The 142,802-nt window shown below is 47.8% G+C and overlaps 3 protein-coding genes, 1 long non-coding RNA gene and 1 pseudogene across 9 annotated transcripts; 1 reads left to right on the forward strand and 4 right to left on the reverse strand.

The window, feature by feature from the left end:
- Positions 1-1,888: 1,888 nt before the first annotated feature.
- On the reverse strand, positions 1,889-18,330 carry TUBB6 (tubulin beta 6 class V). Of its 2 annotated transcripts, XM_027577094.1 has the most exons (4): positions 18,162-18,330; positions 17,670-17,778; positions 15,733-15,843; positions 1,889-3,398 (listed from the first exon to the last, which is right to left on the reverse strand). In XM_027577094.1, the coding sequence occupies exons 1-4, from the start codon at positions 18,216-18,218 to the stop codon at positions 2,335-2,337; spliced, it is 1,341 nt and encodes a 446-aa protein (XP_027432895.1). In that variant the 5' UTR covers positions 18,219-18,330; the 3' UTR covers positions 1,889-2,334. The 2 variants fall into 2 exon arrangements, with proteins under 2 accessions (XP_027432895.1, XP_027432896.1); XM_027577095.1 differs by lacking the exon at positions 15,733-15,843 and having other exon boundaries at positions 18,162-18,190.
- Positions 15,851-37,256, forward strand: LOC113913108. The gene is made up of 3 exons (XR_003517092.1): positions 15,851-17,463; positions 29,842-29,907; positions 35,442-37,256. It is a non-coding gene; the product is annotated as an uncharacterized LOC113913108 (long non-coding RNA).
- A 5,325-nt stretch (positions 37,257-42,581) lies between these two features.
- CIDEA (cell death inducing DFFA like effector a) lies at positions 42,582-60,857 on the reverse strand. Of its 3 annotated transcripts, none has more exons than XM_027576368.1 (5): positions 60,709-60,857; positions 51,605-51,749; positions 50,648-50,794; positions 44,887-45,068; positions 42,582-43,054 (listed from the first exon to the last, which is right to left on the reverse strand). In XM_027576368.1, the coding sequence occupies exons 1-5, from the start codon at positions 60,744-60,746 to the stop codon at positions 42,907-42,909; spliced, it is 660 nt and encodes a 219-aa protein (XP_027432169.1). In that variant the 5' UTR covers positions 60,747-60,857; the 3' UTR covers positions 42,582-42,906. The 3 variants fall into 3 exon arrangements, with proteins under 3 accessions (XP_027432169.1, XP_027432171.1, XP_027432170.1); XM_027576370.1 differs by lacking the exon at positions 60,709-60,857 and adding an exon at positions 54,957-55,080; XM_027576369.1 differs by lacking the exon at positions 60,709-60,857 and adding an exon at positions 54,755-54,789.
- A 17,509-nt stretch (positions 60,858-78,366) lies between these two features.
- On the reverse strand, positions 78,367-80,620 carry LOC113912349 (annotated as a pseudogene).
- Positions 80,621-95,534: 14,914 nt separating this feature from the next.
- Positions 95,535-138,056, reverse strand: IMPA2 (inositol monophosphatase 2). Of its 3 annotated transcripts, none has more exons than XM_027577273.2 (8): positions 137,738-138,056; positions 121,737-121,870; positions 114,879-114,983; positions 112,553-112,598; positions 110,458-110,566; positions 98,072-98,180; positions 97,178-97,329; positions 95,535-96,088 (listed from the first exon to the last, which is right to left on the reverse strand). In XM_027577273.2, exons 1-8 carry the CDS (start codon positions 137,831-137,833, stop codon positions 95,973-95,975), a joined length of 867 nt encoding a protein of 288 aa, XP_027433074.1. In that variant the 5' UTR covers positions 137,834-138,056; the 3' UTR covers positions 95,535-95,972. The 3 variants fall into 3 exon arrangements, with proteins under 3 accessions (XP_027433074.1, XP_027433076.1, XP_027433075.1); XM_027577275.2 differs by having other exon boundaries at positions 110,421-110,566; XM_027577274.2 differs by lacking the exon at positions 114,879-114,983.
- Between the last annotated feature and the right edge of the window lie 4,746 nt (positions 138,057-142,802).

The raw sequence follows: 142,802 nt of genomic DNA on the forward strand, positions 1-142,802 counted from the left end.
TCAGACTTCAGACATAGATTCAGGTGGCATCCCTGGAACAGCACTGGACCGATGGGGAGAGAGGTGGTATGGGCAGGCTGCTCTGACCCTGGGCCACTCCTCTAGGTGGCCCAGAGATGCCGAGCTCCAGCTCACTGGACCACAGAACCATCTGTGTGGATGCCAGTAACTCAGTATTCCAGGAGCATGGGAGCCTTCCTCAGCTCATCCTGCAGTCTCAGCTGTTCTGCCCAGTGACCTGCAGATGTAATAGATTTACTGCCTCCCTTCTTCAGAGGATGTTTGTGGGAGGTGATTCAGTGAAGAATTGGTTGAAGGCTGTATGATTCACTTGGCCATCAGCATGTCAGTGTGCTGTTCCCCACACAATCCGTAGACAATAAGGAGACTACTTGTACCACTGTGAGGAGGGGCGCCAGCAAGTGCGGAGGTCTGGTAGGCCTTGGCTGTGTGGCCTCCTGAGTGGAATGAAGTGGGTGGTGCCAAACATGAGTCAGGTTTGAATTAGTAAGAAAAGGGACAAAGCCGTGTGTGAGATGGTTGGTCAGATGGTAACTCACATCGGCACTTCTAATTCAAGCTTGTGGAGTCTTGAGAAGGCAGCCAGCATGGCCTGGAATAGTTACCACAGCCATCCTCAGGTTTCCTGACCTGCACAAGGAGGCCCATAGCACTGTGGTGAGCAGTGCTCATGTTGGCTCCCACATGGAGCCTGACTCACACCAGGGTTTCACAGCACTCATCCTTTACCTCTTCCAGGGTCAGTCAAACCTAGCATATTTCCAGGTTAGATGTGGATGGTAAGATAACTTTTACTGTAGTCTCACAAAGTGTAGGGCAGATTTCTGCAGAAATGGGGTCTGTTTTCACCACAGTTCAAGTCATGCTGCCCTGTTTAGTGATTCCCTTTCCGTCTGCCCAAGGTTGGGGCTCGGCACAGGATAAATAGTTATTGGGTGTAAGCCATGGCATCACAGAGCTCAGGCCTTCTGACAGGTGGGGGAGCTAGGGTACTGTGGGGTAACCCCAGAATGGCTCCAAATGACAGTCATTTCTTTCTCACTCCTTGTCCAACAAAGGTCAGAGGGGGCTATGCTCAGCAGTTACCAGGACCCAGACTGATGGAGGAATCTGGCAGAGGCAGAGGTGACGGTTGAGCACTAGCATTTAGACCTTTCCACCCGGAAGTGACATGCTACTCACATTCTTTTGGCCGAAGCAAAGTCATGTTCACAGCTAACTTCAAAGGGGCAGAAAGGAGAAATAAACCAAAAACACTGGTGAACAGCAATGTCTGCTAATTACTAGTAGGACTAGCCTGGTCACGTCCTATGGAGTTTGACTTTACAAGACCTCTTACAGAAGTTGTGTCAAGTTATAGAAACTGTAAGGTGATGATTTGTTATATAGAAAATAGCCCTCAACCTTGGCACTGAGCCTGAGTGCTCCTGAAGGAAGCCGACCCTGCTCTCAGAGCCGACCCTGCAAGGTCCCTCATCACCCACCAAGAGCTTGCATGTCCCCCCGGCGCTGGCTGGAAGCCTGGAGGTCATTTTCTGTAGCTCCTCTGGCAAATCTTAGCCCAGCTGTTAGGGAAGGTTGGGACTAACTAGCCCAGGATGTGACACTGGAAGATGAAAGATTCTGTGGGAGGTCTAAGTGCTGATTGCAAAAGGGGATGACGGGCTTTTAGTTACATGTGTGCTACTCTGATGCTCAGGAGAATTCTGGCTGCCACCCTTAAGGTCTGCAGTTCAAGGAAAGCCTTTCCTCTGAGTTCATTCACTGAGTGGCAGGAGCAGTTCACACCAGTAGAGACAAGGTACCCAAGTAACCATTATAACAACGCTAACAAATCTATCAGGAAACAGGCTGGAAGAGGCAAAGGAATGGTTTTAGTGTTTTATTATGAATTAGTTGTTTTAAAGTTCCATATTGCATTTTCAATATAAGGCAACACTGCACAGCTTCAGGTTTCAACACAAAGGATGAAAAACACTGTTTCTAACTTCCTTCCTAATTCTCAGCATGGTTGAACACTTGACAGAAGGTGAAGTGAATTCATTTAGCTCTTCCTTGATGGCCCCTTTATTGTTTCAAGTCCTCCAGTAGAAGATCTGTCGTCTGATCTTTTGATTGGGTAAGACTGCCGATTCTCTGCTATTCTGATGTACTTTCTTCGTTCCAGATGACTGATAGTGCAATTTTGTTGCATTGGTGAGGGGCCTATACCCACATATTTAGAGCAGAGCACCACGTGGTGGCCATCAGGGTCACGATGCTCCGGAGTTAAAGAAACATCTGATTTGTGGTATCTGAGACTAGGATGCGCCTCTATTCATTGATCTCCTCTTCATCGTCTTCAAAAGCTTCCTCGCCATCATTGGCCGTGGCTTCTTGATACTGCTGGTATTCCGACACCAGGTCGTTCATGTTGCTCTCGGCCTCGGTGAACTCCATCTCATCCATGCCCTCGCCCGTGAACCAGTGCAGGAAGGCCTTACGCCGGAACATGGCAGAAAACTGCTCCGAGATGCGCTTGAACAGCTCCTGGATGGCCGTGCTGTTGCCGATGAAGGTGGAGGCCATCTTGAGGCCGCGCGGCGGGATGTCGCACACGGCCACCTTGACGTTGTTGGGGATCCACTCGACGAAGTAGCTGCTGTTCTTGTTCTGGATGGCCAGCATCTGCTCGTCCACCTCCTTCATGGACATGGGGCCCCGGAAGACAGTGGCCACGGTCAGGTAGCGGCCGTGGCGCGGGTCGCACGCCGCCATCATGTTCTTGGCGTCGAACATCTGCTGCGTCAGTTCCGGCACGGTGAGCGCGCGGTACTGCTGGCTGCCTCGGGCCGTGAGCGGCGCGAAGCCCGGCATGAAGAAGTGCAGGCGCGGGAAGGGCACCATGTTCACGGCCAGCTTGCGCAGGTCGGCGTTGAGCTGGCCCGGGAAGCGCAGAGAGGTGGTGACGCCACTCATGGTGGCCGACACCAGGTGATTGAGGTCGCCGTAGGTGGGCGTGGTCAGCTTGAGCGTGCGGAAGCAGATGTCGTACAGGGCCTCGTTGTCGATGCAGTACGTTTCGTCGGTGTTCTCCACCAGCTGGTGCACCGACAGCGTGGCGTTGTAGGGCTCCACCACCGTGTCCGACACCTTGGGCGACGGCATGACGCTGAAGGTGTTCATGATCCTGTCGGGGTACTCCTCGCGGATCTTGCTGATGAGCAGTGTGCCCATGCCTGAGCCCGTGCCCCCGCCCAGCGAGTGCGTGAGCTGGAAGCCCTGCAGGCAGTCGCAGTGCTCACACTCCTTCCTCACCACGTCGAGCACCGAATCCACCAGCTCGGCCCCTTCCGTGTAGTGCCCCTTCGCCCAGTTGTTGCCTGCGCCTGTTTGTCCTGGGACAAAGCACAAGAGAGTGGCACACAATTTCAGTAGGTCGGCACAGGGGCAGGGGGAAGAGGAAGCTCCCTTTTATTCATACTTTTAAGACGATGATGAAAAAACACATCTTTCAGCGCCAAACTCAATTCTATGGAAAGTAGCACTGGAAACAACCTGAGTTGGCTCATTCTTCTGTTTCTGGGAGAAATCAAAAGGCTTTGCCACCAGGACTTACCAAATGTTGCCTCTTTTACTGAGAGGCACTTGTCTTAATCCAGTAGACTTGGAAAGAGTTGGGAAAATGTAAATATTAATTCCAGTACAACTCTGCCAATATGATTTTTTAATTAAATATTTTAAGTATGTTTTTACTGGAAAGAGTTTTTAGGTTGAAGCTTAGCTTATTCAGGTTATAGAAAATGTAAGATATATACTCTAATTGGCAAAGACAGCCCTAATTATCAGAGCAATCCTCCAAACTGTACTTTCTTTAAAAAAAAAAAAAGATTTTATTTATTTATTTGACAGAGAGAGAGCACAAGCAGGGGGAGGAGCCGAGGGAGAAGCAGACTCCCCGCTGAGCAGGGAGCCCAAGGAGGGGCTCGATCCCTGAACCCAGGGATCGTGACCCTAGTGCCAGGCAGACTCTTCACCAACTGAGCCACCCAGCTGCCCCTGGACTTATTTTCTGTCAGAATAACATGACTTTTTCAATCCAAATCAATACAGTAATACACATTCCAAGGAAAAACCACTTAGAACTAAATTCTAGAGCACACTGTAGGGTAAATTATGAAATGCAGTAAAGTCAATGCTCAGTGCTGACCTCCACAAGCTCACGATGAACATGGTCCCCTTCCCCCACCTCCATGCCTGGCTGTGCCCCTCTGATGGCGAGAGATAATATATCTATTTAGTAATAAACTATAAAACAAGGCACTGCTGTTGCTCATGATTTTAACCGGTAGAAGGCAATGTAATATATAGCCAAAATTGTAAGTTATTTAAGAAGCGAGGAAGATTATTAAAAGGCATTGTGTTTATTTAGTAAATCGGTATATATCAAATCTAGTTCTAAAAAGAATGTATAATTAAAGAACAAATTCATTAGCATCCCTATCAAATTTCCCTATGTATCGGATGAAAAGGACCCGGACGCACCATAGGAGCTGGGCAAGTGACCTGAATGTGTCAAGTGGACCAAAAAAACGAGAGGAAGCAGAGATGCCAGGGTTGTTTGCCCTTCTGCTCAGAGCTAAGACAGTGCTGGAATCCTACTGTATGGACCTCTCTCCACTTATTCCAAAGATGTTCGCTTGATTTTTGTCTATTTAACTGGTGGCAAAAATCCACAACCACCATCCAGCGACCAGCTTTTCTGCTCTGGGCAGGCAGTTCCATGGCTAACACGGGGCACACCAGTGGGAAGCTGAGCTGGAGACGGTGACAAAGCTCTGGCTGCCTCCCGACAGTGGCCCAGTGCTACACCAGGTAAGACAAGCAGATTCCAGGCCCTCGTGCGCTTCGGGCTGGGGCCCTCTTACTGAGCTCTGCTGCTGCCCCCCACCCCCGATTCTGCCGTGTACTGTGGGTGTGGCCTTACACAAGGGCCTACTTTTGGAGGAATGTGTCTCAACTCAAATATCCTTGACTCTTCCACAGCATTTATCAGTGCCAAACACTGTGGGTGTTAAGTGGAAATCTGTAAAACAAGAAAAACAGCCAAAATCCTGTGGCTCTTCAGTAAGTTTAAAATGTATTCGCTACTAGTGACTTGTATCACATACAAAGAAAGGGATACCCTCCTTAAATACCTAAAGAAGTCCTACAAATGAGTAAGGAAAACTAACTTTTAGGAAAATGGGCAAAGGATATAAACAGTTCACAGGGAAGGAAATTCAAATAACTTAAATATTTGATGCATTCCTTATAAGAGAAATGTACACTAGAACAAGGAGATTCCATTTCTACCCTGCGAAACTGACAGAGATCAAAAAGCTGGCAAACCCTGTTGGCCAGAATTGGGGCTGCGGGGGAGGCATAACAAGGACCAGGCTCTATGGAGAACAGTTCAGCATATCTATCAAAGTTAGTCCTCTTAGGCTCTGCAATTTTACTTCTATAAATTTGCTTAGGTATATGTACACATGTGGGAAATGACGTAGACAAACGTGCTGAGCAGTTTGTAATAATAGTAAAGAGAAAAGGAAAACAACCTAAAATATCTTTTAACAGGGGACTGGTTAAATCAGTGATGGTTTCAATGCAAACGAACACACGAGCAGCCATTCCACTAGTTACCCCAGTGAATAAAATCTCAGGGTCATCTGTACAAGGGATGAGGAAGTTCCACTTTTTTTTTTTAAAGATTTTATTTATCTGACAGAGACACAGCGAGAGAGGGAACACAAGCAGGGGGAGAGGGAGAGGGAGAGGGAGAAGCAGGCTTCCCGCGGAGCAGGGAGCCCAATGCGGGGCTCGATCCCAGGACCCTGGATCATGACCTGAGCCGAAGGCAGACGCCCAACGACTGAGCCATCCAGGCGCCCGAGGAGGTTCCATTTCTATACTACATACTTGTGTGTTTGAAGAAAACATGTGCAGTTTTAACTTTATGATGAAAACAGTAAACACATTTAAATATTCAATAGTGACACGTCCAGGAGGGCAGAACTGCCCATTGGAATGATACACAGCTGCCCCCGCTCAGCTGTCTTAGCCCCACCTCGCAAGGGAGCTCAGCCTCTCACTCCTGTTGTCTTTGTCCCATCTGCTCAAAGTCCCCAAGATGATGGGCATGGCAGCACTGCGGCTTCACGAGGGGCCCAGGCTGGGCACAAGCAAGCTCCTCCAAGCTTGCAGCTCCCCCTCACAAGCACCCCCCGAGGGCACCGGCCACTTAGCCCTCTCTGGTGGCCATTTCCTTGTCTGGGAGGTGACTGCGTTCTCTCTTACAAACAGAGATTCTCTTTTCTCTGGCCCAGCTGACTCAAAAATGGCCATTGTTCTTCCTATGCCCCCCACTAACTCCTGTCCACCCCTCCCCACCCAACCCAGCAGGCAGTGGCCTGGCCAGATGCACCAGAGGCAGGGAGAGGAACAAGGGCTGGGCTAGCCTTGCTCGAGGAGCTCAGTGTAGGACTAGCACACCTTCACAAAGGAAAGAATGCGAGTGCAATTGTCAAAAAGAGGCTAAGAAATGATTTCATTAAAACAGAGTAGAGGGGCACCTGGGTGGCTCAGTCAGTTAAGCGTCTGCCTTCGGCTCAGGTCATGATCCCGGGGTCCTGGGATCGAGCCCCGCATCGGGCTCCCTGCTCATCGGGAAGCCTGCTTCTGCCTCTCTCCCTGCTCTCTCTCTCTCAAAAAAATAAATAAAATCTTTTTAAAAAAATGTTATAAAACAGGGGCGCCTGGGTGGCTCAGTCGTTGGGTGTCTGCCTTCGGCTCAGGTCGTGATCTCAGGGTCCTGGGATCGAGCCCCGCATTGGGCTGGCTGCTTGGCGGGAGGCCTGCTTCTCCCTCTCCCACTCCCCCTGCTTGTGTTCCCTCTCTCGCTGTGTTCTCTCTCTGTCAAATAAATAAATAAAATCTTTAAAACAAAATGTTATAAAACAGAGTAGAAGCCAGCAACTGACAACAAGAAGGTAGCTTCAGGCGGGCATGTAACCGGAGGAAGTCAAGCTCGCTGAACTTGACCCTTCCCCAGCTCACACCGCGCACTCAGCTTCCTCAGTATTTACAGCATGATTAGCCACGAGGTTTTCTCTGCTCTTGACAAAAGAAGAAGCAAGTGACTTCTGAAAATATTTTGCCACCGTCTCCTAGCAACAGATGTTCCCAGTTAAATATTTGGGGGTCATGAGTTGAACATGTTCTGTAATGAGATGTTGGGACATTAATCAGCGGCTCAGGACCTTAGAACACAAGGCTGCAATCTCTAAGCTTTGGCCTGCGGATTGCAACAGGTCCCCAGGGTCTTCTCAGAGTCCATCCTCTGGTTTACTTGCTCTTGCTCACATCGAGTAAGGGATTAAGTGCTCCCTGACCCCCTCTAGCCCTAAATCGGGAGGGGAAAGTTACATGTGCAGAAAGAGGCTTTCTGGTGTTCCATTTTCTCCCACAAAACTCTCTCCCACTGTCTCTGGGCACGAATGCTATACAACCAACAATTCAACCAGCAATTTGTTAAGAAAGTTTTTTTTAAGTACATTCATGTACAAAACTTAAACGCAGATAACTTTCACTTTTAAAATGATACATTACTTCAAGTCAGTGTTTTTTTAAAAACCACTTCAAACCACACCTAGAGATGGAATGATACTGGTGTATGTAATTGACCAACTCTGAGACAGGGAGCTCTGAAGCTACAGGGGGCTGAACCACCTCCTAGGCAATTCTGCCTCTTTTGTTAAATAGAGGATGACTTAAAAATAACTGTTTCCTCAAACAATATACTGTGTTTCTACACTCTGGACACCTTTCAACAAGGTGAAAGCATAACAAGCATGCTATTTTAACAAAATAAGCAGATTCATTTAAACAATTCACAGTTCTTAATTAAGAGTAGTGTCAGCTTTGAATTAAAAAAATTTTTTTTTTGTAAATAGGCTCCACGCCCAACGTGGGGCTTGAACTCACAACTCTGAGATCAAGAGTTGCATGTTCTACCGACTGCACCAGCCAGGTGCCTCAGTGTTGGCTTTAAATATTACTATTAAAGCTATTTTACATCAGTACAATCTGCTCAAAATATTCTGAATCAAAAATAGGGATGCATGTTCTAACAAAGAAGCAAAGATACAAGAAGCAATCCTAGAGGCAGTTTAAAAGCCAGATGTCGTGGGGCGTCTGGGTGGCTCAGTCGTTAGGCGTCTGCCTTCGGCTCAGGTCATGATCCCAGGGTCCTGGGATCGAGCCCCGCATCGGGCTCCTTGCTCTGCAGGGAAGCCTGCTTCTCCCTCTCCCACTCCCCCTGCTTGTGTTCCCTCTCTCACGCTGTCTCTCTCTGTTAAATAAATAAATAAATAAAATCTTTAAAAAAAAATAAAAATAAAAGCCAGATGTCGTTTCTAACATTCTTGAAAGTTTACAAGGGCCGTGGATTAGATAATTAAACGGTCACCATAGGTCTGTGTGAATTTGTTCTTAATCTTTTTTGTCCCACTTACTGATAGCTAGAAAGATGAGTCCGGACCTTTCTTAGGCTTTCTCAGTTTTCAGTTCAAATACATTAAACCAAAGGAAACTTCCACCATCACTGAAGCGGCTGCCATGAGAAACCAGCTTAGCACAACTTCAATAGTTTGATCCAATTTCATAAAGCCTCTTTTTTTATGTATATTTTTTGTTTCATAAAGACTCTTTTTTTTAAGATTTTATTTATTTATTTGACAGAGAGAGACACAGTGAGAACAGGAACACAAGCAGGGGGAGTGGGAGAGGGAGAAGCAGGCTCCCCGCAGAGCAGGGAGCCCGATTCGGGGCTCGATCCCAGGACCCTGGGATCATGACCTGAGCCAAAGGCAGATGCTTAATGACTGAGCCACCCAGGTGTCCCCAATAAAGACTCTTTTAAAAAGCTGCACAGGAGTGGTGGCTGAGGGGAGGCCTGACCCTGAGCAGACATCTGGGCTGGGTGAGAGACAAGTGAGGCGGGGAAGGCACATGGCCTCCAGGGTCTGATCAGAAACCCTTCCCCAGCAAGTGCATCAACAAGAGCCATCGCCTTATCCATGCCGACATTTCTCAGGACAGACTTCACCGCATGAAAAAGGCTGTGAAACAGACTTCATATCTACCTACCTACCACCCATTGTAAGAAATAAAACATAACAAAGTTCCATGAAGCCCAAGGTAACAAGAATGAGTTTGAACATCTTAAATAATGTACAATTCGATAATATTTTTCTATTTTCTCTCAGGAAGCAATAAGGGGCGTGTGTGTATGTGTGTGTGTGTTTCAGCTAACTGCCCCTCCCCATCAGAAGAGGGTTCACTGAGTTGTATTTTAATGCTGGGTCTTCAGGTTTCTCTATGTGTGAGTCCTGTTTATGGGAGTGCAAGTTTCTCTTTTTCTTATACGGACAATTTCTACAGTTTATACAGACTTGCCGAGTTCAGAGTTCTTTTCCCATTTCCTCGAAAGTATTTCTTAAAGCATTGTTGATTATATTGCTCAGAGTCCCTCAGTTGATACATTTTTTTAAAAGTTTAATTTCAGGCAAAAGGAGAGCAAAAACTGCTGTGGTCTCAAACACTGCTGGTGGTATTAATCCCACTAAAAGACTAAAGCAAAATGTATAATGGACCTAAATATGTTCACAGGCTCTGACCCGGTAATTTTACTTTTGAGGATCTATTCTGTGATCAGAGTTAGAAACACAGACCAATTTATGTGAACCAAGATGGGAACATCTAGATTCTATATTACTATATTCTTTTTTTTATTTATTTTTTAAAAGATTTTATTTATTTATTCATGAGAGACGGAGAGAGGGAGAGAGAGAGAGGCAGAGGGAGAAGCAGGCTCCCAAGGAGCAGGGAGCCCGATGTGGGACTCGATCCCAGGACTCCAGGATCATGACCTGAGCCGAAGGCAGACACTTAACCATCTGAGCCACCCAGGCACCCCTATATTCTTTTTTTTTTTAATTAAGTAAGCTCTACACCCTAAGATCAAAAACCACATGCTCCACCGAATGAGCCAGCCAGGCGCCCCCATATATTTTTTCTTAGAGCAAAATCTGGTAAGAAATGACTGCCTGATTATTGGCCACTATGAAATAAATAATTACAGATTATGCTATGTATTAAAACTTACAGATTTTAGAAACTATATATTAACATGAAATATGACTTAAACATAATATTCAGTGGGACAGAAGATCTGATGGTGTTCACAGATAATGAAAATCAGCAAACAGAAAGAAAAGGTAGAAATATACCTCAATGCCAATGATGATTATGTGATGATCATATAGAATAATTCTTTTACTCTAGTTCTTAATTTTTAATAATACAGTTCTATATTAGCTTTTGTTGAAAAAAGCAAAGATCAAAATAAATAAATACAAATAATGTAGAATGAAGGGGGATCTCCCTTTTTCAGAGTGGTATATGCCCGGGGCTCCTGGGTGGCTCAGTCGGTTAAGCATCTGCCTTCGGCTCGGGTCATGATCCCAGGGTCCTGGGATCGAGCCCTACATCAGGCTCCCTGCTCCGCGGGAAGCCTGCTTCTCCCTCTCCCACTCCCCCTGCTTGTGTTCCCTCTCTCACTGTGTCTCTCTCTGTCAAATAAATAAATAAAATCTTCAAAAAAAAAAGTGGTATATTGCCTTTTATGATGATGACTACTGTGTCCTGGGCTTCCTTTTTTGAATGTAGTTGCTAGAAACCCAGAGCTTAAATTAATTATCAGCTGCAATTGAATTAACTCTCCAGTTCACCCTGTGTTTTAAACGGCCATGTTTTATGGCTGTCTTTACTATATGTTGTCTTATATCCTTCCTCGAAACAGGAAAGCCATGTATTTTACATAAATAAAGCTTTACCAGATGTTTATATATTCAAACTCACAGGGCGCCTGGGTGGCTCCGTCGGTGAAGCGTCTGCCTTCGGCTCAGGTCCTGATCTTGGGTCCTTGGGATGGAGCCCTGCATGGGGCTCCCTGCTCAGTGGGGAGCCTGCTTCTCCCTCTCCCTCTGCCTCTCCCCACCCACCCTGCTCAGGCTCACTCCCTCTCAAACAAATAAATAAAATCTTAGAACAAAACAAAACAAAACCTCACAAACTCATGTATTCGCTTCTAAAGTGCATATGTCCGTGGAAGGGCTCCTACAAGGTCAGTCACCGGAGCAGCCTTCTGGGAGGGAACAAAGCGGAGAGGGGAGGGAGGGGCCGGCTTCCCGCTGTACACGCCTTCTGCACGTCTGAATTTCCTACCATGCACTGCCCATCAAAAATCAAGGACAGTTGACCCTTGAACTACATGGGCTTAAACTGCGTGGGTCCACTTACGCACAGAATTTTGATAAATAAGTACAGTACTGTAAATGTATTTTCTCTTTCTTATGATTTTCTTTTTTTTTTAAGATTTTATTTATTTATTTGACAGAGAGAGACACAGCGAGAGAGGGAACACAAGCAGGGGGAGTGGGAGAGGGAGAAGCAGACTCCCCACTGAGCAGGGAGCCCGATGCGGGGCTCGATCCCAGGACCCTGGGACCATGACCTGGACTGAAGGCAGATGCCTAATGACTGAGCCACCCAGGCGCCCCTCCTTATGATTTTCTTAGTAACATTTTCTTTTCTCTAGCTGACTTGATTGTAAGAACACAGAATACATAGAACATACAAAATAGGTGTTAATCGACTGTTTATGTTGTGGGTAAGACTTCCAATCAACGGTAGGCTATTAGTAGTTAAGTCTTCGGGGAGTCAAAAACTGTAAGTAAATTTTGGACTGTGCAGGGGGTCAGCACCCCTAAACCCATGTGTTGTTCAAGGGTCAACTGTATACTTTTCTTAATGATCAAATCTATTTTTTGGTAAAGTTTACTGAGACTGGGGTAGATTCAGCCAACTGTAATTCAGGTTCAAGAAACCTTAGCTACCTCTCAGATTCTTACCAAAAATCAATTAAACCTTCAAAGGAAAGGCGCCTGGGTGGCTCAGATGGTTAAGCGTCTGCCTTTGGCTCAGGTCATGATCCCGGGGCCCTGGGATCAAGTCCAGCATCGAATCCCTGCTCGGCGGCGAGCCAGCTTCTCCCTCTTCCTCTGCTACTTCCCCTGCGTGTGCTCCTTCCTTCTCTCTCTCAAGTAAATAATTAAAATCTTAAAAACAAAACAAAACAAAAACAAAAACCTCCAAGGGAAGAAACTGAGCAGAATTCTATGTGGAAGTATATTTCTGTGCACGTTGGGGAGACAGGCCGTTGCTTCCCTCAGATTCTTACAGAGGCCTGGATGCTTGAGGGCCCTTCATTCCTCAGACCTTCAAGCTGAAGGAGCCCCGGGAAGGGAACTGATAACACCAGAGGTAGCAGAGCTGAAATTAGCGGCCAAGTCTCCCTTCTCCCCATTCACTGATCTCTCTTTTTGGTGACCCGAACTCAGTAACCCAGTGAGGTGGTGCAGGCAAGAAGGGTCTACAGCTGCTAAGGATCTATACCCGCTTAGGGGCGCCTGGGTGGCTCAGTAGTTCAGCGTCTGCCTTCAGCTCAGGTCGTGATCCCAGGGTCCTGGGATTGAGGCCCGCATCGGGCTCCCTGCTCCACGGAGGCCTGCTTCTCCTTCCCCCGCTCCCCCTGCTTGGGTTCCCTCTCTCGCTGTGTCTCTCTCTGTCAAATAAAATCTTACAAAAAAAAAAAAAAAAGAAGAAGAATCTATACCCACTGAGTAAGAGAAAGAGCAAGGTGGCATTGATCTGTGTCAACATCAGTGCCACAGGGGAGTTGTCCTTTTTTCCTTCTGGGCATACAGAATATGAATAGTCGCCCAGTCAAGTCTCCACCACAGGAGCTGAGGGAGCAGTCTGCTGAACTGACAGAGACTGACACCAGCCGGTAGTAAGGGCAAGGGGGCGGGAGGGGCGGGCAAAGGGGTTCAGCTCTTCTAGAGACCAGTATCCAATGTCCATAATGCATGTGCGAACATTTCTTCAGGACAAATTCCTTGAACTGAAACTGCTGAATCAAAATTCCAGATTTGCTGAATCCATTAAGCTGTTCTCTGACAATGCTTACAACTCAGTCTCCCAAGCAAGCTCACCAGTGCTAGCTGTTGGTTTTTAAAGTACCCTGTCTGTTGGAAGAAAAATGTCTTGTTTTAATGTCTCCTCCTCATTCCCAATTACTAGTAAATTTTGTCCCTAGGTATTTATAACTTTCATTGCTATTGTGAGTAGGATACTTTCCCATTATATTTTATAATTGATTATTACTTTTAAGATCAATTTGTCCCAGTTTGCCTGGGACTTTACCAGTTTCAACACTGAGCAGGTAGTGTCCTGAGAAACCCCCCAGTCCCAGGCAAATCAGGACAGTTGGTCACCCCATAGCAATAACGTCTGAGTCTTTATCGTGTATCTGACTGCCTTATTGAGGTCTTATAAGTGCCAATCACTGGTCATTGGACAGGCTATCTGGAAAATCCAAGAGAATCATTCCACCTTCAAATAACAATTTTGTCTTTTCCTTTAAATGATCTGTATCTCTTTTCTTTCTCTGGTCTTCGTGCACTGGCTAGAACCTTCAAAACATGGAATAGTAGAGACAATGGACATCTCTTTCTCATACGTGACTTTGCTTTGGAATACTTCTGATGTTTCACCAGTGAGTGTGACGTTGCTATGGATTTGGTAGATAATTCTTAAAACAGAGGAAGTATCTTTTCTACTTCCAGCTTGCATATAGGGTTTTTGTCCTCTACAAGTCAGGAACACATACTGAATTTTATCAAATATTTTGGGGCACCTATTAAGATGTTGTCTCTCTTAATCTATTAGCTGACTTCTCTCTCTCTCTTTTTTAAGATTTTATTTATTTATTTATTTATTTGTCAGAAAGAGAGAGAGAGTACAAGCAGGGGGAGCGGCAGGGAGAGGGAGAAGCAGGTTCCTTGCTGAGCAAAGAGTCCAACGCCGGCCTCGATCCCAGGACCCCGGGATCATGACCTGAGCCAAAGGCAGACACCCAACCGACTGAGCCACCCAGGTGCCCCTATTAGCTGACTTCTCAAAGTTGAACCATCTTTGCATTCTTAGGATGTTGCTAATATTTATAAAGCACTTACTGTGTAGGAGATACTCTAGATACATAGGGTTTAAATAGCAGAGGGTTATCTGTTACTCTCAATGAAATCATCTCCACATGGTGCCTTTTGAGGAAGGGGTTGGAAAGCAGATCTCTGATTTAATTTCTATACCACAGTAACTTTAAGCCATGAATCGGCCTTAAGAGCCTCTCATTTCCTTGTAAGACAGTTTACCTTTTATGGGCATGGAAATTGTGCTTGTTGTTGATTGAGGTACTTTTGTTGATAAGTAACATTTTTCTCTCTAGGCATATTTCTTACTCAATTACATTAGTAATTTCTGAGAAAGAATATAAGTGAAGGTGTGGTATCTAACATTAAAATACGATTGTCAAATGGAACACCTTCAAATCTGCCACATATCCTGTAGACTCTACCTTGGCTCCTAAGGTAGAAGTGGTTATGAATGGCCATGGGTTTGTGTAGTGCCTTTCTGTTTTCTCTTTTCATTCCCCTTATTTAGTGGAGTATCTTTATTAAGGCTTTGAGCACTACTCTCCAATAGAACTTGCTGCAATGAAGGAACTGTTCCATATGTCCAATATGGTGCCGCTCGCCACATTTAATTATTGAGCCCCTGAAATGCAGCTAGTACAACTGAGGAAGTGAATTGATTTTATGTAATTTCTATTAACTTTAAATAGCCACATGTGGCTAGTGGCTACCACATTGGGCAGCAGAGTCCAGAAGAGGCTTTGCTTGGGGCCAATTATGGCCCAACCCTTGAACAAGTTATTATCAGAAACTTTGCCTGTCCTGTTGGTTGTGTAAGTTGTCAGAGTGATGGGGAGGGGGCCGATACCCAGAGGATTCATAAACTTTGTGAACGTTCATCTTGCTGAGTTCCCTTTATAACAGGTCACTGCCTGACTCTACTACAGAGTCATCAGTTCATGTACCAGTAAAATCTTTCAGGATTCTGTCTCTTCTTGCATGTTTTGAATATTCCTTCTTTGAGTATTTTGGCAAGTAACCTTGACTCTAAAAACCATGGCTACAGGGTGATGGAGGCTGGTAGTACTAATGGTGCTGCTTCATTTAACATTACATAATTTTCTTTGGGAGTGTGCAGATGGACATGTCTTAGGTGGAAGAAGGGAGGGAAGGATTTGCCCAGTTCTAACAAAACAAAATTCACATAGTGCCAGCCTTTGGGAAAAAGGCAAAATAACTTTCTATAGGTAATGAAAGAGAAATATAAACACACTGCAATTAAAAGATGAGCCACATAGGAACCAAAACAAATGATTATCATCATATTAATGATAATTTATAAGGGCAAGAAAGAAGTTAATGTCTAAAAAATTTGTTAAACCAAGAACTATCAATACAAGCATTTCATTTAGAGAGACAGAGATTACTTTCCTAAAGAAAAGTCAAGAACTAAAAGTGGCAGCACCCTGTCATGACACTGGAGACTGCTAATTTCCATCCTAAGCTTTTACCTTTTAATCTTGCACATCAAATAGTTTGATGTGTGAGAAAAAAAAAACAGAAAGAGGCAGAAGGAAGCAGGAGAGATGGAACCCACCGAAGATGAAGTTGTCCGGCCGAAAGAGGTGCCCGAAAGGCCCAGACCGCACACTGTCCATGGTGCCCGGCTCCAAGTCCACCAGGGCAGCCCTGGGCACGTATTTCTGAGCTGGAAGAGAACAAAGCCCACCCCCAAGCGTCACTTTCTGGTCGCCAGAGTCATGGACTGTCCCATAGCGAGTCCCCCCAGCACAGCTGCCTGGATGGGTAGGAAGCAGGGTTTCTTCAGAAACAGGCCTGGCTTTCTTAGGACCCCAGAACCTCAGCCCTGGGAGGGGCCTGGGGGAAGCACAGTTCCAGCTGAAGTTGTTCCGATGAGGAAACCAGCTCAAGCATGAATGGGCAGAGGAAGCGCCAGGAACAAGCAGGATGAGAAATCAGGTCTCCTGACTTCCTGCCTTCTGTATTTTCCACTTCACCCTGACACCTCTTTCCTGTTGGGAAGTTTTACTTCTTTAGCTCCACGGAAATAAACTGTATCTGTTGCAGCTAATTGCTGTGTTGCTCTACATTCTTTCCACTTTTTGGCACTTGCCTCATGCACACGCATACATGAATCCAAGCTATAGCCTGAGCACCTCGTTAAGGGTACGATCCCATGGGCTGTTTCTGGGCTCCAGGCTGTTTCCTAGGGCCCCAGAGGGGGGTGGCCAGGATCCACTCTCATTTATGAACCAGTGATGCTGTGTAGCCCTTTTGTTAGCAAGCACATTCTCATGCCTCGCGGGCAGGAACTTGTTCCCCAGTGAGGATGGGGTTAATAGGATTGCACACAGGATCTGCCCTACAACTCCTGTCCGTCTACACACACACAGCCAGACTGAGCAAAGGAAGTTCACAAGCTGGACCTAAAGGTTAACAGGAGGTGCAATGTATAACTGGAATTTTCTTTAGTGCTATCTAGAAATTTCATATTCTATGCCCTGCTTGTCCAGACTTTTTCTTCTAGCTGCTGAATGAATAAAACCCAGTGATTGGGAATAAAACCCAATGAATAAAACCCAGTATCCCGCTCTTCACAACTCTTGTGTGGACAAACAGCAAGTGACTCCAAAAACCAGATTAATTCTTTCTGGGGATATATGTCATGCATGTGGAAGGGTAGCATCTGTCATTTTCTGGGTGTTCTTTCAAAGTCTTAGTTTTTTGTTGTTTTGTGAAGGGCACCTATCACTTTTATAATAAAAACTGTAACAAATAATGTATACACGTAGCCACAATATATATGTAGGTATGCAGGGCAGAGGTGATATTATTCCCAAACCTGTATAAACCACAGCTTGGAATTTGTACTGAACTCCACCAATTATCCAGAATTGTCTGTAGTTTCAGCTTCCAGGGAGCATAGAGTGCTTTTGGAGGTCGGTAAAAAGAAAAGTCATTTAACTGGGTGTTTTTCAAATTTTTAGCCAAGAATCTCCATTAAGAGATCCATTTTAAACTGAAAAACGAAACAAAAGAAAAAGTCGGACGTGACCCAGTAAGGGATTTCACAACACTAACGGGTTGTCTAGTTCAAGAGTTCAGACCCCGTGATAGGCCAAATTCGGCTGTTTGAAAGAAACTGACGGCGGATTTCCCGCCCCAGGGGAAGCGAGGAAGGAGTCGGGCATCCTGCTATATCCCGGGAAAATTTCCGAGGGCAAACTACCCTAGCGCAGGGGCGGCATCCTGAGCGCCAACCTTGGATCGGTCGGAGAAGACCCGGGAAGGCCGGGGTCCCGGAGGGGTAAGACCGGGTCCGGGAGAGGGATGGCCGGGGTTCATTTGGGGGTGGCCGATGGTCCGGGACGGGATGGCTAGGGCCCCAGATGGCGGTGGCCAGGATCTGAGGAGGAGATGGCAGGGTCCGGGCGGGGATGGCCGAGGGTTTGGGAGGGGGACGGCGGGGTCCGACGGGGAAGGGCGGAGTCCCGGCGGCGCCGCGCTACTCACAGGATGACTCATTGTAGTAGACGTTGATTCTCTCCAGTTGCAGCGCCGAGTCACCCACGTAGCCTCCGGCTGGGTCGATACCGTGTTCATCGCTGATCACTTCCCAAAACTTGGGCAGGGCGAGGCGGGGGAACAGACGGTCAGAACCCGAAGCCTAGGGCGCCCTCCCCCGCGGCTCACGCCAGGGCTGGCCCGGCGGGGCGGGGTGCGCTGGGCCCGGCTGCCGAATTCCAGGCGCGCCTGAGCCGCCGGTGGCCGCTCCCAGCTGGGGTGGGGATAGGGGTGAGGGGCAGGGGGTCCCTGGCTGTGACGCCCCCTCCTCGGCCGCGCCACTCCTCGAAGCACTTCCCGAGTGCCGCGCAGGGCAGGGCTGGGCTCCGAGGACCGAGGCGCACCGAGGGTGCGCACCAGGGCGCCCGCACCGAGGGGTCGAGCCCCGACACCCCAGGCCTGCCAGCTGCCCACCCGCAGGGAGCCCAGTGCCCGGCCCACCTTGGTGCCGATCTGGTTCCCGCACTGGCCCGCCTGGATGTGCACGATCTCCCTCATGGCGGGCGCCGGCTCTACGCTCCGGGAACTGGCTCTTCCGACCGCCGCTGCGACTGCGGGCCCCCGGCGCGCTCCCCGGGACTCGACCCTCCGTCTGCTCTCCACCCCCCATCCGGGCTGCCCCGACCAATGGCCGCGGGCCTCGCCCTCCCCGGCCGCGCCCCCTCCGCCCCCGCGGACCGAGCGCCGCCCCCGCTCCCCCCAGCGCCCGCAGAGCCCCCACCCCCGGGCCTCGCCCTCCCGGGCCGCGCCTCCTCCCGTCCAGGCTGGCCTTGGGCCTCCCTCCTCGCCCCCCAGGCCTCCCTCCCCCGCCACCCTGCTGCCGGCGCCCCACCTCGGCTAGCCTCCCCCTGGGCCATCTTCCCCGGGCCGCTTCCACGCGGTGCTGTCCCAGGAGGGAGAACAGAAAGGGGAACTGAGGACCCCCTGCTGGGGAAGTCAGGCCGGGAAATGCGCCTACTGAAGCGGGCTTGGGGGCGGAGATAGGGGGAGACGTTGGAGACTTTAAAAGTGGGGAGGCGGGTGGGAAAGACGCGGCTTCTGCCCCTCCCCGCCCTCATTTTGCCGCCCCCCCCCCCCCCGCGTTGCTGACCCTCCCCGGAGGGAGACCGTTCCCGCTGAGCCGTCCTGGGCAGGCGGGGTCCCACCCGGAGCCGCCCGGGGTGGGTTCCGGGGCCGCGCGGGCCTGGCTGGGCCAGGCCGGGGCGCTCTGCAGCTGTGGGTGCGCACGGTCCACCCCCCCGCCGCCGGCTCCCCGCCCGCGCCGCGGGGTCAAACCCAGCTAGGAGACAGGCTTTGGGACACGAAAGTGGAGTGTTCCAGCGTGACTCTGACTCTCGTCCTCCCCCCTGAACCTGGTTCTTATGTCCTTGCTTTCCTGCCTGTCCGTCTCGAAATACAGGTACCGCTCCGAAACGTTTGTAGTGGGGTTTAGTTAGAGTGAATACCTGGCGGCATCTGACCGTGAACACGCGCGCACACACACACACACACGCACGCACACCCCCTGCACAGTTGTCTACGCAGCCTCTCCATTGGGAGTCAGCGATGAAAAAGCTCTTCGGCCCCAGGAGGGCGCAGAGGGCTGGATTCTACCTCTGCCGGTTCCCTCACCTTCCCTACTCCTGGGTGCCGGGGACTCCCTTTTGCTGTTCGGAGGGAGGTGTGCCTGTGTGCCTGTTCTTTACGTAAGTGCAGTGCTGGAGGAGTGAGGACGCCAGAGGGAAAGTTTAATCGGACACGTCTCCATCCTCAAGGGGCCGCAGAAAGGCAGGCCGATGCCGAAGATTGAACGCAGCCCTCTCTGGGGACTTGAAGACAACTCTGCGGATGCAAAGCATGGCTCCATATTTCTTTTATAACATGGTGCAGCCCTGACCTCTCTCTGAACTCCAAACCTCACGTTTCCCGGTGTTTGCTGGGCGGTCCCTCCTGGGCACCTGTTCCCTTCACACCCTCTAGCAGGTAACACAGTCTTCACTTTAGGGGCTGGCATCCCGGCCCTCTGGGCTCGGGCCCCTTACCCCTCCCTGCTCAGTTGCCCTCATTCTGCCCCCACCCCCTCTGTTTGCCCCACTCAGCCTGGGCCCCTCTGCGGCCAGCGCTCTACATAGCCATGCTCACCACGGACACCCACACACCTAGAACTCTCTCTGGTTCACTCCTACCGAAGCTTCTAGCTGGGAGGGCTCACTCACTCATGTACTCATGTGGCAGATACTTAATGTATGCCAGGGGTAATCAGAGTTACTTCTGGGCATGAGTTAGGCCCTCAGGGAGCAATAGTCCCTCTTCCTGGCGGTGTTGTGTGGTTGAAAGGAATGACCACTGGGTGGTGAGTCAGGGTCACTTGGATTTCAATTCCGGTTCTGTTTCCAGTTAGCTTTGTGTTCACTCCAATTCTCTGGGCTTCGGTTTATTCATGTGTAAAATGAAAGGATTATCCTAGGGGCTCTGATTCTGTGGCACCTTCGGTTGGAATGTACATCCACCAGAGACTTTTGCATGAGTTTCCCTGTGTGAGCACTTTAGGTGGGGAGACTCTGGAAAGCCCGGACTGCACCCCCTCCCAGGCCAAATGGAAATGCCACACAAAGAGGAAGGGACAATGCTCTGTAATCTGCACCGGTAGTTTCTTTTTAGGTATATGAAAACTTTGGGAAAGTCCTCACGACTGTGTGGTTGGAAAGAGGTAGAGAACTTGAAATATTTTTTTCTTTTGGAGTTTTCCAAATGTTTCTAATTTTAAGGATTAATTTCTTTAAACTGGGTCCCTGGCCCTGGTCCCCTCCCACACCTTCTGCAATGCCAGGAAGCAGGTGAGGGGCCACAGCTTTGCGCACGCTCTGTCGTCAAACTTTCAACCTGAGGTGACCCGGCTGTGCTCTTCTGAGTAGCCAGCACCCTTATTTAGGCTGTTTGTGGCCATTGCTCAATTTAATTACTGACTCCAAGTAAACGCTCCCTTTTTCCGTCTCCTGGTACTGAGTCTAGTGTAGGGAGCTGGGGGAATGGAGGGCCTCGGGTTCCTGGGAGAGACTTTGCTCAGCTCTGGTCACACAGCCACTGCGGAATCAAGCCACTAAGTAGCTTAAAGAAAAGTGTCTACTTCAGAAGCTTTGGTGGTTTGCGGAAATAACCACGTTTTCGATGCTAGTCCTTGGGTGGGAATTTGAATCCGAGATATTTGATGGAATAAGAAAGCAGGTGTCGGTGGCTTCAGGAACACCCCCATCACCGGGAATTGACGGCGGAAAGTTGATTTATTAGAATTTCTAATGGACACTCCCTGTTGACCGGCACCCCAGCCTACCATCCACATCACGAGGGCAGGTAACTAAGTTGACTTGGGCTCATTGCCGCACACTTTTCCACAGAACTTATGGAATCATCACAACTTATGGACTCATCACAACATCACAACAGTTACAGATATTACTGCAGATGAGAAAACGGACGCTCAGAGCGGGCATTACCTTGCTGGCAAGTGGGTGACAGGATTCCAGCCCATGGCTAAGGCCCTCACAACGATGGGGCTGGAGCAAAAGGACACCTGTGTCTAAGGATGTACAAGTTACAAATCAAAAACAAAAGTTTTAAAGGGTGCATTCTGTCCTCCTGCCTTTTCCTGTCTGGAAAGTCAGTTCCAGTGTAGGATTCTCAGATGCCTTGGGGATTTGCATCAGGAGTCGGGGAGAGGGGTGCTGGCCTCCAGCCTCCAGCCCCAACTCTCAGCTTGCCCCCGTCTCTCCCCCTCCAACTCCATCCCACACTGGGAAGGGCGTCCTGGGCTCCTGTGAACACCCCAGACCCCCCAGCCCCCACACAGCTATCCCTGGGACACCACTTTTTGCACATCAGTGTCACTGTCCACCGTGAGGGGGCCCTGGAAGCAGGTTGGGACGTTCGTGGGGGGCATTCTCCCATCTTGGCTGCTGAAGTAGTGGGGTGGGCACATCTCAGCAGCCGTGCGGGGAGCAGTGCAGCCCAAGGCAGGAACCATATTGTCTGTGGCAACATGTTAGTAATAGGTACATCTAGATAGGCATTCATTTGATTACTGTATTATCCTTTAAACTTTCCTGCAGGTTTGTAAACTTCTCAAATGAAGGGATGGTGGCAGGGAAGGACCCGTGCACGAAGGAGCCCAGTGAATGGAGGACACAGATAGCCTGGCCACAGTCTCAGTTTCTGTTGGTAAAAAGCTGCCGCCAAGAGTATGGTGGTGGCTGTTCGCCCTTCCCCGGGCACAGAGGTGGGATGGATGAGCACAAAGTTCCACGTGGCTGAGAAATAGGGCCTCAAAGAGAGGAAGAGGGCCTCCAGGAAGGGCTTCCAAAGGCTGAAGGACTTTGAAAATAGGGCACCGTCTCTCTCATCCCTTCTGAGTCAAGTGTGAAGAGAGAAGGAAGAGGCGAATCCCCATTCACTCTAGAGCTCTGGGGGGCCCCTGCGATGTTGGCTGGGCAGTTGGGGGCGCAGCTCCTTTGGCTCTAAGCCCACCTCACCAACATTGACTGAACAGCCATGTGTGCGAGGAGCCGTGCTGGTTTGGGAGCCAGGAAGCTGCTGACGCTGCCTCACAAGGGTAGGCGGTTGGGTAAGCCAAACGCCAAAGAACTGAGGACGCTGGGCCCAGCTCTCACACGGACACGTGCGCTCACGCACGCAGCCCCCAGCCCACCCACTTGGAGTTTCCATGATTGGGTTCATCTGGGCAGTAGTGATGGTCAGGTGACATGGTGGCGCACACCCACCCATGGTCCTCCTCCAGCCCCTTTAGTTTTGGGTTGGGAACAAAAATAAAGATCCCGTTTTATAGACCTTTGCTAGACGAGACTGGTTTGGGATGTGTGATTAGAGACTATCTTTGTTTTCATGGAATGGCTTATTCCCTGCAGTGCCACAGGGAGCCTGTCCTGGTCTACACGGGAAATGAATCGGAAAGTTAACTGTGCCTCTTAACCCTGCATCCTGGAGGTTCTAGGTTTAGATAAAATCCATTTCCTCATCAGCCAGAGTAAGAGCAGATGATCTTAAAATTCCCTTGCAGCTCTCATATCCTGTGACTGATCAACACGTCTCCTAACTTAAATCAAAGAAGAGCCAGCTGATCTAAAATGTGACCTCCTTGTCCCATTTCAACTCTTTCTAAGAAAGTAGTGAGCAGGGGCGCCGGGGTGGTTCAGATGGTTGGGCATCTGCCTTCGGCTCAGGTCGTGATCTCTGGGTCTTGGGATTGAGCCCCAGGTCAGGCTCCCAGCTCGGTGGGGAACCTGTTTCTCCCTCTCCCTCTGCCTCTCCCCCTGTTTTTTTTCTCTCTCTCTCTCAAATGAATAAATAAAATCTTAAAAGAAAAAAAAGTAGTGAGCATATATCCATAAAGTACACAATGAAGAATAAACATTCATGCCCAGAACTGAGCATATCAGATCAGCTTTATAACAAATACGACCTGACATCTACCTGCTGGTAATGGAATTGTTGCCATGTTGTGTGGCAATTTGGCAAAAATGGCAGCATGTCTTGCTGTAGTCAGATGGCTTTACCCAGCCCAACCTAAGTTTGTTTGTATTTTCCCAGTCATGGAATCAGCTCCAACACTGACCATTTTCTCTGATACTGCACATAATATAACAGTCTTCAGTCTGTTCTAGAAGGAAGGGCTCTGTGTGAGGTGACAGAATCCTGGGATCTGATCCCTGATGTGACATGAGGGGGTTGAGTGACTAGATGCAAAGACCTTGAGCCCAAACATCCAGGGCTCCCCCAGCACCCCTAGGCCATGCTCAGGGGATCTTCCCCCCTCATTCTCCCTCACCCTGGCCCCTTATCTTGAGTACACACACTGCAGGGTGTGCGGGGTAAGGGGCTGAGGCCCCAGCACACCCCGGTGCTGTGGGAGAGGGGAGAGAAGTGCGGGGAGGAGCAGAGGCCCTGATGGGGGGCTGCCCAGGGAGAAGGGGCTCTGGAGTGTCCCCGCCAGGTGGCATAGGCTGGGGGCCAGGGGAAGGAGGGAAAGGCGTCTTCATCCCGACATTTTTAAAAACCAGCTGGGGCTCCTGGGTGGCTCAGTTGGTTAAGCAACTGCCTTTGGCTCAAGTCATGATCCTGGAGTCCTGGGATCTAGCCCCCGCATCGGGCTCCCTGCTCGGCGGGGAGTCTGCTTCTCCCTCTGACCCTCCCCGCCATGCTCTCTCTCTCTATCTCATTCTCTCTCAAATAAATAAATAAAATCTTAAAAAAATAAACAAACAAATAAATAAATAAAACCAGCTGAAGCAGGACAATGTTCAGGGCTAGCCTTGGGCAGTTTATATTTTTAAAAATAATCTTTATATTATTTTCCCATTAAAAACTGGTAGATGAGTTTTGCTAGATGAAAATTCCAGAGATCTGTTGCACACTATGAATATACTGAATGCTACTGAATTGTATGCTTAAAAATAGTTAAGATGGCACATTTTATGGTGTGCACTTTTTTAAAACCATAGTTTTAAAAAGGGGTGGGGTAGTAATAGACAAGCTTCACAAAAGTTGGAAAAGACTGAAAAGGAAACAAAAAACAAAAATCCAACCCCCCAAACACCATTAATTAATTAATTAATTAACATTTGGACACATTTCCTGACAGTCTTTTTTTTTTTTTTTTTTAGTTAACATATAGTGTAATATCAGTTTCAGGGGTAGAATTTAGTGATTCATCACCTCCGTACAACAGTACAACAGCTGGGGCTCATCACAGCAAGTGCCCTCCTTAATTCCCATCACCCACCTAGCCCAGGCCCTGCCCTCCTCCCTTCCAGCAACCCTTCCTGATAGTCTTACTCTACAACTAGTTTTCTTTCTTTCTTTCTTTCTTTCTTTCTTTCTTTCTTTCTTTCTTTCTTTCTTTCTTCTTTCTTTCTTTCTTTCTTTCTTCTTTCTTTCTTTCTTCTTTCTTCTTTCTTTCTTTCTTCTTTCTTCTTTCTTTCTTCTTTCTTCTTTCTTCTTCTTCTTTCTTTCTTCTTCTTCTTTCTTTCTTTCTTTCTTTCTTTCTTTCTTAAGATTTTATTTATCTGACAGAGAGAGAGACAGCGAGAGAGGGAACACAAGCAGGGGCAGTGGGACAGGGAGAAGCAGGCTTCCTGCCGAGCAGGGAGCCGGATGCGGGGCTTGATCCCAGGACCCTGGGACCATGACCTCAGCCGAAGGCAGATGCTTAACGGCAGAGCCACACAGGCGCCCCCTACAACTAGTTTTCTTAAACTTAATTAGGTTCATGTTGCCTGTGGGCTTTGAAACACTGAACTTTGTAAGCGTAGCTTCTTCGCGTTTGCATGGTGCTTCATAAAAACCATCCTTAATGACTGCACAACATTTTATAGAGTATTCTAATTATTCCCTTCTTTTGGGCTATCTGGCTAAATTTCCAATTTTCCACTACTCCCACTACTGTCAATAATGCTTCAACAAACATCTTTGTGCATGAAATATTTTTGAATTTAGAATTAAAGATTGGTTCCTAAACGTGGAATTACTAGATCAAACGCTATGATTAAAAGGATTTCAATCCGTGTTGTCAGTCCTCTTTCCAGAAGAGAGGCAGAGAGGAGCAGTGCAGGAAAAAGCTCATTGCAACCTGAGGATGAGAATCTCTTTGTGAAGAGGGAGATCCTCACCAACCCCCAAACCTCCTCTCCTGGTCTCTGGATGCCTGGAATTCTTTGAGAGAGAGAGAGAGAGAGAGAGAGAGACAAAGCCTGTGCTTTTCCTTTAAAGAAGAAATACCTTAGAGGCTCAGCTAGCAGGGACTTGAGGTCTTGTGTGTGTGAATGAAGGTATGGGGCCCTGCCCTGATTAGAGAGGTGGAGGTGGCCCCTGGGAGACCCAGCCTGTCACTGAGAAAGGGAAGGACACTCCCACCGGCTGTAGCTGCAGTCGGCGCTAATGTGTTGGGAGCCACACCAATACAACTCTATATACCCCACAGGGCCACTTTACTCGAACCTGTCCTACAGGGACTATCCCTGACAGTTTCATGTGCAAAGGGTTCTCTGTCCCTTTCTTTCTTTTTTTTTTAATTTTTTTATTGTTATGTTAATCACCATACATTACATCGTTAGTTCTTGATGTAGTGTTCCATGATTCATTGTTTGTGCATAACACCCAGTGCTCCATGCAGAATGTGCCCTCCTTAATACCCATCACCAGGCTAACCCATCCCCCCACCCCCCTCCCCTCTAGAACCCTCAGTTTGTTTTTCAGAGTCCATCCTCTCTCATGGTTCGTCTCCCCCTCCAACTTACTCCCCTTCATTCTTCCCCTCCTGCTATCTTCTTCTTTTTCTTTTTTTCTTAACATGTATTGCATTATTTGTTTCAGAAGTACAGATCTTTGATTCAACAGTCTTGCACAATTCACAGCGCTCACCATAGCACATACCCTCCCCAATGTCTATCACCCAGCCACCCCATCCCTCCCACCCCCCACCACTCAGCAACACTCAGTTTGTTTCCTGAGATTAAGAATTCCTCATATCAGTGAGGTCATATGATACATGTCTTTCTCTGATTGACTTATTTCACTCAGCATAAGACCCTCCAGTTCCATCCACGTCGTTGCAAATGGCAAGATCTCATTCCTTTTGATGGCTGCATAATATTCCATTGTGTATATATACACCACATCTTCTTTATCCATTCATCTGTCGATGGTCTCTGTCCCTTTCTATGTGACTTATGCAGTGTCCTCTCCTTGGGAATGTTAGAGCACAAAACTCTCCTGCTAATAAAATGAAGTGGCTGGGATTAGTGCCTCGTGGAGCTTTGAGACTGGACAGAATAGGTTGAGTTTCAGCTCTGCCACATGGGGAAATGTGGGTTATACTCCAGGCTTACCGGACTTTTGGGAAGATTGTGTATTGGGTATGTAAAAGGGTCTTTTCGTTTGATGAGGAGATTGCCTGAAAGCAAGCACTCAGCACGTTTGTCTTCAAGTATGTACCATATAAACGCATAAATCTCTCGGTCCTAGAACTGCAGAAGACAACTTCGTTTTGTTGCAGTCACAGGGCTATAAAAAATTAAGTTTATGTTAAATGAGATAGAAATCAATTTAAGTGATTGTGTGATTTGGAAGGTTGTGTTTGTGTGTGAGGGAGAGAGAGAGAGAAATAGATACTTAACTACCCCTTTATTTTTAAAATTTAAATCCAATTAATTAACATATAGTGTATTATTAGTTTCAGAGGTAGAGGTCAGTGATTCATCAGTTACATATAACACCCAGTGCTGATTACATCACATGCCCTCCTTAATGCCCATCACCCAGTTACCCCATCCCCCCCACCAACCTCCCCTCCAGCAACCCTCAGTCTGTTTGCTGTGATTAAGAGTCTCTTAGGATTTGTCTCCCTCAGTGATTTCATCTTGTTTTATTTTTCCCTCCCTTCCCCTATGATCCTCTGTTTTGTTTCCTAAGTTCCACGTATGAGTGAGATCATATGATAATTGGCTTTCTCTGACTGGCTTACTTTGCTTAGCATAATACCCTCTAGTTCCATCCAGGTGGTTGCAAATGGCAAGATTTCAGTTTTTTGATCGCTGAGTAATATTCCGTTGTATATATATACCACATCTTCTTTATCCATTCATCTGTCGATGGACATCTGGGCTCTTTCCATAGTTTGGCTATTGTGGACATTGCTGCTATAAACATTGGGGTGCAGGTGCCCCTTCGGGTCACTACCTTTGTATCTTTGGGGTAAATACCCAGTAGTGCAATTGCTGGGTCATAGGGTAGCTCTATTTTCAACTGTTTGAGGAACCTCCATACTGTTTTCCAGAGTGGTTGCACCAGCTTGCATTCCCGCCAACAGTGTAGGAGGGTTCCCCTTTCTCCACATCCCCGCCAACATCTGTCGTTTCCTGACTTGTTAATTTTAGCCATTCTGACTGGTGTGAGGTGGTATCTCACTGAGGTTTTGATTTGGATTTCCCTGATGCCAAGTGATGTTGAGCACTTTTTCATGTGTCTGTTGGCCATTTGGATGTCTTCTATGGAGAAATGTCTGTTTATGTCTTCTGCCCATTTCTTTACTGGATTATTTGTTGTTTGGGTGTTGAGTTTGTAAGTTCTTTATAGATCTTGGATACTAACCCTTTATCTGATATGTCATTTGCAAATATCTTCTCACATTCTGTTGGTTGTCTTTTGGTTTTGTTGACTGTTTCCTTTGCTGTGTGAAAGCTTTTATCTTGATGAAGTCCCAATAGTTCATTTTGTCCTTGCTTCCCTTGCCTTTGGAAATGTGTCTAGCTAGAAGTTGCTGTGGCTGAGGTCACAGAGGTTGCTGCCTGTGTTCTCCTCTAGGATTTAAAAAAAAAAAATTATCTGTATTTATTGGAGAGAGAGAGAGGGGAAGCACAGGAAGAGGGAACAGCAGGCAGAGGGAGAAGCAGGCTCCCCAATGAGCAAGGAGCCCGATGCGGGACTCGATCCCAGGACACTGAGCCAAAGGCAGAGGCTCAACCAGCTGAGCCACCCAGGCATCCCTCTCCTCTAGGATTTTGATAGATTCCTCATCAAACAAATATTTACTTAGTTGATATAACAGTAAGTGTTCAATTCTATCTGTCAGGGAAGAGAAAGCAGAGGGCCAGAAGAGGACAAACAAGAAGAGACAGACCTCCATGCTTAAAAGGAAAAGGAGAAATATAGAGAAAATGGGCGATGTATTTCTGCCGACGGATCTGTCCCTGGGGGAGCACCCAGGCCTGTCTGTCCCAGGACTCTCCCTCTGCCTCGCTGGACCAGCTCCCTGGCAGGGCCGGTGGGATCAAAGCTCCAATGTCAGAGCCCCATCAGTCTGTTCTGTCTGGTTCTGTCATAGGATACTATTTTGAGTGTTGAGGATTCATTGATTCATTCACTCTTTTCTTCAACAAATGTTGAGTGTTTACTGCATCTCAGACACCGGGCTACGACTGATTATAATTATCATCAAGTTTTAGTAACCTCTGTAGCAGATAAAAAAAAATAACCATTATAATAATGTGATATGCTGGGAATAAATAACGATTGCCACCATTCTTACTATTAAATGACTTGGAAACATTTTTTTCATATTAATATTAAGAAAGAAAGTGCTGGAAGTGAATGAATGATTCTGCCCATAAGTGTGTGAGAGAGGGCAGTTATATGGGAAACATCATGGAAGGAGAATTTCAACGGGACTTATTTGCACAAGCAGAGCAGACCCCCTCCCGCCCCGAGGAAAGCATGAGAATAATTGACTAGACGCCCAGGATCCAAAGGGCCCGTTTTAATAAGATTCGGGGTCTCCCAACAAGGCTGAGAGGCCCCCAACAGTGAGGGTGACCGCATGATGCTTCTGACCTTCCGGGCAAGGAGTGGATCTGTGCACCAAATCCCAGGAAACTGTTTCCTGGGGACGTCCTGCGACCTCCGCCTTCTCTTCCTGAGGTTGACCAAAGTTGCTAGCATCTCGTTCGTGATGAATCCAATGAGCATTTGTATGAGTGCCAAGATACATTTTTTGTGTGATAAAAATCTTATAGGCCTGAACTTGTGTCCATTGATACCTAGATAAAAGATTTAATTTAATTTATCGCTGCCCTGAACCCTGACCCTTGGTTCCCGCCATGGAACTTTAGCTCCCTGTGACTTGGACATTGCTCTGGGTCCCCCAACCCCAGCCTCCTGAGGAGCTGGAGCCTCTCCCCATGCAGCCCCTCCTTCTTCTTTCCTGCCCCCCTCAGTGTCACCTCTACCTGTATCTTCTGCTTGGAGCTCTGGCAATGTGCTCCAGCCACCTTTGGGACTTCTGCCTGTTGCCTCTGTCAGAGCCCCTCAGGCCACATCCCTCACCTCCTGCTGACATGTGTCAGCTGGCCCCTCCCTGCCCCAGGATGCATCTGGGATGTTTGGACCTGTTTATCTTTCCTCCAGCCCTTCCTATCACTCACTGAGCTGTTCTGTAACGAAATGGTGCCGGGAAAGATAGTTTAAAGTTCTGATACACTTTCACAACTAGAAGCACAAATGGGACTGTTTGAGTTTTTGTTATTTACCCCTGTGGCTTGGATTAAATTAAGTTAATGTGCATCATCCCCACCCCCAGGTTGGAGTAATCTGATGTGCTCTTTTTCTGGTCCAGATTCCAGCTGGACATGACATCACCACACAGGTAAGTCAGCATTGAACTTCCAGTCTGCCCTGTGTGTCTGCCCCAACCCCAGTATCATGTGCTCACTGTCTCCATGATCACATTGTCCAGGTGTCCCACATTTAGAAGTCTTACCTCCTGGACTAGACTGTAAGTCCCAGGGTTAGAGACTAGACGTCCTGTACAGTGTCCACAGCACTCAGCACACTGCTTACTATGCACATGCATCCAGTGAAGGCTTGTAAATGACGAAAGTAGTGTCAGAATGTTTGTGTTGCAGAGGACTTCGAAGGGACAACCCAGAATATTATGATGAGAAGTGAAGAAAAATTTAGTAATGCCACCCTGAACGAAGAGGTGTCCACCAGGGTTTTCTCAGAATTAAATATAAAATCAGATGGCATTTTAAAAGCAGAATTAGATGGTTTACAACTGATTATCATCAACCAGTTACTTGCCTGAATTCTGTGCCTAGTTCTCCCCCACCAGGCTAGCTAGGGACTGAGTTTTCATCTAGCCGTGGCCGTGGCCCTGAGTGCTCCCGCAGGTGGTGGGGCATCTGGGAAGGTGGGGGACAAGCCCTGCGGCCACTGTTCCGGGACTCTGGAGCGGGGTGGGTATTTCCACCTGACAGGCTTGCTGGCAGCACCTGACGTAACGTGCATGAAGGTGTCTGTGGACCCGAAAGTGCCAGACCAAAGCAATGTGATGTTCTGATCGTTCATTCTCTGTAGTAAGAGACAGCTATTTGGAGAGTTCAGCTCAGTTCAAACTGGAGCCCACCGCACCCAGCTGTCTCAGCTGTCCTCAGGAATTTTGTGGCAGCCCCTCCCTCGCTTCTCAGCTGGCCCGGTGATTCAGAAAGCACCGCTCTCCACCCACCCTGATGGCTCATCTCCCAGTTCTTTAGCTTATCCCTCCTAAAGTGTTTCTGTGACTCACTGCCCAATATATGCTATACGGCTCACTGACTTGATCAGGAGAGGTCAAAGCCATCTGGTGCTGTGTCCACAGTGCTCCAAAACAGGGAGCACCGCGCTTTATGCGACGCATCTCATTTAAGGCTGTCCTTTCCAAGATAGGTCTTATTCCCTCTTCTACAGATGAGGAAACCAAGTCTGAGAGAGACCAAGGAATTTGTCCCGGCCTCTGGCTCCTTCTTAGACTCTAGCTGCTGCTTTTTCTTTTCTCCTTTTACATTTTATTGTATTATTGTAAGAGCACTTAAGGTGAGATCGACCCTCTTAGCAAGGCATACACTATATCATTATTGGCTATAGATACAAAGCTGTATAACAGATGTCCAGAACTTACTCATCTTGCTCAACTGAAACTTTATACCTGCTGATGAGTAACTCCCCATTGTCTAGATCCTAGCTTCTTCTTCTTCCTTTTTTCAATATTTTATTTATCAGACAGAGAGAGACACAGCAAGAGAGGGAACACAAGCAGGGAGAGTGGGAGAGGGAGAAGCAGGCTTCCCGTGGAGCAGGGAGCCCGATGCGGGGCTCGATCCCAGGACCCTGGGATCACGACCTGAGCCAAAGGCAGATGCTTAACCCACTGAGCCACCCAGGCACCCCAGATCCTAGCTTCTTAAACAAGAAACCGGGGCCGGGAGCTCAGGGGCTGTATCCACACTGGCATAATGCAACAGAACTGTTTCAGCTGCAATAGAATTGATGGGAAACTGATGAATCAGGAAGACCTATTTTGTCTGGTGTTTATTCCGGGGAGAGCTGGGGGTCACAAGGCTGAGATTTTCTCCCTGGCCCTGCCCTTCCCGTTCATCCTTGCTGGACGGAGAGCCCGCGCTCACCCACCAGACACACACTGAGCAACCAGCCTCTACTCCAAACAGACGCCATGCCTCGTCCCCTCTCTCATCTGGCTTCCACTCAACACAGCAGCTGGAGAAGTGGCACCTCAAGGGCTCCCTGACTATTTTTATGTGGCCATCTGCCTTCTGGACCAGGCCTGGCAGGCAGCAACAGGCTCGGGGAACGCCACAGCAGGTGGGTGACGCCCAGACAGCTGAGGACGCCCAGCCCTGCCCCTGATTCCTGTTCTAGGGACACTGGAAATGTGGTGCAAGGGTACCAAGAGGAAAAAGAAAGCCTTTATCATGCCGTAGCTGGGGGTGCTGTGGGGGCCCTTGGTTCCTTTTCCATTTCTACAACAAGCTCAGGCTGGTTCAGTCCTGCCATTGCCAGGGCCCAGGTGGCAGGGCTGGGCGGGGAGCACAGTATGTGGGGCAGCAGTTTGGGCCACCTGCTGACCTCAGGGCCATCAGAGGAGAGAGCGTAGCAAAGACACTCTGCGGAGGGGATGCACTCCATGAAAGCCTCGGGCTTCAGTTGTAATAAGACCCCGGGGTGTCCCTGCGGCCCACCCGGACTGAAAGCTAAGCCTGGGGCAACATGGAGGCAGGCGGGGCTTTTCCGTGGTCAAATCTGTGGTTAGAGGAAGGGTTTGCCTCACTCATAGCTCCCTGGGACAGAGGAAGCATTACAAATCAATCAATAAAAGCCCCCTTTGTAGGGCGCCTGGGTGGCTCAGTCATTAAGCGTCTGCCTTCGGCTCAGGTCGTGATCCCAGGGTCCTGGGATCGAGCCCCACCTCTGGCTCCCTCCGGCTCCCTGCTTGGTGGTAGGCCTGCTTCTCCCTCTCCCATTCCCCCTGCTTGTGTTCCCTCTCTCGTTGTGTCTCTCTCTGTCAAATAAATAAAGAAAATCTTTAAAATAAAAGCCCCCTTTGCAATACAGAAAATTTTAAACGGATGCATATCAGACATAAGATATTGAACCCAGCTTCTTGTGGAAGCATTTTTTTTAAATATTTTTAATTAACATATAATGTATTATTTGTTTCAGGGGTACAGGTCTGTGATTCATCAGTCTTACACATTGCACAGCGCTCACCATAGCACATACCCTCCCCAATGTCCATCACCCAGCCACCCTACCCCTTCCACCCCCCCTCCACTCCAGCAACCCTGTTTGTTTCCTGGGATTAAGAGTCTCTTATGGTTTGTCTCCCTCTCTGGTTTCCTCTTGTTTCATTTTTCCCTCCCTTCCCCTATGATCCTCTGTCTTGTTTCTCAAATTCATGTGGAAGCATTTCTTCAACAAACCTTGACAATACACCTCTTCCTTGATAAAAGAAAGAAAATGGTGTGTTCATGTCAGATTTATAGTAAAGGCTTCATTTGCTTTTTTCAGGAAGAAATGGGAAAATAAATGGGTCAGTATATTGAATTTCTGTTTCGTCTTTCTTTCTCTTCAATGTAAAGGATGTTTCCTTCCCAAGCATTTATGATGTCTGCTACCTGCCAAACCCCATTCCAGGTCCGCGAGCTCCATAAGGCTCCTGGGGTCAGGAAGAGGTGGATCAGGGCATCCGGAGCCCTGGGCTGGCACTGGTGGGACTTTGAGAAAGGCACTTAAATTCTAGATTCTAGGCTTCCTCATCTGCAGGGTAGCCATGATAATGAGGATCTTAACTGCATTGTTATGAAAATCAAGTACAATTATCTTCAAACTGTGGAACTACCTCGTAATCATAAAGACATTAAAAAATTTAAAGAAGTTATTTGGAACATGACTGACCCAACAGGGGTCAGAATTTTTCTTGTGGGCCCCTAAAACTGCCCTCCTTCTAGAAGGAGAGGTTGGACAATTGAACTGAATTTTTGCCCTCCCTGCGGCAAGGACTCTGGTTGCAAATGTCCGATGGCCAGTGAGGGGCTGGGGCAGGGGCACGAAGCAGAACTCTCCCTCTTGCTCTTCCTGCCACCTCGCAGGACCCCAGCACACCCACTCGGGCCCCGGGGCGTGCCGAGGAGCAATGACACCAGAGCTCAGGCAGCCCTGACTCCAGCCTCCCAAGGACGTGAGCACCTAATTCCCTTTGCCAGACCCTTCCGTGCTGGAGCTGTCCAGAGTGGCTGTTCTTCCTGCTTTGAACCCTGCCTGCAATGGCAACTCAGAGAATGAACTGGGGGACACAGTCATGGGCGGCCACGGGAGCAGAGAGGGTCCTGATCCCACTGCCTCTGTGCTCTCCCTCTCGTTTCTATGAGGTTTGGTCTCTGTGTTGGTCTCTTGGGCTTTTTAGGTGGCAGGGACCACGGATGCCACTTGGACCACATGCGTGGCTTTGTGTTTGGCAGCTCCATCCAGACACTGGAGAGCTGAATACCAGCTGTTCCTCAAAGAAGGGTCTGTTTGTCTGAAGAGCAGGAAGGGATGCAGTGCCGAGAGAAGGGGCCCCTGCCGCAGAAACGCGTAGTCAAGACAACCAAGCTGAGCACCAGACTCTGGCATCTGGGGGTTGCCTTTGCTGTTGCTGAAAGATCCTGCTCAACCAACCACCAAAACACAGTGGCTTGAACAATGGGCATTTCTTTTCTTTTCTTGCCCCCCCACCCCCTGCCACTTGGCTGGCAGCTCTGCTTGGGGCTGCAGGTCATCTGTGTATAGCTGCAGGCTGTGGGGCAGGGTCAGTACCCCGGGCCCTGCCGAAGGGGCAGGAGCTACCCAGCCACGTTCTCATCTTGACCACCCTGCGAGTGCCCAGGGCAGGCCAGGTGCGCACACTGCAGGCTTGGTGTGACTATACCAAACCTGCCACCATGGGGCTCCAGCACCCAGCAACACCCTATGTACCAGCAGGGAGGAAAATAACTCGTCTCCCCAGGAGCTTAAGGGACAAGTCTGCTTTGAGAGGAGCAGTGAGGAAATTGTTGCTCATGTCTGATAAATTGAGTTCATCTGAGTGTCTGTTTTTATAAACTATTTTTCTCATTTGTGACCTGCCTTAGATATTTTTGTTATAATTTTTGTTATTTTTTTCCAGCTCTCAGGAACTATGTGTATTCCTGCCATTATTTAATAGAACTTTATTGTTTGTGTTTATATTAATATTTTCGGCCTGTTTTAACAGCGATTATCTTATTCAACTCATAACATTGCTCTTGGGAAGGAAAAATAACATTATACCCATTTTACAGATGAAGAAATTAAATCTTAGCAGTATCAGTTAACTCCCCCAAGGCCACCACAGTTTGCAAAATAGCAGAACTTGGAACTAGCACCTACATATTGTAGGAGTCTTCAAGAAAACATCTATGTCTGGCAAACACAGGGTGATATTAAAAAATGGCAAGAACTAGTACCATAAAACTTGAATCAATCAATCAAAATACAAAATGAGGGGCACCTCAGAGGCTCAGTAGGTTAAGCGTCCGACTCTTGATTTCGGCTCAGGTCATGATCTCAGGGTCATGAGACTGAGCCCCAAGTCTGGCTCTAAGCTTAGCACAGAGTCTGCTTAAAATCTCCCTCTGCCCCTCCCTCCCTCATGCGCATGCACACACTCTCTCTCTCTCAAAAATAATAAAATAAAATAAAATAAACAAAATAAAATAAAATACAAAATGTTTTCTTTTTATTCCTGAACAAAACTATATATTATAAAACTCCCAATCATGTGATATAATTTGTAGCATAATTTGTTGTCATTTTAGTAATTTTCAATCACTTTTTGATTTTTAGGAAATGTTCATGTGATCTCCCTGTATGACTTGGTGGCTGCTAGCTAAAAGATGCCATTGTCTGAGCCATGGTCTGACACAGGGAATGACATCAATAGACATTGGGTGACTTGTATGGAGACTCCTCTTCACGTCAATGGTATTGCTCTTGGTATTCACGAGTTCTACAAAACCAACAGTAATTCCATTCAAAGGACTTCTAGACTTCTCTAACACTGCCTAAGATTTTATACAATATCTCTGTCGTTAACCAAGCCATGAAAACATGTTATTAGAATGCCATTATTTAGTAAGTGGCTTCATCTTGTTGATTTTTGTTCATTTTCAAGGCATGGAACATAATTCAATAACATGAAATAGTGTAAAACATTGTTCTGTTTTTTCACTTTTGTCATCAAGCCGCAAGTGCATTGTAATGTGATTGGTTAGACATAATCAATGGGAAAAAATAGTTTTCTCCTGGAGTTGATGTTCATTGTGTATATCGACAGATGGTGTTTCCTGTACCTTCATTTCAAGTGTGCCTTCTCCTTCAAGCTCAGTTTATTTTAAATAGTTGGTCACTTTTACAGTTTATGGAATTAATCTGTCATTTTTAATAACTGAAACTGTTCTTTCTGATACAATCAAAAGAAGTATTGGCACTTCTCCTAGACTATAATTTATAATTTCCAAATCTCTCTTTTAGATGTTTTTAAATGGTTTTCGTTTCCAAAATTTTAAAGACTTCCATTCCAGTTGTGCATTACAGTGAATATACAAAGTGTGATGCAGTTTTCACACTGCTTTTCTAGCTCAAGCCCTACAGACTGCCCATTAAGGCTTGACCAGTCTTCTTATTTCAGTTCCCAGCTTGTCAGGTGCATTAGACATTTTATTTTATTTTATTTTTAAAAGATTTTATTTATTCATTTGAGAGAAAGGGAGGCAGAGGGAAAGGGAGAAGCAGGCTCCCTGCCCAATGTGGGACTCAATCCATGGACCCTGGGATCACGACCTGAGCCTAAGGCAGATGTTTAACCTTAACCAACTGAGCCACCCAGGCGCCCCTGTCTTTCTTTCTTCTTAGATTCACTCTCCAGCAAGATGGGGAATTTACAAACCTGAGTCGTTTGTGACTGAATAGCTCCCATTACTTTAAAAAAACATTCTCACAGTCTTCCTGAAGTTTCACCCTTGCAATCAGCCTGAGATCTGATTCAGAGTCAGTGGATATTTTATTCTAATAATACAGGTTCAAAATGATGCTCAGGGAGGCTGTGCCCTGAGTCAGGCAGAATGGGAGGTGGGCAGCCAGGTGGAGGGGAGAAGGCTGGTCTTCGGGTGTAGGACCTCACACTGTAGTTTCCACTAAAGCAGAGCTTCTGAGCGGGCATCGAATTCTCACTCTGAGAAGTTTTATATTGTATTTTATTTAGATGATCATGTTATGCATCATATGTGCACTTCAGTCTTCTGTGTATTTTTTGTGCTTATTATTGGGGTATGCCAAATAATTCTCCCAAGAAAAGAGTAGAGGGGGACTTCCAATTCCTTGATTTATTTATGCTATTAATTAACAAATATTTATTGAGCACTTTCTATGTGAAGGTGTTGTGGTAGGTGCTGGCAGATGGTGGGACAGTGTCCTGTGAAGGGAAGCTTGGCAGTGATCTGAGCAAACCCAGAGTTCTCATAAGGCAAGTCAGAATCTTGCTGCAAGCCACAGTTTAACTTGAGCAAGCATCATCTACATGAAATTGATGCTGTTAACTCGAATTTAGTGGCTGTTTCCAGTTTTGTTTATATGTTGTGTAAATTTGAAAAAATAGTTGTATAGAAGCAATCAGAATAAAGGGTTCATATCTGATTTTATGTTTGTACATATTTAAATAATGTTGTAATGAAAATAATAGACCTTCTTTGGGCTCTCCCTGCCCCCCCCTTCTCACATGAACTCTTGAGCAGTTTCAGGTCAATCCCTTAACAACGCAGGTGCACACAGGCACACAGCAGGGACACCCATCCGTGCAAACAGCATGCACACCCATCCGTGCAAACAGCATGCACACGCACACACCATGCACACGTGTACATGTGCACACAGCACGCACGCACGCACACACGCACACGGCATGCACTCACACGCCTACATTAGCACACACACTCCAAAGGCGGAGCTGGGGTTTCCAGCACAGTCAGAGGCACTCCGGGCTCCAGGACCTAGGAGCCTGGCCGGGGATCTTCTCGCCCCCCGCCCCCAAAGGTTTAGAAGTCGCCCTGGGAGGGATCCTAGAGATACCCTTCCTGCACTGGTAGCTCAGACCCCCCAAGAGGCCCGGCCGCCTGCCCCAGGCCGCCCTCCCCCCCCCCGCCCCCGCCCGAAGCCCCCTCCTCGCCCACGCCTCGCCGGCCCTGGCCCCAGACCCCTCCCAGGCCTCACACTCTGAGCCGGACCCCCAAGTCAGCAACACCATCTGCTTCCGTTCTGTCCCTTCCGAAAGCTTGTACTGTTAATTAGCTTGTAACAGCCACCCTGGCAGAGACTGTAGGGCAAGTCCAAGTTGAAGAAAGGAGCCTGCGCTCCCTGGAGCGCTCCCTTCCGGCTGGGGATCCGGCCTGGGGCCGCGGGAGAGCCTGAGCCGCCTGGGTGAAGGCTGGGAGGGACTGCGCCGGCACCCCGGGGAGATTAAACGCACTGCCTGGGGAAGTAGGTAGGATTGATTTTCTATAACTCAAGAGGACAGAAGTAGAACCTGTGAGCGGAAGTTTTAGGGACACAGATATTTGACTTAAAAAAAGAGAGAGAGAGAGAGAAAATTAACAAAACTGTCCACAAATAGAATGAGCTGCCTTTATGAGGGATGTAACCCCTAAAAGTGTTCATACCAAGGATGACGCGGAGCACCGACGACCCAGGTGCAGTGGGAGAATCTCTGCATATACCCACCACACCGGGACATCTGTGACTCGGGTTGAGACAACAGCTTGGCCTAAGGGGCCATCCTCCTGAGCCAAGTGCCCTCATCTGGGCGCGATTCAGCCCTTGAGGAGAGAGGCGATCATTTCTAAAGCAAAATGCCATTTGGAGTGGTAATTCACCCTGGTGCATTGGGTACAGGAACGAGTGGAAGTCACATCCTTTTAGATTTTGTTGTTTGTATGTTTGAAGTCTGACTATACACCAGTGAGACAGGTGTTGGCATGCTTGAGTGTCGTCCCATCTCAAATGTCCCCTCATCGAGTTCCCGTGAATCACATCCAGGTGGACAAGGAGAATGCGGGGCACAGCATCCGTGACCAGGGTAGTGATTTCAATGCATGGGCACTCTGTGCACCCACCCTCCCCAAGCCTTCCAGGGAGGGTGCCGAGTTTGTAGCCTGGCCTTTGCGCTTGCTAAGGGGGTAATAGAAGTAGAGGCTAGGCTCACTTAGAAAAGATGGAGTCCTTTTGGAAGGGTCAGATCCTGGATCCTGGATCCTAGATCCTGGAGTCAGAAGCCTGGGGAGCTGACATGTGTGTGGACCTGTACTCCCCCTCCTGGTGGAGCCTGGAAGCCAACACACCTTGTTCTTGTCCTCACCTGGCACAGATCAGGAGCCCCAACACCACAACGGTTGTACGGTGGGGGCGCCCTCAGGTCCTGGCCAGGCCCGGGAGGACCTGGTTCCGAGCAGTGGAGGCGTGAAGACTCTGTGCAGGTGGGGCGGGGGAGATGCAATATGACCTTCACAGGCTGAGCTCCAAAGCCAGTGGGCATGTTGGGGGAGGCCTGGGTGGGACATGAGCCCGGATGGTGCCTTGACATATTAGCCCCCAGAGCACCTGTCTGTGACACGTTTTGACCTTGGCCTCTCTCTGAGGCCAGGGAAGGAGCCCCCTCGGAGCTGGGCTTTTCTCAGGCTGTGACAAACGTAAGGACCCCCAGAACAAGCCCTGTGTTTGCAATTGTTCACGTGAGGGTGGTTCCAACACCCTTGTAGAAACTAAATCCTACAAGAGAAGGGAGAGGGATGCTCCCCACAGTTTTATTTACATACATTTTATTTATTAGAGAGAAGTTGGGAACCCGAGGCAGGACCCCCTGAGTGGGAACAGCACTCCTCAGGAGATGTGGGGTCAGGTCACTGTCTGTGGCTCGTCCCTGGGCCATGAGCACACCAGGCGTGGCTTCCTGGAGAAAGGCCACATTCTCCGAGGTCTGGGCGCTGAGAAAGCAGCCCCATGTCCCCAGGCTGGCCAAGCGCAGGGCCAGGCTCTGGCTCTCTCTGTGAGGGGGCAGCTCTGAAGGGTGGCTGGGCTCACCTTCGCTGTGTAGGAGGAAAAGCAAACCGCTGCCATGCTGTTCGAGGAGAAAGAACTTTCCTTGGAGGACCTGGATTCCCATTTTAAGGCCCTTGCCTGACAAAGCCTCCAGGGTCACTGACTTGGGGTCACTGATGGGGTCCCGGGGCGAGCAGGCCACAGACACTTTCCCAGGGGCTGGGCAGAAGAGTAGAAATGTGGTGAATTGGAAAGTGCCAGGCTGACAAAAGGCGCTCTGTTAACATTTTTTGAGCCTGTGCCAAGAACACCTGTCTGGGCAGGGAATTCTCAGACCACCTCGTTTTAATCTTAATTGTACAGATGAAGAGTCTTGTGACAGGGAAGTCTGCTCACAGCCGAGTGATTCTAACCAGAGTCTGTCTTTGGCCATGCTAACACTCTCAGTCCATGCCAGGCCTGGTTACCCAGTGGAGATGCCAGGATGTGTGGGGACGTGGAGTTGTGTATGTGTGACTGAGAAAGGGGGCACACTAATAAACACTGGGGTGCACACCGAAATAGTAGGTCACGAACTCTGAGCACATAGGGATGATTTCCCCTTTTCTCAATTGTGCCTCTAGAACTCAGTAAATCAAGGGCACAAGGAGAGACCCTGAGCCCTTGCAGGGGACACATGCCACTGGAGCAGCTTCAGCTAGTGACTTGGTAATCGGTGACATCCCAAACCCTATAGCCCTTTCTCTGCAGGGTCCATACTGCGGGGAGCTCCAGCCGAGCAGCCCGGCCACTCCTGCTAACCACAGGGACCACACCTTTCTCCCCAGCCAGTGGACTAAATGTGGGTTGTGGAGATACTAAGATTAGAACAAGAAAGTGTCACTTTTGGAATGCATGTCGCCTAATTCAAACTGGAGACAAGAGGGAGCCGCACCTGTTGGGACCCTGCCCAGACATGGAGCAGGTTTTTATTCTGCTAGTTCTCTCCCATCAAAAGCCTCATGAAGGGCCCTCGGAAGGCTTTGATGTTTGTAAAATCGGGCTTTGCCTCCCCTTTCCACAGGCCTTGAGCATTAGAGCCTCAAGGCCCGGGTTTAGCCCTCCCTGAGAATTCTGTCGGGCTCCTCCATCCCAGGCCATCCCAGTAAAGCACCACATAGGATAAGGGGAAGAGAGCCCCCAGACTCCAAGTAGTCCTTCTGAATGGATCCCCTTTTTGACGATGAGGCGGCACTTCCACATTGTCCTTTTGCTTAATTCCCCTCCCCACAAAACAGGCCAGGGTGCCCTGTGGACATGGGGAGGAAAAGGGCACACCGAGGGAGGAGGGCACCAGCTGAGTCAACAGGATCAGGCCCATCAGTGAAAATTCCTTTTTTGGAAGCCAGGCAGTCTCTTTCCAGGACTGCAGAATCCTTGGGAAGTGACGCAAGCCCTCAGTCAGAGAGACGCAGGGGCAGCACTCCACTCCTCCCAAGGTGGAAAGATGGCTCAGCGAGTTTTCTCAGTTTCTGGGGTCCTCTTCTCCCTCCTGGAGCACCCGGCCCAGCCCCAGCCCCAGCCCGCGGAGGGCAGGCTTCTCAGCAGAGCTCCTTATATAGGAAACCTTCTATCAGGGAGGCTTTTAGCGGGCAGCCCCGGCACTGCATCTGAGCCTTCTCTGCGAAACAGCCTCTACCACCGCAGTGTTCTACTCTAGAAGGAGACAGAAGCAGAAGGGGGCAGGGGGCCTAAAATGCCTGTTTTGTCATGATGCTAAGAGCAGGGGCTGTGTCTTGAGGAATGCTGTGTGGTTCCTTTACTCTTGCCTCTCCTGCCAGGAAAAGCCTCTCCAAGCAGGCAGCTCAGGAATGGAGAGAACCCGGGACGGAGCCGACCGCCCAGAGGGTCTCTGGACTGTGTGTGAAGGGCAGCAAGGCCGAGGCCCCCGGGAAAGGCTGGGCTGTGGGCAGGGGCTGCAGAAACAGTGCGGGGCATTCTTTGCTGGGGTTTCTTTTCACTGAACTGCCTGCCAGGAAAGGAGAAAGGCCTCCAGGGTAACGTTTCCTAAGAGGAAATCACAAATCTGAGTTGGAGGACATTTGTCTCCTACCCTTAGGAGACAAATGGTGTTCCCCCTTATTCTAGTAGCAGCGCCCCCGTTTCCTCTGGGGAGCCGTGTTGCCCCCAGCCTATCTGTGCGGTTGGGGCTTACCCTTCTCTGCCTGTCGACCTGGTGTGGGGCCCTACATGTCACACCCTTGCCCCTGGGCCCCGGGGACCACGCGGCCCCAGGACTCCCTGGCGTCTCATTTTCATGTGGGGAGGGCCGCCTAAGAGGACGCCAACTCAGAGGGAAGCAGGACCAAGATTCCTGGCTACCTCACTTGAGGGTCTGTACCCAGCAGTGCCTACAGCTAGAGCTGCCCCTCTGGGCTCACAGCAGCCTGGGTCAGTGTCCTGCCACTCGCAACCAGGGGTCCCACCTGATAACCCTGGTGACATTAGGAACTGAAGACATGGTCCACTAGTGCCATGCATCATCAAGTCTGGGTTTCAAGCAGTTTAGTGTGTGTGTGTGTGTGTGTGTGTGTGTGTGTCTGTGTGTGTGTGTTTAAGCTATAAACATTGGTTGAAGACCTCCAGAACTTCAGGTTCTTAAGCTTTTGGGTACCTTTGGGCTCATTCAGGACCTCATTAAAAAACAAAACAAAACACGAAAAAACAAAAGCACAGGGACGCCTGGGTGGCTCAGTCGGTTAAATGTCTGCCTTCGGCTCAGGTCATGATCTCAGGGTCCTGGGTCCATTAGTTTAACAAACACTTAAAAGTGATCATATCTGTTAGCAGAGCACTTCTGGCTGAGTTTTGCTTATATATAGAAGTTTGTTTGGAACACAAAAGAGACAGGAGGGAAGCTTTACCCACATGAAAAGTAGCTCTTGTGATTGGTTTATTGCAGGAGGTGAGGAGCTGAAAGGCCCAATGCATGTTTGTGTTGCTCTGGAGCCACCTTCCCTCCCCCATCAGAGGCCCCTACACTTCTCCTCCCTCCGGGCATCCCGCTGTGCAGCCCCATCTCATGGCTGTCAACTCCTTCTCCTTCCCCTGGGTGCCACCCCCGAGCCCAGGTGACCCGCAGAGTACAAATGCGTGTGATTTAGAACATAAAGCATCTTCAAAATCATCATTCGAGAGGGAATGTTTGGGTCAAGAGCCGCCAGGGTCCCTGCAGCTTGCCTCCTCATCTGCACGTGACCCCCCGTCTGGAGTGTGACCTGCGAGGAGCCTGCTCTTCTGTGTCACCCAGAAGTTGGAGCATGTACGAGCCAGTGTAGATGAGCAACTGTCCAGTCACCTGGGCAGCATGGGACAGGAACCGCAGCAGGCTCCTGCAACAAAGGGGACAAAGATGCACGTCAGGCTAGGCGTTCTGGGCCAGCCAGGGGCAGACACGCAGCAATTCCTCACCACCTCAGAGGAGGCACTGCTCACATTTGATGCTGTAGGGAACCACTCCCCCAAACCCGCCAGGACTGGCTGACATGTAGATGCTGACGCAGGGGGCCTGGGACCACCTTTCCTCCGGCCACTTCCAAACGTGGCCTGTTGCACAGTCATTAGGAAGCACGGAGAAGGCACACAATGTGTCTTGTCCTTTGGCAGCTTGCTCACCCTAGCCACCTCAGGTGTGTGGGGCCTGTTACTAAAATCAGCCTAGTCGGATGTGAAAGGAGAAGCCAGGCTGAAGGAGAGTGGCCCCGTGACCCAGGTGGCTTAGGGTGGCTGGGACATCCCAACTGGGCCCTGTTCTGGCATCTAAGCCCTAGGGCTAAGCCTGGCATTCCCATTATTTCAGACTAAAAAAGGGGGTTTTAACTCAAATTCTTACTCTCTACCGAGTCCAAAGCAAAAGGATTTCATTCCAGTTTTGAAAGTTCTGTCACTTCACCAGGTCTGGGGGTCAGCCATGCCGCTCTGGAGAGCCCCCTGCCCCCCGGGTTCCACGACAGGACCCTGGCATGATGCTTTCGATGTGGGGACCTGGATGACTTCTGTGGCTGCTTGTGGGGCCATCAGATCTCAGATGGTAAGAATTAGGGACAAGAAGGCCAAATTTGCCTCTCAAGAAAGATTTTGCTGGGGTGGGATTTGGGATGAGGTTTACTTTCTTCATTATACTTTTCTACGCTGGTATAACTCTCCTGTCTCACTTCGGGAAAATCAAGCAATCAAGCTATTTTCTCCCATCTCGGCCAAAGGAGGAAGCTCTCCCAGGAGTCAAGATTACAACACAGGGACAGCAACAGCTGTCTATGAGTTGGCCATTAAGGGGTCTGAGTGGGAAACAGAGGCCGCCCGAAAGGACTGCGGGAGCCAACTCCGTGCCCGGGCCCTTGCCCCCTCAGAGGAGACCAGTCTCATTTCCAGAGCATTTCCTGCCCTGCACTTGGCCTCAGGGATGACCAGAGTGGTCCCTATGGGGCCAGTGGAGAGAAGGAGCCAGGGCCCTCTGAGAAGCAGGGGCTCCTGCCCGGAGGGGCTGTGCAGGGAGCACCGGTTTGTCAGCTTGAAACCTTTTTAGACTGGTTTCAAAGACCTTCTCTGCTGTCGGTCTCTCCTCCCCCCTCCATGGGAATTAGGTACTAGGGGATCAATCTGTCTTTACTAGAGGACAGAAGTAGGTGTGTTTAGAGCCCAGGCAATCATAAAGAACTTGGAAGCAGACTTGTCATTTTAAAGATGATGGAACTGACGCTCAGAGAGATTAAGCAGCGTGTTAAAGGTCCCACAGCCGGCTGCTCAGAGGCAAGGCTGGGAGGGACGGCAGGGGGCCCTCTCATGCGGGCGGCGGGGGGCTGTCCAGCCTGGTCACAACCAGAGTGTTCCTGGGGGATACACAGAAACTAAATAATAAATAGAGAGCAGAACCAAATTTCTTTTAAAAACGAGGGCTGTGCATTTGGTTCTGCTCTCTATTTATTATTTAGTTTCTGTTTCCACATAGTATTTAATGGTCTCTGGAGGAAAAAATAATATTTTGGCTCAAGACTTTCTGTTTTCTGATTAAGTCTGTGGCATAAACGCCCAGAGGACAACAGGAACTAGTGAAGGTCAGCAGCTGCCGGTCAGGACAGGGCAGGGCTGGCCGCAAGCTGGGGACAGGCCACCCGGGCAGCGTCCACGCAGCTCCCAGACCCCCAGCCGACCCCTGAAGGGTTACCTCAGCAGGGCCTTGACTCCCGTACACCGGATGTCATAGGACACCGAGTACATCTCATACATGGTGGCCTTCACGTTGAGGCAACCAATGACGTCCTTGGGGTTCAGCTTGTACAAGTCGAAGGTGACTCTTGCTATTCCCGCCTTCTTTGGCTGCTGGAGAGCTGAGACATAGTTGCCACCCTAGAACCAGAAAGGGAGGGAGAGACTTGAGGAGCCTCTCCAGCTGTGACATGCAAATCCCATAATTCTAGGTTTTTGCTAATTTTGACTGTGCTGGCTTAAAATCTGTTAGTGACTGAGCTGCTATTTACTTGAGGCCTGTTTTCAGCAGATCAATATGCTCCTATTGCTACCATGTCCAAACCCACAAGAAACTAGCCTTCCCTAAGCTACTTCCAGTTTAGTGACTTGGGATGAGTGCAGTTTGGCTCCAGGGCCCGGACTGTAGGATGGCTGTGCTACTGGCATGAGGTACTGAGCACATCCAGCCCGGTCACTTAGGGCCACCCATGGTGACTTGACTGACGTGGACGATCTCATGAATATAGCTTGGTCTGCTTAAAGAGGAGCAGGCAGCTATTTCCATTTTATAAGAGGCTGCCTGGCAGGAAGCTTCAGAATCAAGTAGCTAAAGCAAGGGCCAGGGTGAGAACTTCCCAGGGCTGCCTCTGTTTTCTAGTCACCACCCTGGATGAACGCAGACCTCCTGGGGATACAGAAAGCTGTTTGGTTACAAATGCCATGCAGGTCCTCCTGGAATATTAGTAGACCCTTCAGGTCAGGGGAGAAAGCCAGAGACCTCTGTCAGTCGTTAGGTTTACAAAGAGCATGAGACGATCTTCCCCACAGAAGGTTTGGAAAAAGCAAGAAGGGAACCAAGTTGTGCCGGGGGTGACTCTCCCAAGGGCTGGCTCCATACACGGATCTTGCGGTATTCAGGATTCAAAGGTACTACGTCTCAGGAACTCTTGGGGTTGGGAGTAGTTGAGGCTAGAACTGTTAAATTCACCAATGACAACAATGACTATGTGAAGGTAAAACATAAATTCCCCTAAAAGTACCCAGACCCTTCTTGCTGGAGCCACACTGCTCTCCTCCCACACAGGACATACGCAACAAGACATTCTCGTGGTAGCCTGTTGTTTAATGTACAAGAGATCCTGCTGCCTCTTTAGGGGGTATTAACCGTCCAGCATTTAGGAGACATTACTATTATTACTTTTAAGTAGTGTGGAGCCCAACAGGGGCTTGAACTCATGACTGAGATCAAGACCTGAGCTGGGATCAAGAGTGGTACACTTAACTGACTGAGCCACCCAGACACCCCTAGGAAACATTATTTTTTTAAAAATTAAGGTTATATATGAGGGGCGCCTGGGTGGCTCAGTCGTTAAGCATCTGTCTTCGGCTCAGGTCGTGATCCTGGGGTCCTGGGATCAAGCCCCACGTTGGGCTCCCTGCTTGGTGGGGAGCCTGCTTCTCCCTCTGCCTGCTGCTCCCCCTGCTTGTGCTCTCATTTTATTTATTTATTTGACAGAGAGACACAGCAAGAGAGGGAACACAAGCAGGGGGAGTGGGAGAGGGAGACACAGGCTTCCCTGCTGGAGCAGGGAGCCCGGCGCAGGGCTCCATCCCAGAACCCCGGGATCATGACCTGAGCCAAAAGCAGACGCCTAACGACTGAGCTACCCAGGCGCCCCAAATAGAATTTTTTTTTAAAAAGAAGACTACTGAATGAAAAAGAGGGTTTTTTACCTAAAATCCGGCCACTGTTCTTTCTCACTGCCTCATGTTCCTTTCTGACGTATGGAAGTTTGTACCTTATTCCCCCTAAAAGTCATCCTTAAGATTGGGTCTTAAATCAAAATCAAGCCCTCACAAGCTCGATGGTGACACAATTTCTCTGACCTGCTGGCTCAGGAAGGAGAAACGATCACCACACCACCTGGTCCTAGGGCACCCTCCCAGGCCTCCCAGCGCTCAGACTGAAGACGGGCGACCCCTGGCGGCTATTTCTTGGCAGGCCGTTCTCATTGGCGTTAAATACAACTGGCCTCACTGATAAAAAACCAGACAGACAAAAAACACACATCTACAAAGGACTAGGATCTTATCATCAGCTCGGAGGTGCCCATTTCCACTGGAGGGAAGATGGTTGAAAGGCCTAAGTCAAGAGAAGACACCAACCCCAAGTCGCTGGTCAAGCAGGCTTAGGGGGCTGTGAGGCCTCCCGCCCCCTTGGACACACCAGCCCACAGGATTATTTGTGCCCACGGCCTCTCAGCGCCCTTGCTCTGGCTCAGTCTCCCGGCGCCCACCCGCACTGAGGGCCCACGAACCCAGTGTCTGTTATAAAAACAAACACAAACTGCCCTTCCCTTCTGAGCTGGTTTCCTGTTGCTCTTGTAACAAATTACTGCAAACTCAGTGGCTTGAAACAACAGAGAATTAGACCATAAAATCTGGAGGTGGGCAGGCCACAGTGAGCCGGCAGAGATGTTCCTTCTGGAGGCTGCCGGGGGAGAAGGGGGCCGCCTTGCTTCTCCAGCTTCTGGAGGTGCTCTCGTTCCTTGGCTCCTCACATCTCCCCTCTTCTTTCCCTGCTTCTGGCCCTCACTATGACCCTCGTGTCCCTCTGTAGGGACCCTGTGATGGCACAGGTCTCCAGGTTATCCAGGCCTATCTCCTCAGCTCAAGATCCTTAACTTAACCACACCTGCTAGGTCCATTGGCCAACACAGGAACACTTTCATGGACTCCAGGGGTTAGGATGTGGGCATCGTTGGGAGGCTGTATTCTGCCCACAACATCTTTCTCAAACAAAAAGTAGTCCAGCTCAAGATTGCCTTTTAAGAGGTTTGTCGGATTCACCCTATGCTCTTCCAACGCAGCAGTAACCCTTCCACACCAGTGTGGTCACTAGAAATGTCTTCGGAAACTGCCAAATGCCTCTCAAGGGGTAAGACTGGCCCCAGCTGAAAACCTCTGCTTGATGGATATCTATAGAGACTATTGAAATCCACCTAAACAAAAGCTATTTGGGGTCATCACTCATTTTTAAGAGTGTAAAGGGGTCCTGAGGTAAAAAATTTGAAGATCACTTGCTTACTGGATTATTCTGATATTTTCACTCAACCGAGTTGATGAGATTCACCCATAGAGATACCTATAGTTGTACTTCCTGCGTTCTCACAGCCAAAGACTGTCCCATCCAAGGGACAGACACTGCAGTAGTTATTTATGTGATTGACATAGAAACTCACGGCTGGGTATCTGCGTGCTGGGTGTATGTCTAGGGGAGGGCTGGCTGGGCTTAGGAGCTGCTTCAATTCTACGGGATAAAGGCACACTGTTTTAAACAGCTGCCTTCTTGTGCTACATCATGGAACCTTCTTGAGACGTATCTTCAGTACTGCCTGGCTCCATTTACTTTAATTGTCAGAAATTCTATTTGATTCTTTCAAGACTACCTAGTGCTTTCTGATTACCTCTTGTCCTGTCTTACTTTTGATTACCTTTTATATTTCTTTGGGCATTTTAAATACACTTACTTTGTACTCTCTATCTCATGATTCCAACATCTGAGGTCTTTGGAGGTCTGACTTCATTATTTCTGCTTACTCTCACACACAGTGCCTTAAGTCCTTACATTCTATGATCTGACTGTGAACTCACATTTGTTGGAACTTAATGGAAACTCTCTGATGTCTGGATCAATGCTCGTTCTGAGGCTATTCGCTCCTACTGGTTACATGGGGACACAATCAACCCCAGCTCACTGGGGCTGGACGGAGGGACCAGTTGAGCAAAGAGAACTCAATGGATAAACTCCTTCCATCGATGCTTCCCTCCCCAGGGCTCGGGAAACTAAACTCTCAGCTTGAATGTTTTTGGAATCAAGAGTCCTTAAAACCTCATGCAGGCAGTTTGTGTTTATAGATTCTTAGGAGAGAACTTTAAGATTCTCTGCTTTATGTGGGCATCTCTAATCTGGGCCCTTACCTTGTGTCAGCCCAAGACTTTGTCTCCTGTCCTGTCAGCACCTGTCAAAACTGCAGCCCTTAGTCACCGACGTGAGTGGATGGCCACAGGTGAGACGCTCACAGGTAAGCTGCTTCTCTTGATTCTGGCTCCCAGAAAAGTTTTGGCCTCTGAGGATTTTCCCTTCTTGAAGGTCAGTAAGCATATAAGATATGTTTTAATATTTTGCTTTACACTTTTAAGTGTTTTATAGTGGGATCCAAGATATATATAATCTGTAGTTTTCCTGGATATAGAAACCTTTATTCAACTTCTTTACTTTTCTAAATCACTGTACATTCGTGCGCACGCGCGCGCGCACACACAAACACACACACACACACACACACACACACACACACACATCCCTACTTAACTTCACTGGCTATGTTAGCTTGCTGGCCTCCTCAGGACAGAGACTGGGAATGGTCACCAGATCACATCTGTGCACTTTTAACAGGATCTGTAGCTCCTTACTGGCCTAAACCTGTTCCTCAGAATTATTTGCTTTAAAGCTGGTGCGGCCACTCTGGAAAACAGTGTGGAGCTTCCTCAAAAAGTTGAAAATAGAGCTACCCTATGACCCAGCAATTGCACTCCTGGGTATTTACCCCAAAGATACAGATGTAATGAAAAGAAGGGCCACATGCACCCAATGTTTATAGCAGCAATGTCCACAATAGCCAAACTGTGGAAAGAGCCGAGATGCCCTTCAACAGACGAATGGATAAAGAAGATGTGGTCCATATATACAATGAAATACTACTCAGCCATCAAAAAGATGATACCTTGGGCGCCTGGGTGGCTCAGCTGGTTAAGTGACTGCCTTCGGCTCAGGTCATGATCCTGGAGTCCCGGGATCGAGTCCCACATCGGGCTTCCTGCTCAGCAGGGAGTCTGCTTCTCCCTCTGACCCTCTTCCCTCTCATGCTTTCTATCTCTCATTCTCTCTCTCTCTCAAATAAATAAATAAAATCTTAAAAAAAAAAAAGATGAAACCTTGACATTTGCAACAACATGGATGGAGCTAGAGGGTATTATGCCAAGCAAAATAAGTTAGTCAGAGAAAGACAATTATCACATGATCTCAATCCTATGTGGAATTTAAGAAACAAAACAGAGGCTCATAGGGGAAGGGAGGGAAAAATAAAACAAGACGAAATCAGTGAGGGAGACAAATCATAAGAGACTCTTAATCATAGGAAACAAATTGAGGGTTGCTGGAGGGGAGGGGCGTGGGGGGATGGGGTAATTGGGTGATGGACATTAAGGAGGGCCCCTGATGCAATGAGCACTGGGTGTTATATGCAACTGATGAATCACTGACCTCTACCTCTGAAACTAATAATACACTATATGTTAATTAATTGAATTTAAATTAAAAAAAGAATTATTTGCTTTAAATTATATAGCCCCTAGGCTTATTAAGATGCTAAGTTTCCTAGAAATACTTTAAAGCAACCTTTTGAGGGTGGCAGATCCAGTTATTAGGTGAACACAAGGTATATATCTAGAAAGAGGGCAAGACAACACCAAACTAGGGAATGCACTTTTGTGCGTAAAAAGTCGGCTAAGCCTGCTTCTCCCTCTCCCATTCCTCCTGCTTGTGTTCCCTCTCCCGCTGTCTCTCTCTCTGTCAAATGAATGAATGAATAAATAAATAAATAAATAAATAAATAAATAAATAAATAATAAACTCCTGTTTAAAAAAAAAAAGTCGGCTAAGTGTTTTTGCTTACCGGTGTCCACTTCTGCCCTTTCTCCAAGATCATGAAATGTGTGTTGTCTTCTAAGGTCTGAAAGAACTCTTCGGTATCCACCACTGTTCCATCTTCTTCCAGCACCAAATTGACTAATCCGCTGGTGATAACTAAGGCTTCCAGCGTCTAGATTGGCAACGCGTCAGAGACATGGAAGAAAGCAGGAGATTCCATTTTGACCACTCAAAGCCACTGATTAAGTTATAGTTTCAGAAGTACTGTCTGATCTTGCTAAAATTTTAGTGGTAAAGATCTACCTTCACTGGTGTCTATGACTTAGTCTTTGCCTGGAAAAAGAGAAGTGCAGATTTTTAATGGATCTATCTTCTTCAGAGATTTCAATGACATGAGACAAATGAAGACGCTGGGTAATAGCTACAGTTTCTAAAATTACTTATTTTGACAAATAAAATGAATAATGCAGCAACACGATAAAGAGCCTTAGTCTCACGTCCCATATGTGAACATCTCTCTTGCTATAGGGTCTGCATGTGGGATGCTCATTTATTTCCATGGGTGTCTTTGTCTGGGTTATGCCTCCATAACCCAACTCCACAGACTCCAGAAAGTCTGTGATTCTTCCTTATTTGGTGATCTAGGACACTGTTTTAGATTAAGGACTATTCTTCCCTGGGCTTTATAATCGAAAACAGATTTCCAAAGCCTGCTGCTTCCCTGTATTCTCCCTTGTCAAAGAAGAAAGGCTACATTATCAGTTGATGACTGTTTTTAAGGCCTTTGTTTCTGCAGCTAAATCTTTTATGGTACAGAGAAGCGATAATGTTCCCTTTCATATTTTTCTTCTCCCCTTAGAGTCTCTGATGTCATGACAGTGACATTTCTGTCTCTGCACTGGGTTAGGACTCAAGACCAGAGCCCCATGTGTGGTCAGGGGCCCTCCTGCGAGTGGTGGGGAGGCGCCGTGGCTCCTGGCACCTTGCTGAGGAGCTCCTTCAGACTGTTGGCCATCACCCCTCGCCGGCTGCTTCTGTCATGGTTGGAGACCCGGAAAGGGCGAGCCGAGTGAATGAGGGGAGTTAGTAGGACTCTCTTGGTCTGTGATCCCATAAATGTCAGGGGCCTGGAAATGGAGGGGAAAAGTAAAAATATCTTGGACGTTATCTTCAAAAAAGAGTCTTTAAAGAGAGGTTTGAAGTACACAAAATTAAAACAATTTTAATATTTGCATCTGAAAGAAAGAAAATCAACAGTTGGGGATTATTGAAAATTTTATATATATATATACACATATATCCTGATATCCAAAAAACAAACAAGTTTATATATATATATATAATTAAAAAACACAACCATTATATTATTACACCTATTTTACTGGAACATTCAAAGTCCTTGTAGTAACTACGTGAGAAAGAAATGGTAAGGGTATCGAACTCAAACAAGAACTAAGAATTCTATGCTGCAAACATGGCTTTTACAGCTGAAAAAAATCTTTAAAAAAAAAAAGATAAGAAAAAGATTTCCAGAGGCTATGAAGTGGCCAAGCAGAGTTAAAGAATTGGGTACACATGCACAAAAGTTACATATTGTACAGTAAGACTAAGCCAGGAATTGAAAAGCCAGATACTGGTCACTAGAGCAATAAACTAATTTTTAGAAATTAACTTAGAATAAACGAGGAACAACAAACACTATAATAATTGTGGTTGGAATAACAAGAAGGAAAAGAACTTTGGGCCATATGTTACATGACACTTTGGAGTAAGTTCCACATCTAACAAAGAATTCAAAATTTCACTATTAAAAAAACTAACATGGAGAAGGAAAATAACAAAACCAAATCAAGACATTTTTCTGAAGAAAATAATCTCCAACCCTTGATTATCAAATTTTAGTTACCTGCAAATACTATACACACACACACACATATGTACATATATAGTACAAATACACACACATATATATAATGGGGATAAACGAGAAGCTCACAGGATTAGTAGTTATTTAACAAACACTTTTGTTTTTAAAAATTTTATTTTTAAGTAATCTCTACACCCAACGTGGGACTCGAACCGACAACCCCAAGATCAAGAGTTGCAGGCTCCACTGACTGAGCCAGCCAGGGCCCCAACATTTGCTTTGTAAATATTAATTCACTTAATCCTCAGAAAACTCTGCGATATAGTCCTGATTTTCTCAATTTACAGGTGAGGGCAATCAGGCCAGAGAGGTGCCCCGCAACTGGTAGGAACCAGAGCTGGGATTATGACCCAAGCACCTGTTCTTGGCCTCATAAAGGTTTATCTAGATGCCTCACACTAAAAGAATAAGACAAGTTTGCATATTCGGGAACATACGAGGCTTTCGATAGCAATTAAAGAAATGCAAAGCCGCCTCTGACATACTACCGCATGCTTTTAAACAAACATGCAAGGAGTTATTTAAAACTAACTCCGTAAGGAGAAACAGATGCTCCTTGCCGTGGCACTAGGCAGGGCTTCAGTCTCTTTGGAGACCAGTCTAGCAATGTGTAGTTTTCACCCAGGACTAGGGGCTGTTTTATATTTAGGAATATATCCATAAAGAAATTATTTAAAAGAATATAAACAGGGCGCCTGGGTGGCTCAGTCGTTAGGTGTCTGCCTTTGGCTCAGGTCATGATCCCAGGGTCCTGGGATCAAGCCCCGCATCAGGCTCCCTGCTCAGTGGGGAGTCTGCTTCTCCCTCTCCCACTCCCCCTGCTTGTGTTCCCTCTCTCGCTGTGTCTCTGTCGAATAAATAAATAAAATCGTAAAAAAAAAAAAAAAAGAATATAAACGTAAGTTAGCAACATGTCAGGTAGCTTGTTTCATGTCAGGTGCTGTGATAAGTGACACATGACCTCATTTAATCTCCGCAGCTCCTGAGGTAACAGCACCTCTAGCTTTGCTCTCCCCACACCTGAATGGTGACTACCGATTTCAGGCGCTCAAATAGTTGTGGACAATGTGGACAAATAGTCTGTACAGTGACTTCAGGAGAATGAAACAAAGGGCTTTATTTTTAGGGCAAACTTGTAGAAGATACAAAGTGAAGACATCACTGCTTTCTGACACTCATAAAAGCTTGTCTAGATTAACCCTATGAAAGCTAAAATTCTAGAGACTTCTGTACTTTTTGTGAATGCCTATCGCCTAGGATTTGGTACTTTATTTTATACATATACATACACACATACATACATACCTGTACATATACTGTCATATATTTATCTATGCTTTATTTTCCCAACCAGATTAGAATTTCCTTACGGACAAAAGCTTCTCTGTTGTATCTCCCATAATGCCTAGACTAGCACTAGGCATATGTGTTTTAAGTAATATATGGTCTAACTTGAAGCTCTACAAATGGACATAGTGAAAATTCAGTGGTTTACCAAGTAATTTTCCTTTTTTTTTTTTTAAGATTTTATTTATTTATTTGACAGAGAGAGACACAGCAAGAGAGGGAACACAAGCAGGGGGAGTGTGAGAGGGAGAAGCAGGCCTCCCGCCGAGCAGGGAGCCCGATGAGGGGCTCGATCCCAGGACCCCGGGATCATGACCTGAGCTGAAGGCAGACACTTAACGACTAAGCCACCCAGGCGCCTCCTACCAAGCAATTTTCTATATGAAAAACCGATAGTATAGTAATGAACCAGTTCTCAAAAATTGTCAGGATAAGTTCATGCTCGTAGCACGATCAGCCAGTTTCAGCAAGGTTTCCATAAGAGTGAGTGTCTGCACCTTATCCCTCTGCCCTAGCAACAAATTGGCATTCTAGGAATCAGGCCTGCATTGTTAGCATGGATTTGATCTGAAGAGTATTCAGCCAGCTTCACATCAGCACGTCCTAACTGCTCACATCCGAGCCCTCACTATGGCCAGCTTGTGCTTGCTCTTAACATGTTAACTAATCATCATCACAACCTTATGGGGAAAGTATCACCCCAATTTCTCAGATGGGAAAACTGAGGCTCAGAGTGATTTCTCCAGGTCACTCAGTTAAGAAGGAAAAGACAGGTCCTTTCCCTTCTAGGCTGGCAAAATCTATGCATTATTTATTCCTAGCGAGGCAACTGTAAGGGGATTGTGCCAGGTTACTGACCTCTGATTCAGGTGCCCCATTAGATTGGGCAGAGACCCAAGGAGTGAATCCAAGCCTTGAACTGACACAGTGGTGAGGCCAGCAGACAGCCTCCAAACTTTTGCCCTGATTACAAGACATTACACCAGGTTCCTCAGTTACACAACCCGATGAACAAGATGCCTACATTCTGCTGAGCTGACGCTGCAGAGAACCCACTCACAGTTCCATCTCCGGCAATTTGGTGGGCTGTGCAGCGAGGATTTTCCATATTACGCTTTACATTTAGGATCGGGCTTTGGTGGCAACCTACTCATGGCTGCTGAAACTTACAACTCCCAGGGGAAGTTCCTGTGAGGAGGAAAGAAAGATACTAGTTCCACTTAATGCCAGACACTGGGTACATCAGTGCTTTACTTAACAACTTGACAAGACAGGTGTGTTAGATGAGCAAAAGTGAGACTCAAGAGGTTAGGAAATGAATAAGGTCAGAGTTAGCAAGTGCTAGAACAGGGGTTTGAGTCCAGCTCCCACTTTTGCACCACGGTGTCAGCCCTATAAGGGTGAAAACCCTCCTATGGGACAGGCAACCTTGGACCCTCTCTGGCAAGAGCCTCTCTTCTCCCCACAAAGCAGGAAATCATTGCCATGAACCAGAAGTCCTTCTAGAATCCGTACTCACTGAGGCCAGGGTCTGTCTGCACATTTTCTGACTTCCCCACAACCCCTAGCCTACTGTTGTCATGCAATCTATTCACTGAGTAAAAGACAGGCTAGAACAAGATCAGAGAAATGGGAGAACAAAGTTCATTTCCTGGAATCTTAGGTCCAGGAGCCAGAGGCCAATGGCACACCTTGTGGGCATGAACAGCTTTGACCTAGTTAGTTGTGGTCTTGTACCTCCTCATTGGATGCCAACATTCATGCCTTAGGAAGCACCAGTGCTCCAGTTACGTAGTATAGGTGATTATACAGAGTCCTGATTGTCTTTTAACTTCGGACAAGATAAGGGCTGGCAGCGATCTCTGGTCCTCCCTCTCCACGCTGCCCTCAAGATAGCCATCCTCAATAAAAAAAGTCCATGTTCTTCTTACCCATTACTTTTCCTAACTGGGAACTGGGTCGTTGTCGGAGAACAGGCTTACGGAGTGCACCTCAAAAAATCCTCGAAAAATTAAATTAAATTAAATTAATTTAATTAATTTATATAAATTACATTAAATTAAATCCTTATATTCCTTTTAAGGAACAGGATGAGTGATTTGATGTATCAAATTATATAAAATTGAGACTCTCTTATGGATAACATAAAAAAGGGTTAAATGAAATTTTATGTACACTAAAACTATTTAACAATTGTTATAGGAGTATTTACTTTGCTCCAGCTAAAGGGGCAGTGGGGTTAACTAGCTAGCTAAATGAACAAAGCATCATATTGATCCAACTCACTCCTGGTCCTCCTAAGAGGATAATCTATGTCACTGGCTATCAGCACAATGCCTAAAACGTGTTGCTATTCTCCCCTTAATATTTTAATATATCAAAGTCAAGACAGGAGCTCTGAGAAGCCTTGGATTAGATACATCACACGTCAGTCACCCTCTAATTCCTGGGAAAGTGCAAACAAGCCTACGAAGCAGGAAGGAAACAGCTCACTAAAAGGAAAAGAAAAACCAGGAAACAGGTTATTCAAGGAAACATTGTTTCGGGGAAATCAAGACAAAAAGAGAAGTCAGACTTCATAGAACATTCTTAAAACTGGGAAGGGGCATATCTCCCAGAAGTGAGGAAAACAGAGAAATCTTTGTATTTTTCCCGGAGGGAACTGAGGAGGCTCAACTTATAACAGTGTGGCAAATAAAGCAAGGAGCCACAGGCTGTGGGCAGATGTGAGCTTTACTCCAGGAAAACGAAGCTAGCCCCACCCAGAGCATAAAAAATCATGTTTTTATGCCACCCAATGGACTGATGTTTCTTCCAAAAGTGGAAGGAGGGGAAAAGGGCAGGCCTGGGAACAAAGTTTCCCCCAGAGAGAAACATTTTGGGGTCAGCAGTGATGAGGTGGCTCTGTAAGGCCGTGTAAGCAACTCCCTGGGGAACATCCAGAATGAAATGAATGTTTCAGTGTCTGAGCGGCCCATCTTCTTGTTAGGTGGAAAGGAGGAATCCACCTGAGAGTAAGGCAGTGCGGACATGCGTAGGCAAGTCAACCAAGCAAGCACTACCACCAAAGCCTGGGGACAATGAGGACATCAGGGAGGGAAGCGGTGATGTCCAATACAGCAGTGCAGAGAGACAGACAGGATTGAAAAGCGGACATCAGGCCTGGCTGGATCTGGCCAAGCAGTAGGGACAGTGTCGGGGTCTAACTCAGTGGCCGCAGCTGGAGGAGTGTCGGCCTCAGCAATGTTTCCCGCTCCCCAGCAGTGCCCGAGCCTCCTTATGGGCTTACACACATGGGGCACTGCGGCCCCACAGGGACTGTGCCGGCTCCCGTTTGGGCCTTGACCAACCTATCGAAATGCTTGATGCAGTAAGAGGACTCAGTGTATGACCATGAAGTCTTTGGACACTTTGAGATGTTATTAAAATAACAGTTTAGGGACGCCTGGGTGGCTCAGTCATTAAGCGTCTGCCTTCGGCTAAGGTCACGATCCCAGGCTCCTGGGATCGAGCCCCTCGTCGGGATCCCTGCTCAGTGGGAAGCCTGCTTCTCTCTCTCCCACGCCCCCTACTCGTGTTCCCTCTCTCACTGTGTCTCTCTCTGTCAAATAAATTTGAAAAATTAAAAAAAATAATAAATAAAATAACAGTTTAGACCCACAAAAGAGTGAGCGTCGGTAACCGGGGAGATTTACTTGTAGCAAATGCAATTCCTTGCTTATGTCACTAGTAAGAAGGTGGTGAAATGTGTCCTGAAATGCCAGCTATACACAACCTAGAGATCCTTGTTCAAGGAAAGGAAAGGTGTACCAAATAGCAACAAAAGCAGCAATTTTGCGCCCAGTATAGTATCTAACAGCTCTGTAACAACTTCAAGGTCAGTGTGAATGCTCTCGCTCACCGACAGACACAAAGGCTGAGCAGCTTTGTCAATGAGCACACATGCCGGTGTGGGCATCCTTGATGTCCAGAGCTCTGCTAAGAGACCTCAGGCTGCTTGTGCCTTGACTATGGTCTTGAAGGATCACAGACGATTAACAAATTATTGACTGGTTTAAGACTTTAGAATTGCTGACCTTAATAAAAGATGTGTATGTGGATTAAATTATTTCTTTGGCAAAAGGCAGTCATCTACTAAGGAAAGACAGAGTTAGGGCCATCTAGGTTAAATTAAGGAACACGGAGGAGACAGTAGCAAGACTGTAACTAACAAACGTGGCCATCACCTAGTCTGTGGCTCACATGGGTCTTCAGCCTGGACATAATTCTAAAGAAGGACAGGGAAGAGAAGTGTTTTCCTTTCAACAAGCATTATGCATTGTTTTTCTTCCAGTTTATTTTGGAAGCAGGTAGATTTTTTTTTCAAAGAACTGCTCAGTGTGTCCCTAACAAATGGTCACTCACTTTTAGAGTTTGCCAAGCTCAGAAGAATGTGTCGAGTAGACCTTCCCTATGTTTTGATTTGCCAACATTTCACAAGCAAGTCCCCTCCATACACACTTGACCCAATGGAAACCTCACACGGATGCATTTTGGATCCGGGTAGCCTGTTGTCGGAACCGGGTGAAAGGGCAGGGTCCGCAGGCAACGCCTGCTCCAGGCAACCCCAGCTAGGAATTAGTGCCTACTTACCAGTCCTTAAACCTCAGCCTGCCACCTCCCTAGGGCTCACAAGAAGTTGCAGAATGGGTGTGTTTGCATATTTGAGAATTGCACCCCAAACTGTCAACAGCTGTTACCCACTGGAGCGGGATTGTAAGGGGGGTGGGGGAGGAGAGGAACAAAAAAGGAAAGAAACCCAAGGCTTTACCTTTATGCTTACATGCATTATAGAAGATGCATGAAACAAGTCTGTTTCTCACCCTCCCTGGTTCCTACTACTTGACTTCTGGTTTTGGGGGATTTTTTTGTTTGTTTTTAAAGAGAAAGCCCATGCTGTTCAGACAAACCATCTTTACATTTTGGAAGCTATTTTTCTAACCTTGAGTTAGAAATTTGCACACAGCACATTCAGCCCCCTATAGATCACACTAGTTTTGTAAAGTGACGCTCCCTGCCATCCTTCCCTTTCAACCTACCCTATCCCTCTGCCCTTTGGTACAAATGGGATCAGTCACCTCTGAAAACCTGCATTTTAAAGAACTCAAGGGCTTTTCTATCCTTTCTGAAGTACTTTGAAGATCTTCAAAGAAGCACTATCCCATCCATAAATTTATATTTAAAAATTACTTCCATGCAATATTTGGATTTTATTAACAAGGACAGGATTGGGTGTGTCAAGATACTGATGTGGGAAACAAAAGCAGAAAAGAAATTATTAAATTTTCTTACTACCTACAGCCCATTGACAAGTCCTTGAAACAGGCAGAGTGACATTCCTCTAGGGACTCAACTGCCTCAATGTTAATACTTGGCTAAGGGCAAAAGACAATGCTAGCCCAACCCCACCCCCCACCTCCCCCAGGATCCTGTAAGTCTACTTTAACATACAAAAATTCCTTTGGAAACTTCCTTTAGCTCTACCACCCAAGATACATGTTATCAATCATGCCCCAAGCATATGACGCACCCATATGCATCTGAAGGGTCTCATGATTGAATTTCTACTAAACAGTAATAAATGACCTTTCCTAACAATAGCTAGCCCCCCCTCAGGATCCTGGAAGGCTTACACTATCCCTAACGCCCCTCCCAACTTGAAAGTATATAATGGGTCACTCCTCATGATCCTCAGCTCTTTCTGTCCCTGTGCTTTAATAAACCTTTTTGCATCAAAGACCTCTCTAGAATTCTTTCTTGGCCGTAGGCTTCCAACACTAACGTTCTTTCCTACATCAATATGAAGATGAACGGAAGCTGGGTTGGGGTGAGGGTAAGTGCTGCGGTGCCTTCAAGCCCCCAGAGGGGTGCAAAGCCCTGGGAGAGGGGATAAGACTCCGCACGCGTCCCTGGCAGGGAGGGCGCTCTCGGACGCAGCGAGGAGGGGGAGCCTTCTCCCCAAACACCCCCTTACAAGCTTGGGTGGATTCATCAAGCAGGGGTCAGGGCGTATTCAGAGCCCAAGGGGTGCCCTCGGCTCAGCCCACCCTCCCCTTGGAGCTCAGAGCCTCCCTCGTCTTTAGGGGTAAGCCTGGACCATCCCAAAGCTGCCCAGTGTCCCCACCAGGGCCCCAGCTCCTGTTGCGATCCCGAGGTACCCTAGAAGCCCCGTCCCCGCGCACCTTGGAGGCGTTGCCCGGGTTTCCCAGGACGGGGGCTCTCGAGGATCTGCACCGGCGGATGCAGCAGCAGGAAGAAATTCAGCCACTCCCGTACTCACCACTGTCACCTGTTCCGCGGATGCCCGCGCACCTCGGGAGAGCCACACCTGGCACCTGCGGCCAGCTGGAGGAGGGGAAGGAAACCCGCAGCGGGCTCGGGCTCTGCCCACCGGGGCTGCCCGAAGGCGTGCGCACCAGAGGTGAGGCTGGGTGCGTAGGCTGGGACGCGACCTCGGGCAGCTCCTGCTCGCGGGGCGCAGGGGGTGCCAGGGGACCCCAGGCGCAGGGGAGACGAGGGGCTCACGCAGGTGCCAGACACACGGGGATGCAGAACGCTCAGGGCGTGGGGGGAACACCGGGCTCAGGTGGGACGCAGAGTGCCCAGGCACAGGGGTATGTGTGGCGCGGGGGTGCGGGACGCTCCGGGATGCGGGGTGCATGAGGTGCAAGGAGACGCGGGGCGCAGAGGGGACGAGGGGCCCAGGGGGATGCGGGGCGCGGGAGGACGTGGGGCGCTGGCGTGGCCCTGAGCCGGGCTCGCGCCGCACTCGCCTGAGGAGGGCTCCCGCGTAGTCGCGGGCGGTGTCCATCTCCAGGGTCCCCCTCACAGGCTCGGCTTCCGCCCGCCCGCGCCCTCTTAAAGCCCAGCCGCCAGCCCCGCCCCGGGCCCGGGCCGGCCGGTCCGCCCCGCCTACAGGCAGGACCTTGACAATGGGCTCACCCCTGCCGAAGGTCGCGGCTTGGCCTTCTGGGAGCGCGCCCGGGTCCGTGCCACCTCGGGGCCCTACGGGGAAGGCGGCTCTCGCAGACCGCTGCAGAGGACGGTCCCCACGACTCGCGACCCCCAGCTGCCCCGCGGGTCCCCTGATGGTCACTGTTAGTCTATGTTTGCCTTGCGCGTTCTGGGAGTTGGGAGTAACTGGCGACATCACCAGCGGAGGCAGCGTGGCTTTGACTGTGAAAAGGCAGATGTGTTGTTTTCAAACCCAGGCCACGCGGGGAGAGCCCAGGGCGGGGGAGATGAGGTGCAGGATGAGTCACCCCCAGGGCCGCGCTGGGTTGGCGCCCAAACTGCAGCCCACGACGTCCCGCTCCAAGTTCAGCAAGCCAGTTGGCAAGGTGAGGAGGTTGCTGCGGACACCAGAACACATAGCCCCTCAGGTGCTTGGGGGAACCTTGGCTCGCTTCCTTTTAGGTTGCTTCAGTGCTGTATCATGGGCATTTGGGGGCAGTAGGAAGGGTGTTCAGAACGGAGGGGTAAAGGAACCGCTGGACTGTGTTAACAATCTTTTAGCTCTAGGTAAGAGACTTTCTCAGAGTGAAGAAGGCAAGGGAAAAACAAGCCAGCGCGGAGGAGGATTTTGTTCGGGTCCTGATGCCACAAATAACCGTCCCAGAAGAGGCACTCTGGCTTGTTTTAGACCTCAGGAGGGGGCAGGGAGCCTGTTAGGGATTCCACAGAGCCCTTACCTACAAAACCAAAGCAGAAGTCTCTTGTGTGTAACAGTCCTTTAATTCCATCCCTTTAAAAAGTGGAAACTTTCGAGGATATAGAGCGGCTAGTGCATACTCTCCTGCATGGAGTCGAGTGACTGGCTCCACAGATTATTAGTAACTGCCGATGGCCCTGTTATGAGCGGTGTTTCCGAAGAGCTGTGGTCTGACCTGTGCCTCCCTTCTCCCGACTCAGCTCCGTTTTAGCACACTGATCTGGTCACCCAAAACGGCTCCTTCTCTCGGCATTCCTCCATTCAGCTCACGGAAACAAGCTCACACTTCTTCCTCTTTAGGGTCACTGGGGTCAACAAACCTCATTTGACTTGCTTGAAGGGGTGTTGAAGCCAAAAGCAATTTCCTTCCAGAGTCCTGGATTCCACAGGGCCTGCTGTGGAGCACAGAGCTGTGTTTTCTGCTCCATGCCACTGGGACTGAGGCTCCTCCCACTGAAACCCTGCTGTGGCTGAATGTTTGTGTCCCACCCCCAAATTCATATATTGAAGTTGTAGTGCCCAATGTGATGGTATTAGAAGGTGGGACTTTGGGAAGGTGCTTCAGCCAGGAGGGTGAAGCCCTCACTCGTGGAATTAATGCCTTCTGAAAGAGGTTCCAGAAAGATCCCTAGCTCCTTCTGCTGTGGGAGGACACAGCAAGAAGGTGCCGGCTATGAACCAGGAAGAGAGCTCTCACCAGCTCTCACCCTGATCTCAGGCTTCCAGCCTCCAGAACTGTGAGCAATAAATTTCTGCTGTTGATAAGCTACCCATTCTGTGGTATGTTGTTATAGCAGCCCACATGGACTAGAGCATATCCCTGGTCTGATAGATGAGAACGGGGTCCAGGCAAGTCAACTCAATTCACCTTTTAGAAAACTTTTTATTGTGAAAAATTTCAAATGTAGGGACATATAGCCAGAATGTTATGTGAGCACCCTTACGCCCAGGGCCTGGATTCAAGCACTGCTAACATTTTGACATATTTGCTTGTTATTTATCTGTATCTTTATTGAACCTCTTCACATAAAAGTCTTCAGCTTGCATCTCTGAAGAAACAAGGACGTTCTCACACATACCACAGTGACATTAGCACTCCTAACAAAATAAAAATGATCTCTTAATAACACCTAATAGTCTATAGTCAAGCTCCCCAATGTATAAGGCACTTTTCTTGTGCCTGAGAGACCAATGTATTAGACCTGTTCTGGAACAGTGAAGGTTAAGATCACAGGAGATTCTGACACACCAATAACCAATCAGGAGAATAGGTGCAATTAATTTACATCTTTCTAGGGTCTAGAGAGGCATCTGGATGCTAAGGCACTTAGGGTAGGCTTGTTAAGGACTGATGAATGAATGAGGTGCTATGTTCACGGTAATATGTGAATGCAAATTGCAAAGGGAACAAAATGTTGAGTTCTGCCTGCAGGGTGTCTAGGAAGGGACCCTGGAGCTGAGGCTTGAAGTGTGAGAGAGCATGTGGTCCACAGGGGCGCTATCCTGCATTGCTTGGCGTGTCTGGCATCCTGGGTGGGTGTGTGGGGTCTTCTAGAGGACAACGCCCCGTGACCACTCAGGGCAGCCATGCTGGAGTGAATTTGCACAGCTCCGAACACATAGCCACCATTGCTGTCAGTGGGGAACCAGCAGAGGTGGTGGGGTGACCTGCTCAGACATAGATCTGAGAAGACCACTCTGGGGTGGCTCAGAAGCCGGACTGGGCCAGGGGGCCTGTAGGTGACCCATGTGACAGATGTCAAGGGCACTGACAGTGTGGGGGGAAGGGGAGGGGTGGAGAGGGGGCAGGGAACATTTCACAGGACCTGATGATGGACAGAAAGGAAAGTAGCTGGAGAGACTCTGATAAAATTTCGGATCGGATAGCTGGTGAGGCAGCGAAGCCCTTACTGGGAGGAGAAACACAGGAGGGGCAGCAAGGTTGTAGCTGAGATGGACATTATGCTGAAACACACTGGCCCATGGGCTGTGCCGGGCAGAGATGTGGGGTGGGCCCCTCGGCCCGTGGCTCACACTCAAATGGCCCCACTGATAAGCTCCTTCCTCAGCCAACATAATTTAATACACCTTTATTTAGCAACTCCCATGTTCCAGTGCAACCTACGTTCCACCAACAGCACATCTGGCCACGCTGCCTAGGCTGGTGATGTCAATTACTCCAACTCCCAGAACACGCAAGATCAGAAATCTAACGTTCTGTGTGGACTTCAGCCACTGTTTGTCGACAGAGTCCCTACAGAGTCTGTGTGCGGTGCCCCCTTGGCGTCGTGCCTCAGGGCGGGCTTCCAGAGGCTGACCTCCCTGGCTCCCCTGGCTCCCTCTGGGGGTCCATGCAGCCTGGTCTCATTCTCCCAGGTGGGCCTTCCCTCTTCCTCTCCGAGTCCTGGCCGAGCACCCGCTCTGGAGCACGGGCTCCTAGCCTGGCCGGACCACGTTCCAGTGCGACCGTGGGCAGATCACCTAACGTCTCTCAGGCCACAATCTTCATCTGTAAAAAGGTGCAGGGCTCTTTCTCTCATCAGGCCAGGGGGAGAATCAAGTCCCGTGACGGAAGGGCTGCCCAGGTGCAGTGCCCGCCAGAGGGCTCTGTCATTGCGGGTGACCAAGGCCACCGTGACACAGGTGACGGCCAGCTGGACTTCTGCTCCCAGCCAAGGGTCAGTACCTGCTATGGAAGCTGGACGACATTATGGAGAACACAGGTGCTTAAAGCTCAGAGACATTTGAGCAAGCATCTAACCCGATTTCGTGTGTTTTACAACAAAGTGGATAAAACAATGAACACTGAGTCAGAACCCTGGGCTTGCAACTTCCAGATTCTGTGATTGTGGGCAAGTTTTCCTTGCATTGCTTTTCTTATGAGCTTCACTTTCTTTATCTGTAATAAAGAAATTTTTATTACAGTAATCCCTGTAATCCCTGACCATCTGTATTCCTTACCAACTCTCACGTGGTTGCAATGAGGGTTAAATGAGATAAGATTTTGAAATACATCGTCAGCTGTCAAGCCCTAGAAAGTGTTAGGTCTTATTATGGCACTGATAAGGAAATTGAGCTCTGGAAAGGTGCTAACTCGAATTCTGTTGACCGCATAACCAGGGCATCTTCTGCAGAACTGTCAGTAAGGCAAAAAATTTCTTTCACTTCCCATAGTCAAAGTGCCCAGTATTCTCCTATTTCCATATTGCTTTCCAGGAAAGCTTACCGTTAGAAAAAAAAAAATCCCATATATTTACTTATACTAAGGTACAATGATTGCTGTCCCACTCAGCTAACATTTACTGAGCATTGCCCTAGTTATCCCGCACCCCACCCCCAATCCATTCTCTTCTCTTCTTTGCCCAGCCCTGGGCTCCAGGACGCTGACCCTTGGGGTTGCACTAGAGGCGCCTTGCCCGTTGGCTTCCAACTGGTTTCATTAATGGGAGGCACTGGTGGCCTTTCTCTAAAATTAAAAACAACTGTATTGTAAACTCTAATATGCATACAATAAAGTGCACAGTTCTTTATTGTACGACTCATAGAATTTGTGTGTTTATAAGACACTCAGATCAAGATAAAGAATATTTTGCAACACCCCAGTAGGCTTCCTCTTGCCCCTTCTTGGCAGTACCCCGACCCTCCCACCCACAGTGATAACACTATTTTGGCTTCTATCACTATCACCACAGATGAGTTTTGCATGCTCTTGAACTTCAGATAAACTGAATCCTACAGGATCTTCTCTTTTATACTTGGCTTTATTTGCTCCACCATTTGTCTCTGAAATTCATCCACATCGTTGCATAAATCAGTAGTTTGCTCATCTTTATTATAACCAAATAGAATTCCATTGTGTATTCCAGTTTCTCTCATTGGGACTGGGCTTGAGAGATGAGTCAGAGGCAACACTCCTTTTAGGAGCTCACCCTGAGTGAGCACGCAGACATGTACCCAGATATTTACAGCACGGGGTGCCATGGGAGGAAGGGGGAAAGCAACCATTTTTCCCCTCTAGAAAGGCAGGGAAGATTTCAGAGAGGAGCTGAGTGTTGACAGCATGGAGGAATTGTCTAGAAAAAAGTAAAGAGGCATCCAAGGGGCAAAAGTAGTGTATCTAAGACATGGAGGCATAAAGTACACGGTTCTCTCTACATAAAATGGCTCATTTAGTTGGATGGAGGGCAGAGCAGTTAGAGGGACAGAGTGATGCGGGGAGGGGACACATTTGACGAGAGGGAAGATTTTGCAAATATCCAGAATACAGTTCTGACGGAAAGACATGTCTCAGGAACAGGCTTGTCCTAGGAGGTCTGGCCTGGGCATCTGCATTTCCACCGGAGCAGCTTTGGGTTCTGGGGCCTCTGAAACCAAGTCACAGACACAGAGAACGGTGCCTTGGCCATGAGCCATGTAACAAAAATTCGCGGTGAATTTTCACAAAATTGGGGAGCATTGCTTGTGGTCGACTATGCTGTCTTTTTTCTCACGCTTTCACTAAGGTTGAGACCCGGGATCACAATTAAGAAAGAGGAACTGGAGGGTCAGGCAGATAGATGTGTTTATAGGCAGGAGGGCAAGGCTATGGATGGGGCATCAGCCCATTCGCACTTTAAAGTCCCAGGGGCTGCCGAGGCCGAGGTATGGCAGAGGTCTCCAGAAAGCCAGAGTACACTTTCTTCAGTATTCCACTAGCTTCCGTTCCTCACCCAGAGGAACTATAACCAGGGCAGAGTGTCAGGCACACTGGGGGGGGTGTGTTCCAGCTCGGCCACGCACTGGGAGTGAGACCCTGGACAAGTCACCCAGCCCAGCTGAGGCCAGGGATCGGAGCGGGGTCAGCATGCAACCCCGTGAGAGGTGGGGCAGGCAGGACACTTCTGTGGGGTGAGGAGCCCTTGGTCTGGACAGCTGTTCCTCCAACTAGATTAAAAGCCAAAGTGACTTTAGATTCTGGAATGGGCATTAAGGTTTTCACGATTTCTTGTGTAGCCTGCATGGAAACCTTGGTGTTGAGTTACTGCCTGCCTAAGCCACCGTGTCACCCCGATGCAGTGACTCTCAACCTTTTTGGGTTCAAGGTCCCTTAAACAGCTGAGGAAAGCTCTAGACCTTTTCTCCAGAAAGTCTCCTATGATCATCCCTCTTTGTGGGGTTCCATGTGCCACAGGCTGCGAGGCCTGCTCAGCTGGGAGGAAGGGCCCATCCCGGTGGCCCCAGGCTGGCCCTCGGTGAGCAGACTGTGCCAGGCTAGGAACAACCCGGGGTCATCGGCCCCCCGTCCCTGCCCGACACTTGTGTTGGCAGTTCTTATTACTGGGGATGGATGTTTCTTTTCCTTCAAAATATAGGAACAAAGGTGATGTTCTGTTCTGCTGACTTCAATTTGAATGTTTCTCTCCAAAAAAAGTGCCCAAAGAAGCCTGTGTTTTGGGGCTAATTCCAGGGTGAACAGTCCTCGCCTTTCCCAACTGGGCAGAAGGGCAAAGCAGAACTCTGCTTTTCGCAACGAGTTGTGCCAACATCAAAAACAACATGTCTATAGAAAATAGCCCTGGACTCTTCACACAAATTTCTTGTCATTATGAGATATTTTTATGAAAACCTTACAGATAGGGCAACATTTCAGACCACTGTCACCAGTTCTGGCCCCATTCCTGCCAGTTCCTCTGTCCCATGGGAATTCTTTCATGCCCTTTTCTCCGTGACCATATACAGACAAGTATTACTTTGTGTATTTGCTTACATAACTGGTGTTGTATTATATGTAATGCTCTGCAACTTGCTTTTTCTTTCTTTTTTTTTAAAGATTTTATTTATTTGAGAGAGCGAGAATGAGAGAGAGAGAGCGCACATGAGAGGGGGGAGGGTCAGAGGGAGAAGCAGACTCCCCGCTAGGCAGGGAGCCCGATGCGGGACTCGATCCCGGGACTCCAGGATCATGACCTGAGCTAAAGTGAGTCATCTAGCCAACTGACCGCAACTTGCTTTTTCATTCACCAATATGTAGTTCTTTCTGTCTTAGTACACATCGCCCACCTGAGATTTTGAACTGCTGCATCATATTTCACAGCACGGCTATAACCTATTATTCTCAACATTTCCCCTCTTGCTCAATTTTGAGCTGTTTTCAGTTGTTCATGAGTAGAAACAGTACTGTACTAAACATCTCATAAATGCATCCTGTGTGCATGGGTGTGTCTCTGGGGTATAACACCAAGAAATAGAATTGTTGGCTCTTAAGGTGTCCGCATTTTTTTGTAAGTGGGCTCCTCGCCCAGCGCGGAGCCCAGCAGAGGGCTTGAACTCACGAGCCTGAGATCAAGACCTGAACCGAGATCAAGATTTGGACACTTAACCGACTGGGCCACCCAGGCGCCCCATTTTTTTAAGTAGGTTCCACACCCAGTGTGGGGCTTGAACTCATGACCCTGAGATCAAGACTCACAGGTCCCAATAACTGAGCCAGCCAGGTGCCCCAGGGTATGCACTTTTTAAAATGCGAGTAGATACTACTTTCTTATTTCTGACATGTATGCAGGTTTCTTGGCACCTCCGCAGGCCCGCCCTTTCCCTGTCCTTCCTGCAGTGGTCGTTAAGCTGGCTGGCAGGCCTCCCTGGATGGCCCTTCTTCCCACTTCTATTAAACTGTTTTCATTACAATAATAATTTAATAGCTGCCACTTTTGCTTTCCTTCAAAACTTATTCAAAAACTTACCTTTTAATTTTTTTTAATTTAAAAAATATATATTTTATTTATTTATTTGACAGAGAGACACAGTGAGAGAGGGAACACAAGCAGGGGGAGTGGGAGAGGGAGAAGCAGGCTTCCCGCTGAGCAGGGAGCCCGATGCGGGGCTCGATCCCAGGACCCTGGGATCATGACCTGAGCCGAAGGCAGACGCTTAACGACTGAGCCACCCAGGTGCCCCTCAAAAACTTACCTTTTTAAAGCATGTAAAAGTGGTTTTCAAAAATGGAAAAAGAGTGACTTGTGAGGAATATGCCTAAGGAAATGTCCAAACTCACTAGTGATCAAAGGAATATATATTTAAAAAATAAATTAATTTTTATTTATTTAAAATAAACGCCACCTTCTGCCTCCTGTCCTTTAGTAAAGATTTTTTAAAAACCAACACTGGTAAGAGAGCAGTAAAACAGGAATTTATACTCTTCCTGCTGGTCGGTGTATAAACTGTTCCACCTCTTTGGAAAGTAGTTCAAGAGCATGTATCATGCACATGAAAAATGATCATTACCCTTGATCTGTTCATTCCACTTCAGGGAATCGGTTCTGGCAAACCTTGGTATCGTTCACGTATGTTTTATTGTCTCCATCGGCCCCTAAGCTCCCTGCCTCTCCCCCAGACCAGGTACCCCACGGGGGATCCAGCCAAGGCTGCAATATCACGTGGCTCAGAACACGCGCACACACCCCTCAGTGGCCCCATTCCTTCCCTGCGGTGGGCTTGAGCCTTAGTCCCTGGCCTGGGGCCTCGCCCTCCGCAGCCGCCAGCCTCCACTTACCCTCTGCAGGAATGATCCTCTCTGACCTTGTCTGGTTGAGGAAACCTGCCCTTGCCTCTTCCCTGCGTGGTTCAGTGTCTTTGGGTGGATGGAGCACAGACCTCGGGGCCTGGAGAAGAGGTAGCTGCTACCTCTGTTTGTGTGTGTCCAAGCCCCCCAGGACTCGGGGTGCCCCCTGCCAGCCAGGGTGCGCCCTGGCTGCCAGGACTCAAGGCTTCAGCACATTGATGGGGTTGGTCATGCTCTCAGGACAGACTCTTCTGGTCCTGACTGCAACCCCGGGGCGGGAACAGCAAGGCCTTGTGTGAAAACGGTGTGGTTTTGACACTTCGGGAGGATTTATAGCAGGGCAATCAATAAAGCATGTGTTTCAGGCTCTTTCACTTTATGAATTAGTCAGCACATTCATTAAATGAGGTTTCTGGATTCAATGGCCACGCACTCAGAAAGGGGGAAGTTTCGTGCAAAAGAAAGGAACAAAATACCAAACAGACTCTTACATACAGAGAACAAACTGGTGTTTGCGGAGGGCAGGTGGCTAGGGGAGGGGGTGCTGAAATAGGTGAAGGGGACTCAGATGCACCAACTTCCAGTTATAAAGTCAATCAATCACGGGGGCGCCTGGGTGCCTCAGTCGTTAAGCGTCTGCCTCCGGCTCAGGTCGTGATCCCAGGGTCCTGGGATCGAGCCCCGCATCAGGCTCCCTGCTCTGCAGGAAGCCTGCTTCTCCCTCTCCCACTCCCCCTGCTTGTGTTCCCTCTCTCGCTGTGTCTCTCTCTGTCAGATAAATAAATAAATAATCTTAAAAAAAAAAAAGATCATTTAAAAAAAATCAATCAATCACGGAGCTGAAAAGTACAGCCCCTAGGGAATCTAAGCATTAAGACTGTAATAACGTGGTGTGGTGACGGATGGTGACTGCGCTTGTGGTGGGCACTGCTCACAGAACGGTCACTATGTGTACATGACTAACATGACCTTGTATGGCAGATAGGCTTCAATAACAATAACAACAACAACAACAATAAAAGGAATTGTGCTAAAGCAGAATCTTCTGCATCTTCTCTATTTCATTGTTACATAACACATAGGACTGGCTTAGAGACAGGCAGCTCCTGCCTTTCCACTTTATAATGAAGCCAGTTTGTGATGGGGGAATCCCAAGAATCATGCCAGTAGATGGTAATTGCTCGAGGGAGAGCAAAAAACCCAGGAATCCCCTAATAAAAGCTGTCTACAGATTGTATTCACGATTCATATACAACATGCATTTTTTTGCTTTTTAATAGATATATCCTAATTATCATTGTCTTCCTGAGCCCCTCCATTTTTTTTCTTTTAAATTTGCAATTTCTGACAGTCATTCAATATATGGATCTGATGAGTTGGTCAATAAATATTGCCAAAAATAGAAAGAAAAGATGAGAAGGGGAAAAACCTTGCCACCTTTTCTTCTCTGTGAATTTAAAAATCATATCATGTTTCTCTTTATCTACCTAAGTAAGTGGGAAGGAGATAATTAAATAAGGCCCGGGGCGCCTGGGTGGCTCAGTCGTTAAGTGTCTGCCTTCGGCTCAGGTCGTGATCCCAGGGTCTCGGGATCGAGCCCCGCATCGGGCTCCCTGCTCGGCGGGGAGTCTGTTTCTCCCTCTGCCACTCCCCCTGCTTGTGTTCCCTCTCTCGCTGTGTTTCTCTCTGTCAAATAAATAAATAAAATCCTTAAAATAAAATAAGGCCTGTAAAAAATTCTTAGGCGTTGCTTATAATGTCTCAGGTGAATCTTTTAGAATGAGCTAGGAACGATTTGTAATACCCAAATCATACTTTGTACCTGTGACACACATATGCTCTCACACACACACACACACACACACACACACACACGCTCACACACACTCACAGGCCTCGGTCAGAATCTCAGTGTTGAATTACGTGAAGCCTGTCTTTTTAAGTTGCTCAGAGAACTACTAATAGCATTTGTCTTAGTGGATGGCACCGGGGATAAGAGAGACAGAGATGGAGAGGAAATTTAATTTTTATTCTATAATCTTTTTGAATTTTGTACCTTTTAACTTAGAACACATACATGTATTACCAATTCAAAATATTAATCGATCAGTGTTATTTTTTTTTTTTTTATTGAGAGAGTGCTCATGGCAGTGGGAGAGGGGCAGAGGGAGAGAGAGAATCTTAAGCAGACTCCATGCCCAGTGCCAAACCCAACATGGGGCTCCATCTCCAACCCCAAGATCATGACCTGAGCCAAAATCAAGAGTTGGACATTTAAACGACTGAGCCACCCAGGCGCCCTGATCAGTGTTATTTTTTTAAATTTAGCTCCAAATGCTCTTTAGTTGTTTCTGTGTAAATATACAGACATAATTATGGAGAAATCCTAAAAAGAAAACTAAGACTGACTGACTGGCAAGTCAATCCAACAGGCAAAAGGAAAGTCTTTTTTTTAATAGGGCCAGAAGAGCTAGATATTTATATAGAAAAAATAATTCTTGGCCCATATTTCACTCCATCTACAAATCTTAATTCAAAATGGATCACAGGTCTCAGTATAAGAGCCAGAACCATAAAGCTTCTAGAAGAAAACAATAGGAACCAATCTTTGCGGCTTTAGGGTAGACAAAGATTTCTTGGACATGACAAAAAGTACTAATTACAAAACAAAAATTTGATAAATTGTATTTCATTAAATTTTAACATGTTCTGCTTATCAAACAATAATCTTCAGAAATTGAATAATCAAGCTACAAACCGGAGAAATATTTGGAAAAATATATCTGATTTTAGCCAGCATGTTTAGAGAACTCCTACCAGTTAACAATAAAAAGATGAACGATCCAAATAAAATTGGACAAGAGACTTGAACTGTCCCTTCACAGAAGATCTACAAATGGCTAGTAAACACATGAATGGTGCTCAGTGACACTGGGCATTACTGGTCAAGGCAGTTTCAGTATCTGAACATCAGTCAAGATAGTTCACATCAACAGACTAAAGAAGAAAAACCAGGGGTGCCTGGGTGGCTCAGTCTAAGTGTCTGCCTTTGGCTCAGGTCATGATCCCAGGGTCCTGGAATCGAGCCCCAAATTGGGCTCCACGCTCAGTGGGGAATCTGCTTCTCCCTCTGACCTTCCACCCTCTCATGCTCTCTCTCTCTCTCTCACTCAAATAAATATATAAAATCTAAAAAAGAAGAAAAAGAAAAACCATACAATTATCTCAGTAGATGCAGAGAAAGCATTTGACAAAATTCAATAACCGTTCATGATGAAAACTCTTAGCAAAATAAACATAGGAATTTCCTCAAGCTGATTAAGGGTATGTCCAAGATCAAACAACTACACTGGAGTCCATGAAAATTTAAAACTTTCATGCATCAAAGGACACTAACAGAAAAGTGAAAAGACAACACACAGAATAGGAGAAAATATTTGTAAATCTGATAAGGGTGTAATGTTCAGAATATATAAAGAATTTTAACAACTCAACAGTAAAAATAACTCAATTTAAAAAATAGTCAAAGAATATAAATAGACATTTCCCCAAAGAAGATACACAAATGACAAATAAGCACATGCAAAGATGTTCAACATAATTAAACATTAGGGAAATGCAAATCAAAACCACAATGAAATAGTACTTTACACCCAATAGGGTGGCAGTTAAAAAAAAAAAAAGGAGAGCAAGTGTTGGTGAGTATATGGAGAAATTGGAAGCTTTGTGCATTGCGGATGGAAATGTAAAATGGTACAGGTGCTGGGGAAAACAGTATGGTGGTTCCTCAAAAAATTAAAAACAGAATTACCATATGATCCAGCAACTTTACTTCTGGGTATAAACACAAAAGAATTCAAAGCAGGGACTCAAACAGATATTTGTACATTCCTGTTTATAACAGCCTTATTCACAGTAGTCAAAAGGAGGAAGCCACCCAAGTATCTGTCGAGGGACAACTGAATAAGCAAAATGTGGTGCACCCATACAAGGGAATACTACTCTGCCTTCAAAAGGAAAGAATTCTGACACATTCTACAACATGGATGAACCTTGAGAACATTACACTAAATGAAATAAGCCAGTCACAGATGGACAAATACTATGTGATGCAACCTCTGTGAAATAGCAGTCAAATTCATAGTGATAGAAAGTAGAACAGAGGTAACCCAGGGCTAGGGAAATGGAAGGAATGAGAAGTTATCGTTTTGGGGGGCTTGAGAATTTTTTTTTAAGATTTATTTATTTGACCGAGACAGAGTGAGAGAGAGTGTGAGCACATAAGCAGGGGGAGGGGCAGAATGAGATGGAGAGAGAATCTCAAGTAGACACCCTGCTAAGTGCAGAGCCCAACTCGGGGCTCCATCCCACCACCCATGAGATCATGACCTGAGCCAAAACCAAGAGTCCGGCACTTAGCCAACTGAGCCACCCCGGTGCCCCTGGGGGCTTTTTATTTTTTATTTTATTTTTAAATTTCAATCCCAATATAGTTAACGTACAGTATTATATTAGTTTCAGGTGTACAATGTAGTGATTCAACGATTCTATACAACACTCGGTGCTCATCATGATTAAGTGTGAGAAGTTAACATTTAGTGGATACAGAGTTTCAGTTTGGGATGATGAAGAAGTTCTGAAAATGGTTAGTGGTGATGAATGTACAACAGCGTGAATGTATTAATGCCACTGAACTACATAGACTTAAAAATGGTTAAAATGGTAGAACATGTATTTTACCACAATAAAAAATAGCAAAAACAACAAAATACTAGAGTAGAAATCTAACAAAATACATTCAAGACCTGTATTCTGAAAACCACAAAACACGGACTAAGAAATCAAGGAAGATATAAATAAATGGGGACCAGACATCTTGTTTGTGGATTCAATATTGTTCAATCCTGATAAGATGCCAATTCTCTCCAAACTGATCTATGGATTCAAAGCAACCCCAATCAAAATGCTAGCAGGAATTCTTTCTTTTGGAAATCAAGAAGGTGATTCTAAACTTTAGATGGAAAGTCAAAGGAGCCAAAAGAATTTTGAAAAAGAATAAAATTGAAAGACTAACTCTGCCTGACTTAAAAACTTACTATAAAGCTACAGTCATGGAGACAGTGTGGTATTGGTGAAAGGAGAGACACACTGGCCAAAATGGAACAGAAGAGAGTTCAGAAATAGATCCACACATATATGGTCAACTGATTTTCAACCAAGTGGAAAGTCTGTGAAAAAAGGCTAGTCTTTCAACAAATGATTCTGGAGTGTTGCATATCCATATGAAAAAATGAACTTTGATCCATACCTCATACCATATACAAAATTAACTCAACCTGGATCATAGACCTAAATGTACAACCTAAAACTATAACACTTTTAGAATATAAAACAGGAGAAAAATATTCTGAGCTTGGGTTAGGCAGACATTTCTTAGCTACAACGTCAAAGTCATGAACCATAAAAGAAAAAAATGATAAATTGAACTTTATCAAAATTAAGAACGTTCACTCTTCAAAAGGGATTGTCAGGAAAATGAAAAGTCAAGCCATGGATGTGGAGAAAATATTTGCAAATCACATATCTGATAAAGGTTTTCTTTTCTTTTTTTAGAAGATTTTATTTATTTATTTGTCAGAGAGAGAGCACAAGCAGGGTGGAGCGGCAGGCAGAGGGAGAAGCAGGTTCCCTGCTGAGAAAGGAGCTCAATGCAGGACTCGATCCCAGGACTGGGATCATGACCCCAGCCAAAGGCAGATGCTTAACTGACTGAGCCACCCAGGTGTCCCTCTGATAAAGGTTTTCTATCTAGAATAAATAACTCAATAACAAGAAAAGAAACAACTCAATAGAAAATGGGCAAGAGATTTGGAGAGGCACTTCACTAAAAAAGATAATTCATGTACAAATAAGCACACTAAAAGAAGGGCAACATTATTAGTCATTAGAGAAATGCAAATCAGAATTATGATGAGGTCCCTCTATTAGGATTGTGAAATTCATTCATTCATTCATTCATTCATTCATTCATTCATTTTTGAAGGAGAGAGAGAGAGCGCGCACATTTGTGCGTGCAAGTGGGGTTGGAGTGGGGTGAGGCGGGGCAGAGGGAGCAGGAGAAAGAGAATTCCAAGCAGGCTCCATGCTCAGCACAATGACCCTGAGATCATAACCAGAGCAGAAGTCAAGAGTCAGGCGCCCAGCTGACTGAGCCACCGAGGCACCCCAGGATGTGTGTGAAATTTAAAAATTAAAAACAAATCTGACATGGGGTGCCTGGGGGTGTGGTCTTGGGGTTGTGAGTTCGAGCCCCACGTGTGGTGTGGAGTTTACTTAAAAAAACAGAACAGAAAACCAGAATGAATCTGACAATACCAAGCACTTGGAGCAGAACAACTGGAACTCTTGTGCGTTGCTGGTGGGAATGAAAATTGGACAATAGCTCCACAGTTTCTTTTAAGTTGAACATTCAGCCAGACAACTCAGCAATCCCATTTCGAGGTATTTACCCAGTGGAATAGAAACTTATGTTCACATAGAAGCCTGTATGAGAATGTTTATAGAGGCTTTATTCATGATGGCCCCAAACTGGAAATAACCACCCAAATGTGCCTCAACTGGGATTGGGTAAATAGACTGGTATATCCACACAAGGGACTACTACTTGGCAGTAAAAAGGAATGAATTCCTGCTGCGAGCAACAACATGCATGAGCCCGAAATGCCTTTTGCTAAGTGAAAGAAGGCAGATTCAAAAGACTACGGACTGTGTAATTCCACTGATATAACATTTTGGAAAAGGCAAAAATATAGCCACCCCAGAAGCTGGGGTGAGTGACTACAAAGAGTATACCGGGGAATTTTCGGTGGGGGGTGATGGGCTGGTTAAAACTCTTGGTTGTGGTGGTAGTTACACAGCTGTATGCATTGTTAAGTTTTGCAGAGATGTACATTACAAAGGGTGAGCCCTACCATATGTAAATCATACTTCAATTTAAAAAAAGACTGGTAGGAGCGCAAATGGTATCACCCTGGAATTCTCTTTACCAGTTTTTTTTTTTTTTTAAGATTTTAAAGAGGGAGAAGCAGGCTCGCTGCTAAATGAGGAGCCCGATGCGGGGTTTGATCCATGGGATCATGACCTGAGCCGAAGGCAGATGCTTAACCCACTAAGCCACCCAGGCACCCAGACTATCTTATTGTCACCTTTTACTTCCTTTTCTTCATTGACCTTGCTGCTGATCAGAAATTCATGAGAGGCCAGTGCAGTAACAGAGTATGACACCCATACCAAGCACTGAATCCCGACAGTGACCCTGGGCGAGCAAAAGCTCATGCTTTTCTCAAAGCCTAAAATGTGTCTTTGGAGGCAATGTAGAAACACAGTTAACACAGTTGGAAGTTATCCCAAGCCAAAAGACAGCAAAGGTCATATTTTGTATGTGCCCAGGGACAAGATCCTCTGGACTGTAGCAGCAGCTCTTTCTTACACAACTCCTGGCCCCATTTGACTCCTGGCTTGGCCCTCTACCCCTACCCCAGGTGCCCCAGAAAGCCTGCAGGGAAGAATGAGGTGTGTATCTATTGCCAGCCACTAGGTGGCATTAAACACACCACTCTCCCAGGCACTGGGGGACCTAAGAGCGCATTCCAACAGGACTGGATTTTTCACCCACCTGCTATCTTCTCTCTTGCCCCACACCAGTCCTCCTTCTCACATTCTAGGCTTTGCATAAAGTTTCTCTAGCCATAGTTGTCAATAGGCGAATTGGTGATAGCCCTGGGGAAGTCTTGAGGTTTATACTCACCTCTGTTGGTTTGCAAGCTTGGATATTCTATAATGCTCTGGAAAAGACAAGATTATGGCCAATGTATCCAATCGCTTAGGGCTTTTCAGAATTTGGAGCAGCAATTATGTCATTTTTGCATGCCCTGCACATAGGCCCAACACAGGTAACAGCTTCTTGCGTCCCCAAACAAGACCTTACAAGTGCGCTGGAGAGCGCAAAACCAGCTTCAGGTACACTTAACAGGCTGGGAAGCTAGGGATTTGGCTTCAGCTGGAAACACCATTTCCCCATATCCTTACCACCAGAATGGGGACTGCACATCCCCTCCAGCCATGGCCCCCGAATGACTGCATTCTGTCATAAAGCAGGGCTTAATCTCCTCCCCGCTGCCTCAGGAATAAGATAGTAAGATAAATCCATACTTGTTATGTTCAAGCTTTGTAGAGCAGTGCCCTTTGGTAGAAACTGCTTCCCTACTTGGCTTCATAGTTTTCACTGATTCTAAAATAAGCCATGTGTCTTGAATGTACCTACTCATTCCTTCTAGGTATCAAGTACATTTGAACCATGCCATTACTAAGAGTTTATTTTGTAGTTTTCATACCGCTATAGGACTTGCCACCATTTATACCCTACCGCCATCCAGTTTAATTTAATCTGACAGGTATTTACCAAGAGCCTGTTTTGTACTCCATCCTTCTGCAAATAGGGACCTGCTCAGGTAGCTTTGATGGTGCCTCATTGCCTGTAAGACAAATCAGTTTTTAGCATGGTTCATAGGGCCCCTTGATCTTCTTCCAGTTCGTGGTGCCTGGCATTGGTTAACTAAGCCTTCACCGGAGGCTCACCATTGATTATGATCATTTCTCTGGCCTCCCTGTCAGCCCTCACTCCTATCTCCCACCCTGTGGTCACACTGGCCACTGGCTGATGCTGAATTTACTACACACTGTCATGATGACTCAGCATTGTTGTTCATGTGATTTCTTCTGCTCAGACTGCTTCTCTTCCTCCATCCAAATCCTAACTCATCCTTTGAGATTTAGCTCAGATGTTACCCCTCCTGTAAGGCCTTCTGGTGTCCTTCCCCTGTGACATAATACATTTCTCCTGTCCATTGTCCCCTAGCATCTTGTTCTTACGTTTTTTACAGCATTGATCATTGATAATCTTATATGCCTGTTTGTATACATCTTTACTTCAAATGGTAAACTTCTTGAGGACAGGAATCATGTCTTATTATGAGTAACTCCAGCACTTAGCTCAGAACTTAACTGTGGTAGATGTAAAAATAATAAGAAACATTTCCTATGAGTCCTCTGTCTGGCCAAGAATGGTGCTGAGTGTGCTACGAATCATTTACTCCTCACCCTATAAGTAGGTGATATGATTACCTATTTTACAGATGATGAAACCTAGGCACAGAGAGTACAAGAAGCCTAAGGTCTTACACAGGAAGTAAGTAGTGTTATTGGGATATGTTCAATAAATGATTATTGGCATGTTGAATGGAGTTGAATTAAGATTTTTCCTATTCTGGGAAGATGTCAAAAAAAAAAAAAAAAAAAGCCATGATCCCTGTCCTTGAAATACTTAATTGACAACACTTTTTTTCAAGCATTTTTTTAAATTAACAAAAGAGATCGAAACACTCAAATTCAAAGGCCCTGTGGGACTCAAAAAGCTCCAGTTTCTAAGTTGCAGAATCAGCACATACTGGAAAAATTCAGTGACATTTGAAAATGTAAGATTAACTCTTTTCCTTGAGTTCCTTTCCTTGCATTCACAAACGGATTGAGTGGCCACCTGTTTGAGGGATTCTGTAGTCTTGGCAGAATCTTTTAACTTGTACTGCACCACATGGAATGTCATTGCTTTGATTTCTTATGCAGGAAGTGAAGAAACTGCCTACTCTTAACAGCTGATACGGATGATCCTGTCGAGTGACTATGAAGTATGCAAAAAAGGCCATGGAATTTGCAAATGTGCTGAGGTTTGTCCCTGGTTCCATCACATCCCAGGAGTGCACCCAGCGGGGGAGGCCACTGGGCCCCAAGTGGACCCACGGCTGCTGGTTTTGGCTTCTGAGCAAGATACGATTCCAGCTTTGATCTGTTGGAGAGGCCGTGGCTGTCCCTTCAGGTGGTCGGTTTCTCCAGTAAATGGCGCTCTTTTTCTGAAACCCTTCTAAACGCAAAGCTGTAAACAGTCTGTGAACCAAAGATTTCCCATTTTCCCATGCTCCATGTTCAGTTTTTTTCTTTCTTGGGGTACCGTACCTCTTAATGACAAGTTTAAAATATTCGTTAGCAAAATTTCCATCAAGGTTAAAGCTGGAATTTCACTGCCATCTGCTGTGAAGATTGGGGCAGTTTTGCCACCTTTATCTTCCTTTTGGAGGTCCCGGAGGAAGGAACCGACTGCTGATAACACACTGGCTTGACCACAAATCGACAGCGCGCTTTTCTGGATGGCCAGGTAAGTGTTAGCAAGGGAAGGCCGGCTCTATCATTAACTGTTACTTCATCACGGGGCACCGCTGAACTCCGAAGACGGGATTGATAGTGTTGTAGATTTCCACACAGCTTCACACACACAACCTGGAGCATCCGTGATCGCGGCCACGCAGGCGCTCGGCCCTGGGGTCCGGGGGTCGGCAGCAGCCGCGGACCCCGCGGCCAGGAGCCCCTCCGGACCAGGTCAGCCAACCCTGGCCAGCGCCCCGCAGCGCCCGCCCCGCCCCACCCCCACCCCGCACTCTCGGGGCGCCCTGCCCTCCCGGCGCCTCTTGCTGGCCCCCGCCCCACAACACTCTGTAGCTCACAAAACTCTGCATGTCAGTGTCCAGAAGCAGGGCTCCAATTCCATCTTAAATTTCACTTAAAGTCGTTAAATGCCTTTTCCAAAGTTATTATTACAGCCATGAAAAACAAAAACAAAAAAACCTTCTGCCAAACACTTGAGTAAACTCTGGATGAACTCGTTCAATTCCATCTTGTTCTCTTACTGGACTCAAATTTTACATCGTATCTTTACTTTGGCCATGACCTATGTTGACATTTTGGGGTTATCCACGCACTATGGCATATTACATGGAATTATGGCATTTACTCTGTCACGGTGCCTAAATCCCGTGTCCGCACAGTCATGGGTACGGAAGAGCAGAGCAGCGAGGTTCTCCCTGCCGTCCAGGGACAGGCATCTCAAATCATACCCTAAGGCTCAGCGTAAACTCCGAGCCTAAGTTTTTGCAGGGCGCCAATGTCTGAGAGCGCCTGCGGCCTCGGGCGCCGCGCAGTTCGCCACCGCCGACAGCAGAGGGCAGCCTCCGCCCAGCACCGCGCGGCCTCCGCCCGTACCCCGACCCCAGGCCCAGGGGCGCAGATAATCACCCCCGGGGCGGAACAGGGGGTGCCGGGCCAGTTTCCCCAGAAGCTGAACTCCTCTCTGGGGAATTTGGTCCAGAAAGTTCGGTCCGCAGAAGTAACTGCTCAGTGGCTCGTTCTGGCGAGGATGCGCCTCCCAGGACCCTCGCAGCCCTGGCTCCATGAAGAGGAGGGGAGCGCAGGTGGGAGGCGGGACTCCCGGGGAATAGATGTAGTCCGGGGTCCAAAAGCTTTGGTGAGCCCTGGTTTGCAGTGAGACCATAACGCGGGGACACCCCTTGGGCGTTGGAACCTGCTTGCGACATTCTTCCCAGCCTCAGGGGGCTAACTGCAGCTGGTTCTTAAGAAGGACACACCCTGTCCAAATATCTCTTTCTCTAGCGCAAACCTTCCTGCTCTGGGGAGTAAGGGAGTCATTCACAGGGAGGCTGGCCCTGAGCTAGGGGCAGTAGGGGGGTGGGAGTGGGGGGGTGGGGAGGTTAGACCGTGTAACATGAGGGCGTGGGAAACTCACCTGTCTCCCTCACCTGGGTGCCTTAGTGCTGGCAGGACTTCAATAAAATGAAGAGAGAATCAGAATCCCAAAAGATCTAAAGGCCATGCTGAGAAGATGGACTGCTGCAGGGAAAAAATAAAAAGCCCTACATATAAGTCTAAAAAGCTACCTCTGCAGGAACATGACCAGAGAGGCATACCTTCATAGCAACACATGTGATTAAGGATTTTTTTTTAAAGATTTTATTTATTTGATAGAGAGAGACAGCGAGTGTGCACACAGAGGGAGAGGGAGAGCAGACTCCCCGCTGAGCAGGGAGCCCAACTCGGTGCTGGGATCCCAGGACCCTGGAATCATGACCTGAACCGAAAGCAGACGCTTAGCCAACTGAGTCACCTACGGGCCTGGTGATTAAGGATTTTGACTTAATTTTTGTTGTTGAAAACTGCAAAAGAAAACCACATACCTGCTGTGTGTGTGACCTTAAGTCATTAATATCTTTTTTAAAAAAAGATTTATTTATTTAGAGAGAGGGAGAGCAGGGAGAGGGGCAGAGGGAGAGAACCCTGAGCAGACTTCCTGCTGAGCTTGGAGCCTGAGGAGGGAGGGGGAAGTGGGCTTGATTTTAGGACCCTGAGATCATGAACTGAGCTGAAATCAAGAGCTGGATGCTCAACCAACTGAGCCACTCAGTTGCCCCTTGAGTCATTAATATCTTCGTGAGAGTCACTCTTCTCCAAGTCAGGGAGGCTGCAGACCTGGCCCTCTGTGCTACATGGGTCCTGCAGCATGAGAATGGTGGGGAACTGCCTCCCTGTCCAGGGCAGAGGCCTTGGGGGCACCCTACTGACCTTCCACTTGAGACGTGGAGAACCAAAGAAGTCACAACATGGAAACACTTCTGGTAAGTGGCAGTTGGAGGCTAAAATCTAAAACAAGGATGAAAGGGCTTTTCATCATCCAGATCCTTACTGAGATGGTTTTGGTGAATCTGGTCCAGGTGCCAGATGTGCACAGAGCTTGGCCGACTCTGGGGGTGAGAAGCGAGGCCATCCGGGGGATGGGGAGGGGACAGAGGGCATGCCCGTGCTGAGTCAGGCCATTTGGACCTACGCAGGGGATATGAGATTGCACAGCATTTCAGCATATCAGAGTGGCCCGGAGCCATTCTGGCCCTGCACGTCTTCCTCTTCCCCCAAGGCTGATGGGGAAACTAAATTACTGTAACTGTTGCTTTTCTGGCGGTGAATCTGTCAGGCATACCTGCAATCTACTGTAAGGCTAGTGGCCGGGTTGGGGGAGGGGGACTCTGTAAGATAGAGACCAGGTCATTTACCTGGGCAGGAGGTTGGACCAGGTGATTCCTATGCCTCCCCCAACCCCACCTGGGCGACTCCCTTATTAGGTGGAAGAAGCCTCCAGGAGACATTGTCAAAGTCCCCAAATACCTTATGCATGGATGTATCAGATCATCCTACCGAATAGAAGACACCCTGTTGCATGCTTGGTGAACAATGAAATTGCCTCATGGAATCACAGCTCGCCTACCAACCGCTGGAGAGACTGAGTGACAAAAGTACTCTCTGAGTGTTTTTAGCATGAAGGGCTAACTGCTGTGCTTAGTGCCCAAGGCCCTCTGAGTTGGCCCTGGTGTCTTTAGCATCACCTCCCTGTCCCTCTCCTGGATAACACCATGCCCCTCCCCTGCCACACAGCACTTGGAGCTTTCCTTCCATGGCATTCCCACGGCCAGTGCTCCCACTCCACCTGGAATGCCCTGCTCCTGATTACTGACCTAACACCCCCCCAGGCCCCCCCCACCCCCGCTCACCTCCTCAAACTCCAGGAAGTCTGGGCCGATGCTCACAGGTGCTGCTGGAGCCCGGGGCGAGCCCCTCCTGTCAGCCCTCTCCAGTGGGACTTCTTGGTCCTGGGCACTGGAGGGCGGGGGTCCAAGGTTAACCAGGCCTATGTTTGGTTTTTTCCCCAATCAATATACAACTTTTATTGCATCTTTGAGATACTACAGGTAAGTCTGAGGACTCATCAGTCATCTTGCTGCTTCTGCAGCTGGACGATTGAAATCTTATTCATCAGCCATCTCTTGAACTGTTTCTTTTTCAGAAACATAGATACCATCCCCAACTTTCTGGTACCCTTGTTTTTAACTGTTGTGGCTTGCTGAATCAAAGCAGCTGAATTTGATACAAGTTCAATGTCGTTTCAAGAATTAACTCATCTTTTGGGCCTGAGATACTGAGCAAGCAACGCCGGGCCTCAGCCATACCCTGCAGGTGTATTTTTTACCCAAGAAATGGCAGATTTCAACAAAAGAAGCATTCTCCTGTAGAATGATGTTGATGGGGAAGTGAGCACAGACCTTACGTTTTGCTAGAAGCCAGTGTAACACTCTTGCTCACGTTCTGGACGTGAGCACAGATGTGCGAACAGTACCCAGTTCCTCTCTGTTTCCCCACCATTTGTAACCTGGAGCCTCTTCTTTTTCTTCTCAAGGAGATGGAGTTCTATGCCGATATGATCCAAGTCTCTCTGCAGGTTCCTCTCGGGCCCTTCATAATAACAGCGCGTCCCTGTAGAGTCCTGTCGACATTTTCTGGAAGGTCGACAGTCTAATTGCTGAGAATGGCCTTCATTCTTGTCGTGGATACAGCAGAGCCAGAGGCGGATGAAGAGTCACAGGAACCTCTGACCTCCAGGAGCCTACAGGAAGCCGGCTGCCCCTCGCATATGAGTGTGTGTATTCTGAGTCACGCCGTCCCCCATCCCCCGAGGCCCCAAATCATGCCCCACCTGCCACCCCCACCCTTGCGATTCCCTCCCCTCCCAACCCCAGACTCCTGGGGCCTCCCTGGCCGGGTGTGGTGGTGGCTGTCCTGCCCCCCCGGCCACCTCCCCGGGCCCTGGGTGCCTAGAATCCACACACCGGGAGTTGAAGCAGCCGTTGGGATCTCCTTTCCTACACTAGGTCCTCAGCTTTCTTTCCCTGCCGTCCCCCTCTGTTTGGCAGTGAGTTCTGGGGTGTCACGGGGCCCGGGCTGCGTGGGGTCGGCGCGGCAGGGGAGGGCCTGGTGCGGCAGGGGAGGGCCAGGCGTAGGCGACCACCAGCGTCTCAAGTGAAGCTCAGCGCATGGAACTCCGCACACTTCCAGATCTTTGTCTTCCCACGTCCTTTACAGGAGGCCTTTAGGAGGTGACAGAGTTCCCCCCCCCACCCCGCCATGTCTTCACCAGCGGGAAGGGAAGGTCAAAGCCGCTGAGCGGGAAGCCTTTGGCTTCTGCAAATCTGTCTGCTCTTGTGGTGCGTGTGTTGGATGCAGCCGTGTGCGCGCACGTTCACATACTCTGCCCGACCTCGGGAGTAGCCCGGGTTAACCTGTTTCACTCGGAGGCCCAGAGAGGCTCCACGGGTAGCTCGGGATCAACCAGCTGGTGAGTGGCGCCCACCGGCACAGCCCCCGCACGTCCCACCATCCACTGGGAACGCAAAGGGTTGGCTCAGAGGGCCTGCTGCTTCTGGAAGTCATCCGGACTTTTAGGCCACTGATTTGGTTCTTTGCTCATGCTTTTAAAAGTCTGTTCTAAGGGCGCCTGGGTGGCTCAGTAGTTAAGCCTCTAACTCTTGATTTCTGCTCAGGTCATGATCTCTGGCTCGTGGGATCCAGCACCCCCGCGTTGGGATCAGTGCTGCTGAGCGTGGAGTCTGCTTGGGATTCTCTCTCCCCAGGCACTCTCTCTCTCTAAAAAAAAAAGTCTGATCTATTTATAGCTTGCCTCCATGGAAAAAAGCATGATGATTAAAGTGTGTTGCATATTTTAATGTGGTTACTACTGAGGAAAGCAAGGGGAGGTATTTTCTGAGATTGCCTAAAGTCTTGAGTGCAGAATGATTATAGAACTGATTGTGAATGGCTTAACAAGTCAGGCAAAGCCCTTGTAAGCTATGGTGTAATCTGACGAAATATTTCTAGCTTTCTCCAATACCTGAACCCTCCCATTTGGCTGTGAAAGATACCATGATCCCTTTCACTCTTGAATATTCCATATATATATATATCACCTAGCATTTCACAGCTCTGGATACCATCACATATTGTCCTGTGACATCTTCTCAATAGCCCTGAGAGAGGGGTTGGACAGGTTCCACGTTCCACCAAAGACTGACAGGAGGCAAGGGACTTCAAGGTTACACAGCTACTTTAGTGTGAACTTGGGACCAGAATCTGTTTTCTGACTCCTGGTTTGGATAGTGACATTTAGTGATGTGCTAAGACAAATGTTTTCCCTTTTATTTAGGGCTAGATCATCAAAGAGTAGGCGAACAGTATTTTGCAAGGAAGTCAATGATAAGGTGAGCAGTTTGGTTGACTCTGAAGATCATAAAAGTGGGCAGCTTGTTTGAGCTCATTTGGCTTCTGGGAGGCTCATCCGGGCAGTGGCACCCGGGCGTCAGGTTCCATGGTGGGCTATGCTCTGTGCCCCAGCCTGGCCTATGGCTTCAGGGTCTCAGGCACCTCCCTGTTCTCCAGGGGGTCTCTCCGCTTCTCTGGAAGAGGCAGTGACAATGTTCGTGCCAAAAGCTTCCCAAAGCCAGCTCCGGACTCTGAGCAAGTGCAGAGTGCAGAAGCAAACAGGTGGAGACACCCACTTAGGCTGCTCGTAGGGTGCTCTCTTAAAGGCTTTTCCTGTGGGGAGTTATTTCTTTGAAGAAATCTTCCATTAGACACTTAAGAACTAAAAGGCATCATGTGATTAATAATTGTTACACCTCGAAATGGCTGTTGAAGAAAGTAAGGAATTTTTTGTGTGTCTGCATTTTTACTCAGAACTGTTTGACTATATCCTGAGCAAATAAAATTTTGCAAATCTAAGGCTAAGATCATCAACAATTTGGTGAGACGTGAGCATATATTTTAAACGTTCATTCAAAAAAGCCATACCATTTATTAGAAAGTCCCATTCAACGAAGTCATAAAATGGCAAATTGGGCTGTTTCCAGAGAGGAAAGAAGACCCAGCCTCCTCAAAGATGATTGTCATTGTGCTTCAGGAACTAGTCAGTAGCTTGGAGAGACCAGGGCACTGGGAGCACAGGCACAGAGCACTTAGAGCAGTTCTGGGTTTTCTCGAGGGTGGTCAGACCTGGAGTAGGCTCCGTAACCTCAAAGACACGACTATTACGAAATGTAATTAAGATAAGGTGCTCACAAGAAGGTGAACCTAGGGAAATACACAAAGAACCCAGAGTTACTTAAAAACAAAATGTATTTGTTATCTCAGCTGGATAATACACACCTCTTCTCCATTCCTGCTGGGAACTTGGGCGAGGTGTGGTCTTTACTAGTTCATAGGCTGAGGGAACAGAATCTAGAAAAAGCCTTGGAGAACTGTAATGCACAAATGTTAGGTAGCAAGTGGGGCCTCGGTTTCCTTCAGTGGTTTGCCCAAGGTCACATGGCTAGTTGGCATAGGGCCAGGAGTTGAATACAGAACCAGTTCTGATCCTTGTCCAGTGTGCTACTCACTTCTGTACTCTTCCCCTTGAATCTTAAGCATTAAAAATTTATGCTCAATAACCCACATCAGTTTTCAGAGTCACAAATGTATGCCTAAAAGATACTAATTTATGTTCGGAATGACCTTACCATAATATTAAGTTACCTTAATATTTTGGTATTGCTTTTAAGTTTCTCTTTCTTCCTTTCAATACATGTGGGTTTTGAGGAAGGCTCTCTTCTACTACTATCTTTGTATCATAAGTAGGTTCCCTCGAAGCAGTATAAAAACAGTTAAAGGTTGTCTGTGTGTACACGTAAATAACCTACAGATTAGGAGACTGATACTTGGGGAAATTTTTTTGAAATGATCACTGTCAGGGTACAAGACAGTCTCTCCAACAGCGCATGTGTTGAGCCCAGGTGATAAAACAGTGGTCTGAACACCAACAGCTGCTCTCAGAGCCCAGCGGTTTCCATGAAGCTTGGAGAACCAAGAGGGCAGGTGTGTTGTGCATGCTCTTATTAACCACTGCCTTCACGTGTATTTAGTATGGACACGGTCACTGCAAGGATGGTGGGACAGCTGTACTTGGAGCACGCCCCTAATATAATAATACCATTTATGACCTCTGGCGTTTTTGTATGAAGCAATGATCTCACATCCATATCTGAAGCCTACTGAGCTCTTCGCCTTTCTCCAGGTTCCTCGTTAAGGCAATGGAAACACACCCTGACTCTGGCAGCCCCAAGGCTTGCGTCTTTGGTATTTCACATGCAAGTCATTAAGTGTCTGCTCAACACGGAGGACAGAAGCCTGTCGTTGTGACGACAGCAGGGGCGGTTCATGGTGAGAGACACATTTTAGGGAGGGGACTCATTAAAGCAATTTAAAAAAGTGACCCCAATCTTCTCTAATGGAAAACTTAGTAAGTTAGCTACACAACTTAGAAAATTAAATTTACAAAGGGTCTCATTTGCTTACATAACTATTTTTAGTAAGAATGTGAAGGCTCCCTTCTGGGCTCTGAAGTCCCCTGGAGCCCGGTTCTGCTCATCCCCCAACCAGATCTGCATGGCCTGCTCCCCTTAGCTGGAGTAGCTTGCTTCCATTTATGTCACTAATCGTTTTTGGTTTTAAGATCTATTTGAGAGAGAGAGAGAGAGAGTGAGATAGCGTGCAGAGGAAGAGGGAGAGAAGCAGATTCCCCGCTGAGCGCAGACCCCGACGCAGGGCTCCATCCCACGACCTTGAGATCATGACCTGAGCGGAGATCAAGAGTTGGATCCTTAACCAACCGAGCCACCCAGGCACCCGTATGTCACTAATCTTTAAAATGTATTAAAACTAAAGTCATTCAGAAAAACTTCGTGAGTGCTTACATATTTCAGTTGCTCCAAATTAACTTGAACATAGAACGTTTTAATGATATGAAAGATCTTGGTGTGGGGGTGCTCTCTGGAGGAATGGTGTGCCTCTCCTGGGGTTCAGCAAGAGGCTGAATGCTGGTCAGCAGGGCATGCAGGACACTTGAGACTCCCAGGGGTGGCAGAACTTCAAGTAGCTAAGGCCCTTGGCCCTGAAGTTCTATGGCCCTGTATGCCATGTGCCAACTTCCTGCAGGTATCAGAAGTGGGGGGGGGCCTGCACATTAGACTCCTTAGTCCCAAAGGAGATCCCAGTCCTCACATCTGAGCCCTTGAACTGTGCACCTTTTGGGGGTTCACTTGATCACCCCATTCAGATCAGAAAAGGAAACTCCTTTTTGATAGCAAATTTACCAATTAATAACCCAAGGGGAAGTGGTGGTAGGCATCTGGGTAACTGACTCACAAAGGGACTAATCCTCTGGGGAAGTTCACTGGGTGCTCTACTCTTTGCCTTGAGCGGGGGGCCTGCATGCAGCTTGCATGTGAGAGGAGAGGCAGGTGGTGTGGGGGAGTCAGCAGTGAAGGGTTCACCAGTGTCGAGAGAAGGAGACACCTTGGGGGTCAGCCTGGGGCTTGTGGAGGACTCCTCATGGGTACGGTCTGATGAAAGTAGCAGGGGTTATTGTACAGGCCAACCTCTGAATTTTAGGAGCCAGAGACAGCAAATGCCACGGAGGCTCCCAAATACTCCATATTTGTTGGCATTGATGGTAAATTAGGAACATGAGGGAAAAAGGGCAGGTTGCAGTTTTCTCCATCTTAAGCCTGACCTTCTCTCTCTCTTTTTTTTTTAAAGTAGGCTCCAGGCCCAGCATGGAGCCCAACCTGGGGCTTGAACTCAGGAGCCTGAGATCAAGAGCCAGACGCTTAACGAACTGAGCCACCCAGGGGCCCCTGACTTTCCCAATTCTTAAACTTCAGAAAGGATACCTGGCTAGTCAGCGAACATCCTTGTAATTCCATCTCCTACAGAGGGAAAAATAAAGCCCAGAAAATAATTTCTCCTCATTAATAAATGGATCACAGAAGCAACCTAATTTCTCAGAGATCTGTTTTTGAGTTATTCATGTTTCTTCAGTTTGTCCCATGTCTTGGATTTCATATACTAACATGTTAGGTTAATGAAACAAGGAGGCCATTGGACCGATGGGGCTCTAAACCAAACCAAACCATCTAAGCCTGTAAATGCCTCAAGGTTACAAAAGTGAAACCCGAGGACCACCAATCCCAAGCAGCCAGCTAGGCCTTATGCTCTATTTCCTCACTTTGCTTCTGCCTTTTCTCTATAAAAGTTTCCCCCCAACTCCTGTCAGTGGATCTCTCTTAACTACCTCCAGTTTGGCACTGCCCGGTTGGAATCCATTTTTGCTCAGACTAAAATATTAACATGCCTCAGTTTATCTTTCAACAGTTTTAGTGTCAGAAGTGTGATATGAAGGTGAACCATCTCTCCCCACCGCCCGCCATGGCCCCCAGAAGCAAAGAGCAACCAGGCGCAGATACCTGTTGAGCCCAGTGAGCTCACTGCTTTCTCACTGCATCTGGAGGCTGCGGGTAAGAACTGAGCTCTGCAGTTTCCACATTTAAAAGAGCTCTCTGAATTTACTTGAGCATTTCTTTTTCCAGACTGGGCCTAGGATCAGTCAGAAGAAACCACACCAGGTCCAGGGCCAGACTAGGTCCAACTTAAGCTGGACTGGACCAAGTGAGGCCTCAGGGAATAAGTGGGGGGGGGGGATGGGGGGAGAAAATGGGTTCCTCTGAGTCCAAACAATCTGGGACTCCTCCATCTGGCTAACTATACATACCCAGGATCCTCTTGCATTATGGTGGTCAAATTGGGAACTTTTAACCTAGATGAGCTTATCCATTTATGAAGTGCTCTAGAGAAAAGAAAGTTCTGAATTTCCCCAAAACAAAGGAGTGCATTTTTTATTGATATGCAGAAGCTTCTAAGAAAATGAATGAATCAAAAAAATGTTTCTTTAAAAGATTCTGTACAAAAGGCAAATGAAAAGCTTATGCAACATGGTGGTGAATCTAAAAAGAGGTATACAGTTACTTGTCTGAGTGCTCCTTCCCTGTACCCTCCTCTCCCCAAATATTCTGAATCTGTGGGTCCCTTCACTCCATTGCCTTTGCACTCTGAAGATGAGCTAGAGGTTAAACCAATGCTTTTTAAAGTGAGGTCATCCGTAGAGCCTGGAATACCAGATGTAACCACCTTTCTCCATGGTCAAAGGCTGAAGATTCAAAGATTCTCCAAACACTAAAGGGAGTCCTTGAAAATTTTATGAGTAATTTAGAATTTTTTAGAAAAGATTTTATGTAATCTCTACACCCAACACGGGACTTGAACTCACCGCCCCAAGAATAAGAGTTGTATGTTCTACCAACTGAACCAGCCCCTAAATGTCTGCCTTCATTATAAACAACCAGGGCATTGGAAAAAGGAAGGCCTGCTGCTGAACCTATTGTTTTATAGACCTTTACCTATTAATTCACACTATTTTTCCATCAGGGGAGGGCTTAAAAAACTTAATTATCAAAATAATAAGCATTGATGGAGTTCCAAGGGATTCTCCAGGAAACTGCTCCCCATGATACCTCTAAATGAGCAAGGGGAAACGAAGATAAAAATCAATGGAGAATCCTACACAGTATTGGTGGGTCTGCATAAGCTTTATCAACAATAAATCCCACTTTCATAAAATAGCCAATCCTTCAGAGTAAAGAAAATACTTCTGTAGTAAGGATTTCTCACCAAATTCAAAGGGTACCTGTATCTAACCCAGTCCAGATGATATTAGGGCCATTTCCAGGAAACCATACTTTCCTTTTGTGTGGCACTGCCCCCATAAACCTGTTAGGAGAAGACTGCCCTTCTGAACTGAGGAGTCATACACAATTTAACTAGGAGGAAAAATGACCTGAGCTGCTCCCCTCTCTCCAAGCAGGACTCGATGAAATGGAGACTGGAAAGTGTGAAAGTCCCGATCTCTCAGAAGTGGCTGAATGCCTGTGGGCTTCTTCCCTGACCGACAAAGGCAAAATTAAAAGTGCTGAACCCACAGAAATCCAAATAGATCATTCCAAACCTCTGCCTAAATTGTCTCAATATTCACCAAGACCAGAATCTCCTGAAGAGCTCTCACTGACTACAGAAGACTTAACTAAGGACTCAGAATCCCATGCACTAGTCCCTGTAATGCTCCAATCTTACCCATTAAAAGACCAAATGGACAAGGTGTGTCCAGGATCTGCATGCAATCAATAAAATTGTGATCCGAAGGTTCCCTGTCGTTCCAAATCTCAACACCTTGTTATCTAGTGTAAAGTGGATCACAGTGGTGGGTCTTTGCTCTGCTTTCTTCAGCATCCCAGTTGACAGCAAGAATCAATATTTATTCATCTTGGAAAAATCAACAATATACCTGGATGATAATGCCACAAGGGGTCACTGAAGCCCCATCCTGTTTGTCCTGGGTTTTATATCAAGATCTTACAGTTCCTCAAGAATGCTATATTCATTGGTATGTAGATGCCTTATTGCTATGCTTCCCTCTAAGGGAAGACTCAGAAATAGATTGAGTTTAACTATTACAGCAATGAGCTTGTAAAGGCTGTAAGGCTTCCAAGGAAAAAGTCCAATTCTCAAAAGAGAAGGTCTGCTATCTAAGACATGATTTGAACGCAGAAGGCATTTCCCTCTCACCTAAAAGAATAAAGACCACCCAAAACTTCCCCAGAACTACAACTAATAACAATTTCCTGAACTTGCAGGATATTGTAGATCTCGGGTTCCACATTTTTCTCTGATTGCATTGCCTCTGTATGAGCTTACAAGGAACTCAATTCCAGAGCCATTATCCTGGGAAGCTAATCACGAACAAGCCTTTAGCCAACTAAAATTAGCCCTGCAACAAACTCCGGCCCTAGGGCTCCCAAATTATACTATACCTTTCACCTTATTTGTCCATGAGAGCAATAACCAGGCTCTAGGAATTCTAACCCAAGAGCATGGAGGAAAACACAGATCTATTGCTGACTACAGCTTACAGGTAGACCCAGGAATCAGAGGACATCCAAACTGTTAGAAAGCAGTAGCCACAGCGCCTCAACTGGGGGGGAGCCTCAGCTGAACCGGTATTAGAACATGACCTAATATTACAAGTACCTCACGCTGGTCAGAGTCTATTACACTGCGATCAGATTCAACATTTTCAGCAAGTAGACGAACATCTTGTGAGAGTCTTCTCCCTTCACCTTCTAACCTCTGTCTATAGTGCTGCAACTCACTCAAGCCTGCTGCCCTGGCCTGATGATGGTACGGATCTGTGTAAACGTGTAGATGTGGTGTCACGGTTCTTGACCCTTCGCATGACTTACAGGACAAATCATTAGAAAACCCAGATTTGATACTCTTCGTCAATGGGTCCTACGCTAAGAATGCAGGAGGGCAGTATCAAGCAGGAACCAGCAGAGTTGGATGCCCTCACTTATTAGCCACCCAAAGATACCTCTAGCACATATGCCTTTGGAGTGGTCTTTGCCTTTGCTCCATGACAGAAACAGAGTTCCTCACTTCTGGAAAACTGGACTCAGAGTAAATGAACTGCTCTCTGCCATTCTATTGCCTGACTGAATTGGAATGATTAAAAATGAAGTTCATACTAGAAGATAGAACCTGAGTATCAGGGAAGTGCTCTAGTGGACTTCGATGCGAAATCAGCCAGCACTAAAACTGTTCCAATATACAACTTGAATGAGTTCCTAAGACTGATTTTAACCAAATTATTTATGATAATCTATATAAAAGTCAAATCAGGCACTTGAGCTGGAACGACAAATGTTGAGACCAAGTGTGCAAATTTAATATTAGATGAGGGCCTGGATGGCCTCCTGGTTCTTCCCAAGTCCTTAAAAATGCCATTACTAGAAGTGCTACCTTCTGCAACTCAACATGGCACAGAAGAAAATGACCTAAGTTATGAAAAAGTATTGGTGGGAGACTGCTCCAAGATCGCAATGTCTGATTGACCAAACCCCTAACCCTGGAAAGACCATTAAGATGGCCCATTAGATGGAGCATTCTACCATCTTTGGGGCCATTTGAACACTTACAAATGGCTTATCAATATGTCCTTGTCATTGTTTTTATTTTCTCAGGACAGACTAAAACCTTACAGAAGGGCTGATGCCACACCCACGGCTAAGACACGCTTAGAAAAGACAATTTTCTTTATGGGGTATCCCCAGAGAGACCTCCAGTGATGGGGAACTCATTTCATTGGGCAAATAATTAAACAAATAGGGTGCTGCTAACACAATGGTCTTACTACTGTCCTTACTATTCTCAGTCATCCAGTAAAGTTGAATGGACACATGGTAACTTAAAACTAAAGCTAAATTAACAGAATCGACTGGACCGCCCTGGCCAGAAGTTCTACCATTGGTTTTGATGGCAATGAGATCGACACTTACGGGAAAGCACAAATTAACATTTCATGAAATAGTAATAGGAAGACCTATGCCTTTGATGATAGAACCACATGTGTCTTCTGTACTCATAAATTCTGGTATGACTCAGTATTGTAAAGCTTTAATGTATTATGCCAAAGTATATTTCTACCAGGTAAAGGAAGCTTTTCATGACCCTCCTGCAGATGGCTGAACCTTCCACAACTTAGAACCTGGAGGGTGGGTCATTTTGGAAATGACACCTAAGAAAGACTGCCCTTGAACCTCAGTAGAAGGGACCATACCAGGTTCTCCTCACTACCCAGATGGCAGCCTAACTTCAGGAACTTGAACCCTGGGTCCACAGCTCATAGTTGAAAGGGCTCCTCCGGACTCTCGGAACTATATATCAGCCAGAGATGTGAAGTTAAAATTGACCACAGAGGTTCTTCCTCAGAATCATATGACGCTTGGGGTGGACAACTCTCCCAAGATCATGGATCCAAATCTTCATCTCCAGTATGAAACCTTTATCCCTTTTGCCTATTTGCTATCTGCCTTTTCTGTCTATTAATGTGTGGGAAGACAATACTATAATTAGGATTTCACGAACAATAGCTACTGTAGGAAACCAACCGCTGGATTCGTCTTGCTAAACCAAAATCAGGACTTGAAGGACATCCTGAAGGCCACTATGTGCCTAAATTGTCCTGCAGGTCCACTTTATAAAGTTAACATACTAAATCTACATACCCCTTCTTGCCTCAATTTAACCCAATCCTGGAATGGGAAAACAGGATTCACTGAATGCACAGACAAAAGATGCTACAGGACAGCCAGTGTTGATCAGACCATTTGTAGGCTTGCTGTTAGGCCCATCCATTTGGGCAGTCTTTCAACATGTGATAATACACTATGTGAGTCTTGGATGAAGGATGCCAACACCTCTATACCCGGCAATGGGTCTATGATTGCTAATAGTCGAGGGAGCCCTTTATGTACCTCCTGGCTACACCTTTACATGTGGAGTTTTGGGCAGTGTTCTACATCTGGAGGGTGAAAGGACAAAGTGCCCTTGCTGTGTTTACTGTTCCATTGTCCCTTCATAATACCTCGGAAACGCAACAGTGTTCCATTCCCGTGAATTTACCTGAAAGAAGTTTACTGGCAGATGTTAACCCCTCCAGAGGTGCGTCATTTGGAAGGTCCCTTCCTCCTTGGCTTGGAGTTATTACAAACAAACATACCATTAGAAACTTACCCTTACCTCTGGCAAACCCGTCTAACAGCCATGGCTACACAACACAAGTCCCCAGGCTCTGTCACTGCGGTGGTTTTAGATAATGGGACTGCTTTAGGTTACTTGTTGGCTGAACAAGGGGGAGTCTTGTGCCATAGCAAATAGCCCGTTGCTGTTCCTAGATCAACACCCCTGGTTTTGTAGAAACTCCAACGCAAGTAATGAACAAACAAGCTCCTCCTACACAGGTTGATACCTCATCTGATACATCCTCTGATTTACTTGAAACCAACTGGTTTGGTTCACAGCGGGGGACCAGGGCTAGGAGTTTATTTACTCAGTGTCCTGGTCTTATCCTCCTAATAGGATCACGGTCAGTCCGGTGTGCCATGTTCTCTCAAAGGTCTCGCATGCTTGCAGCCATCAGCATGTTAGACGGTCACACTGCGCTCAGGTCCTAAGAGGTTTCAAACTAGAGTCAATCGCTGAGTTCCTTACTTTGCTTTCGCCTTTTCTCTATGAAAGTTTTTTCCCAGCTTCCGTGGCCAGAGTGCTTCCAGCCACTTCTGCTTTGGTGCTACCCGACTGGAGTTGATTTTTGCTCGCATAAATTCCTAAAGCTTTCATATGCCTCACTTTTCTCTATTAACACACACATGATGGGGCGCCTGGGTGGCTCAGATAGTTAAGCGTCTGCCTTCGACACAGGTCATGATCCTGGAGTCCCGGGTTCGAGTCCCGCATCGGGCTCCCTGCTCAGCAGGGAGTCTGCTTCTCCCTCTGACCCTCTCATGCTCTATCTCATTCTCTCTCTCAAATAAATAAATAAAATCTTTAAACACACACACACACACACACACACACACACTAATTACTGAAGTCATGTTCGCAGTGCTTATCAAAGGCAGCAGAGAGCAAACACTGCCAACTTTGGGCTTTAATATGCAAGCTTTCCCAAAGAGCCTGGATCTCCAGCCATGGGTGCTGTGGGTTGTTTGGGGAAACAGGCGACACACTTGTAGAGGGACACAGATAAGCAGAGCGCCATTACTTTGATTTATTGCATTCTGAAGTACCATGGGGGAGGGCCTGAGAACAAGTCCGCTTTATCAGCAGTTCTAAAGCCACATTACCTGAGATTTACATTCTGGAGGGAAAAAATGGAGACTGAATTTTTAATACGTACATCATCCGAGATTGGGGTTTTGGCCCTGATAGAAGAACTTGTACGAGCCTGATAAGGGCTGTGTGAGATTAAAGAGAGACACCAGCTAAACACCGCATCCCGGTGAAAGACGTGGATTTAACCAGAAAGCCACATACTTTAGCATAACACCTCCCTTTGGGGCTTGTCAGAGACACTTGATGCGTGCAGGCCGCTCAAGGCAGCTTCGTCCCTGGGGCTCACCGCCAGCCCCAGCATTCCCGGGAAGGCCCAGTCCGTGGGTCACACTTCTCTGCCTCTCTGCTCCCTTTCACTTCTCATCATCCCGCCCGTAGTTAATCGTCTGTAAGGCCTGAGCTATGAGCATCGCCATTTCTCGGGTGCCCGCAGCAACCACTCTGCAAGACATGAGGTCGAGAGGTCCACCTGAGGACAGAGAGAGAAGAGAGGGCGCTTGAGTTCCTGGAGAAGGCAGAACAGTCCCAAATGAGGACTTGGCACACGCACATTCCAAGGAAAACAAAGGTCCCGGGCCAGGTGCGAGGCGGGACCAAACAGCAAGGTCTGGACATGGGCCTGACCCGAGTGAGGGTGCAGCCTCTCAGCACCCGCTCTGCTGTCCCAGCAAGAGAGCAGTTGAGGCTGCGCTGGGGGAATGTAGGCTCAGGTCCGGCTATTGGGACTGAAGTTCGCAGGACCAGCTGGACCAGGACAGGGGAGAGTTCTCAACTGTCTGCTGCTTGGGTGGCACCAGGGACCCCATGCGATGGAAGTGCCAACCTAGCAGGTCTGGGTGGGGCTTGTCTGAGCAGTAACCCAGCGCAGGCCGGCTAACAAGTCGTGACTAAAAAGCTAGAGAATGGGATCTAAAAAGATCGACCCAGTCTCAGACCCCTTGTTCCTAAAAGTTAGACTAGGAGGGGTCTGCCTGAAGCTAAGCAGAGTTACGGGGGCAGAGACGCTATGGGATTTGCCCCCAGGGGGTCAGTCACTGGGACATGAGGACCTTGAAGTTGAAGGACAGGCCACCTTTTGGGGTCCATTCCCCTAAAACCTCACAGCGTGCTGACACCGTACACCACGCTGACCCCGTGCTTCGTTACAGGGTGTGGGGGTGCTAGCCTCCTCTTCACGGGTTGGCAAGCGTGATGCTTCTTTTGCCCACCTCATCGGATCTGGTGGGGTCAGAACATGCATGCTAGAAAACAGTCAAGTGTACGCAAGTGAACAGTGGTGGTGCTGCCACTATGTGGCCATATCCCGACCCTGGGGTCTCTCTCCCTGCCCTGGGGCGTGGCATAGCAAAGCACAAAAGCTGACGAGGCACTGGCCCACTGCTTTTCCAATGTCCTCACACGGTCTCTCACCAACAGACTCTGGGGGCGGGGGGGCATTTGGTCTGGTAGTATTACTGGCTCTAATCTGGCGGACGCTGGGGCTGGTGGGACACTGGGTCTGGTCCCTGCCGTCATTTCCCTGGGGATGGACTGCGGGCCGAGGGTCGGAGGGGCTCACCTGAAGTGTCCATCACAATGCCACCTGCCTCTCTAATGATAACTGTGGCAGCAGCCAGGTCCCAGCAGTGCAGGCCAAACTGGTAATAGGCATCGGCGGCCCCCGAGGCCAGGTGGCAGAGCGCCAAGGTGGAGCTCCCGATCACTCGGACCCTGGAGGAGAGGGAAGGGGGCAAAGGCTCCTGTGAGTGCCGCTGGGCCCGAGTCGGATGTCTCTTAAATAGCTGACGTCATCCAAAGTCACCCCCCTTGCCAGGCATTCCCAGTCATTAAACATGAGCCACGGGGCTTCTCTAATAAGTTCTAGATTCAAGACCTGGGGTGCAGAGCAGTGCCACCCAGGAGAACTTTCTGTGAGGATAGAAACGTTCTGCACGGTGGGAGTCACTGGCCACCCGTGGTTGTTGGGCACTTGAAATGCGGCCACTGCAACTGAAGAACTCAAGTCTTAACTCTACCGCCCTTTCCCTTAAATTTAAACTGCCTCGTGGGGCTAGTACAGCACAGACCTAGAGAGGGTGAGAGGTGGGAGCAGATTCACTTGGACTTGGATTTACTTTTCCTGAATATTTGCTGGAGTAATGTCATTTCTGAAGGGCTCTAAGCCCACACAGGATTTGCTGGTTGGGGGCCTTAAGGTCCGTCACTTGGCTTCTGGAAGCTGATCGGAAAGGAACAAAGGTCTCCTGCCGGTTCCCTGACAGCTGGCTGCATGAGGTAGCACCCTGGCCGCTGAAGCGACACACGGCTCCCCCGGCGTCCGCGTGGGGCGCGGGTGGGCCACCTCCCATCACGGGGGATCTTTTCCTCTCTCCCCGGGGAGCTGTGAGCAAGACTGTGTGTTTGGCACTTTCCTCTTTGGCCCCGGGGTGTTCTGGGAACTGAAAAGTCATACCCGTGAGCTTTGGCGTGCAGTAACCTCTCCATGTTGCTCAGGAACAATTTCAGAGTGGCAGGGTCCCGTTTGGGGCCAATTTCCGTTAGAACCAAGGCCTTGGAGATATCTGCAGTAGAAAGAATGCCCCGTGATCAGGAAAATCAAGTCTCGGTTCTAACTGAATAGTCAGGGTTCCCTCTGAAGCAAACCTCAAGTATCTGCCTCTCCTTCCCATTCGTGAAAGTACCATCTGTTGAGAGGTTTACGCCACGAAGTTTTTCTGATAGCTGTGTTGAAACGGAAGGACACGGTGAAGAGAGGTCAACAAAACCCGCACCTGACTATTCCATCCTCACTCCTTTAAGGCTGCTTTCTGTTTCAGATTTCAGAGGGAGCAGATTCTCAGTTCTTTCTCTTTTCAGGGATAGTTAGCATTGAAGAACCTGAAAGAGTCAGGTGGCTAATGAAAATCACCATCATTCAGTCATAAATAAAAGCAAAATGACTCCAAACTGGGACCACCCAATGTTTGAAAGACAAAAAAGAAAAAAAAGCCTCATCAAGTACATCTGCCTTTAAAAACCTTTCTCTAGGGATGTCTGAGTGGTGCCGTCAGTTAAGCCTCTTACTCTTGGTTTTGACTCAGGCCTGATCTTGGTGTTGTGAGATTGAGCCCCATGTCGGGCTCCATGCTCAGTGTGAAGCCTGCTTGGGTTTCTCTCTCCCTCTCCCTCTGCCCCTCTCCACTCTCTCTCTCTCAAATAAATAAATGAATCTTTAAAAAAAAAAAAATACAAACCTTTCTCTAACTGCTACGATCACAAAGATAGAAATACCATCCCTGTGGAGAAAGCAACTTTTAAATAACAACTTTGGAAAGGGAGTTCTCAGGAGTAACCCCACTGGGTGTAAAGAAGGCCAACCCTGTGGCCTATGGCCACCTCAGGACAGGGGCGGGGGGTGGGGCAGGGAGCTCAGGCCAAGCAGCTGGTTCTGGGGCGGGAGCAGGAAGCTGGCCGGAGGGTGCCAGGGGATGTGCCTGGGCCCCCTTCCCATGCCTGAGTCACGGGCAGGCGGTCACAGGCAGTTTGTCTTTGCTTTGCTATAGGCCCAAACACAACCACACTTAGTCTGTCATGTCTGGTCAGGCCTTCTGGCTGAGCAGTCAGCCGCAGCAATGTATTCAGATAACAGAACCAGGCCACTCCACGAACTGGAGGGGAAGCACACTCCATAAGTTATGTCTCTCAATGGGTCCAATCCTATGTCGACACCTGCAAAATCTTTCACTGAGGGGCCGGATAACGGTCCTCCTCTCAGACAGAATCTATATCCGTTTCCCCTTTTCTTAAATCAGAGGCTCTTGTTGTCTACTTTAAACCACTTTCTCAAAATCGCTTGGCTCCACACCAGTTGCCTGCCTAGGAGGCAAGGCCTGAATCACTCCCTGCCACGCACACCAGCACCAAAGCTGAGCCACTGACGCATCTCCCATGTGTCCAGTGTGTGTGCAAGGGGCTCTGGCCACGAGCGGCCAGGATCCCTGGGGACAGGCCACTGCCCGAGCTCCTGATTCTCTCTCTGGGCTGCACACTGAAAACATATTTTCCCAGGGGAGGGAAAGAAGACCTCTTTTGAAGAAAATGACATCAGTGGAACCAGGGACAATAAGCGCTTTAAACAAACAGTCACTGAAGCAATGAGCACTTTCCTTCAAACACTAGCATTAAAGCAACATTGGTAAGAGTCTTCTTGTTCGGGTTGATTTGTTAAATTAGTAGCATTTTTAAAATTTATGAGAGGAATGTTAGAGTTAAGTAGAATTTGGCTGGCTAGTGTAAGAATCTAATCACTAGGGATAACACTTTTGGTGGGGGGGATGAATTCTGAATGATAAATATTTCTTTTGTTATAAACATTCTCGAAAGATAACATATTGAAATTTGGGGAGTGACTGTTAAATTAAAAAGGACGAGGTGTCCTAGAGGAGGCCGAGGAGGGAAACAGAAGTGAAGCAGCAGGGCATGTTGCCTGATCTTGCTTCTAATTTCCTTATCTAACTTCAAATCTTCCACACACACCCACACACAAACACTGTACTTTAAAAAAGCAGTTCATTCTGTTACTTGCTGGTTTGATAACACAACGTATCGAGTAAATCTTTCTCCACCATTCCATACTCATGAGGGGCCACATGCTGTTCCACTCAGTGGAAGGACTGCCATTGGTTCAGCCACCCCCACAGATAAACATTCTCAACTCCTGTTATTATAAACAACGCTGTCTCTTCTCCTCTATAGGTTTGCCCACCTATGTTGATAGTGTTTTCAGGATAGAATGATAGAAGTGGGATTTCTGAGAGTATGCATATTTTAGATTTTGATCATTTTTTTCCAAATTGGCCCCCCCAAGCTGTATCAGTAGTACCATCGTCCCCTCCCCACTAAGGTATGATTCTGTACTATTATCAATTCCCTAACAGTATTCCTCACTCTGCAGTATATGCTTCAAGAGTGATTTTCTCAGAAAGCTAAGATCAAGAGAATAATCCCTACATATAAGGCGTTTCCTGGCTCCAGGATCTCAGTCACCCTGGGAGGATATTAAGGAAGACATTGACAGTTTCCTTCCAGGAACTAGAAAGCCAATTTCGATAGGGAGATAAGCACCTACTTTTAATCAGGTTCCTAAGAAGTGACTACTTGGATGTTATCTAGACTTACTGTGACGATCATCTTGCAATATATACACATGTTGAATCATGATGCTGTACACCTGATACTATGTAATGCTATATGGCAATTATACCTCATTAAAAAAATTTGACTACTTGTTCAGGCCAAGGCCTAGCCCAATCTGTCCTCATCGGAGGGCTGCGCTGGCTGCAGGGTGAGTGAAAAGTCCCTGGAGGGCCAGCCCAGACAAGTAGATACCCCTACACGCAGGGCTGGTGCAAGAAGAGCAGAGGGTTTCAGACTAAGTGCCCACAAGCCTATTTCAAAAAGGGAAACTAAGCAAAGTGTGGAAACAGCTCACATTTACCAAGCTCTTGGTCTCTCCAGACAGGCCAGTGCTAAGCACTTTCTACTTATGCCTCCATTCCTCTGTTCCATTTACAATACATTTATGATCCCATTCCTCCTTTGCCTTCACTACCGCACTGCCCTTGTTTCACAGGTGGGGAAACCAAGCCTAAAGTGACCTGCCCGAGGTCATGCGGCCCTTAGGTGGTGAGGCCAGACTTAAACTCAAGCTTGTCCAGTGATTATGTGAAAGAAAGGATTTCTTCCCATAGTTTTCAAATCTGTGAGGAAATATCTCTGTATCCAGTTCTTCCCTCTCCCGCTGCAATGTATCCATTCTTTCTCACTCTGGCTAATATTTTTTCCCAAATGACATCAAGAACAAGGAAAAAGGAAGCCTGAGTGCTGCCACCTACAGGCAAAATGGTCTCTATGGTTTTATTTTGCCACAGACAAAACAATATTTATCATCTTATGATTATTTCTAGCTACCCATATTCACTGATTTTTGCATTTTGTTCTCCCTTATACTATATTTACCATATTTTAGCTCAATCAAATGCTAACATATATATGTATTTTTTAAAGATTTATTCATTTTAGAGAGAAAGAGCATGAGTGAGCAGAGGGAGCACAGAGGGAGAGGGAAAAAATCCCAAGTAGACTCCCTGCTGAGTGCGGAGCTGAGGCGGGGTGATCCCACGACCCTGAGATCATGGCCTGAGCCGAAATCAAGAGTCAGATGCTCAACCCACTGAGCCACCCAGGCACCCCCCCATGTATATATTTCTTAATTTAAAATATTCTGTAATTTCATGGGTGTGTTTGTGGGGGTGGGTATTGCTTAATGGGTAGAGAGTTTCATTTGGAGAGATAAAAATTTTGGAAACAGATGGTAGTGATGGTTGGAAAACACTGTAAATGTAATTAATGCCACTAAATTACACATTTTATTTTTTTTAAGATTTTATTTATTTATTTGAGAGACAGAGAAAGAGAGAGAGAGAAACAGCATGAGAGGCATGAGGGTCAGATGGAGAAGCAGGCTCCGCACTGAGCAGGGAGCCCGATGCGGGGCTCGATCCCGGGACTCTGGGATCATGACCTGAGTCGAAGGAAGTTGCTTAACCAACTGAGCCACCCAGGCACACTAAATTACACATTTTATTTATTTTTTTAAGATTTTATTTTATTTGAAAGAGAGAGAGAACAAGAGAGAGGGAACACAAGCAGGGGGAGTGGGAGAGGGAGAAGCAGGCTTCCTGCCGAGCAGGGAGCCCGATGTGGGGCTCGATCCCAGGACCCTGGAACCATGACCTGAGCCAAAGGCAGATGCTTAACGACTGAGCCACGCAGGCACACCCAAAATTACACATTTTAAATGACAAATTTTATGTTATATATATTTTGCCACAAAAAAAAAAATCCAAAAATTTTGAAGTAGGTTATCTCTGTATACTTTTTCAACAGATTTTAGGATGAAAAAAATCGTCCATTAATAGACTTCCAACAGTTTGAAAACCCTTGTTCTGGCTGAGCAAGGTTAAAATACCCCAAGTATCAAAGAATAGTGTTGTCTTAAGAGAAATTTTACAACTTAAAGGTAAGAGAAGAAGTCATTTGTAGACACCAAAATATGTACTCATGGAAAAGGAGTTGATCATGCTTTAACGTCTGGGAAACATCCCCTATGAACACAAACTGCTTTTGCTGAACACAGAGCCCCCGTGACAGCACTTACACCAGTGGGTATTTTTACACACATGTCCTAATTCTTTCAGACTTCTTATAGACCATTAACAGCTACTCATATGAAAATAAAATTTAATTCTATTTAACTTAAAAACATAAGTACTAGGAAAAAAAAAGTAAGTACTAGACAGATGAAAGGTTGGTGGTTTGGTGGGGGCCGGGGGAGAGACAGAGTGTGGGGAAAAGGTGCTCAGGGGCACAGGGTTAGAACCTGAAGCCCCAAGTGAATGTGCAGCATTGTGAATGCACTAATTACCAGTGAATGGCTCACTCTAAAATGGTTAATTTTAAGGGCACCTAGGTGGCTCAGTTGGTTAAGCGTCTGACTTGATTTTGGCTCAGGCCTTGATCTCCGGCCATGAGATCGGGCCCTGCGTCAGGCTTCCTGCTGGGCGTGGAGCCTGCTTTTAAGAGTCTCTCTCTCCCTCTGCCCTCCCCTTCCCCCACACGTTCTCTCTCTCTCTAAAAATAAAATAAAATGGTTAATTTTATGGTATTTGACTTTCAGTTCAATATGTTATCTTAAAATAGTTTAGAACTTGTTCTTAATAAACAAGTAATTTGAGGGAAAAAAGTATTGTTTAGAATTCTGGTGAAGAACTGGAAACCTCTGTAACAGCCACATAGTTTTTAACTTCTCCAAATCCCCTCTGATGAAAACAGAACAACTACGAGAGCAAAAACGCAAAACTGCAGACACCATCTATGAAAGAAACTACATCCACAAAGTATATCCAAACCACAAAACACAAGTGGGTGGAGGAAACCTCCAAAAGCCACAAGACCACATGTCATCAGGAGGAACAGAGAAGCACTGAGAACCTGCTGCACGCCAGAACAGGAGAACCTCAAATACACCAACAGCCACTCCCTGGAAACCAGCGTGGGCCAATGTGAGAAGCTCACATGGACAGGGGCCATGCACACCCCAGTTCATGAGTCCGTGGCACTAGGGTGCATGGCCAGGGCCGAAGGGAGGGAGCCACCAGCCCTACAATCTCTCATAACTGACTTCTAAGGACCTCTTAGGGGAAGAATACAGCACTGGACAGAAATACATGGGAGTAAACTCCAAATTCTAGAGCTAGAAAAAAATGCAAAAAATGTCCCGAACTCGCCCCCAACCCCACTCTCCACAAGTTCCTCCCAATTTCAGGAATACAGATTTCAAGTAGAAACAAATAATTAAAAAGAATGATGGGTGGGGCGCCTGGGTGGCTCAGTTGTTAAGCGTCTGCCTTCGGCTCGGGTCATGATCCCGGGGTCCTGGGATCGAGTCCTGCATCAGGCTCCCTGCTCGGCAGGAAGACTGCTTCTCCCTCTCCCACTCCCCCTGCTTGTGTTCCTGCTCTTGCTATGTCTCTCTCTGTCAAATAAATAAATAAAATCTTAAAAAAAAAAAAGAATGATGGGTGAGTCTCACACACACTTACATGGGAAAAAAAAAGAATAAGAGAAGAACAACATCTCTCCAGTCAATCAAGGATTGAAAGAAAGATTTGTCCACAAAACAGAAGTACTTTTATGTAAAAGAAAGAAAGAAAGAAAGAAAAAATACACTAAAAAACAGCCTAACTAGAAAGTGGAGGGGACAGAACTTAGGAAGACTTGGAAAAGAAAATATTTCAGAAAATAAGACTAAACTGAAGGAAAAAGAATAAATAAACAGAATAGATTGTGCTTTATAAGAAATGAAGGGCAAAAAAAAAAAAATTGGTGGAACTGGTAAAAAGGATTCAAGCGAAAGTGACAAATAGAAAAGATAAGCAGAGAATATCCAACATCTGTATAATAAAAGACCCAGAAGACAAAAACAAAAGAATTTGGAAATGAACAAATACTAAAAACTATAATTCAAGAAAATTCTTCTGAAAGTTAAAAAAAAAAAAAGTCTTGAAATTGAATACTGAAATGGTGTACCGTGACATCTTTAAAAAAAAAAAAAAAAAAGGAAGAAAGAAATGGTGAACCATGATGTGCCTAGGAAACTGAAAACAAAGAACACTGAGATATACTCCATTAAAATTACTTTACTCTAAAGAAAGAGGAAAAAAAAAATCCCTTGGGCATTCAAGCAGAAAACTGAAGTCCCTTATAAGGGAAAGAAAATGAAACTGTCTTCAGACTTTTCAACAACAAGGTTATGCCAGAAGATGACTGAGACAACTTAAAGACTGTCAACACAAGAAAATGTGAGCCATGTGTTTTATTACCAGAAGAACGGATGTCCAAGTATAAAGGCCACTGATAAGCTGTTATGGACACATAAGAGCACAGGGAAGGATTCTAATTATTATTCCCAGGAGGTCTTCCTGAAAGACCAATTGGAGGAAGTTCTTGGAGTGTAGTTCCTGAGCCTCTTTCAGGAATCTGTGAAGTTAAACTAAGGTATTATTTGCCTTTTTCATGGTATTAACACTTGCACAGAGTAGATAAAGCAAGGCAGGGCACCCCGGTTCTGGTGGTCACTGCAGTCTTCTCTGCTACACTCACGTTCTGGGGGAAAATGTGTCAGTTTTACTCCAGAATGAAGAAGCTGCAAATATTATGAATTGTATTAAGTCTTGAAGCCTAAGCACACGTCTTTTCAATATTCTGTGTGATGAGGTGGGAAGTACACATGGAGGACTTAGATAAGCTATAGAGATTCAGAATTGGGTATCTGGAAGACATTTTCTTGAAAATGAAAGAAATGAGCCCATCACTTCAATTGCGAAAGTTGCCAATGATAAAATTCAAGCTTTCAAGGGGAAATTAGAATTTGGGAAGACTTTTATCTCCCACCAAAAGCTTGACACCTTCCCAACACTTAAAAGATTTCTCATAAGAGTGGTGATACTAATGAATATGACTTCTTAGCATTTTAAGATGCAATAGGTCAACATTTAAAAGACCCTGAAAATCTCAGTGAACCCATATTTTCCAAATGACCAATGCATGATGTTACAAAGTCATCCACGAGCAAAAGATCCATTCAAAGTAGGAGACTGCCCAATGGATTTCACAGTCACAGGGTACAAAAAAATTCATTGATATGTCATTAGATTTCACACTGCAACTAACCTTTAAGAAACCACCACTTCTTGAGTTTGGGTGTGGCATCAAAGAAGAATATCCTCGATTATCTGAAAAGTCTGTTAAAATATTCCTCACTCATCCCTTTTCCAACTATTAATCTGTGTAAGACCTGATCTTCTTCATACATCAAGATAATACATTACAACAGACTGAATATAGAAGCAGATATGAGAATCCAGTTGTCTTCTCTTAAACCAGACATTATAAAGGGATTTGGAGAAAATGTAAAACAAGGCTACTCATGAAAAACTGTTTGGGAAAATATGGATTCTCATTAAAAAAAAAATATATATATATATATATATTATTCATGTTAACATGTAATGAGTTGCTTATTTTAAAAGTTTCTGTTTAAGTTTCAAATGCATAAATACCAACAGATAACTTACATAAATGAAAGCTCTTTGGGGGTCTTCAATAATTTTTTCAATAGTATAAATGTAGGGCGCCTGGGTGGCTCAGTTGGTTAAGCAACTGCCTTCGGCTCAGGTCATGATCCTGGAGTCCCGGGATCGAGTCCCGCATCGGGCTCCCTGCTCAGCAGGGAGTCTGCTTCTCCCTCTGACCCACTTCCCTCTCGTGCTATCTCTCATTCTCTCTCTCTCAAATAAATAAATAAGATCTTTAAAAAAAATCGTATAAATGTATTGGTCCTAAGATCAAAAAGTTTGAGAAATGCTGTACTAGTGAATGAGCTTGAGCTTCACACAACCAAAATGACTGGAGATACATCAACATAAAGGGCTGGTGGGGGGTATTAAATCTAATTTATTTGTGGAACCAAGACTACCCGCTAACTGATAATTCTAGGGTGAGAGCATCGCACATGTGGCTGGCTGACCTGCCAACCAACACACATACAGCACAACCAACGAAAGGTGGAAAGGTAACAAGGAGAGGGTGTGACTAGTAGGATGAGCTAGCCAACTGCCTTGTTGTAACTGAGAGTAAAAGGTTATTGTGCTTTAATCATATACTGGAGTATATGAGGAGGGGGAAGAAGAAGTTACAAGCTAACTTAAATATTACTGAGAATAGGGAACCAAGAGACAGTAACCCAAAAAAGAGAGGACTAGGGATAGTATAGAAAAATTTTTATATAAAGGAAATCATTGGAACAAAAATATAAACCTTTCTAAATACCAAAATTATACCAAAACAGAGAATAAAAGCAAAAAGAGAAAAAAAACAGCTGCTTATTTAAAAAAAAATAAACATACACATACCTAAAATACACAATGGAACAATAACCACTTTTTAGATGGTATTCCTCAGGGGGAGGAAGAGACTAAAGGGCAAGGACAGAAGCTAAACCTCTTCAAATATACTATGTTTCATAGAGTTGACTTTGGAACAATGTACCTTTTATAATTATATATTATAAAATTATATATGTCATATAATTATATATAATACCTTATATAATTACAAAATAAAATCAATTTTTTAAAAACTAGTCCTCCTAAATTAAAAACAAAGTAAAACAACTGCATCTAAGTGATTATCCTCAGTTGGTGGCATAGGCGAAGGGAACAAAGAACCACTTCAGAGATTCTCACAGCAGTCCAACTCCAGACCCTTGTGGGACGTTCACTAAGGAAGGAAAGAACTCTAAAAGACAAGACAACACAAAACATCCTTCCAACTGCTTTGGGTAGTGGTTTGTCGTTAGTAGGCCAGTATTTTTATTTAGAATCTATAATTGGTGTACGTTGTGAGATAAAGAGGAAAAGTGATTGTGTGACATTACTGAATTTACCATTCCTGGTGTCACTGCGCACGCGGGTTCCAGCACAGGGAGAGGAGACATAGACAGAGTTAGGTAGAGAGACCTGTCGTCATGAATATGAACTGAAAACACCAGTGTGAACTCATAATGTTTTTTATATTTAAAGACAACTTCCTAGCTCTGTTCACCTAGAAGACCTAGCAACAAAGACTGACCCAAGAGCCACAAGGAGCCCTAAGAACTCAGGGTGGGGCCTGGAAGGGCTGTTTCCCACAGGATGAGACAACTGGAAATTTGAACACTGGGTATTTAATGACTTTAGGAGTGAGTGATAATTTTTAGAGGGGTGTGTCATTGGTATTGTGATTATGCATTTCAAAGAATCATGTATGTTATAGAGATACATACTGAAATACTGACTAGAAAGTGATACTAAGTCTCGGATTTGTATCAGGGACTCGCTGGGGGTGGTGGGAACTGGGTGGCACTATCAGGGTTGGCCTTGAGTTGACAATATTGGACACATGGCGAGTCATGTGGGTTGACTGTACTTTGTCTACCTTATACGTGTTTGAAATTCTGCATGGTGGGATGTGAAGAAAAAGGTTCTAACTGAAATTCTGGCCTCAATCGAATCCTCTACCCCATCCAGTGTAGTTCTGTTTGCTTTTTACTTTGTAAATGGAAGCCTCCTGGAAAGGTGTGAAAGGAGTAAGGAAAGGAGATAGAAGGATCAGTGGTGGGTGTCCTGTTTCCTCCAGAAACGTGTCCTAACCTTAACAATGGGCATTAAGGATCTTGTGCAAAGACTGAGGTTTCTTCTTTGATAACGACTCTCATCTTTGGGTACCATGTACCGGGGACTTTACTGAGCACTTTCCCTCATAGAACTGCATTTAGTCCTCAGTTCCCATCATGTCACCGCGCCTAGCACATGAGGACGAAGGTTCGGGAGGCTAACTGAGAGCTCACAGCACTGGAGTGGGGCAGAACTGGGACTGCAACCAGGTCCGCATGACACCTAATGACTGCGCCGCAGGGTGCGCTCTGTCCTCTCCATAGAAACCTCGTCACCCCGCAAGTACTAAACGACCAGCGCCGAAAACAGCACATCAGACTCTTTTTAGAGTTTTTAACAAATGAGCTCCAGAACATGGGCAGTTTTGAGACAGGCAGGAGCCCCAGCTGTGCTGCAGAAGTGGTTTGTGGCAGGGTTTGCGCAGGATCAGAGGGCCTACGACTGGCCAGATGTAGAGGTGATCCAAAGGCCCTGCCCACGTGGGGCTGAGAGCCCTGCTGAGGACGTGAAGTTGTCATGCACCACTGAGCCACACAGGCAGCCGACCAGGAAGCCAAGTGTGTGTGAATGGAGCTGAGTGTTCTAACCGAATGGAATATAGAGCAAAGTTCACTTAAGCGTGTTTAATGACATGCTTCCTCACTACTGACTTACACAGTTTGGCCTGAGTGGTTACCTCTTGGCATGTGTACCTACAATTAACGTTACTTTTTGTACAGCCAAACAAAACACTTCTGGGAGAGGGAGACGTGGGGCAGGGCTGGAGGCTGTTCTGGAATCTCTCTGGGACTCAGAAGCAGGACCTGGTTAGTGTGTCCTGCCGGCCCTACCTCTGTCTGAAGCCTCATGTGATTTTCCCTTTCCCCTGGGCGTGCGCGTGACTCTCAGGGGCCCCTGGGGGAGCCTCCTTGGTTTCCCCGCGGGGCCGCACTGGCGGCTCCAGGCACACAGGGCTCCTGTCCCCCCACCCACCCAGGGCCCCTTGATCGGCGACACTCTCACCAGACCACAGATGACAGCTGGAACACTTACTCTCCTCACTCACTGAGGGGCAGCTGGAGGGCAGGGACACACCGCACTCCTCTCATTGCCTCTGAGGCCATCTAGACACACAGGTATCATCCGGGGAGGAAGACAAGGCAGAAAAGAAAAGGGAAGAATGAAGAAAGCGGGAGCATGCCTCATGGTGTCCTGCTGCGGAGATGTGCAAGTGAGAGGTTCGCAGCAACTGTGCTTAATACCTTTTTAGACCCAAACGCGGACATGAGGGAGCTTTCAAAGTCTCTCCTCATCTAGCTGCTTCGAGGCTAGGGCTCTTCTTTGACTTCTGCCCCCTACAGGACAGTACCTGTCCCACAATGTGAAAAAATATCACTGACCTCATCGGTGTGAAAGAAAGGCCCAAAAGACCCTGAAAAGCCTAAGCTGGTGTATTGTTACCGATACACAGTTATACACAGTTTGACATAACCACAGTCGCTTTATAGAAGCTACTGGATGTCCCTGAGGTTCTGGTTTAGGAATAACGCTGTGGTGTGTGGAAACATCACTTATTTACACGACTCATTTCCATGGCCACCCATCTTACGGAAACCGAACCAGCGACAGTCCATCCACACCCAGGGGGCCACGGACTGCATCTGGGTGACATCGCCCCGGGGACGGCGGGATGACCGACGTCTACCTGGACGCTCTGAGGGCCCAAGCACGCTTTTGACTCTGCCCTTGTCCTTGGATTGCTAGGGACCAAACCATACTGGTGACTGGGTTTCTCTGAGCATGAAAGCTGAAATATTCGAGGGTAAAACAGAACGAGACTATTTAAAGCTCCTGGCCACATCCACAAAAACATGAAGACCCAGAACCGGCTGGCTTTCCAGGTCCTCAGGGACGCAACGTCCCTAAAGAAATTGAACCCTCAGCAGGGGAGTTCCAGCACCGTCTCCCAGGATGGTGATTTTGGCATTTTCCATTCACACTTCTCACTCTGAAAGGAGCTGAGACGAGCCGCATGAAGCCCCACCTGTCTCCCCGGAGACCCGGAGTCGCTGGCCGTTGCAGAAGGCGCCCCGGCCCCTCCGGCCCGTGTACAGCCGCTCCTCTGTGCAGTGGTAAATCACTCCAAATTCAAGCTGCGGGGTGCAGGGGCAGGACGGAAAACAAACGTGCTTCACTCATTTGACAGAGACAGTAACACAGTAATTCAAAGGGGAAGGATTCTAGGTGTTACGACCAATGTGATGGAAACTACCTTTCAAAAGGGAATTGGAAAAAAATTAGTGTCTCGGTTCAAAACCAGACATGAAAGCAAACTGCCTTTAAAAATATATTAAAACGAATACAGCTTTATTAAAAATTAAACTTATAATCAAGCATTAGTAACTGGAAGTTACTGAAAAAGCTTAACTCTTCAGAAAGGCCTCTGTTTGGGGGGGGGTGGGGGCTGGGGAAGGCTACTTGTGACTAATGCACCCCCACAGAAACCCTAAAAGTTGCTGACGTGTGAAGAATTAGGAATACATCTGTAAAGCCGATGGACTTGGACTCCAGGACGGCCAAGCAGGAGAGGGGATTCACCAAGGAGGGGCACGGCACTGAGCAGGCGGGGCGCCAAACCACTGCCATGCTGCGTACAGCAGGTGACAAACGCCTCAGAAAGCAGCCTCCCAGTCACAAACAGTGAAAAGAAGAGGCAAGCATGGAAAAAAACGCTGCCTTACGCTCCTGTGCTTTGTTTCTTGCCTCCACCGACTCGTCACTATTCAGGGTTAACAGGGGCAAGTGTGTGTGGTCTGGGAATTGGCCATGTTTTCGTCTCGCCGGAAAATGGAGAGAGACCTGGGCCTAGTCTCTTGGGAAGAGTCTCGGCTGGCCTGGGGTGAGCTCGACCACAGTGGAACGGACTCCCTCACAATGCAGGAAAAGGGTTTATTGCTGGGAGGATCATTCAGTCAGTTTTCCAGCAACACTTAATTATCTTCCCTCCTTCCCACCACCCTGGCTTTAAGGGGGTTTCCAAATCAGAGTTGTCCTAGAACCATGCGGGCCTCTAGACCCTGTGCCCCCAGGGTGGTCGGGTGGCCCGGAAGCCTTTGCTAGCAGGAGAAAAGGGTGAGGAAGGCTGGAATGCGCCCCTGGACCAGAGCCCTCCACTACACGCCCGGCCCACCTGCACGCACTCACACCAGGCCCATCGGAGCTGCAGGCCTCGCCTCCGGAGACCTTGCCCGTCCACCGCAGTTTTGTCCTCCCCACCCAGCTGCGGACATGCCGTCATGAGTGTCACCCTCTGAGCTTATAGCTCAACTTCCTACTTGGTCCCGATGACACCGAACAGAGAAACAAGTGAGCATGTAACTCCTTAACCAGATTTCGATATTAAAATTCTTTTGTATCTTCACCTTCACCTTTTATGCAGGTATAAATATCTCCTGGTCTCCATGCCAGGGACATCGCTGCTAGTGTTGAGAATGAAGATGAGAAAACAGTGCCTAGTGGAGGGCTGCTTTTGGAGAACACTGAACCCCCAGTCCTATTTAAATGTAACTGTGGTGAATGCACAGAAGTGAAGTCTTTCCTCAGCATTGCTGCTTAAATTGATTAATGCCCCTGATGTGGGTCTCATGCTGTCACTTAGCTCCAAGGGTGATGGGAACCCTGAGGCAGCCGTGTTCTCAGGCTAACAGCTAGGGAAAGATGGAGAAGAACTAATGAAAGACGGGGATTAAAAATGTCCTCCAAAAACAGGAGTTTTTTCTGTGTGGGACTAGATCACACGCCCCAGGGGTTAAAGGGGGACTAACATGGAGTATTTGCTCAGAACTTTCCTTTCCACGCTTCTTTGGCAGCATCACAGAAAGACCATGGTGGAAACAAGGGCCTGCCACCATGGGGGTGGGCTGGCCATGGAGCCCCAAACCCACACACCCCAAAACCAGTGTTCCTTTGTTTACTTTCTTGGATCTGAAAAATACATGCTTGGATTTATTAGTCATGACTAAGGCACATGACAAAGACAGAAAAACAGGAGTATGGGGACCAAATCCAAAAAGGACAATGCTAAGCCAGGCCCAAGGGGTTCAGGACCACCGGCCTGGGGGAACCCACCCACCGCATACCTCTTGGTCTACAGCAAATCCAATGCTTACTGCCACAGTGGGAAATCTGCAAAGAAAAACAGAATGGTTTACACTCTAAAACGTAAATGGTCTCATGCAAACTCTGTGTGGCTATGCTATGCAACATTGTCATTGGAGGCACAGAAGGACCTTTCTACAGTGTGGGTGGGTTTGTTGTTTTTTTTTTTTTTTATATTACTTCCCACAATTTCACTAACTGCTTCCAAGACAAATAGGCTTAGTGGACCATGGTGTGTAAGACAGCTGACCCTGAAAGAAGTATTCTGAACGTCGTGTACGACTGCTATAATTCAACAATGACCATCAAGTACCCAACTGAGAGGGATTTTAATAATCAGCTTTCCGGTTTTCAGAGACATAAAGGGACAGTAGAGACCTCCAAAAAGGCCAGACCTATGTCCCCGGTGAGGTGAGGAGGGACCCCCAGGAGGCGGCATCACAGCCTTCCCCCAGAGGCCGGATCTGGGTGACAACTACCCCCCCACACCCTATCTCCTGAGTGAGCTCCCAGGCGGCCAACTGCAGGCCTGGGCCTGGGCCAGAGCCATCGGAGGCGGGCTGTGACATCGCAGACTGCCCGTGGTTTTATTTTGTGGTTTTGTTGCTGCTGCTGTACCTCTTCAAGATAATCTCTCTCTTATGTGAAGATCAGCAGAGCTTACCAGCAAGTAGGAAGAAGCTGGGTACTACTAACCTACAGGCAAACTATGAAACCAGTCCTCCACAGAGGTGAGCCTAGACTGAGGCTGCGGCGGCTGGCACAGTCATCTGGTGGTTGGCTCACCGAGCAAACACACCACACGCCAGGCTCCACTTTAGTACCTGGGAAAGCTCTTGCCCCCACCTGCTTCAGCCCTGATGCTGCCGGACACAAGAATGAACAGAAACTACCTCAGCTGCAGTGGGCAAAGGTTTCTGATGTCTTTAGGCCACAAGGATCGTTACGCTGTGGGCCTTGAAGGTGTTCTGGAAGCTGAGGGCCACTGGGGCCCACAAGAGGCCCTCTGGTGGTTGTGTAGGTTTCACCACATGACCCGGCTCAGCCCACCCTGTCCCTGTTACCAGCACAGCAATGACAAGTGAGACAGAAGAACGGGAGCTTCACTCAGCGAAACACACCTACGAGGAGAGACCTGAGGCTCCACCGGATTCCTGCCCAGGGTGGGGGGGGGGGGTTTGTCACGCTTTAGTTCACTTTAGTCTGTTGACGCTGTGGCGGTCACCAGATGGCACTATTCCTCAAAAGGCAACATGTGGGCATGACGGACTAAATTCTCAAGATAACCCACGTTAAGAAAAGGGCGATGATTAACATGATAGATCAGGATGACTTTACATACTTACAAATAAACACACTATTTGATGCAAAACACAGAGGACAGCACCGGGAACGAAGCGCCCCCTAGTCTGGCTGTGCTCCTACTTTTTCACTCTATATAAGGAAACGGAGTGTTTCCTGCTCATCTGGGGAGGGGGCTCTCAGAGTGGGGTTCTGCACTGCTGGTGTCGCCTGTGTGCTGAGAAACGCACATGCAGGGGATGCCTGGCCTGGAAGGGACCGGGGAGGGGCCCGGAACCTGTGCCAACCAGCTCTCCAGGAGGCCCACGTGTGTTCGTGTCGTGGAACCAACCATCTGTGGAAATCAGGTCACCTTCGGTGCTCTTGTGTCCTTGGACAGCTCTGACACACCCCACACCGGTCAGAGCTTCTGGAGTCGAGGCCATGTCCCTATCACCTCCCTGAGCTGCGGCTTGCCTCCCCTCTCCCCGAGGGCCTCTCTGACCTCCCTGAAACCTTCTGCTTTTTGGCTGTTATTTGCTCAGTCAGACTAGGCCTGGCCCGCTGCCAGTGGGTTCCTCATCCCGTCTCATGACGCCTTACGAGAGTAAGCATTAGGCTTACTCTCACCTCCACGGGCAGCTCTGGAACGCCAGCCCTCGGGTGCTGCTGTCCACACCCGGGATCCTGAGGCTGCTGGGCTGCACATGCTTGTTTCATAGCCCTGCTCGTTTCTCCAAGGGCTTCCTTAAGGGGTCCTTCTTAATTCAACCCAACGTTTTAAAGATGACAAACACAACAGTTTTAAACAAATGAGTATTTCCTACATGCTGAGAGTATCTCAGAAATGGAAAACCTCATTTTAAAAAAGATCAATACATGACCACATTTTTAATGAGACTATCAACCTACTAGAGGTTTGTTTATATACTCCTACCTCAAAGAATGCTGCTTTGGAAAAGACAAAGTCTTAGAGAAGAGGACAGGTTAAGGGCCAGAATAGGGGCGACCCGTGCTGATGCTCACCTGTGCACAAAGTTGCAGGTGCCGTCAATGGGGTCAACGATCCAGGTGGGGCTGGGGGTGAGCACGCACTTGGCCCCGGCGGCTGCAGACTCTTCCGCAATGAACCTGTGGTGGGCAGGGGCTCAGCCTGAGAAAACTCGCCAAGAACTCAAGACAAAGTACTTCAAACTGCTTCTGGTCCCATCAAAGACAAAGCAGACACAGCAGAGATTTCACTATGGCTTCTCTGGGTCAAACAGAGGCAGAGTCTGTAAAGGACCATCTGCTTTTTGATCTGTCTGCTAGCCTACTTACTCAGCAGGATTTAGAAAACATGAAGTGACACCTCAACGTAAGAGTTTTGGGAAAGCATCGGGACGTGTGAGTGGGCCAGGGGGACAAACACGAGAATGAAGAATGCTGGGAAACAGACTTTAAAACGCAAAGCTAAACTCTGCTCTAATTTTAGTCTGGAGGAGAAAAGGCCAAAGACAAATGATAGAGCATGAGGAACACTCGCCAGGGAGCAGGGCCCAGGACTCGGGCTTTAGCTCTCCCACTAGTGGTGCTGTGGCTGGGGTGGACTGAAGCTGGACCCAAGGCACTGAATTTCATCTACAGCCGACACCTCCCAGGTCTGTCCCCGGCCTGGCCTCCTCTGAACTGAAGACGAGGTGACAACTGTATCTACCCACCATTCGGGCTCAACAGGAGCTGCCCTATCTCCTGAGGCCCTTGCCACCCTGGTATCTGGCCTAGGAGCCCCTCGGTGGGCCACACCTTCTCCTTCATGCTCTGGTACCCCCCAGCCTGTAGGAACACGGACAGCCCAGGACTCAGGCTGTGTACTGTCCTACACCAGCGAGAGTGGCCCCTGTTCCCGGCCCTTGCCTTTACAATTAGTCATCTACAGACAAGCCCTCTCGGAACCATCCTCACTTGAGCAGGCTATTTCCGTTAGGAACCCAAACAAGCAAAACACATCCCGATCGAAAGCTTACTCAACAGGGCTTGGCACACTGAGTGCTTGGCCCCTGTCTCTAACTGTCACCTAACAACCCCAGGTCCAGCAAGAGTGGGGCCTTCGTCCCGTGTACTGCCTTGTCACCAGGGCCTGGTCCACAGCAGGTGCTGAGCAAACACGTGTTCTATGAGTGAATACAAGGCCTCGTGGAGAGCTTTCTAGCAGGTTCTCATGCTATGTCCAGTCTATACTGGAGAAAAAGGAGGCCTGAAGATAGTATGTTTGCCTGAGAAGGATACATGAGTCCTGCTCATTTATCTGTCCTCCTGTGGCATCTGGTGTGTCGCCAGTTACGGTCATTAGGCAGCTGCTTGGCTCCTCCTGCTCAGTTTCGAAGTGCTCCCGGAAACCACTTTCTCTAGAGGAACCGGGTATCCTAAGATGTGGCAACAATGAACTTGCAGATAAGATGGACATCATACTGTCAATAAAAACACTGAGCTGGAAACCTCTAACTGCTCCGCCCCAATGGTACCAACGAGCTACTGGTTCAAACTATTTAAATAATTTAACGAACTATTTAAATAATTGAAATTAAATGCAATTTCAAAAAACTAAGAAGTTCTTTACTCTCACTAGCTGCATCTCAAGTGCTGTCCTCAACTGCAACACTGAGAAAGAAGAACCAGTGCATTCTGATGTCCCTGCTCATCGCCCCCAGCACTGTCACATGCCCCGTAACTCATCTGGCACCACCCCTTTCCATTTCATGGACTATGAAAGTCACACCGTCCATGCACACACAGAGTTGTCTACCCCCTCTCTCTGATAAAGGATCTGAAATCGGTCCATGTGTGGGAGGAGTGAACATGTATCATTCTCTGGTTATGTGTTTCCACCGGCCCCAGCTGCTGCCCCTGGAGAAACCCCTGCAGGAGAGGCAGAGCACTGGGGCCCGGCAGCACCGACGAAGGTGCCTGAGAAATCCATCCCCTGAAAAACAGCTGCAGTGCAGAGAAAGCTTGGGCCAGCAGCCTGAGCTCAGAAGCTTACAATCTAGGGATGCATGCTCCTGGTCCCCTCCTCCTGCTGGAAACTGTGCCCCTCCCCACATTCCCCTCCGCGGAGTTTTGGGTCATTTGGATCATGTGATCCAGGCACGCAGGTCTACACGGCAGACACGGCATCAGGAAAGACATGAAGTCGGGGGAGCCAAGCCAGGCAGGCTGACTCCTGATCACCACAGTGGGGAGGCAGGTGACGGGCATGCAGAATCACTGATGATTATGCGTGGGATGAGCTCTGCCAAGTTTTCTTAGCCAAAGACTTAAGGAACTACATCTCTTTTCAATGTCTTCTTCTATAACTACATGATTTTCCTCCCATGCAATGGCTTGTGATTATGTTTCCAAAGAAAAGGGTCCACACCCTAAAAACACACACATATAGGGATCAAGTGCCAAATCTTAAACTGGGCACAAGGTTGATAAAGCAGTGAGACAACTTGCTAGTAGGTCAAGATAGAAATGGAAGTGACTCACATCCAAAGATAAATTCCTAGGAACTGAGGAGGAATGTGGAAATTTCTTCCTTTTTAAACCTGATTTAAGTGGGAAGCTGGTACCTACTAGAGTTGTGGGGTCTCACTGAAGGAAGAGGGAAGAGCATCTCTGCAGGACTGGCAGCAAACGCGCCTGTCAGGAAGCACAGCCCGTGGTGCACCGGTGGGGCTTCTCAGGACACGCAGGGCCGGGAGGCCCGCTGGCTCACTAGCAGAACAGGTGGGACGGATGTGGTCTACAGGGTCACCAAGCAGCATGTTCAAAGCAGCACCCACAATGCTCCTGTTGACACAGCTTTTGTCCTGCACAGCATTTCTGGTAGGGTAGGAAGCACTCAAAGGAACCACGCCGAGCCCTGGACTTTCCCAGCAGGGGATTCATGCCCAAGAGTTCTCGTCTCCACTCAGCTGCCCAAGTCAACAGCGGGGGAAGGAATGTCCATCACCTCGCTATTTGCTTCGCACCTGTGGGTGACACTTTGGGGCAGAACCTTGGCCCGTGTCCCCTCCTCTGAGGCACCAAAAATACCTCCCTGGTATGTGAGGAGGGATGTAGTTTATTCACTGAAACCTGACTGTCTTCATGTGGGAAGCGGAGAGAACATTCTTCAGCTCTCTGCAGAGGGAGTGGGGAAATCAACTTGGACAGACAGAGGTGTGAAATAACAGAGACCTTAATAAAAGCATTTGGACAGCTACATAAAATCCATAACATAAATAGAAAAAAACAAGCCATGTGCCTAAATTTAGGGAGCTCAAGGGCCTTTTCATAAGCCTATCTACCATACAAGAGGAAAGCAGCAACTGGGGTAAGGTTCAAAGCTTGGTAACAAGTTAGAATGATGCCCTTTTGCATAATTTATCTACTTTTTTTTTTTCTTATAGTCCTAACAAACCTTTACAATTCCGATGGCCAAGTGTGTTTAGGCCTTTTTTCCCTGACTAGTTCGTTTATTCTGTGACAAGGTCAGGGTCACCCTTTGGTTCACTAGGGAGCCAATTAATGCTCCTAGGCCTGGCCAGCATTGCAGCAGGCTCTGCGGCCCAATGACATGAGTGCCCAGCGCAAAACACAGTGGGAAAGTGGTGGAAAGCAAGCGTTTAGCCGGTGGTGGTTAGGAACATATTTTTTCCAAGTCCAGGGCACACAGGGCACGCCACAGGGCCTGGGAGTCACCACGATGGACAAGGCCGCATCCTGCTGAGGGGAGCCCAGACCGGGCTTTGCCTGCACTAACCCATACAAAAGGGACACGGACAGGGTGTATATGAATATAGTTCAGTGATGCTACTGAATTATTTCCAAAGTTGCAGAACTTGGACCTGATTCAAAATCATCAACTAAAAACAGGTTTAGGCACCCCACAAAGGCAGACCTGGATGGAGACTGAGCTAATGTGGTCAATGCCAATACTGTGCTTTAACTGTCAACCTCGACCTGCTGGTTTGCTTTCTGTCATTACCACCATATGATGACCTTGGCTGGGTGCCTCGGTCCTAGATGAGGAGGCTGAGACCCTGAGAACGGGCGATGGGTGATTTTCCAAAGCCGCGGGCAGTAGCAAGTTTAAATCTTAGAGTTCTTTGGTACTCCTGTCTTCCAGATTGGGGACCCAGACTTTGGATTTCAGAAATGAGTACAATAAAATAATAAAACAGGGAGTCTATACCAGGTTGTTTCTTATTTTATTTAAAAAACAGCTGCACTCTTTAATGGTTTCATAAACGACTAGAAATGGGGACCAGCATAAGCTCAAATAACAGGGAGTCCTTCCTAAAAAAAGATGATAGGCCAGTTTATGCTAACTTATTATTTAAGGGATATATTTAAATACTCTGAATGCAAAAAAATTATAATACGCTACTTTACTATGTGTATGCAATGTTTTCTCATTGCAAATTTATCAATGTCTATGATCTAAAATACAATTAAATGCTCCCAAATTCTTTCAAATCCTAGTCATTGGCAAAAACCAAAAAAACCCACTCCACACTTGGCATAGATATGTTGAGAAATGATTTCATCTACCTGAGTTTTCTAGGCAAACCGAGCAGAGCACAAGGACATCCAGGCTTCCCCGAGTCCTGGTATTGCCCTCAGAGCTGAGAAGCAAGTGGCTAAGAGCCACAGGTGACCATGGGGCAGCCACATCTCATCCATCCCAGCCTGGCCAGCATGAGCTGGAGGCGCTTTGGGAACGGCTACTCTAAATCACGGATTCCTGGGCAGGTGTGTGTATCTGCTTCTCCCAGGGCTTTTTCAGAGATGGAGGCCTGGCATTAGTAGGTTGGAGAAGCCCAGGTGGGCCTGGCACACACCCTAGGTAGGGTCCACTGCTCTGGGTCAATGGTTTTCCAAGTGGGCTTCCGAGTTTGGTGATCCCCTGGTGACCCCAGGCTGCAGGGTAGGGTGGGGGTGTCTGGCGGGGGGCGGGGCAGGTACGTTCACTCATATAACACACTGACTTTTATCCTGGGGTATACGGCAATGAATAAATACACCTTGTACAAATGGAATCCATGCCCCATATTGACACAAGAGTGGACCCAAACCACTTAGCAACTGCTGCCAACACATGCAACACGTGTGAACCCAGAATTGGGGTTCTCAGGAGTAATCTAACTGAAACCTTCTGGAAGCCCGATAAATATGTGTAGTATTGCAGTGACCTCCAGGCCTTTACCAGGACCCCACAGGGCCGAGCCAGCCCTCACTTCTGCCACAGCCACCTGGGCCAAGACCACAGAAACCTGAAGTACCAAAATAGTTCCTCAACCAGAAACAACATGTTGGTTACTGTGGTCTTTTTCCTCTCAAAGAATAAAAGCAATCTATAGAATTCTTTTGACATTACCATTTAACTTGTGTTTCAAAAAGTTAAAAAATCATAAATGTTTTAGAGCTTGTAAATATCATAACAGGTGTCAGGAATCCTGACTTCACACTGAATAAAGAAGTAAGAAATAACAGACGCTCACACACAAAGGTTGTCAACAAAACAAAACAAACACGACCCATTGGCAGAGAGAATTTTGACCCTGAGATGACCTAACCAGTTAAGAGGAAACAACAGGGGAAAAAGGAGGTATGTTTGAATGCTGGCTTGTCCCTTCTTTCATTTAATCATTCACAGGGAAAAACTCCACTGCACCCACCCTGTGCCAGACAGATGCTGAGGGAGACCACCCTCCACGCCTCTGCTGTGTAAGCCCATCAAACATGGAACATTACCACAATCAGCAATCCATACCCAGAAATCCAATCCCACAGGCAGCCTCCTCTGTGAAGAGAGGGAGCCCTCCCTTGTGAGGAGGAGGTTTTCCAACTCTCTCCTGCAGAGCTCCAGGCATGAGGGAGGGCCTGGGGAGTGCCCCGCCTTGCCCAGAGTTCAAGGGGAGTCTTCCTCTGAGGTCTAGGGTTCCCTTGGAACTAGACGCAAAATGCTGCGTATATATCTGAATTTTCCTGAGGAGCCGCCGGGAGGGTGGCGTGCCGTGATCGTATAGTGGTTAGTACTCTGCGTTGTGTGTGAATTTTCCTGAGGAAAAGATTAATGGTTTGCATTGGATTCTCCACATGGTGACCCCAAAAGGGTTAAGAACTTCTGCTCTAAATGAATAAATAAAATCTTAAAAAAGGGGGGGGTGCGCCTGGGTGGCTCAGTCATTAAGCATCTGCCTTCGGCTCAGGTCATGATGCCAGGGTCCTGGGATCGAGCTCCACATTGGGCTCCCTGCTCAGTGGGGAGTCTGCTTCTCCATCTCCCACTCCCCCTGCTTGTGTTCCCTCTCTCGCTGTGTCTCTCTCTGCCAAATAAATAAATAAAATCTTAAAAAAAAAAAAAAAAAGAACTTCTGCTCTAGAGAAGGTGGAGTCCTCATAAGGGCCTTCTAGGGTGGAGAGCAGCCTTCCCTGACACATGTGCTGGCTTGACAGGGGAGAACATGTCCCTGAGAACCAGCAGGGGTGCACCAACAGATGTGGACCTGGGGAGGCATCCCTCTTGGAAAGTCTGCGTGGGGCCACCATGCAGACACAGGCAGGGAATGTTACTTGCTCCAAGTCCTTCCAGAAATATGTCAAGTGGCTTAGCAGAGGGGAGTAGAGCACTTCCCCTGAGCGTGTTAGAGAAGTGGAGCCTTTTCAGTGTTTGTAAGGTAACAGACTGACGTGAGCGTTGTGAAGATCACAGTAAAATGAATGAAAACGTTATGTTTACCATGCGATCAAAACACGGGAGGCCAACTGTGAGGCTCCCTGTTTCACATCTGCCCCCACCAACCGGCGGCATGGCACCCTGAGTCAGACACTGGGGAGCATGTTACGGGGTCCCTTCTGGAGGAACACACCTACCTGTGTGAAGGAAACCTTTTCTGCAGCTCAGAAATAATTAAGCCTTCCACGAGGTGATCTGTTTCTGTCACGAGGTCAGCAGCTGATGTTTTTGTGGAGACGCGTTTTTCCTCAGAAAGGGCTTTTCTGATGATCTGAAATCAAAGTACAAAAACGTACAGGAGGTAGTGAAACGGACGAGCACCCTGGTCCTCCACATATGCTCTCGCCTCCTGGGCGTCAACTCTGAACAAAGTGGGTGGCGGGTGTGGGTCTGAGGGCCACTGGCTGCTTCCATCACGGGCAGGCCATGGGGGCTTAACATCATAACCAAGAGCTCCTGTTGGGGCGTCTGATGAGCCTAACTACCCACTGTTCTTTCACCAGAAAGACGGGCTAACTTGTTGAAGCTTGTCCTACCTGTGGAGCAATTATTCTTTGAAGGAAAAGAAAAAAGAGCATGAAGTGGTTCTAAAGAGCATGAAGCCTCATCCAATGTAAGATGATGTAACTAACATACCTTTGCCCCCAGAGAGTCCCAAGAATTTGATTTCATTGTAAAAACGTATTTTCCCTAATTCACTTCACGCATCATATGGAGTGGATCACATGCTCTTGAATCCACATTCAAACGGGGAGACCTGGGAGAGGTTAAGAGGTACTTCACCAACAGGAAGGCACACTCTCCCTGCCGCTCTGGTCAGGGCGATACCTACAGGCCAGGGCGGATGCGCCACTACCTCACTGACCCCAGGGTCTGGGCTCACAGGCCGACTACCCAGTGCAAACCTGCTGCAGCCAAATACAGAGGCGAGGCATGGACGGTGCCTCCTGGTGCCTCTCTGCCTGGCCCAATCGGCTCCAGGAACCCCTGGAAGGCCCAAACAGGAAGGCATGTGGAGTGGTTAATCAGTCACAGGACACTTTGGGAAGGACCAGGTCTACTCTGTGAAATAAAAAGCACTCCTTCTCCAGCCTGGGCCTTTCTTTCCATTTCCGTCTGTTGTAACAACTTAGTGTCTCCCTCAGCGTGACGACAAAGTCAGGACACCTAAAAACTTCAGACCTTTCCTCCAAAACTGGCTACCACCCCAAGATCCTGCCTTTCTTCCCAAAGTACCATCAATCACTCAGCTACCCAGACTCCACATCCTTTGCCCACCATGAGCCTTATCCCTCCACCTTAGATCATGTTTCCCGAGTGCCTGCTTCATGTTCGGTCTGTGCTGGTACTGACGGTGCTGAAGAGGAGGGCAGCAGGAGATGGCCCCCAAGTCTGCAGAGAGGAGGGATGCATGTGGAATTTTAAAGAATAAGCAGGAGACCCCGAGACATCCAGCAATCCCCACGTTCTATGCTCGTCACATTACCGGCCCCTAACAGTGCCAGCCCCAACAGTGCTGAGCCTGGACAGATTTCCTTCTGTTTTTCATCTTGGTCACTAACAGATCCGTATTACAGAAAATCTAAAGTGTAATTTTGTAAATAATGCAAAAGACAAAGCATCTAGCGCTCATGCAGAATCCATTAACATTTCTGTGCCAGTCCCCAGACTGTCTGCCACTTGGGACCTTCCTGGCCCTTCTATGTGCAACATCCTCCTTAGCACAGTCAGGCTAACTAATCTCCTTAAAACGTTGATTTGCACACAGTACGTTCCCACCAAATGAATCTCCACAGGTTCCTTGTTTATAGATTTGAAACTCCTCAAATCTAACTCATGTAGCACTGCCTTGTCCTCTAGGGACCCCTAAATTTTGGGCTAGTCCAGACCTCCTATCTATAGGTCACGTGGCAAGGAGCTTGTATCTTGTACGGCAATTCAGTGTGGTGCGTGGGGGTGTGTTTATGTGTGCACGTATGTGGTGTCTGTGTGGTTTATGCATGTGCATGTGATGTGTGTGGTTTATGTATATGTGCATGTGATGTGTATGTGGTCCCTGTGTGTGTGGGGAGGTGTGAAGGGAGTGTGTGTGGTTGTGTGTGGGGTGTGTATGCATACGGTTAGAGGGAAGGAGAGAGGAAGACCAGGCGACATGCCATCAGAGTTTCTCAAACTTCACTGTGCATGAGTCACCTGAGGTCTTGCTGGAGTGAAAACTGGTCAAGAGGGTATGGGGTTTGGGGTCTGACATTTGCATTTCTGACAAATTCTGTGGTGACCCCAATGCTGGGGGCCACACTGGAGTAGTTGGGCTGAGAGCAGGTTCTCAAACCCCAGAATGAGGAAGGGTCCTCAGGGGCCTGGGATGTTCTGACCCACTGCCACACACGAGTCCTGGGACAGCCACCCTGAGGGGACACAGGCTTCATGTTACACTTGAGCATTCACACAGTTCAATGTTGGGATTCCAACCATAGTGCCCTGCAGTCTCTGTGGTGGGACTAGAGCAATTTTTCAACATGCATCAGCTTCTATCACGTTAATGCTTAGAACTGCCCAATGACTGCCATGCTTTAGGAAAAATCCCCAGACCTACAAATCTCACCTCCCACAGGCCACCCCCATGCTCGCCATCCTTCTGCCATTCTGGTCTTCTGGCTGATCCTCACCAAATTTCTGTCTGTCCCAGGGACTTTATATTTTCTAGTCTATCTGGAACTTCGTGCCATCTGAAATTAACCTGTTTGTCCCTTTGTTGATGGTATGTCTCCCCAGGAGAGCAGGAGCTGCTCGCTTTGGTTCCCTGCCACGACCCCTTGCCTCTAGAATCGTACCTGGCACAGAGCAGGTGCACAAAATTCTTTGAATCATGAAGAAAATACACATCAGACTGCTTGAATAGATTCTGCACATTTTTTTCCAACTGGACCATTACTCTGTATGAACACTGACCACCTTGGTCTCTTTGTTTTGTTTCACTGTGGGTTTTGGTGACCCTGTGAGAAAGTTAAGATGTGCTTGGAGTCTCCTCCTCTAACCTCCATCCACCGGCCCCACCTCCTGGAGCCTGCCCGAAACTGCTTTAGGACACCCGTTCCCACTTACCACACGACAGTCAGAAGGGCTTGCTAAACCCCTGATCTTAAGCATGGGTCTTCCCAGCATAAGACACTTCGGGGCTCCCTAGCACTGAGGATACAAAACCCCCAAAAGTGACATAACCATAGCTTCCTTGAGAGTTGATCTCTAGCAGAGACTATTTGATCCCAAATAGCTAGTATTCTTTCTTTCACGAACAGAAGCCCCAGGTTTAGCAAGGCTCAAGAGTCCACATCTCTCTGCCTCTTGTGCAGGGAGGTGTGGCCCCGTGTTCTGCCCAAGAGGGCTGAACAGAAGGGATATGTGCAACTTCTGAGTCACACCCTTAAAAGGCCACTGTTTGCACACCCCGCCCTCCTGTCCTTTCCCCCTCGCCAGCTGGTGGCGATGTGGCTGTGGTGAGCGGTCAGCTTTGGTCACGTGGGGAGAGAGCACCTCCTTAAAGCAACAAGCGACAAGGCACCCTGTTCCCTGAGTGACTTGGAGAAGCAGAGCCCCTACTCCCCAGACTTCTAACTGGGCTGCTGTAGGAAAAAGAAACCTGCCTTGCTTCTGTCGCTGGTCTGTGAAGGAGGCCGAACCACCAACCTAACAAATGGGCCTCACCTAACCTCTGCGTTCTCATGCCCCCCACCCCCCACTCCATGACGGCTACGCGCCAGCCAAAGTACTCACTCACCCTCACGCCTCCCCCCGCCCCACAGAACCACCAGCCTTCTTCTGGCCCATGTGTTCTCTTTGTGACTCAGCTCAGACATCACCTCCTCTATGACGAGTCTCCAGCTTCTGCAGGCGGAGGGGCATCGGTCTCTAAGCATGCTGCTAGGAAACTTGTGCAAACCAGACAGCCGGCCTCTTGGGATTCCACATCGGGCCACGCCAGTGAAGGAGCCCCGGCTGTCCTGTCTCTGTATCCACCTCCCACAGGTAGATTTTGCGCCCTACGCAGGGGCTGCTCCACGGTCAGGTTTGGGGGACATCTGAATGAAGATTTCTTGGCTGCTACAGGCTGAGCTCATTGGTAACTCAAGCAGGAAGACTTTCCAGCGAGTGCTCTTGTGAAGCTGTATCTAATGGCCCTGGTATTTATGCATTTGGTCTTCCAGATCCAAAAGATACCCGACTCTGGTATGTTGAGGAGCTGCATGCTCAGGACCTCTGTGGGCAGTTTGGGAAAGGTCTGATGTCATCTGGGCACACTTTCTGGAGGACCCAGGCCCCTCACTACAAATCACACAGAGGGGAGATTTAGGGATTCAGGAGGAGAGTATTGAGTCATGTGCGTTTTCAAAATATTTCTTGTGTCTATTAATGTTTATTACTCTTGTGCTACGATCATTTCGATGTGGGCATGTGTCATGAGGAAAGCCATGGAGCTTGCATACCCCGCGTCCCAGTGGCAGGGCAGGCCACACCGCCGTCCGTGTTCACTGGCAACCTGCAGTGGGGTGCCGTGGCCAGCCCTCTCTCAGCCGCTGCTGCTTCTCCCGGCCTTGGGTCGCACTCACTGGGACACCTTAACTCCTCCCTCTCACCCGCTGACACACCCAGATAGGTAGATCCCATTTCCGAATGATTTCCAAAACCCGATTCTGCTAACCTTCTCCCGTGGTCTGTCACCACCAGCCTCCAAACCTCCTCCCGCCTTGCTCCTTTGAACTGCGGTCCCCGGCGAGCACAGCAGCCTCCCCGGAAAGTAAATCTATCTCTTGGCACCCCCCTTGTGGCTTGCTGGGCCCCCCACGAGGACGGCCCATGTCCTGCGGGTGAGGACCTCTGTGGCCAGCTTGGGTGGCACTCGTCCCCATTGCCACCCTCAGTCACTCTCTGTTCTCCTTTCCACAACTTTGTCTTTGAACACGAGTTCCTTTCCTCCTGCAGGGGCCGACTCCGTTTGCCCTTGAGGACCCTGCTCCCACCTGGCTCCTCCAGGAAGCCGCCTGTGGAGCCCTCCGCCCACTCACCCTGGGTGAGGCCCTTCCTCTTGGCTCAGGGGTTCCCTAGCACCTGGCACATGTTACAGCACACTCACATCACTGGAAGGCACTGCCCAGTCTCTCCCACTAGATGCACCTAGAGGGCAAGAGCTCTGCCTTCCATCGGAGCAGCTCCAGGACCCAGCCCTCCCTCACTAAGGGAGCCTGCCCCCCAGGCTCCAGGCCCAGCAAGGCAAGAGGCATTGTATGTAATGGTGGATTTCCGAGTGTGGGGAAGCTATATGTAAACTAGCCTCCTCTCAGTTGCCCAGGGCTCGGAAATGCTATTTCTTCTAGTTCTTCGGGGAGGAAATGCACATGAAAAACTCCTGTGTGTAATGTAATTCCTACTTGGACCCATTTCATAGCATCACTAGGGAGCACAGATGATACCTCCCCAGTTTGGAATCACACAGATCTGAATTCCACCTGGGAGACCGCGGAGGGTGGGGGGTATCACTGAGCTTCTTAGAGCCCTAGTTCCCTCATCTGTAGTAACAGTCGCACCTCAGACACTGGGTGATTGTAAGAATTAAAGGAGGAATCCTATGTAAAGGTCTTGAGACACAAAAATGGTGTACATATACACTCAGACCCGTGCCACTCTGTTGTTCTTGAAAGCAAACACCTGACAGAACTTAATGACTTACGACAAAAAACCAAAACCTGTACCCAGTGTACAGATCTCAGATGGGATGACAAAGTACTAGGTTAAGAAAAGTTTAATTCATAAATGTTCCTACCCTGCAAGGAATAGCGGTGAGAGTGCGCTGTATTTTTTCAAACAGCCCGGCTGCTCGCCACAGGCCTGTCCACAGGGGATGGCCCCCGGGGCTGCCAGGACAGCTTGCTGCCACAGCCCTTTACCACAGCTATTTGCGCTCCTGGAGATCATAAACATTCTCATTCTGCCAGCAGTTAAGTCAGCGTATGCTGTTTTTTAACTAATGTTTTTCAGCTACTCACTAACGAAGCATCTACTCCACAGACCTCCTGGACTGGGTCTCTCCTTCCAGATAACATTCTGTTAGTGCATAACATCAAAAACAAGGGCTCTTAGTCACTGACACCTGAGTTTCCAGTCTAAAAAGAAGGGACGCCATCCGCTTCAATGCCAGTGTCAGGGTCCTATCCCAATGCCTCCTTCTAGTCTGCGCACCATCTTGATTCTGTGTTTCTGTCCCCAAGTCTGCTGTACAGATAGTCTCCCAGACCCCAGAGCAACCTGTGTGTGCCCCAGAGCCCAGGGAACAGTTCGCCTAAAGAACTTGCCAGAAGTGGGGCTTCCGAGAGGCAGCAGGTCTGTTGGACTGAGAACGTGGCTCATGGGGGTGGCATCCTGACGACACTGACCGTACGTCTCAGGTTCTAGACAGATTCGAGCTCGAGTGTGATGTGATGGTTCATCTTATGTGTCAACTTGACTGGGCCACGGTAGTCTGGGTTTTTGTGCAAGGGTGTTTTTGGATGAGATTAACACTTTAACCAGGAAAGCAGACTGCCCTTTGGAATGTAGGTGGGCCTTGTCCAATTAGTTGAAGGCCTGAACAGAGGGAAAAGCCTGCTCCTTCTCAGAGAGAACTCTCCAGCAGACTATGGCTGACTTCATCTGCAACAGCAGCTCTTCCTGCCTACGGCTTTTGAGCAGGTTCACTGGCTCTCCCTGGGTCTCCAGCCTGTCAGCCCACCAGAACTTGCTGGCCTCCAGTTGGTTGTGTTTCTCTGAGAAACCCTAATACGCAGGACAATCAGTAAAACCTACAAAGTGAATTCCACATGGTTATCATGTAGCATAGGGGTCAGCAGTCAACATCTGCTAATACCTCACAAATGAACCTTAATCACGGGAAAGTGGAGGAGCTGATTAAAGCAGAGGTGGGCCATGGACACCAGGTTCTCCTGGGCTCACAGGCCAGCGAGTTTCAAAGCTCTCCAGTGTAACTGTCTCCCTCTTCAGCTTCATGGCTACATTTCCTCCAACTTGCCATCTCTACTTTCTAAATTCCCGTCACCCACCACCCACTGTGTTCCTTGCACTCCAGCATGACTCTAAACCAGCCTCACCAGGCACCTGGCCACCTCGTGCATCACATCCTGGGGACACCCTCACCCATACCTCAGCTGCCCTTTTTTGTGTCATCTGACCCTCTCCACCTCAGGCCATTCCTTACAAGTGTCCAAGATCTCAGGCTGGGCCCTGCCAGCAGGAGCCACTCCCGGGACCCCACCTACTGCATCCCCGTGGCCGGGTCATCACCCTGCTGGCACTCGGGCTCACTCTGTCCCGGCACCATTCCAAGCAGCTCATGCATACCAACCAGTGAACTCTCACAATAACTCTGACACAGTAATAATTATCTTCCCATGTTCAAGATGAGGAAACTGAGGCACAAAGAAATGAGGAAAGTTGCCCATGGTCATAGCTGTTAAGTGCAGGAAAATGGATTCCACAGCAGGTGCTCCCAATTTTCCATCTCTGACCAGAGCCAACCCCCTCAGGGATTCTCTAGTCTCTGACCCGTGTGGAGTTCTCAAGCAATGGAATCGACCCAGCTGCCTGAGCCAGAAACCCACAGGCTCTTCACAATGAGGTCTCCATCACCTTACAACTCATGGCCAAGGCCACCCACCACACCATCATGGAGACTCACCTTGGTCAGTCTGAGCAGGCACCCCCCTGCCACCCCACCCTCCACTGAGGGTCTCCTCGTGGCCCCGCAAACCTCACCCACTCACTGGCCTCACTCTCCTCTTCCATCTCAAGCTTTACTCAAGGTGCCACCCTTGGCTTTCTCCCCTTGGGGTATCCATCTTCTCTCTCTGCCCTGACCCCCTTACCTCCCTCTACCCTCCCCAAGCCTGTTACCTAACTTCTCTAGTTTTTCCTTTTAAAGTCACAGAGCAGGTATGACTCTTTTCAGGAAGTTGTTCCATCTTCCAGGGCCTGGAAGGATCGACACCACAGCCATCCTGCATGCTACTATGATCATCAGCTTAGGCCTCTGTCCCAGGAGGCCTGGAGGCGGGGAGTGGGGGGGCTGCAATGCCCACTTCATGCCAAATGTACCACCCAGGCAGCCCAGGCACTGCCCTGGCCCCCCTGGGGTTGGGAGTTGGCCCCCTGGGGTTAGGACAGTGGCCACAGAGACCCTGAAACTGGCTTCATACATGGATGGGATACCACCCCTCAGCTGAATTCTTCCCTCATCTCCCATGGGAGAAAAATGTGAGCCCGCCAGCCTTCGGTTTCCAGGCTGATGAGGCCGCGAGACAGGGAGAAGCCAGGATGCAAAAGTCCCCCTCTCCTGATGGTTATATTTTAGATAACTATGGTATAATATCAAAATTTAAAAACTGACATTGGTAAAATGGGTGTTGTAGCTGGACACCCTTTTACCACATGTGTTGATTCATGGAACTACCACCTAATCAAGACACAGAACCATTCCATCAATACAAAGATCTCCCCCTGCTACCCTTTATAATCACACTCCTCACCCTGCCCCCTTCCTCAGGTGATCCCTACTCACTGATAACCACTAATTTCCATCATTATAATTTTGTTGTTTGGGCAATGTTATATGAATGGAATTGTACATTACTTGACCTTTTGAAACTTGAGTTTTTTCACTCAGAGATCCATCCAAGTTGTTGGGTATATCAATAGTTCATCCTTTTGGGGTGCCTGGGTGGCTCAATCGTTAAGTGCCTGCCTGCGGCTCAGGTCGTGATCCCAGGGTCCTGGGATCGAGCCCCGCATCGGGCTCTCTGCTCTGCGGGGAGCCTGCTTCTCCCTCTCCTGCTCCCCCTGCTTGTGTTCCCTCTCTCGCGGTGTCTCTGTCAAATAAATAAAATCTTAAAAAAAAAAAATAGTTCATCCTTTTTTGTTCCTATGTAATATTCTATGATGTGGGAATATAACCATCAGGAGAAACTGGATGAAATCAGAAATTTAAAGTCTTAAAAAAAAAAAAGAAAGAAAGAAACTAGACCTCTCTGTACTATTTCTGCAATTATCTGTGAATTTATAATTATTTTACTATTAAAAGTTTTCTTTAAAAGTTCCTTGGGGGAAAAAAGAAAAAGTCTGCTTCTCCTCTCTACACCTCAGGGTGTCAGGGCTGAGCTCCTCCAGCCAGCCCCCCACGCCTAGGCTGGAACTCACCAGCATCATTTCCATGTTCTGGCTAAGTGGTGAGATTTCAGGCTACTCTCCCCTCAGCCCCGAAGACTGTCCTCTCCACTAACGAGCGCCCCATTTAGGTTAGCAAGTAAACATCTCAGGGCCACAGAGAGGCTGACTCACCTCCATGTGGGAGTGCTACCAGCCTTTGCTTCCATCCCTTTAGTAAGATGGGAGATTTCAGGGGCTCCTCCCGTCAGTGCAGATGCAAATGTCTCTGAAACAAAGCACTCCTTCTCATCCCCCAGCCCAGCTCCTGTTAGCAAAGTGAGCATAAGAAACAAGTTTCTTCCCCTACAACAGCATACAAGGAAAATGGCCAGTTGGCCTCAAACACAGGGTCAGGGACGGGTGGGCCCTGGACACTTGGACCACATGTGCCCCCAAAAATGGCAGGTGCTATTCTGTGCCTGCCAGTTGTCTCTCGGGAGTTCTGTCTTGGCTGAGGTTTCAAATGTTGGCAAAAGTTTTACAATTTTAAGTGCAGACTGACCCCCACCCTGTGGAGCTAGGCAGAAACTGGAGGCCTGGACCTGCGGCACAAAATGCCACCTGGGGCCAGGGGAGGTGAGGGACAGAAGGTGGGCAGTGGGGAAACTGCCACCCACCACCTCCCTTCCTCCAGGAGCCGGCACATTGAGCCCCGGTGGGAGAGGAGCAGGGAGTCTCTTCTGAAAGAAATGAGTGACCCAAGACCTCCACATACTGACATCTGGGAATCTCCCAGAGAAAATCCAGGAGCTTGACTTGGGATCATCCTAAGGTGGAGTCCGTGGGTGAACAAACCTGCTCTCTCGTGGTCCAAGGACCTGGCCTTAAATCCCATCCCAGGCCAAGGGCTCCCAAACTGGCGTCTCCACCCTCAACCTCTCCCCTGAACTCTGGATGCAAACACAACACCTCCACTTAGAAATCCCCTGGCAATTCAAGCCTGACGTGCTCAAAACACACTTGACTTCCACTTCCAAACCTGTTCCTCCTGCCATTTCCCCACCTTGGGAGACGGCAAATCCATTCAACCAGTTTTGCAGGCCCGAACCCTTGAAGGCATCCCTGCCCCACCCCCCATACGCACACTGCCTCCACTCCAACAGCAAGCCTGACAACTCTGCCTTGGAAACCCAGCTGTCTACCACCGTCTTCGCTACAGCCCAGTCAATCCACCTTCATTTCTCATGTGCTCTATTTGAACAGCTTCCTATCAGATATCCGATTCTGGTCCCCCATGGAGTTGTAGGGCCCCACACACCAACCAGGGCGGGCTCCTTACTGCCCTGTAGGGTCCCAGACAGGACTGCCCAGAACCTCATTATCACACTCAGAGTAAAGGTATAGTCCTTTCCAGAGTTACTCAATAAGTATTTGTTCAGTGGGTGAATACATTTCTAATTAGTATTTTAGTACCACCATTGTAAAAACAGGAGATAGCCAAGCCAAGCAACACATGAAAAGGCACTTAGGTTCATTAGGCATATGGGACATGCAAATTAAAACAATGAAATACCACCTCAAACCCATCCGAATGGCTATAGTGGAAAAGACAGACAATACAAGTGTTATCCAAGATGTGGAGCAACAGGGGCCCTAATCCGTGCAGGGAGGAGTGGAAATTTGTACATCCACTAGAAAACTACCTGGCAGAATTTCATACCTGATGACACAGCAATAATTTCACTCCTATTATTAAAATATCCCCAGCAGAAATGCATACATACATAACCAAAAGACACATGCAGGAATGTTCACAGCAACATTATCCATAACAACTCCAAGCTGGACATTATCCAAAGTTTCCTCAAGAGCTGAATAAACAGTCATTTAATCACCTAACAAAATACAGCAGTAGTTCTCAACGTGTTGTCTCCGGACCAGAAGCAACTTGGTAGAAATGCTAATTTTTTTTTTTAAGATTTTATTTATTTATTTGAGAGAGAGAATGAGAGAGAGAGAGAGAGAGAGGAGAGGGGGGAGGATCAGAGGGAGAAGCAGACTCCCCACTGAGCAGGAGCCCGACATAGGACTCGATCCCAGGACTCCAGGATCATGACCTGAGCCGAAGGCAGTTGCTTAACCAACTGAGCCACCCAGGCGCCCCTAGAAATGCTAATTCTTGGTTCGGCTCCTCACCTAGTGGATCAGAAACTCTGGGGATGGGAGTGAGTTTACCTCAACAAGCCTTCCAGGAGCGCTCTGATGCATGTGAACGTGTGAGCGCCACTTCTCCACAGCAATGAACCCGATGAGTTTGACCACACTGAGGAGATCATTAAAAATTCTGTTGGGAAGTGGAAGATGGCTATTGGTAGGTACACAGAAAGCTAAGCAAATGAAAAACAAATTTTTTTTTAAGGGAAATACAAGTTGCCTAAGAAAGCAAACATGTAATACAACTATATACCCAGCTTAACCAGGCCTTACAATTGTGTGGTCATCAGAACGTGAGCATGGATAACGACGGAACCAATCAGGTAATGCAACCACAGAACATCATAAACACTGTCTAAAACAGATGACTCAAGAACGAGCAGTGGAAGCCTGTGATTTAGAAGACAGGTGTTAACTATCTGAAAATTGAAAGCAGTGATGCCTGGGGAGCAGCACGAGGATGATGAGGGACCGGGCACTGCTGTTCTCATCACAGTCCTCTCAGGGGTATTCCACTTGGATCAAGTTCCCTGTGTGAATAACTGATAAAAATTAAAATCCCAGATCAAAAAAAACAACACTGTGTTGGCAAAGCCAGCCAGACAAGGGCGTTATACTGGGTCAGAGCCCACTGCTGGGTGTTCTCTGCCCTGGGGAGTCAGAGGTGGACAGAGAGCATCTACAGTCAGAACACGTCGGGGAAAGCACACCAACCAGACCAGGGACAAAGCTGGGAAGACGCACAGGAACGACGAGGAAGGTCACGTGGGAAGGTCCGTGAAGGAAAGGGTTGGGGAACCTAACCCTGGAGGGAGGGTACCAGTTTTCCAGGAGCATAAGGCAGGCAGAAAAATACGATGTGTGTTTGGAAAACGCCAAGTAGTTCAATGTGGCCAGCCAAAGGGCTGGTCCACGCGGGGGCTACGGAGATGGCAGCCTGCCTTCTCCAGTCCAGACTGGGCTTTGGGAAGCGGCACCCGCAGGGTACATATGGCCAACTGGAGAGCCTAGAGGTCTGGAGTACTGAGCGAGGGTGGATCCTGGGCTTCTGTTTCCCTGTCTTGTCCTAAGATTTTGTTACCACCTGTGAAGCTAATGCAGCTGGGGCTCCAAGGGTCCTGCCCTCCCGGAGGCTCTGTGAGGTCCTTGGCATAGCGTTCACATGGCCACACGTGAACGCCTTTTCAAGTGCGCAAATATCAGCTGTTTTAACTACAGATGTAACCACTGTCTCTTCCCACTATGACCCCCATTATATTTTGTGTCAGGTGGCAATGGAGTGGGTCCTGGCATTTTTGGCTACAGGCAAGTTGAGTGGAGATGAAATTTACTTTGGGCTTGATGGGAAATCTGCAGGGTTTGCCGTCACACCTGTCCATAAGTTATTATTAGCCATCCTGTGTAGGAATGGCTTCCAGAAATGCTTCTACTGTCCACCACGCCGACTGACTTGGCCTGGGGACATAAAGGGCTGGGCCAGAGGAGCATGTGTGCATGACCTGTGGCAACCGGCACACGCGGTCATGAAAGAAATAAGCAACCACATGGAACTAGAAGCCAATCTGCAGAAAATTCTTCCATCTCTTACAACAAACATATAAAATAAAATTGACAGGATTCTCAAATTTGATGGCAATCCTAAATATCTATATAAACCTACCCAATAATAAATGTGAAGCCTAAATAAGCTTTTCTAAACTATCAGTAGTCAATTTCAAGTAGTCATGTTACAGGAAAGCCTGAACTTATCTTTCTATTGGCTCCATAGAAAATAGCACAGAATCCTTGTCATTCGAAGGCACAAGGGGCACGAAGCCAAAAAATGTGAAAAAAGTCTTACAGGAGATTGAAAAGCAGCTAAAGGATTACTTTTTATGCATTCTGATTTGTAGCATCTTAAAATTTATACTGTTGATTTTTCTTACCCTAAATGTTTATACCTAATTTCGAATTTGTAATTTTGTATTTTTTTTTCTTAAAGAGGGCTCCTAAATGTCTAAGCTTCATGCCCAACAAAATCTGGATCTAGTCTTATGGGACAATGAAAAAAAGCAGTTTTCTACGATACTTCTGTTCACACATCAAAGATGATAAACACCCATTTCAATGAATATTACTACTTGTATTTGTGGTGTGTGATAGCAGTGAGACTAAAGCCACTGCCTTCCCCAAAGCCCCACAGCCAGGGAGGGGCTGCTGCAGGGGCCTCAGCAGGGGTGGTTGGGCACGCAGGAATGGGTGGTGGAGAGGCAAGGAAGAAGGGAGGAGGAGCCGGGGAGGCCACTGTGGAGAGGGCAGCACTTTGGGGCAGGCTGCTTTTGTGGAGACCTCTCAGGATGGGGTAAAGAGGCGGTGGCAGCAAAGTGTGTAGGGCTGCCCTGACCCAAACCTATGTCTGAAAGATGAAGGGCATCAACATTTATCTCTTGGGAGGTCCCGCCCTGCCCCCCATGTCCCCAACACTACTTTGGGCATATAGAACCCTCGGGACTCAGGAATTCAGCACACAGAACTGTCTCAGGAGCAGCTGAGAGGAACAAACTTAATAAAATAGCAGAACTTTGGGTACTGATGAGGGGGTGGGCATGTTGGGTCACAAGGCCACTGTAACTGACCAAATACTCCTTTAGCTAAGGAGGATTCAGAAAAGGATCACCACTACCTACCTTTTCATCCCTCTTTGGGCTATCCTCTGGGCTAAAGGCCAGATTTTCTCCAATAAGTACCCCATTCCCATGAGAACGTTATTAAGAAAATCTGTCCCACTTTACACAGGTTGCAATGACCTTGTGTGGCTTCTGTTTGTTCCAGCCATAGACAATTCCAGCCACTCTCCCCTCCACTGCCCGGCAGGCAGGAAGCATCGCCTAAGGCCCAAGAGGGAGCCCAGGACTCTGGGCTCCCTGACCGGACTCCTAATGGCAGAATCTTTATTTTGCCCCACCCCCACTCTCAAAAAAAAAAAAAGTTTGTTGTCAAGTTGTGAAAAGTTAAGATATCTCTTAATAATTGTGCCTGCCATATTTCAAGTTCTATATAAGCATCTGTTCAATAAATAGATGTTTTAAAGACACTTCTGTTTCTTCAAGGATTTAAACTTGAAAAACCATAGAAACCCATAACAACTCACCAGGGTTTACAGTGTAGTGTCAGAATCCTAAGCTGGCTTCTCCTTAAAGCCTCAAGGAAGAAGAGTTTTATGGTGGAACCTAAAAGTTACTAAATATCCTGATGATGCTCACTCTGGAAAGGAAGTGAGGGGCCTGAGAGGGAAGGAGGGGGAGAGCAAATGCTCCCTGCACATAGTGGATCTGCTTTCCAGGAAGAATGTTTGTCCTGCAGCTGCAAACTTCAGCATTCTAGCACTTAAGCTTTGGGGTCCTCCTTTTCCTATAGGAAGGAAAGGTGACAGAGCCAGGGGATGAAGTTTCACAATCCACCTTTTAAATCTTGACTCCTTCAAACCACAGAGGGAGGGCCCTCCAACACAAAATGTGTCTACTCAAGTGTTGAAATTAACTTTTAAAGGGGATTAGAGGATTCGCACCAAGATAAAGCCCTGTCCACCAAGCACGTGACAAATTCAGGGTTGGTAACATCCTGACTTTAACACCTAGGAAGAACCAGCGGAGCATTTTCATATTGCTAGACCTGAAAAAGAAAACGCTATTTGGATATAAAAAGTCAATCTGCTCACACTGCTACTTCTGTCCAAATCACCAGAACACAATCATGTACCTAACAAGGCAGGAGTAGGCCATCTCCCCACTCTAACCTGACCCTGACCGTCCTGAGACAACCACCACCGCTCATTCACTGCACAAGGACTTCCAAACTTTACAATGTGTCAGGCAAAGCTTGGGGTACTGAGGAAAAGGTGGGGAGCAAAACGCAAAAATGATAGAAAAGAGGACCTGCACTCCCTTTTCAAACTCAAGTCGCAGGTTCTCTTTAGCTATGCTGCTCGATTTTCATCCTTCTTCTGGTCAGTGTAACAAGTTCCTCCAAACACTGAGTGGAACCACTTTTCAGCTGTGGGCCGGAGGAGGTACAGATTCGGGATGAAGAAAGACAATCAAACAGCAAGCCCGCCACAGCTCCGTCGGCAGGGATTTAAACCTGGGGGCAACCACACCCACGTCCTGGCCACAGGATCTATTCAAAGGTCCTTAAAAACAAACAGCTGCGGCATTGAAGCCTGGGAGGGCTTCTTAAATCCCAGGACTCTGATTTGCATAGCCAATATATTCTAACCTACTCTCTCCGACGCAAAGGTCAAGTCACCTACAGTTAGACATTCAATTGCCAAAAGAGAGCATGCTTCATGCGTGGCTGCCACCGAAGAAAGAGGCGCTCACCTCTCCTGGCTCCTGTGATGGAGAAGGTAAAGGGACGGTCCGTGCCATAAACCAATACAAAGACTTCTTTCACCATATCACGCCCTAGCACCCTCGGTCCGCAGATACCAGACGCCCACCGCACGCGGTCAGGCCTCGCCGGACCCACTCCGCACCCGGGGGCCGCTCCTCCTGGGCCGCCAGGCACGCGGCCGCACGCTGTGCCGGCCCTGCTGCCCTGAGCCCCGGAGGGTCTCCTTCCGTCCCACGGGACCTCTGCTCGGACTTGGCTAAGTTTCGAGTGGGCACCCAGCGGCCAGGGCGCCGCCCGGCCCGGGCCGCTGGGGCTGTGCTCTCCAGGACCCTGCCGGGCCGGGGAGGAGGGCCGCGGCGCTCACCTGTCCCGCCCGCAGCGCCAGCTGCACAGCCGCCTCGAAGCACTCCTCCCAGGGGCCCCCGGCGGGCGCCGCCTCGTCCTCGCCGCTCGGCTTCATCGTGGCCTCGCCGGGCCCCGCCACCTCTGGCCCTCCTCGCCGGGCCCCCACCGGCTCCCGCCGCCCCGAAGCCAGGCTCCGCACTGCTTCCTTCTCGTCCCGCCACTCCACGCCTCGGCCTCCGCCCGCCCCACAGCTGTGCCCGCGGGAAGGGCAGGGAGCGGGCAGCCGCCAGGGGAGCCGCGCGGCGCGTCCCGCGTCCCGTCCGGGCCCTGCCCCGAGGCCCGCCCCTCTCCCCTCTCTTGGCCGCGCCTCCCACTCACCGCCCCTCCCAGCGTCGAGCCCCGCCCCCTTCCCCCGCCCTTGTGTTCCCCGCCACTCCCGGTACCTAACCCAGCCCCTCCAGTACCGAGCCCCGCCCTTCCCAGCGAGGATTCGGGCCCCACGGGGAGCCCAGCTCCTCCTCGGCCCGGGTCTCTCTACCTCTGGCCCGCCCCTAGTCCCGCCCCCCTCCCCGCGCGCGTCTTGCTCCTCGCTCCGCCAGGCCCCGCCCTGAGGCTGGCCGCTCCCCGTCAAACCCCGCCCCTCCAGCCTTCGGCCCCGCCCCGCCCGCTCCACGCTGAACCATCCCCACCCCCCTCCCGTGCTCTCCGTCCCCCGAGAAGGGTGGGTGCTGGGGACAGTGGGCCTGGGACAGAAGACCCGGAACACGACTGGAGCAAGGTCTCGGGGTGGGGGCCGTGCGCGCCGGTGGCTACGACTCCAGCCGGGCACCGGATATGCAGTGGGCGCCCACGCATCTGCGCCAGTTGGGGGCGCCTCCGACCCTCTCGCCGGGTCCAGGCGGTCCGCGCGCACGTGGCCCGAGGGGCTGCCAGGCGAAAGAAACTTCTTTCAGCTGCTAACGGGTTGCTCTTCCTCAGCCGACAGCCGCACGTCGCCGGGGTTGTCAGCCTCCTCGGTCACCCGCGGGCGCCCGCCTTCACAAAGCGCCTGTGTTCCCGAATGTTTGGATGCAAAGGAGAAGCCTTCACCCCAGCTAAAAACCACACACTACGATGACAGTGGGTTTTATAAACTGTCTGAACTCAGAATTCCGATGTGGAGCCCATACTGTGACTAGTCTTTATTTGCAATGAGGAGTGACCTTTTCGATCTTGGATTCTTTAATACTGCTGAACACTGGCACCACCTAAACATAAATACAAGGCATTTCCTGAGGTGTCTCTAGTTTCCGAAAGTTTAATTTCATAAGCTGCTCTGCCTACACTTTTATAAAATATGCTGACCCATATAAAGTTATTCTGGAGTGTCACTTCTCAGTCTGGGAGAACAATGGGCGTTTGTACGAGAACCTTGATGGGACATTTTTCACACAACATAACAAGGAATTAAATGTTTTTAGATTTTGTGTGCGCTTTATGTTGAAACATCGTGTAGAGAAATTTTAGGTTTACGTGTAAGAGATGAAAATTACAAACAATAAGGAGGAATTAGGAAGCCAGAGCTGGGCAGGGCACTCTAGCCTTGCCCAAAACCTCGGGAAACTAAGCCAAGAATTGCCCCAGCTTCCACAAAGGCCATCTGGGGGCAGCTAAGGGCATGCTCTGCTCCGTCCTTTTTGTTCCCATTTTTCTTGGTTTTCGAGATATGGAGCTAGACTTCTGAAAAATACTTAAGACTATGTTCTGGATGCTTCACTTTTTTTTTTAAGATTTTATTTATTTATTTGACAAAGAGAGACACAGCGAGAGAGGGAACACAAGCAGGGGGAGCGGGAGAGGGAGAAGCAGGCTTCCCGCTGAGCAGGGAGCCCGATGCCGCGCTCCAACCCAGGCTCCTGGGATCATGACCTGAGCCAAAGGCAGATGCTTAACGACTGAGCCACCCAGGAGCCCCTGGATGCTTCACTTTAAAACTAAATGCATTCAGTTGTTGATTTTCATGGCGGGTTTTCATTAGAGGCCCCTTCCAACACCAAGCAAAATTTGAAGTTACAAAATTTCTCTTTGGTGCCTTCTTACTCCCCTTTCTGTACACCTCTCTCCCGTACTCCCTGTCCTGGACCAATCTGGGACCTCAATGATATCGTTAGATAAGCTCTTATGCTTAGCTTATTTAAACATCTAAAGAAAAAGACTTCATAACTTCATTGATTAACTCTGAAATAGCTTAAGATAGACTCATGTGGTTTGGAGTATGAAGTTTGGAAACAGCCAGATTTGCCTAAGTTAAAATATTGGCCTCATTTCTTCCTTGCTGTGTGGATCTGAGCAAACTACAAATAACCTTCTTTGCTTCAGTTTTAATTGTTCCTCAAAAAAAAATTTTTTTTGTAAATATTATATGGGTTAGGATCCATGTGTTTGGCACTTGTGTGTTTGCTACTATTATTAAAGACTGGCTCACCAGTGATCAGCATATTGCTTGGCACATAATAGGAGTTTAGTAATTATCTGTTAATCACTGAATACTGAAATCAGCTTTGTCTAATAGAGTATCCAAGTTTCTCATGCTTTACTGACCATTCTCTGTGGAAACAACATAGTTCTTCACCATCATCACCAGTATGCTCGTCTGTCTTTCAGAGGCCCTGGGAAATCACATTTACCTTGTTAAGCCCTTAGAGTACAAGGTTCTGTCTTGAAAAACTACTTAACTGTCCCTTCTACCTCCACCCTGAGGGTGCAGCCTCAATGGACACTCTAGTTACCAGGCGGTGGAATGCAAGGTGACTACACTGAGGCCAAAGAAGAGAGGAGAGGGGGCGGGGCGGTGGGGGGGAGTGAGCAGGTAGAAGGGCAGACAGGACAGACTCTTTTTTGTCTTGCCTTTTATATCCTTATTAATCTGGGTGTCCCCTCTCCACAGGTCCTTTCTGGAACAAAGCAAAATCTAAATAAAATGTCAACAAAGTTCTTCTATTCTACCCACTTCTCTAGCTTTCCAGATTATTTTGAAATCTGATCTTATTCTCTAGAACCAAGACTCACAGATTCGGACATTTGAGCTTTGTTGTTTCATCTCATCTGAATCACTAGAAGTAGGCCCAGGATAACGTTTGACCATTCTTAGCCTCGGGTGTGGAAAGTTGGTGTTACGGGCTGAAGTTTGTTGCCCCCCAAATTCAGATGTTGAAGACCTAACCCCCAGCACCTCAGAATGTGACTGTACTTGGAGACAGGGCCTTTAAATAGGTAATTATGTTAAAATGAGGTTGTTAGGGTGAGCCCTAATCCAATATGACTGGTGTCTCTATAAGAAAAGGGAATTTGGGGGATGCCTGGGTGGCTCGGTTGAGCGTCTGACTCTGGGTTTTAGCTCAGATCATGATCTTAGGGATCGGTGCTGAGCGGGGAGTCTACTTGAGATTCTCTCCTTCCCCCCCACTCCTGTGCTCTCTAAAATAAATAAATAAATCTTAAAAAAAAAAGGGGGAATTTGGGGACGGCCACGAAAAGAGAAGAGAGGCCTCATAGGAAACCAAACCTGTGGACACCTTGACCTTTATTTCTTGCCTCCAGAACTGAGAAAATACATTTCCATTTTTAAGCCACCCAGTCTGGGAGACTTTGTCATAGCAGCTTTAGCAAACTGATACAGTTGGGAACCAAAGAGGGCTGCCTGTGCATCACCACACTTAGGGTTATAAGGAGCTTTTCTCAGTGAAGAAGCTTCGTAGAGGGCCATAGGGAGCCTGGCTCCCCAGGATGGAACAACAGAGCCAACCCTTCTGCCCACTACCCAGCTCCCTGCCAAGCTGTGTGTGTGTGTGTGTGGGGGGTCACTTATGCAATAATTGGAGTCAGCCAACACCACAACTTCTCACTAAATTAAGTCAGACAGGTGATTACCAACAAATGCTCTATGTTTAAATATCACCCAACATTCTGTGCATGGCTCCGCAACAAAGAACAATTCTAGGAGTCCTTGCAAAGCTCTGTTCCAGAGGAATTGTCTATAAAAAAAATTCTCCGAAGGTTATTTGTTCTCATTTACTTCCATGGTAAAACGAGATGCTTTTTCCTACTCTGGAAAAACCTCCTAAGTCATTATTCCCATTGAGGAAGGGGTTAATGTGGTGGTCATTACCCCTCCTGCTGAGTGTGACCTTGTACCGGATAAGCCCTGAGAATTCACCAGGTGTGCCGGCTTTCAGAATTTTGCAAAGCTTTTCTGGGACTCCTATTTCTTCTTTGCTATTTTCTCAACTCACTGCTTACTTGGATTCTATGTCTATGGATCCCACCATCGCAGACCCTGGAGACAATGCAATTATACTTCAATAACTGATACCACCTTCATTCTGTTAACCTAACCTGCAAGCCCTCAGTCATGTAAAATAAATTTCCAATGTTCCCAGTTCCATGCATCTGAAATTCTTCATGAGAAGGTTCATGAAATTAATGATACTAGCAGAGCAGATGGGATTTCACAATCCATAGACTCAGAGGTACTACATGCAACTCTCTTTATTTCCCCATAACTGGATTCTTTCTAGCTTCCCCTCCTGCCAATGGCAGAAAACTTACTTCTAGGACAACTCAGATGTGTCAATGAGTTTTCAGACTTTTCAAGTTCAAAATTCAATTAATTCAGCTTTGGGCTGTCCCCCTTTTCCCTAGGCGAGTCCATGCAAAGGGGTCTCTGCCTTGGAAGAAGACACCTGCCCCTTGAACCTTGCTCTGTCTTACGCTAGCAGGATGCTGAGATGGGACCTGCCCCATCCAGGCCACTCTGGTCATTCTTTCCTTTGACAGCCTTGGCCATCGTGATCTGGGGTACTGACAGATGGTGCTAGTTTTTCCCTCGACCCCCAGGCCCTTTCGGGTCTCGGGCACCCCATCTCTGGGGCACTGCTGATATGGGATGCTCCCCAGGGGAGGTTCCCAGCTTGGTCTTTCCAGCTTGGACAGTTTCTCCTTGGCTGGCTCACCCTCCCCCAAGCTAGTGTCCTGTGTAAGGAAATCAGGTCATGCATGCTTCCCAGATCGTGCCAGGAAGGGGCCCAGGCTTCCTAAAGTTTACC

Source organism: Zalophus californianus, chromosome 14 (genome assembly GCF_009762305.2).
Source record: "Zalophus californianus isolate mZalCal1 chromosome 14, mZalCal1.pri.v2, whole genome shotgun sequence".
Lineage (NCBI taxonomy): Eukaryota > Metazoa > Chordata > Mammalia > Carnivora > Otariidae > Zalophus > Zalophus californianus.

Coding starts and splice junctions, on each gene's coding strand:
- TUBB6 (XM_027577094.1), bottom strand. CDS start 18,218: ATGAGGGAGATCGTGCACATCCAGGCGGGCCAGTGCGGGAACCAGATC. Junction 17,779..18,161: donor GGAACCAGATCGGCACCAAG/GTGGGCCGGGCA, acceptor GCCCTGCCCAAG/TTTTGGGAAGTGATCAGCGA. Junction 3,399..15,732: donor GCCGGACAACTTCATCTTCG/GTGGGTTCCATC, acceptor GCTTTGTCCCAG/GACAAACAGGCGCAGGCAAC.
- CIDEA (XM_027576368.1), bottom strand. CDS start 60,746: ATGGACACCGCCCGCGACTACGCGGGAGCCCTCCTCAG. Junction 50,795..51,604: donor TGAAGGAGCTCCTCAGCAAG/GTGCCAGGAGCC, acceptor TTGCCAATCTAG/ACGCTGGAAGCCTTAGTTAT. Junction 45,069..50,647: donor AAGGGCAGAAGTGGACACCG/GTAAGCAAAAAC, acceptor TTCTGGTTCTAG/GGTGGCAACTATGTCTCAGC.
- IMPA2 (XM_027577273.2), bottom strand. CDS start 137,833: ATGAAGCCGAGCGGCGAGGACGAGGCGGCGCCCGCCGGGGGCCCCTGG. Junction 112,599..114,878: donor ACCTGCAACTTTGTGCACAG/GTGAGCATCAGC, acceptor TTTTCTTTGCAG/ATTTCCCACTGTGGCAGTAA. Junction 96,089..97,177: donor CATTGTGATGGACACTTCAG/GTGAGCCCCTCC, acceptor CTCTGTCCTCAG/GTGGACCTCTCGACCTCATG.